The 142,041-nt window shown below is 43.8% G+C and overlaps 6 protein-coding genes across 12 annotated transcripts in view; 2 read left to right on the plus strand and 4 right to left on the minus strand.

The window, feature by feature from the left end:
* Positions 1-256: 256 nt before the first annotated feature.
* On the minus strand, positions 257-19,052 carry LRP3 (LDL receptor related protein 3). 3 transcript variants are annotated; one of them, XM_081922626.1, is made up of 7 exons: positions 18,600-19,052; positions 13,077-13,124; positions 10,270-10,408; positions 7,368-7,576; positions 4,154-5,240; positions 3,075-3,207; positions 257-1,418 (listed from the first exon to the last, which is right to left on the minus strand). In XM_081922626.1, exons 1-7 carry the CDS (start codon positions 18,685-18,687, stop codon positions 600-602), a joined length of 2,523 nt encoding a protein of 840 aa, XP_081778752.1. In that variant the 5' UTR covers positions 18,688-19,052; the 3' UTR covers positions 257-599. The 3 variants fall into 3 exon arrangements, with proteins under 3 accessions (XP_081778752.1, XP_081778751.1, XP_081778753.1); XM_081922625.1 differs by lacking the exon at positions 18,600-19,052 and adding an exon at positions 18,361-18,526; XM_081922627.1 differs by lacking the exons at positions 7,368-7,576; positions 13,077-13,124; positions 18,600-19,052 and having other exon boundaries at positions 10,270-10,409.
* A 12,261-nt stretch (positions 19,053-31,313) lies between these two features.
* On the minus strand, positions 31,314-47,250 carry WDR88 (WD repeat domain 88). Of its 2 annotated transcripts, none has more exons than XM_081922629.1 (11): positions 47,001-47,250; positions 45,634-45,744; positions 44,808-44,896; positions 39,831-39,894; positions 38,223-38,361; positions 37,361-37,490; positions 36,388-36,572; positions 35,568-35,650; positions 33,093-33,161; positions 32,620-32,712; positions 31,314-31,664 (listed from the first exon to the last, which is right to left on the minus strand). In XM_081922629.1, the coding sequence occupies exons 1-11, from the start codon at positions 47,094-47,096 to the stop codon at positions 31,518-31,520; spliced, it is 1,206 nt and encodes a 401-aa protein (XP_081778755.1). In that variant the 5' UTR covers positions 47,097-47,250; the 3' UTR covers positions 31,314-31,517. The 2 variants fall into 2 exon arrangements, with proteins under 2 accessions (XP_081778755.1, XP_081778756.1); XM_081922630.1 differs by lacking the exon at positions 47,001-47,250 and adding an exon at positions 46,859-46,964.
* Positions 47,251-50,958: 3,708 nt separating this feature from the next.
* Positions 50,959-68,621, minus strand: GPATCH1 (G-patch domain containing 1). Of its 3 annotated transcripts, none has more exons than XR_014171261.1 (20): positions 68,453-68,621; positions 66,845-66,979; positions 65,627-65,712; positions 65,157-65,317; positions 64,814-64,911; positions 64,331-64,386; positions 63,544-63,780; positions 61,531-61,678; positions 61,298-61,377; positions 59,928-60,132; positions 59,061-59,351; positions 58,352-58,530; positions 57,995-58,122; positions 57,581-57,717; positions 57,129-57,298; positions 56,254-56,464; positions 55,421-55,531; positions 54,542-54,696; positions 53,725-53,916; positions 50,959-51,280 (listed from the first exon to the last, which is right to left on the minus strand). XR_014171261.1 is itself a non-coding variant. In XM_081923191.1 (20 exons), the coding sequence occupies exons 1-20, from the start codon at positions 68,544-68,546 to the stop codon at positions 51,250-51,252; spliced, it is 2,871 nt and encodes a 956-aa protein (XP_081779317.1). In that variant the 5' UTR covers positions 68,547-68,614; the 3' UTR covers positions 50,959-51,249. The 3 variants fall into 3 exon arrangements, 2 of the variants coding, with proteins under 2 accessions (XP_081779317.1, XP_081779318.1); XM_081923191.1 differs by having other exon boundaries at positions 53,725-53,882; positions 68,453-68,614; XM_081923192.1 differs by having other exon boundaries at positions 53,725-53,882; positions 54,542-54,666; positions 68,453-68,611.
* A 13,402-nt stretch (positions 68,622-82,023) lies between these two features.
* RHPN2 (rhophilin Rho GTPase binding protein 2) lies at positions 82,024-121,212 on the plus strand. The gene is made up of 15 exons (XM_081922628.1): positions 82,024-82,127; positions 94,459-94,574; positions 97,029-97,157; positions 99,663-99,738; positions 103,495-103,572; positions 104,206-104,330; positions 104,808-104,974; positions 110,168-110,355; positions 112,366-112,522; positions 114,745-114,864; positions 115,970-116,164; positions 117,108-117,184; positions 118,555-118,701; positions 120,035-120,190; positions 120,854-121,212. The coding sequence occupies exons 1-15, from the start codon at positions 82,059-82,061 to the stop codon at positions 121,106-121,108; spliced, it is 2,055 nt and encodes a 684-aa protein (XP_081778754.1). The 5' UTR covers positions 82,024-82,058; the 3' UTR covers positions 121,109-121,212.
* Positions 121,213-131,260: 10,048 nt separating this feature from the next.
* On the minus strand, positions 131,261-137,647 carry FAAP24 (FA core complex associated protein 24). Of its 2 annotated transcripts, XR_014170936.1 has the most exons (6): positions 137,574-137,647; positions 135,339-135,474; positions 134,913-135,052; positions 134,075-134,227; positions 132,362-132,679; positions 131,261-131,696 (listed from the first exon to the last, which is right to left on the minus strand). XR_014170936.1 is itself a non-coding variant. In XM_081921232.1 (5 exons), exons 2-5 carry the CDS (start codon positions 135,445-135,447, stop codon positions 132,431-132,433), a joined length of 651 nt encoding a protein of 216 aa, XP_081777358.1. In that variant the 5' UTR covers positions 135,448-135,474; positions 137,167-137,458; the 3' UTR covers positions 131,261-132,430. The 2 variants fall into 2 exon arrangements, 1 of the variants encoding a protein (XP_081777358.1); XM_081921232.1 differs by lacking the exon at positions 137,574-137,647 and adding an exon at positions 137,167-137,458 and having other exon boundaries at positions 131,261-132,679.
* Positions 137,648-137,877: 230 nt separating this feature from the next.
* The window catches only part of CEP89 (centrosomal protein 89), a 45,756-nt gene continuing 41,592 nt past the window's right edge, over positions 137,878-142,041 (plus strand). The window contains exons 1-2 of the mRNA XM_081921764.1: positions 137,878-138,061; positions 140,549-140,655. Of these exons, the coding sequence (XP_081777890.1) occupies positions 138,023-138,061; positions 140,549-140,655 (146 nt within the window). The 5' untranslated portion in view covers positions 137,878-138,022. The remainder of the gene's footprint in view (positions 138,062-140,548; positions 140,656-142,041) is intronic.

Genomic DNA, 142,041 nt, shown 5'->3' on the forward strand with positions numbered 1-142,041 from the left:
CACAGCTTGTGAAGCGAGGGCACCAGGGAGGCCTCCCAGCATATGTCATTATAAGCAGGGGAAGAAGCACAGCTGATACAGGCAGATGAATTGAGATTTAACAGTTCCTTTCTCTAACCTGCCGGCACAGAACTTTCCCCCACCTGCCTTTCCCGTACCAGGAACATATTGCACCTGCCAGGTGTTTTGTGCATCTGACGATGGCTACAAAACACTTATGCCACACACACACACACACAAATGGAGGTGCCAAAACTGACAACTGGTATATTTTAATGACTGTAGCCTGCTAGTCAGAAATCTGTATGCAGATACCAAAGGAGATGGCAAGACAGTCCAAACTGCAAGCCCTTTCGGAAGAATATCTGTGTCTTGTATGTATAACACGTTATACAAGTAAATGCTTTTTTTTGTTTGTTTTGTTTTTAAAGAAGAAAAGTATGATCGTGTGAACAAACTCTCATCAGCTCCTGATACCACATTTGTCCTACTGAACCTTGCTGGAGATGTGCTGCAACAGAAGTGGTGATGTTGGTGGCGGGTGGCGTGCACCACAATTTAATGAACGGTGTCCTCTGAAAGAGCCCAGCAAAATCCGATTAGCAGACCAGTAAAGACTCGTCGTCGCTGGGGGTGACTTCTGAGAGAGGGGGAGGGGATTCGAGGATTGGCACTTCCATGGAATGGCAACAAGCTGGGCGAATGCCCAAAGGCTCTTCGCGATATGACTGGGGGCAACAACAGTGTCGGCCGTCCCCCTGAAGAGGGACATTCACGGGGCTGTCAGAGTATATCGACTCCCACTTTTTGAAGGGGAGCCGGCATGGCTCTTCGCTCAGCAAATTATTCCTGCTGGAGCTTCTGCACTCGGCAACAGTCCTGCTAGACGCCAAACCCCCACCCTGGTGCGTTTCTGCCACCCTCTCCAACAAAGGGTCTCTGAACGTTTTCCCTGAATCAGCCTTGCTGGTCTGTCTGATCTCACCGCTGGGAGGGTCTTCAGTACCCGAAGGCTTGTCGTGTCCGTCCTCCGGCTCTGAGAGAGCTGCTGTGCAAATGTTTGACAGAACGTCTGAGGGGGGCGATTCTGCAGCTTCTGTCTCTGAAGGCAAATGGCTGTTTTCAGATTCCAGGAGTCCCCGGTTTGGGCTGCAGCTCCCCGTTTCAACATTAGTTCCCTCGGGAGAAGCTGGGGGGCTCTGGGGGGCCGCGCCATCTGTGCGATTGATGATTCCATCCCCTAGCACTGTCTGGGAAGTGTGGGTGGGGTTCAGCAGCGGGATCTGAGCTCTCACCCGCGGCCGGTGGAAGAATCTGTTCCACAACCTGCCCAAGCGCCGGCGGGATGAGCTCCTCCTGGACGAATGGCGACGCATCTGCCTCCTCATGGCTGTTCGGATGTTCTGCAGGACGGAGGCCTATGAAGACAAACAGAGTGGGTTCTTTTTTTGCCTTCCTAGCTTTCATTCAAAGATAATACACTAACATCCTGGCCAGTGTCAGAAGAGGGGAAGGAAGCCAGAGGAACCTCTCAGCCCACGACACAGCAACCTCTCCCCAATCTCTTCTTTCCTCTTGAACCTCCTGACCTCACAAATGCAGGGGATTATCGGGATTATCCAGCACCAATGGTCACCTCTGTTTCAGCCTCCAGCAGTGCAAGAGGCTGATGCACGAAAAGCCCCCAAAAAGCCCAAACCAGAAACATAAAGCAGATCTCCCTGCTTGTGTAACTAAATACAGAGCTTCAGCCATAATAGGATCACACTGTAGAGGCTGGATGCATTTGCCAGGGCTGGGGGAAATGAAAATACAAAACAAAATCCAATCACTGCTGGGGGTGGGGGGGGGGAGGATTTGTGTATACAAGTATCCCCATGATTTTCTAGGTGAAAAGTGGTGAAAATATCATAGCAAAAAGTGAATTTATTTTCTCTTTCCTCGCAAGGTTCTGGCAAACAAACACCAAATCTCTTTATTTTCAAAGCTCACCTTCGCCAAATCCATCTCACAAAGATAAACGCTTGGGTTTAGCAATACTACAGTACTTTAGGGTGGGGGTACCTGTGGCCCTGTTGAGTTCCGGCTCCCAACAGTCTCAGCCAGCATGCCTAATAGTCAGGGGTGGCAGGAGCTGCAGTCTCAAACAACATCTGGAGGGCCACAGATGTTCCCCATCCCTGCAGTACTTTAATGCATTAAAACTTTATTGACGTGTAAACAAACACGTCAGGCTGCATGCTGCTTTAAAACACATCATTTGGCCTTGCACAGATCTCTTCCCCCCTATAAACAACAGCCACTGGGTATCATATAAAGACCAGGCCTGTGAGATGTGTGGGGGGGGGGCAATCATTCCCTTCTCTCAATTAAAATACCTGTCTGCAAAATACAGAATTAGTTGGCTGGCTGATGGTGGATTATTGCCTGGGTGTGTCATTTTGTAATCATGATGTCAACAATTTATTCAAATAACCAACAGGCTTTCATTCAGGTTTTCAATGTTGTGAGCAAGCTGCAGTTCTAATTGTGTTTTGATCGGACATGTCAGAGAAATGTCATCCAAAATAAAGCATCTGAAGAGCATTGAGAGGAACAGAATGAATCCCAATGCATTTAGACATGGGGAGAGTGTCATATTCATCCCTACTTTTCATATTAAAATGTTTGCAAAACATAATACAGTAGAACCTCGGTTTTCGAACATAATCCATTCCGGGAGACCGTTTGGCTTCCAAAATGTTCGAAAACAGAGGATCAATGGGCAGTCGGCAAAATCAATTGAAAAAAATGGAAAAACACACAGCGGAACCGGTTCGACTTCTGAGGCGCATTCAGAAACAGAAGCAATTACTTCTGGGTTTTTGGCATTCGGGTTCTGAATCAGTCGGCTTACGAGATGCCCAAAAACTGATGTTCTACTGTACTTTCCCTCAACAAATACAAAACTTTGTTTCTGTTGTGCGAAGCTCACTCTGAAGGAGTACCACAGAACGCGGAGTCTGTAACCTGAAGTGTATGTAACCTGAAGCGTATGTAACCCGAGGTACCACTGTATAGACAGAGTCATTTACTTGTGATGCGTTGTAAACAGGGAAGTCTTCCACGGGTGGGATCAGGCCCTGTGCGATCAGTTGCCCATAGGAAGGGGGAGCTTCACGCCTCACAAACTCCGCCTCAAGACGGGTCATCTGGGTTTCAAATGCCCTGGAATCGGGATGGGGAGGGAGGGAGAGAAGAGAAAAGCTGGCTGGATTAGAATAGACTAGGTGGGCATCTTTTCTGAGACTGTCATGGCCCAAAGTAGAAGTGACAAAGGCTACCACCCACTCATGACTAAGGCTGCAACCGGAGGCTTTCTTGGCCTAAGGACACGCGGTGCACTACCGCCATCAAACTGGAGCACCCACTGGGGCACCTGCACGGCTCCAACCTAGCCACCATCCCTTCTTGTCCCCTCCAGGTAAGCAGCATTAATGCCAATGCCAGGATGGCTCCCCAGTCCTGCACCGCCATACTATCAGTTTGACAGTATGAGACTTCTTGTGCTGTGCATGAAACATATCAGAGCTGGGTTCCGAAGCAATGTTCCTGGGCATAATCAACAAGCTCAAGCACTCTCTCTCTGCCTCTTGGCTGGCTGGCTGGCTGCAGAGAAGACCTCCCACCTGGTTTGCAATGTCCAAACTTGGAAACTGTGGTTTCAGGATTCCCTGTGCCTCAAATCCAAAAGTCAGAGGGTCCTGTGGGTGCTCCCAATCTACCCCCAGGCATGAAAGAGGAATGGGGAGAGAGCTCAAGCTTCAGCATGGCTCATTCCTGTACCAGGAAACCCTATTTTCCCGTGAGGTCTGAAGAGGGGGAGGGACTGCCGCTCAGCGGGGAAGCACAGGTACTGGAAGCAAAAGGCCTTAGGCTTAATTCATAGTACCTGCAAGCAGGGTGATGCAAGTCTCCTGTCTGAAACTCTGGGGAGCTGTTGCAGTTAATGTAAACAATAGTATTATGTTAGGGTCTTAACAGTCATACCACACGACCCCTTGTAAATTTACTTTCCAAGATTCAACTAGGTGTCTATGTTATCCTGCCCAGAAAGGAAATGAAATGGGTTGGGGGGGGGAGGGAGGAAGGAAGCAAAGCTGATCTTTTTCACCTGTATTCCCTGGTCCTCAAGGAGTAGAGCTTGAAGGCGCAGCCCAAGGCGATCACCAGCAGCAACCCGCAGACCAGGCTCCCGATGAGAGCTGCCGTGATGACCTTCCTGGGCACGATCACCAGGCAGTTGTGTTCATCGCTCCCATCCTGGCAATCCTCCTGCCCATCGCAGCGCCACGTCTCGAAGATGCACAGGTTGGTGCCGCAGTGGAAGTTGCCCGGCTGGCATGTGAAGCAGTTCTTCTCGTCTGAGCCATCTGGGCAGTTCTTCTGGTTGTTGCAGCGGTCGAGCAGCGAGTAGCACAGCCCACTGTTTCCCTCGCACGGGTACTCATTCTTCTGGCAGGCTGGGCAGCTCTCCTCGTCCTTGCCGTTGGGGCAGTGCCACCAGCCGTCGCAGCGCTGCCTGTCGGTGTAGCACCCCTCGTCATTGCCGCACGGGTGCTCCCAAGGGAGGCAGTAGCCCTTCACCTGGTAGGTGGCGTTGAACCCGTGCCCAGTGCTCTTGGACCAGGCATGGTATGATATGGTCAGCTGCCCCTTAGAGGACTCCAGGCTCACCGAGTGCCTGTTGTTGCGATAGGAAAGGGTCTGCATGAGCTTGTCACCTCTCTCCTCTAGCCCATCGTACACCTTCACGTAGTCATTGTAGCCGAGCTGCAAGTCAAGTTGCAGGAGAACGTGGCGGTTGTCCTGGGTGTCCACATGCCACGTGCAGAGGAGGTCCGCCTGGCTGTGGTCCGAGCGGAAGAAGTCGGGAGAGGCGAAAGACCCGTAAAAGTTGCCCAGCCTTTTGCCGCATGAAAGGTCGGGGCAGTTCTCTTCGTCGGAACCATCGCTGCATTCTTTAACTGTATTGCATTTCAGCTCGTTGAACAAGCACTTGGTGGAATGGGCTACGCTGCACTGGAAGGTTCCCGAAGGGCAGATGCTGGACTGGGGCTCGGTTGGAGGAACAGTGCAATTTTTCTCGTCTGAGTTATCGCCACACTCATCCATGGAATTGCATTTCCAAGTGCCGGGAATGCATTTGCCATTCAGACAGCGGAATTCATCAGACTGGCAATTAGCCTGGCCCATTTTCCCTGTAAAGTGAGAGACAAGTGTTAGGAAACTTCTCCGGGCACCTCCGGCTCCATGCTGTGCCTGAAACATGAATCCAGCATGGAGGACAATCAAGATTTGGAAGCAGCAGCTCTTGAGGACTCTGAAATATTATTATGCCAACACAAGTATAAATCTCTCTCGCCAAGGACGAACTTCCCCACCAGCTGCACACACTCTCTCCCCCACAACTTACCTGGGTTTTCAGTAGCTCCACTGCAATGGCGTGACTTCAGAAGGAGGAGATGCCAAAGGGATGGAAGGGGATTCCCTCTCCCTGTTTTTCCTCTCCATAGCAGTTTCATTGTCATGGAATGTCATCTGCCTGCCTGCCTGCCTGCCTGTGCACCTGCCTTTGTGTGGATTTGTGTACATGCACATGCGCACACCTGTGACTGGCAGTCTGTTGGCCACCTTGGCCACACCTACCTCTATCCCGATTCTGAAAAAAGAACTAACTACCACTAGCTATGATTTCCACCACCATTGGGGGGGGGGAGCAGCTGTAGTATGGAGGGAAGATTATTTCTTACCGACCTTTCTGCCCCAACCAGAAAGCCCCCAAATACCTGGGATTGGGGTGCTGTGAAAAGTTTTCAAGTAGGCTCCCCGTCCCAGTTAAGGTTCAAAGACAAAAACCTGAGAGAACAGAAGACTATAGGCAAACAAAAAGGGGTATCCTACATGGGCAAAGCAGGTCAGGGAGAAGCTAAAGCTGTTTTACAAAGGCAAGAAGGGAGAGAGAGGAGGCCCTTTTTTCTTACAGGAGCAATGTGGAAGGAGGACAAATGACTCTCAAATTAGGGGAGCAAAAAAGAGCCAGGATTCGAAAGAAAAGATCTCAGATTTAAAGTGCCAGGAGTTCTAACTTCCCCTTGCAAAGGCAGAACTAGATCACACTCTCTCCTTTCTTCTCTCCAATAAAGAGTGTGTATGAAGGGGGGGAAGAGTCTCTTGCCAAAAGCATGGCTGTTTCTGTAAAGAGACTCAGAGAAGTGCTTCTGAGTGCTGTGCAATTAAGGCAAATGAGAATCCTTCTTACAACTACAGGCTCTGGCTCATTTGCCACAGGGTATCTGTAGAGGGAGAATTTCTGAGGCTTCAGCTGCTTTCAAGAGCTCCCTTCCAGCATACAAATGCTAGAAGCCCAGAGCGATTGCTCCTAGCACTGGAAATCACAAGAGCCTTGTTGCCACTTAGGACAAGTCCCCCACGGAATGCCAAGAGAACATATCACATCAGGGTTATTTTCAACAGGAGAGGCAGTTATGTGGAAGAGGGAGGAGGATCTGCAAAGCTTTTTTGGGTGAGGTGCCATGTGCAGTGTAATCTTATTTTCCCCTCTTTTTGCTGTTGCAGAAAAATGGCTGGTGCCCCCATTGAGCCCTGCCCCTTTTGCTTCCTTGCCTGTACACACACTTTCCTTCCAGGTGGGGCTCTCCCTCCTGGTACTGGAGGCAGCTGGTTGAAAAGCACAGAGAGCGAAAAAACCTCAGGCAGAGGGAGGACTCAGCCTCTGCCACTCGCAACACTGGTTCTTTAAAATCACACTTGTACCTAAAGGTGCAAGTCTGTCACCATTAGAAGCAGAGTGGGGGTTGTTTTATTTATTTGATCCCTATTTTGTGGTGAAATCAAAGCAGCGTACAATGGAAATATAAACTCCTAAGAAAATCAAAAACGAAACAAAGAATAAAACAAACAGCAGTAAAGCTGCATCATGAAGCAGAATAATAAAAAACCACGTCAACAGGAGCATGTCCCAGGCTCAGCTGGAAAAGGCCAGCTGGAATAAAGCAAGCTCAAGAGCCAGTGCAAAAGCAGGCAACCCTATTGGGTTCTGCCATCGTTCAGGCACCACCACGGAAAAGGCCCTCCTCCTGCCTACATCCAGAGCCAGTGTGGTACAGCGGGAAGTGTGTGAAGACTTGGGATACAAAGACCTGGGTTCAAGTCCTGACTTAGCTATAAATAGGTGGCATTTGGCCACACTTCAGTCTCAGCCTAACAGAGGATAAATAGTGATAAACCTCAGATAGAAATGTTGAAAATAAGATAAATGCAAAGCAATAATCAACATAGCCATTCAAACTAGAGAGAACTTTTACCTCGGATATACGAAAGGCGAAATCCCTGAGCCTGCCCTGAACTTGATGGATCAGAGTGGAAAAATATCCAGACGTGATCCCTGGCAGAGATGAAAGGAGGTGGGATGAAGGATCCACATGCTTTGTATTCTTCTCCCTTGGCAGGAGGACCGATCATCAGCCAGTCTGTTGAACACTTGGGAGAGTCCTCCAAATCAAAGTTCTTAAAACTGACAAGAGGAGGAAAATGGGAGAAGGGAGCACAGATGAAGGGAGACTGACTTATTTTTAGAGGAATGAAGGGAGACCACCATTTTAGAGGAATGCACTAAAGAAATGAAAGAGGGGAACATTCAAAAAATTACTGATTTCACTAAAATGTTCAATGAAGGTGTTACTTCAGAATGTCTTTGAAGGCAGGCTTTGAGACAGCATCTCATGAAAAGGAACAGCGAAAGTCAACATGACACTTTGCTGAGGGGTCACCTCTGCCAGGTTGGAACACCAACTCTCCTCCTCCTAGTGGTGCAGCAATAAAACTGCTAGCACATTTACAAAAGTTGCCTTTAGGATGCAGGCCAGTCAATTAAAATGGCTCCCATCAATTAATCAACTAAAACTGTTCTTGATTAATCAGTCAATAACATCTTGATTAAAGCTTCCAGCGCTAAATCAAGCATTTGGAAATCAGCAAATGCTGGAAATCTAATTTGCCTCCCCTGCTAGCAAATACATTGGAAGTCCAGCACAAATAATTATGGCTGCCAACAGCAAAGCAACCATAGCATCCAATTAAAACAAGAGAAGCCACGATTGTTTGTGACTTTCTCTAAATAAGGGCAGGCTGTGAACACAGCTGAAGCCTTAATTGGCTCATTAAAAACATTCTGCCCAACTCCTTAGAACAAGGAGGTGGGAAGTTAGAGAGCCTCGGTTATATTTCCTCCTCAGTTGCTGGCATGATGTATTACCCAATGCCAGGCACAACGGAGCTGAATTGCAAGGCTTGGTGCATTTATCCCTCTCCTGAAGGCCATAGGAACAGGTATCAAATGCAGGTCAGGCAATGTCTTTGCTTGCTAAAGACGGGCTAGGGCACAATTCATCAGGAAGTTCTGTCTGAAGGCTCTGATGGAATGAATAAGTTGGGCACATGGCAAGATGCATTAGTATATAAAGCCCTCAACAACTTGGGGCCAGTTTACCTAAAAGACCAACTTACCCCACATGCCCACTCAACCACTTTGATCAGCGGAATTGGCACTACTACAGTTGCCGCATAATGCTAGTTCCACATTTGTAAGAACTCGATCCTAGTGTGAACTTAGATCTTTAGTGTGGCAGCACCCGCACTCTGGGACTCCCGGCCTATTAATATCAAGCAGGAGGCTTCACTGGACTCTTTTCGGCGACTGCTAAAAACATCTCTGTTTAGGCAAGCCTACCCAGATTTTTTAGAAAGTTGTGAATTTAAACCTGTCTTAGATTTTAACTTTTGGTAGTTTTAAACTATTCTCTGGAGCACAAGCCTAAGCAATGTGTATGGAGATCCTGGGCTGCCAAGATGACAATACACACCCCTCCCTATACTTTTCTCAGTTTTATCTTTTTGTAATGCACTTTGAGGTGTGTTTTCTTTACAGTTAAGAGGTGCACAAATATTGTGAAAGAAGTTTGCGGCAGGGAGGAAAACCCATAGCTCAATGGAGGAGGACAATCTGTGCCTGCAGGCAGTCCCAGGTTCAATCCTGGCAACTCCAGCTAAGAGTCAGGTAGCAGGTGACATGGAAGAAGGCTGACAACTCTGGGAAGATGGACATGAGCATCAAAAGAGCTCTGTAGCTGGATCAGGACACAGGACGCAGTCTAGCATCCTGTTCCCACAGTGGCCAGCCAGATGCCCCAATGGGAAGAAGCCCATAAGCCGGAACTGAGCACAAGAACACTTCCTTCCTCATGTTCCCTAGCAATGGATGTGCAAAGGCATTCCTGCTTCTGACCCTGGAGGTATGAGCAGGTACTGGACAGTTTCCTGTATTATCTAAGATAACACCTGTCTTGCTTTTGTGATAAAGTGTGTTTTTTTAAATAAAGAAAACTGAGTAAAATTTCTACTATCTGCTGTTTGCTGAACCATTCTAAAATGATATCAAATATATTTCAAATAATTTAATGATTAATCACTTTAAACATTTAAGAGCTCAGTGGTAGTGCCCAAGACCAGGTGTCTTCAACTATTTGATTTGGATCATTCCCCGTCCCCCACCCCATTTTTAAAGTTGTAATAAGGAACTGCTAGTCTCGTTTGGAAGTAGCTTGTTCAAGAGGGCATTTGATCTCCCTGCAGTTTGATGTTGAGCTCTGAGGTGATGTGATGTTAAAGATTTAATGTGCGGAGTTAATTGCTGTTCTTTTTAGTTGATAAATTCAAAGCAAATTATACAATATATTTGAAGAGAAATGGCGCAAATAAGTTAATACGCTCTTTCCTTCAGGAAAACAATGATGCTCCTTGTGTGCCACCTTCCTACCAAGAGGCAGCAAAATTAAGTGGAAGACGGTCAGGCAGCTCACTCCCCGCGACTCCCAAGTAGCACATAGACTGGATAGGGGCCACAGCTAAGTGTTGGAGCACCAGCTTGGCATGCAAAAAGTGCCAGGCTCAATCCCTGGCAGCATCTTCAGGTCGGATCAGTTGCCTCCTGCCTGAAACCCTGGAGAGCCATTGCTGCCAGTCAGTGTTGGCAATGCTCAGCCTAGCCTAGATCCCTGCCTATTGCGAGGCTAAAAATGGCTTTTTCACCACCACGGACAACATAAAGAATAAAGTTCCTTTGGACCAAGCTTATGTTGGGCAACTGGTCTGGATCTGAGAATTTATTTCAGCAAAGGAAGACAATTAAAACGTTTTCACGAGTAGTACCTAATAGTTATCACATCTCCTCGATCACCTTGAATATACCAGCTGCAGTTGGTGGCCGGAGGATAGTGGAGTGGCCAGGAATGGCTGTAGATGACCCCACGCCGCTCAGTATGCTGTTCCAGTTTTCCACTGCAAGCAGCTGTCAAAAGCCACAACGAAATGTTAAATGTTAAACACATGTTTTTTTGCCACAACAGCTTTCCCTGGTCTCTAAAAGTTATTGTCATAGATATTTCCATTACCCTTTCCTGCTCCTTCTGCTTTGTTAAACTATCTGGTCTTCTGGCTTAAATTCAGTTCAACAGGCATCTCCTGGGAGAACATCAATAGCCCTAAATAAGCCTTGCAAAAGGGATTTGATAAGGAATGCTGAACAGATCTGCCCAAAAGGAAAAAGGGAACAAACCAACCAGCAACCACAGGGAATCCATGCACAAAGCCAAGTAAATAATACATTATTTTCAAGACCTATTGTCCTGAAAATGCTTGGTTTTCCTCCTCTCCCAAACAGGCACTTTCTTTTAAACTTCACAATTTCTATAAGTAGGTTTGAAAAGTTTTCTCAGAGAAAGCAAGGCTTGTGGATTGTTGCTTTTTCGATTTCGAGTATCTTTATAAAGAGAGTACGCTAAGTGGGGTTTTTGCTTTGAGCACACAGCTGCCGTTGCACGTTCCCATGATAATGGGTCACAAGTTGCAGGAGCTGACAGGACCAAATGCAAATCCCTTGCTGCGTAGGGCTGAACCCCACCAGGAGCTCAACAAATCTCTAATTTTTGCTGCCTGCTTGGGGTTGCAAAACTTCAAAGTGAAAAGGGGTTGTCAAACAGCAGTCACGCTGTGGCGCTTGGTTAGTGAGAACCAGCACTCCTGACATATGGTTGTCAAGCCTCTGCTTAAAGACCTCCAAAGAAGGAGACTCCACCACACTCCTTGGCAGCAAATTCCACTGTCGAACAGCTCTTACTGTCAGGAAGTTCTTCCTAATGTTTAGGTGGAATCTTCTATCTTGTAGTTTGGATCCATTGCTCCGTGTCCGCTTCTCTGGAGCAGCAGAAAACAACCTTTCTCCCTCCTCTATGTGACATCCTTTTATATATTTGAACATGGCTATCATATCACCCCTTAACCTCCTCTTCTCCAGGCTAAACATGCCCAGCTCCCTTAGCCGTTCCTCATAAGGCATCGTTTCCAGGCCCTTGACCATTTTGGTTGCCCTCCTCTGGACACGTTCCAGTTTGTCAGTGTCCTTCTTGAACTGTGGTGCCCAGAACTGGACACAGTACTCCAGGTGAGGTCCGACCAGAGCAGAATACAGTGGCACTATTACTTCCCTTGATCTAGATGCTATATTCCTATTGATGCAGCCGAGAATTGCATTGGCTTTTTTAGCTGCCGCGTCACACTGTTGGTTCATGTCAAGTTTGTGGTCAACCAAGACTCCTAGATCCTTTTCACATGTACTGCTCTCAAGCCAGGTGTCACCCATCTTGTATTTGTGCCTCTCATTTTTTTTGCCCAAGTGCAATACTTTACATTTCTCCCTGTTAAAATTCATCTTGTTTGTTTTGGCCCAGTTCTCTAATCTGTCAAGGTCGTTTTGAAGTGTGATCCCGTCCTCTGGGGTGTTAGCCACCCCTCCCAGTTTGGTGTCATCTGCAAATTTGATCAGGATGCCCTTGAGTCCATCATCCAAGTCGTTGATAAAGATTTTGAATAAGACCGGGCCCAAGACAGTTGCAGTCCATTCTTCAGTTAAAACTTACTAGCATGCTTTACATACAGCACAAACCCATTCATCTCTACACAGAAGTAGGCCTCAATTAGTTAAAGGGATTTTACTGCCAGATGAGTTTGCAGAACAGGAGTGAAGAAGAGGATCCATCCCATGGGCGCCCTTGGTTGGCCATTTCAATAGATGGGCAGGGCTGTCCATTTGAGAACCACATCTTCACCTGTGAGGAGCAGTATGGGGGAAATGGCCTCATGGGACAAATTAGGATCCATGCTGGTCCTGCTTAGGCCTATGGGCCTGAGATCATCCACCACTGGTATAAAGGACTGCAGCCACAACTGCTGCTGCTGCTGCTTTCAACACAACATAATCTCCAAAAAATAAAACAAGTCCTGCTGTACTAGAGAATTTGTCCATTCTGGAAGCTCATTTTTTATTGCACTTCCATCCACCCTTTCTAATTGCAGCAAATACATCTCCCCCACCATCTTATCCTCATAATAAACCTGTTATGAAATACACGAGGCTGAGAAAGAATGAATGGCCCAAGGCAAGGGGAGATTTGAAGCTGGGACGGTCCTGGTCCAGTGCTGCCTAATCATTACACGTGTCTCTCCAATGCTGCCATATTTTTTTCCTACTCTCACATCCCCTCCTTCCTGCTCCTGCTAACACTCAAGCCAATAAATGCACAGTGTAAAGTGAGAGTGTTCATTTATCTACAATGAAAATAAGGTTTTGGGATAGTCTGGGCAACATTTACTGCATATAAATTGGTCCAGAATGACAGTAATTAATTTAGATGAATTTTTCTCCTTTACAGTGGCATAGAAACCAACATGATAAATGTGCCATTCACAATCTGGATTTGCTGCGTGATTTTTTTTGCTGCGTGGGAAAATCTGGACTAGTCTTTCAGCCTAAAGTATCTCTATAGTATCAGGGAGCATTTACATTGTTTTAAAATTATTCTTAAAAGACACCTTTTTCTCAAAATGATTTTTTACAGGAAGTGTTTTCTATCAGTAGGAAAATGAAGCTCAAATGCTAATAGAAAACAGAGGTATCTTACCTAATGAAGTGACAGCACTTTCAATTTTCCCAGACAAGAAGAGGTTGACTGTTTTCAAAACAGAAAAAAAAATTTTTTTAATTTGTTACAGATTACAGTGGAGGCAGTAAGTAATTAACAAAATTATAAATGGAAAAACACATTCAAAGAAGGTATGTTCTTCCAACAAGCACCAGGGTTAGCTTATAGCTCAGTCAGAGTCTTCATTTTCTTCATGATGCCTTGTGTGTATAATATTTAAGGTATGATAGAACCTAATTGTTTTCTTTTTCTTTTATAGAACAGGAAAAATGGCACAGAAGCTGCTGCTGCTGTTGTTGTTATAAAATTAAATTTGTATACTGTCCTATACCCGCAGGTCTCAGGGCGGCTCACAGGATAAAATTACAATATAAAAGCACAAAATATATAATCAAAATCAAAACCAAATAACCTCACCCCCAGCTGCAATCCTAAGCACATATAGTAGGCAGCAAGCGTCACTGGACACAGTCAGATTTTCTTCTGAGCAAAAATACCTAAGATCATGCTGTGGATGTTTATAACATCTAAGGGATCAGCTGAACACGGGGAAAGTGTCACAGCTCAAGTGCTATGAGGCGTGGGCTGGGTCGTTTCTGCAGCAAACACACACAAGTAAGTAGCCATCTGGGCCACTGTTCTCTCAGCTGAACCCTCCACCTGTAATAGTGAGATACTAGTACTGATCTACTTTATAGAGCTATTGGAAAGTTCACTGGTATCACGTATGTGGAGTGCTCTGAACACTGAAAAAGAAAGTGTTGCATAAATGCTGAGCGTTAGTGGAGAATATGAGCTATACCCAATGCTGGCCGTACTCAGAGTAGACTAACTGAAATGAACATAGGTCCATCAATATCAATGGGTCTACTTTCAGTAAAAATCATTCAGATACAACACCATCAATACATTCTTTCTAGTCTCAGGCCGAAGCAGCTGAAGTTAGAATGTCTTGTTCAACCCAAGAAAGACAACATCATCTGTGGTAGACAGCAGATCAGTATTACAGGAAGAGTTTGATGCTACTCATAGGCCATACAGCTACTCTCTGCCCTTGCACCTCCATCCAAAAGTTTCACATTTTGCAGGAACAGCCACAATTTATATCCACAACAGACTGACTGTAGACATCACATTGATGCAAATAACTGGGCTGTGGATTATCACTGAGCTATCGTTTTTTCTTCTTGTTACAAAACGTTCTGCTATCCCAGCCGCTGACCACTAGGGCAATGCAAGGACAGTAAATGTGGTTGGTGCTTTTTAAAATGATTGCTCCGTAGTATCAACAGTTGGGTTTTACAAGGGGGCATGGAGAGACAAGAAGGGAACCTGACAAATATCCTGTCCCATCTAACAAAAGAAATGGAGGCAGGAAGGGACTGAAGTTGTAGAATTGCCTGGAGACCAGGTAGAAAAGCAGATGAAGATGAAGGCAGCTTCACTTTACTGCTCCCTGCATCTTTATGAACAACCACCAGAATATGATTTTACTACACATTTAATGCAAGGGGTTAGCCTGAATAATTATTCCACTAGTTTCACAGCTTATGCTGATTTCTGGGGTCAATAAACCTCCGGGCCAGGAGGCCACTCCATGTGAGAGACCCACCTCATTCTTAGATACTGCTGTCTAATTAGATCTGCCATTCTTGCTCGGGCCTTCTCTTCTCCTGACACCTGGTTCATGGTGATTGATCATGGTTTGAAAGCAAGTCTTGCTTAGATTGAACAAACTATGATTAGAACGAACCAGGAAAGAGAAGCTACACATGAGAGGAGGAGGAAGAATGGAGACTTTGATGCCTGAACTGAGCAGGCTGACTTAATTTCAAATTTCCAATGGGAGGGAGGACGGGTGGGGGGGGGAGGATGACAGAAGTAGAACAGCACTCTGTGTTTCATGTAATAAAAATAAATCACAACTAAAGCTCTAGGCAGAGCCCTTTTCAAAGGTGAGGTAGGGAAGAATAAAGACTAATCCCTAGAAGGAGGGAGTTCCACGACTGTGGAGCCTGCCACAGCAATGACTCTATCGCCCGTCAACTTAAAAACATGTTAGTGGGATTCCCAGCTTGTGGGTGGACAGCCACCTGAACAGTCTTAAGCAGAAGGCCGCCCCCACTTCAAGATAGTTATGCCTATGTTGTTGGTTTTTGGTTAGCAGACAGATGTCTCAGAAATCTCAATTTCTACTTTGAATAAAGGAAGTCAGCTTGCCAAGGACAGCAGTTATGAAGAAATATACAGAGGGGCCTCTTCCGTTTACGAAAACAGCTGTAATAGTGGAAATTCTTGATCTAATACCATGGAACAGGCAGGGTGTTTCACATCCTTTATTCCAAGGACTGACAGACCAGAGAATACTGTACATGCCCTTCGTTTTCAAAAAAGGAAATCCACATTATGGAACTCCACACACTAGTTAGTTCTGCCTTACACTTCTAAAGCTGTGAGCTGCATTATTCAAGGCAGCTTATAGCAATCAAACATCACAACACCAAAATAGAACAATCTCAGACAAAACATAACAGAGGATGGCATAGCAAGGAAAACAGTGTCTTCAGGAAAAAACCAAAACAAAACATGATTTGCCTGGCAAGGCAAAAAGCTTGCCAGAATATATATATTTTTTAAAAGTATTTACCAGCTGGTAGAAGACAATGGGGGGGGGGGCAAGCACCTGAGTTCCATGGAGCGAGATGTTCCATATTATTGGTGCAGCCCCCAAGAGGGCCCCATCTCTCGTCTAAACAAACTACACTTTCATCATAGGTGAGACACAAAGAAAAGCCTCTCTCCACTTGATCATAATGAATGGGCAGGCTGGCACAGGAGGTAGTAATCCCTCAGGTACCCTGGGTCCAAGCCATTTAGGTCTTCACCTTCAAGTGTCATCACCAAGATGCTGAATTGTGCCTGGAAACAAACGGAAGACTAAAACACAGCTGGTGTAATATGGTCCCACTGACTGACCCCTTTGCTGAGCATTCTGGACAAACTGATGTTTCCAAATACACTTCAAAGGTTGCTCTATGTAGAACACAAATAATCCAATCTAGATATGACTAAGGTGTGTGCTACTCTGGCCAGGTCTCACGTTGCAATAGTCAGTCTTCAGCTTATGTTAGTGCTTCCCTCTTGCAAACCATGTCAGTCAGCAGGCTGTTTGCATATCCCAGGCATCAGGCTCCTTTCAAAAGGCTTTTTAAATTCAGCCCATCTTCTTTCAGGTATCAGCTCTTTGGTAACTTTTCTAGCTCTTCTACTGCACCCCAAATCTCAGAACTGCTGGGGGGGGGTGGTATTTAGTCCTCTTTTACCAACAGAAAAGCAGGAGGCATAAAATGATTAGGTGAGTCTAATTACCCAGGAGTAAGATTTATCAATTTATTTCTTCCTAATGCTTCTTTATATTGGAGGAATAAGAGGATGAAATAAGAGTTGGGAACTTGCTACTTGAATGCCTTTGCTTAAAGACAAGGGGGTCGTGCAAAACTGGTATCAGAGGCTGCTCATACACTCTATCTGCATTTAGCGAGTTAAAACCTGCTGCGAAAGTGAAAAGGGAAAGATTGCTGTAGACAGGAAGGAAAGCGAGAGGCTGAACACAGGGAAAGCAGCAACAAATCAAATTTTTCATCCTGACAATACTGAACAACTATGATCTGGATGAGAATGCTCACTGGCTAAATGCCACCTATTCCATCTTGCATGGATGAGCAGCTCCTTGCCAAATGCAGGGACCAGCATAAGGATGCATCCATACCAAATCTGGTCAAATGTTCAGAGCCGTGTCGAAGCAATAATATCTGTCAACACAGTGGCTTCTCGTAAAAAACAGCAGAGAAAATATGCTCTGTACAGAAACTCTGCATGTGGCAAGCTGTGCCCATTAAGAGTCACAGTTCAAATGTACAGCACTGCAGAGTTCAGACACATTCAAGAGCCCATGGGCACAAGAAGAGCAGAGTTTGTACAGTTTCTCATAAGCATGGGAGCCAGAAACCTTATTTTTAGGTTCTTGCATCTACCACCAAATTTTGTTTGTGAAAAACGGCATGACTTTCTGTCAAGCAGATTGTTCAATTTCCTTGCCCCCCCCAGTGAAAAAAAATCACATTCTAAACCACAGTTGATGTGTCTAATTAAAAGTAAGTCTCATTGGGTTCAATGGGGCTCACTCCCAGTAACCGGGCATAAGACTGCAGCTACATTATAGTTGCATTATGCCTTCTGATGCCTTTATAAAGAACTCCCTCCTGTAAACTAGTAAACCATTTCTATCCTGAAATCATTTCCCATACATATGAAAAACAAGTATTGCTCCTATGTGTCATTAGTCTGTGCAAATGATCTTGGTGTTTATGAAAAAAAAACGTTCACAACCATAGCAGGAATCTTCCTCTCCTCTCCTCCCACCCTCTCAACACAGGGGTGGAATCCATTAACATGTTAACAGCAACAAATCAAAGAAGGCTGTCAGAACAAACTGCACTAACTTGTTTGTAAAATGGAAGTGAGCCACCAACACCACTCCGGGCTTGCCTTTCTGACTACTGTACAGGCTAGCAACTTTGCAAAAAAAAAAAAACCGAAAAGAAAAAAGAAAACCTTGCTGCCTCTAGCTACAGCGACAAAGACAGGGAAAATGATCCTCAAGAACCACCGCGTCCAAACAACTTATGTCCTTAATGCAACCACAGGCCACGGTTCTACCGAGCATTTCCATGCAGAGCATAACCTGAGTGCAGGGAGAGAAAAAGTGCACTCCCATGAGCAAACAGAGCTGATGTCACTTCATTCTGCAGTGCCCTCGCATGAAGGAAAACTCCCAAGTCGGGGCTGGGGCCCTACATGCCAGTATGTGTGTGTCCCGGCTGGGCATACGTATATACTTTCGAGCAAGTTGGATCAAACGGCCTGCACCCCAACACATGTGCTGCCAGGTGTGTAAGAGAGCAGCTTCGCGGCCAGTTCTTGCCTGCAGATCGCCCTCTCTTACAGAGCCTCTCCCGCTGCCACCAGCGGGCATCCTTGTGGGGAGGGGGGTGCACCGTGCATCGGATGCACAGGCCACAACTCGGCACCTGGCTTTGCCTGCAGAAGGCCCCCCGGTTCAGTCCCCGTCGGCAGCACCTCCAGGGACGGGGGGCTGGTAGGAATGGCCTTTTGCTGCCGCTGCAGCCCGTCGCTGCAGGAGACAGGGAGCTGGATGGGTGAGGGAAATCAGCCAGAGGTAGGGTGGGCTGGTGTCTCCCACCTGCTTGCTCCAGGTGGCGACGGGCCAGGAGGATGCTCCGCTCTCTCCCGCCATACCAGCGGAGGAGCATCTCCGCCGGGCCTCTGGCGCCTTGGTCCCTCACCTGGCCGCCCCTCAGCAGAAACAGAGCCAACGGCACCTTCTCCCGCATCCCGCCTGGAGCCACAATAACAGCAGCAGCGACGGCGCTTCCTTTCCTCCCCGCCGTAACGGCTCCGTCCCGCCCGGCCCGGACTCACCCAGGCAAAGGGCAGCCAGCGGCCCCAGCGCGCCGGGCGCCCGGAGCTCCACGGACGACGACGAGGAGGTGGAGGGCGCCGCGTCCATGGCGGCGGGTCTCTTCGCCCTGGGAGGTGCGCTGAGCCTCCGGCCGCCGCCGCTTCGCCCCCTCACAGCGCCGCCGCCGCCGAGCTCGGGGAGGAGGATGAGGCGGCGTTTGCCCCGAGCGACGGCGGCGGCGGTGGCTGCGAGGGAGCATCCCGCCGTCGCCTCTCCATGGCCGCCTCGCTTGGGCAGCTCGTCCCGCAGCGGCTGCGAGGAAGCGGGCAGGAGGAGGAGGAGAGGACGCCGCCGTTTCCGAGGCCCAGCCCCGCGTGACGCGCCGGCTCTGAGGGGCAGGCGGAGGGCAGGGCCGCCCTGGGCGGGAAGGAAGGGGGAGCGCAGCGGAGCGCCAGGCCTGGCAGGGCCGCCTCCTCCTCTGCCCCGCCACGAGGGGCTTCGCCGCCGCCTGCTTCCCCCAGCAACCGCCGCCTGTGAGGGGAAGGGCCGGAAGGGATGAAGATCCCCCAGCGCTTGCTCTTGTTTTAAAGTCGGGGCTCACTCGAGGGCTTGCGGGGTCATGTTTTTAGTATTAAAAAAAGAGAGAAGTTGCCTCTGAGCATGGACAAAGTTCCCCTCCAGCCTCGCTTCGTGAGGGTCACATCCAGTCCTCCTCGTTGCATTGTTTTGGGAAAGGGGCTCCCTGACTGACCCCCATGTGGCAAGAAAAGTGAATTCTTTGGGCTCCTCGCATCCCTAGTATAACTTGGCTTCGTTTTTAATGCTGTGACGTCATTACTTCAAAGTACGGGTTGTGGTGCGTTTCTCTTTTTTTTTAATAGCTCAATAAATCACTCCACTGAAATCTACCCATTTCCTACTCTAACCAGCCAAATCTCTATAAAGATTTTATAGCCCCATGATGGTAAACATGTAGCTGATTGGGTTTCTGAACAGTCGTTTTAAATTATGATCCATGGCAGCGGGGAAAGCTACAAATTCGCAGTAAAAGATAGGTTATTTAGCTTTATTTTCCCCTTTCTGTTTTCAAAAACAATCTTTTCTTTAAGAGAAATTGTTCACCGTGCACTGAAGCTCACTTAAAAACACCACTGAAGTATTGTGATCGTTCGTATATTGATTTTAGCCGGATCAATTCATGCTGCTGAATTATGTATGAGGCAAAAACATTTATGACCTGATAATTTCTCACACTGTCGTCTGCTGTGGTTCATGTGAGGTCGGCTGCCAAGAACGTAAGAACATTAAGGTTGCCTGGCTGGAACAAACCAAGATCTGTCTGATCAGCATCCCATTTCCAAATAACCAGACAGGAACCTCTGGAGATGAAGATGATGCCCTTCTCTTGGCTCTTTGCCATGGCTTGTGGCGCTGCTAAGACTTGGGACTTAAGGTAGTGGAGAGAGCATAAAATAATGCAAGAGCCCTGTTGGATCAGGCCAAAGGGGGCACATCAAGTCCAGCATCCTGTTCTCACAGTGATGGTCCAGATACCCAAAAGGGAAACCCGCAAGCAGGACCTGAGTTCAATAGCAGCAACTCTCCTTACCTGTGATTCCCAGCAACTCATTCAGAAGCATTTACTGCCTCCACAGTGGAGGCAGAAATGCGGCCAGTGTGACTAGTAGCCATTAATAGTCTTAACCTCCATGACTTTGGTGACCATCACTAAATCTTGTGGGAGAGAAATCCACAATTTAGCTATGTGATGTCCTGAAACTTCCAACATTCACTGTCTGGCCCTCAGTTCCTATATTATGAGAAAGGAAGGAAAGCTGCTCTCTGTCCACATTCTTTGCACCATGCATAATTTTATATGCTTCTGTCATATACCCTAATATTTTCCTTTTCTCTAAACTAAAAAGCCCCCTTTCCAGCTCTGCAGTATTAGCTGGGAACAACTGGAATGTGTAGGGCAGGCATGTCCAAAGTCTGCTTCGGGGGCCAATCCAGTCCACCAGTCAGTTTAAAAAATCCCAACTTCAATCATAAAAAAGGGTTAACAACTTTGGTCAGCCCTCACGGCCCTTCACGTCATCAAATCTGGCCCTCTTTGAAAAAGGTTTGGACACCACTGATGTAGGGAAAGACTGGTGCACGTTGAAAGTGCATTTTACTCCCCTTTGCTCTGGGAACGCACTCTTGCTTCTGTGCCATTGTTTTGTCTCAGTGCTATGTGTAAATTGGGCCACTGTAGAACAATTACATTTTTCAAGGCTCACTTTAAACAAATGAAACATTACCCATTTTGGCTTTTAAATCAGTAGAGGACAGGCTGTTGCAAAGTAAACACAAATACAGCACCCAGCCATAAATTGTGAAAACGACTTCAACGACATGTAAAACTGAAGTTTCGCAAAATGATTCTTTGGTAGGAGAGCAGATTTTGCAACAAGCATGTCCTTCTTTTGAGCTAGGAAATGCTGGAGGTTATGGACTTGTTTTTATATGCCAAACCCATTGTATGCCAATGATTCCTGAGATGCAGACTTAATTATCCATCAAGAAGAGAAATTGTGTCAAAGTTTGCAGAAGTCCTAAGACTGTGATTGCACTTTAAAAAAAACCAAAAAAAAAAAAACCTCATAAATCCCAGGGAAATGAATTCAATAAAAGAGGTGTAAACTGGGATTAACGAAAAAGAAATATAGTGGAATTTGAAGAGGAGGATCTAATGACACTGCGGAGTCAGACAAGCAATATGTGCCTGCGCATGATAAGGATCAGCCTTAAATTACTGCTGTAATCCCTGATTCCTTTTGCCTCCACACCATTCTATTTCACTTTCTTTTACTGCATGTGTTGCAGAAATTGTGTTCATGAGGGTTTGCACATAAATTATAAAAAAAAATACTGGCAACAAAAATATGAGAACATATTTTGAGCAATGCTTTCAAGAAGTCTAACATTCCCACCAGCAATGAGAAAAGTATTCTGCGTACTTTCTGACTTGGCTTTATGTTTTTAACATACAGTGGAATAATATGAATTGTGGAGCTATGAGTGCCTTCCTTATGTGAACCCGTCTTTAATGCTCACATTACTGCTCACACTCCATATCCTGTTTTCCAGTAGAACTGAAGCTGTTTGGGGGAGAAATGCATCAAATACAGTATTTTATAAGAAACTGTGGGATCTATGTGAATTGTGGCTAACACTGTGTGAACGTGACTTCAAAATAATGGATATGGAGTTAGTGGTTATGTGAACATACCCTTAGGAGGAAGTATCAGACAAGCTATTCCACTCCCTGAGCTCCTTGTGAGTAAGAAGGTAGGCAGGTGGGGGGCTGGCTGAGGGCAGCCTGAAGTTGGTGGGGCAGTGCCCCATCTACCTTATTGGGCCAGCTGGCCCTCCCTGAGGGTTTATGCAAAGAGAGGGTGGGGTGATTCTTCTAGTGGTGACTGGTCTGTTGCTGGTTTTCCACTTCCCATGATAAGAGCCTGAAAGCTGTAGGTTGCTCTGCCACCCACTAGCCCAGAAATTCGCAGCAGTAGTACCTTAAAGTTGGAGCCTCCTTGGGTGATGCTTTCCCTACATGCAGAGCGGATGCTTACGGCAGGCTCCTTGACAAATTGTGAATATATGATAATGAGCTGTTAGTAGCAGCATCTTGTTCCTGCAAGATGAACAACTGCTGTGGGTTCCTTTGCATACAACAGCTACACCACCACCATCAATTGTGAAATAAATCAGGGTTAAACGTTGCCATTAACGACTTCGTTTCTCTCTAATGCTTTAATTATCTGTGCATGGTACAAGTGACAGGAAGAACATTGTGGTAATTCACATTTAGCAGTTTCAACAAGGGTGGCTTGTTTTTGAGTAAAAGTAAAGAAACAAACAATGGATGGTGGGTTGGTAAATAGCATGTCAGTGATTCAGTGCTACCACTAATGTTTGGGCCAAAGATCTCTTATTCTGTGTTTTGTCCTAAATAATTGGTCTTCAGAAGATAATGCCACGTGTGCTTTTTATTTGAAAGTGCTGGAGATTAGCCCAAGTCCCCACAACAGGCAACAGCGCCTCTGAATTGACACTTGATCTTGCACTTAGCAATTTATCATTCCAACCCATCCAGACTGCAAGAGGCAATTCCTAAATCTGCAAGACTGTTCCTTCTCATGAACTATTCTGGTTATTCCACTGCAGGTTTTATTTTATACAAGGGCTCATTGGCCTTTGTTTTCAGTGCTTTTAAGGTTTGACTCTGGAAGATATTAAGTAAAAATAAGTGAAAGCCCTCTTGAGCCCGGTACAGAGGGCATTGTACAGAGGGTTGTATCCAAAGCTATTCATACTCATGGTAAATCCACTTGAATTAATGGACATGACAAACACAAGTCTATTAATTTCAGTGGGGCTAATCTGAGCATAATTTAGCAGCATACAATGCAGAGTCTCCGTAGAGCAGGAATCAAGGAGACAAGCTACTCGATCAGATGGTGTTGTTTCTAGACAGGCTAGTGGAGACTGAGCCCCACAATCCCTTTTGCTAGAAATTAAGCAATGTTCCACCACCTAGCCAAGCATTTTATATTGTGGCAGGCCTGCTTTATATTAGCAATTACTTTAGAGCAATTGTTTAGGGGAAAAAAATTCATTTCTCCCTTGAAAGGTTTCAGTAGCCTTCGCTAATTGTTACCAAGGCAGCACAAATCAATCTCGTTAAACTCCTTGTAGAAAGTGCATATTGTTAAGATTATCAATATATATTTGCAGGCCCGTTTAGATTTCCCAGCTCCCCTAAGATCACAGTTGGATAACCATGATGGGCTGCATATACACCATACATTTAAAGCACATGCCTATCAAAAAAAGAATCCCGGAACAATAGTTTACCCACTCACAGAGCTACAATTTCCCTCCCCCTTAACAAACTACAATTCTCAGGATTCTTTTCTGGGGGTGGGGAGTGAAATGTGCTTTGAATGTATGTTGTGTACACAACCATCATTTACTGCAGAGCATGTTGAGTTACTTGACATCTCAAACCTAAAAATTTACTTGGAAGAAAGAGCAGAACTACACATCACTGGTTGCCCAAGGCCTTGAAATAATAAAACAAATACCTCCAAAGCTACAATAAAGCATCAGAAGACAGAGTCCAGTAAAAATCAACCAATCAATCTAAAATTCATAACAGATATAATGTTGCGAGATTGGACAGGAAAGCATTAATTCAGACAGAAGTACTTTAAGCCCACCATCTACATGTATTTAACATGTGCGCATAGCAAAAAAATTTAAAAAAGGAAAAGAGGTGGGGTTCTGGGGAAAATGATGTTGGCAGTCCCACCTGTCATTGAACCCAATGGGTTTTGACTATAAGTGATTTTTTGCTTGAGACACATGCATACTTATTGTATTCCCTCAATGGTTGCAGGAATGACTTGCTCACCATGGCAAGACAGCTTGAGCATATAACACCAATCCTGGCCTGACTGCGCTGGCTGCCAATTAGTTTAAGGGCCCAATTCAAAGTGTTGGTTTTGACCTATACAGCCTTTAACGGCTCAAGACCGCAATATGTCAAGGACCACCTCTTCCCATATGAACCATTATCGGAGTGGTTTAACCATTGACTCCTAATTTTCCAGGGAAATGTAATTATGTGAAGGAAGGGGAGGGATCTTCTGACAACTCTCAGCACCCTTAACAATCTAGGTACAATTTGCAGGATCCTTTGGAGGAAGCCATGACTGTTTAAAGTGGGGTAATACTGCTTTAAATGTATAGTGCAGATGGGGCCTTAATAAGCTCATTTTAAGGTATATAAATCTTGCCCTCACATCCACTCCTTGCCCTTCAGCTCTCTGAGGAGTTCCCCAAGTGCTGCTTTCACTTCCAACCAAACAACGCAACAGCTGGGACAATAATACACAAGCATCTCCCCACTTCCCTGTCATTCCTTATTCCGACAACTGATTTATATTGTGGCTTTTATTATTACCCTGATTCAAAAGTCGTAACATGACAGTATTAAGTGATTCTGATCTACTTTAAGAGGCTGCATTTATTGTTTTCTATGCCTGCTTCCAAGCCTTTTAATAGTTAATAGAATACAGACTGTAATTTATTTTATTGCAAATCTCTCCCCACCCACCTGCAAGCCATATAAAATCTAGCCATTGCTTGTTCTTGGGGTGGGGGGTGGGGGGTGTGAGAGAGAAGGGAAATACAGGAAATATAACATGAAGCGATCCCAGTTGTGGTCCATTGAATGTACAGTAGTCAGATGAAAGCGTCATTCCACAATGTTCCATGTGATGCTAGTGATGGAAGCCATGCTTAATAGCTTGTACTATTCAATAAAAGGATGTCATGTTGCATAAAAGTTGCTGTTTTTCTTTCCAGTCTTGTTATAAGGCCATTAATTTGTCTATAAGGATGGAGTTCCATACCTGTGACAGCCAAGCTTCTAAGAGATTTACATCCAGCTCTGATTTCTGTTGCCACTTTCGTTTGTGACTTCTTTACCGAAAGCATTCCCTCCTTGGCAGTCCTGTCCTTTTCAGGAAAAGTACTTGGTGATGCTGGTCTTTGTTTCCAGGGGGTACCCTTCCACAGTGTTGCTTGTCTTTTGGTCATTGACATCTTTCTGGGAAGTGACTTTGTTCCTCCTGCCTGTTTTAATTTTACGTGACGTACCTGTACACCATTTGACTTCAGCAAAGTCCCTGAATTGCACAGTATTTCCTTCTGCCAAACCAACCCTCTGAGAAGACGGTTTGTCCTCATGTTTTTACCTCTCCTTCCCCATCGCTTTGTTCTTTATACACATTCCCAACCAATTGATCTTTGGCATCTTAACAAAGAAAACTAAAGTCCATTTTGAAAATGCTTGCAAAGCCATTTTAAATATGCCCAAAACGGAGAACATACTCCAGAAGTGGAGTATTGCTTCTGTGAGGCTGCTCTGTAGGCAGGAAAAGTGCCAAAATATTCCAGGAATATTGAAGTCCCACAGACTAAATTTCTGCTTCAAGTATCTACACCAGCTTCCTCAACCTCAGCCCTCCAGAAGTTTTGAGACTACAATTCCCATCACCCCTGACCATTGGTCCTGCTAGCTAGGGATCATGGGAGTTGTAGGCCAAAAACATCTGGAAGGCTGAGGTTGAGGAACCTGATCTACACTATTTTTCACAAGGCCCTTGTGGACTTTTCCAGTGCAAGCCACCCAAGTTGTTGTTGTTGATGATGATGATGATGTTGTTGCTGCTGCTGCTAGCATTTACATTCCACCTTTCACCACACAGTCCTGGGGTGGGATTACATATCCTAAGGGTTCACCCACCCACAAAGGCCTGTGGGAACAAGTACATTTAGACATGCCATTGAGATGTGTTCATTGACGAGGTTAGGCACATCTAGGAGGGGAGGGTATTCCACAATCTGGAGGTGACTATAGAAGAGGCCCTATCGCACCCCCACCCCCACTCCCACCCCATGAACTTCACATGACAGTGGAATTTCCCACAGCCCACCACAACCTTGCAGGACTCAACACCTATACAGTACTATCCTCTATGGGAGGAGATCCTCCTTCTGAGACTTGGCGCTTGGTTCATATGGTACAGTAAGCCTGCAACGTAGCATGTGTTATGTTCCGGGGATCACACATAAAGCCAAAACCAATATAGTCACTGGGTTGGATGGCAGGTGGGATTGCCAAAGTCGTTTCCCCCGTAAGCCTGCCCCCTTTCCACCCTTGTTTGTTTGTTTGTTTGTTTGTTTGTTTGCCACACATGTAAAGCTGCATGTGCACACGTTAAAGGCATGTATGTAAGTTGTGGGCTTACTGTAATCACAGTAACCCAGACAACATTTTTACCAGTGGTTGTGTTAGCATCTAAGAAATCATTTACAGTTGTACCTTGGTTCTTGAACAGAATGTGTTCCGGGAGTCTGTTCAAAAACCAAGGCACAGTTTCCGATTGGCTGCAGGAGCGTCCTGCAGCTAATCGGAGGCTGTGGAAGTCATACCAGATGTCCAGCTTCCAAAAATTATTCAAAAGCCGGAACACTCACTTCCGGGTTTTGATCGTTCGGGAGTCGATTTCTTCGGGAGCCAAGGCGTTTGAGATCCAAGGTACGACTGTACTCACTTAAAGCTGCAGTCCTAACCACAGTAGCCTGGGATGATCCCCAATGAATTCAGGACTCACTTCTGAGTAGACATAATCAAGACAGTGCTGTAAGGCTGCAATATTGCCCTTGAGTTATGCTGGTTGGACCAGGGTAAGATTGTTACTAAGCCATCAACCACAGGGCAACCCTAAGCATGGGCATAGCCAAGGGGGGGAAGGGAGGGACAGCTTTCCCCCCAACAATAAAATTAAATAAAAATACATAGCAAACTGAGGTTCTGTCCCCGCCTAACAAAAGGCCTGGCTATGCCCATGACCCTAAGTAATGATAGTACAGGGGAGGTAGGACAGTGTTATGGCGACATAAGGTCCAGTCAGTGCAAGTATCCATTTTTGGCATAATAAGGAGGAAATGGGCAGCTCCAGAGGCTCTGAATGGGAGGATGGGGGAAGAGGCCTGGATAAAGTCTGGAAACCTCACTAAGGGACAAACCTCCACCATCACTGAGATTTGCTTGTGAAAGTCTCAGTGACACTTTCTGACCAGTGGCGTAGCGTGGGGGGTGCAGGGGGGGCCGGCCGCACCGGGTGCAATATCTGGGGGATAGGGTTAGGGGGCGCAAATCCACGGGTTAGGGAGTGCAAATTACTTGCCTTGCCCCGGGTGCTGACAACCCACGCTACGCCACTGTTTCTGACCGCTATCCAAAGTAAATTTCACAGAGTTCCTCCCTAGTGAGGGGGTTTAGGATTGTAACCTAAACTGGATCGACCCTTTGGATTGGATTAATCGACTTGATAAAGCACTTCCTGGCACATATTGATGCATGGCCCTCTGCGAGTTTTCGCCTGTATTGATGACGGCAAGGAAATAAGCAGGGACAGCTGTGGTTCCGGATTAATCTGGACAACTACACAAACACATGACTATAAATAGATGAATGAATGAATGAATGTAGAATGATGTGACAAACACTCTTCCCTTCAAAGCCTGCGTGGTCGGAATAAACAGGATTCTGAAAAACATACCATACCTTGTCAAGTTTCTCTGTGTGTGTCTGTCTTCAGAATAATGCGTCACCAGTGGGCATCTGCTGAGCATCCTCTTTAACATGTTAAGCACCAAGGAAGGAAGCATAAAGGAATAGGAAACATTAAAGAATAAAGAGGGTCATCCATGGGAGCTGGAGGGTGTTTCCCCCTCTGCCTGGCATAGTTAAAAAGTGGCCCTGTTTAAAGGAAGGAGACAGACAGAAATCGGCAGTTCAAGTCTAAGAGGTGCAGGCAACAAACACACTTCCGTGTAAAAAAAATTAAACCGTATTTTCTGCAAGATGTCAAACTACTGCCACACGTAAGATTATTTCTCTCTCTTGTTATGATAACCCATTTTTGCAAAAAGGTGTACATTTACTCGTGACCGTAATCGCAAAGGGCTCGGCTGTGGGTTCGCCCCCCACGTGCGCGCGTGGATCCGCGATGGGGCTGCCGCCGGGGGGGATGGGGCATGGGGGCTGCTCTTAAGGGCGCCTAGGAAGGGCATCGGGCATCCTGCAAAGCGGGCGCCTGGCCGCGAGCCCCTTGCAAAGAGGCGCGCAGCAGCAAAACCTTTAAGCAGCACCTGGAGCGAAGGAGGCGGAGGATCCGAGCGCGCCTCTCTCGCTCTTTCTCCAGCCGAGCAGGGCGGGTGGGCATAAAAATAAGGCCGCCTCCTGAAGGCGCAGGCAAAACAGAGGCGACTCCTCTGCAGGCACCGCTGGGATTCGAACCCAGGATCTCCTGTTTACTAGACAGGCGCTTTAACCAACTAAGCCACGGCGCCGGCCGGTAGGGTGAGCAGCGGAGCAGCCTTCATGTACCTCCGGGAGGGAGCAGGAAGGAGGAGGAGGAAGCGGCTTGCGGGAGATGCCGCCGCGGCTGGATCCGCACGTGGACGGAAGGCGTTCTTCTGCGTTCTCACCCACCGCACTTCCTAAGGATCAGGGACCGGCATCGGGATTTATGTATTGGGGGGGGCGGGGTGTTGAGGGCTTGTAGGGCTTGTCCTTCAGCTCAGCTTTGACTGAGAGAAGCGCTTTGCAAAGATGCGCAGAGGGAGAGCCCCTTGCAAAGATGCAATTTCCCAGGGAGTGGGACCCGCTGAACTCCAGCGGAGCTTACTCTGAGTAGACGTGGGTAGACTTCAATCGGACCCTCCAGCGGCATCGCACTTCTCCGAGGGTCGATTCTGCTAGAATCAGCGGAGCCAACTCGAAAAACAATTTTTGGGGGGGCAGGCAATTCCCGCCCCACACAATCGATCGCATAATGCAGCACACACACCATATTTGGAGATGCCCACTAACTTTTTTGGGGGGCCCTCAAATATTTTATTGGGGGGGAAAGCCCCTCGGCCCCTGGGAGTTGGCTCCTATGGCTAGAATAGATCACAGCATTGTAGAGTAGGGTGATCCAGTCTAACCCTCTGCAAAAGTGGCTTGTGCTCTACCGACTGAGGTGTGTGCAGAAAACTTGCAGGGGATCAAACTTAGCTGGGAGGGCGGGGAGGGGAAGCTCAAGCCCCCCTCCCTTAACAACACCCCCCAAAAAAACCAGCCTTGCACAGACTAAGGAGGCCATCACAACAAGGAAAGGCCACAGGGAGAGGGTGTCTCTGGAAGGACTAGGGGCCTCAGCACCCCATGGGCCTGTGCTTCTGAGCAGAGATGGTGGGTTGTAGCCAGGGTTTGCCAGAGACATTTTGGCACTTGAGGCAAACCCCAAAGTGGCGACCCCTCCCCTTCTCCACCATGGAAGGAGTAAGTGGCGATCTACATAAAATCAAAACGTTGGAAGGGGACCCAAGAGTCATCTAGTCCAGCCCCCTGCAATGCAGGAATCTCAACTATGGCAGATGGCCGTCCAACCTCGGCTTAAAAACCTCTAAGGAAGGAGTGTCCAACACCTCCCAAGGGAATCTGTTCCACTGTCAAACAACTCTTCCTAATACAGATAGGTAGCCGTGTTGGTCTGCCATAGTCAAAACAAAACAAATTTCCTTTCAGTAGCACCTTAAAGACCAACTAAGTTAGTTCTTGGTATGAGCTTTCGTGTGCATGCACACTTCTTCAGATCCCCTGAAGAAGTGTGCATGCACACGAAAGCTCATACCAAGAACTAACTTAGTTGGTCTTTAAGGTGCTACTGGAAGGAAATTTGTTTTGTTTTAACTCTTCCTAATGTTTTAGTTGGAATCTCTCTTCTTGTAACTTGAATCCATTGTCCTACCCTCCAGAACAGGAGAAAAAAGCTTGCTCCATCTTCGATGTGACAGCCTTTAAGTTATGTGAAAAGGGCTCTCAGATCTCCTGTTGGTCTCCAGGCCAAACACACCCAATTCCCTCAGGAACAAAAGGGGAATAAAAGTCTACGTTGGGATCTGCTGCCAGTGCCACTGCGGATCCTGACGCCTGAGGCAGTCACTTCACCTTGCCTCATGGCCCTGATTGTAGCAGCATCTATCAGTGGTTCTCAAACTTTTTTGGGCCATCAAAGTTCCATAAACTCATCTTCAGTGCTCCCTACCCTTTCCTACAAAAAGCATTATTCAGAATAGCGGTTTGTTCCCATGTTCCTTAAAACTGGCAGTCTACATTTATACACATATGTGTATCTACATTTGCAAATGCAACCAAATATGAACACACTTCAAAGATTCAAAACGTAGAAGTAGCTATCTTGGTCCATAAGAAAAATCCCAAAACCTGTATCGGGGCAATGCTTTTATTGGGCCAACCAAAATGTCAGAAAATTGTGGTCACACTTTCAAGTTCTCCAGAACTCTTCAGTTCCAAGGAACTGATTATTCAGCGTGGCAGCAACTAGTCTCTAATGCACCTTTGCTGTATTATTTCTGGCACCTGCTAAAGGCTTTTTGTTTAGGTAAATCTTCCAGAAATAGTTTTAAGATGTACTTTTATGCATTTTGATAAATTTCAGGTTAACTTGCTTTTAACGTTTGATTTTATCAATATTTTTAACAAACATTTCATATTCTATGTAAACTGCTTAGAGGTTATGTATGATTAAACAGCATATAAATCCTGTTAAATAAAACAATAAACAATATTAAATCAGGCTAAAAGATAACCTAAGGTGGAGAGGAGGAATAAACTTGGTTGATGTTGAAATTCATGGGATCTGCAACTGGTGAAAATCTCCAAGACTGAATGTGAGAGGCATTCAAATGACGCTCTCTAAATGATAGAAATCAAACCTAACAGAGCTCCTAACAGAGCTTCCCTTGAATGTCAGCAACCTTCTCACACTTTCCTTTTCGAGGCTTTGATCAGATTGAAGCTTCTTCATGGCTTGCACACTATTTTGTGACATTTTGATTGCCCTAATAAAGGTATTGCTCTAGTGTGGATTTCAGAATTTAAAAGACCGCAAGTTTCACCTCTCAGCTGGACTGGTGTTGCTTAATGGCGCCCATGTTGTTTAATTGTTCCACACTAGATTGAGATTCATACGACTTTCATTTCGCATCACTGGGTTACTTTTTCAATTACATTTAAGAGAGGGCCACAGTGGAACTAGAAGTTGTGTAAATCCACTTGGCAGTACTTATTTTTTTATTTTACGCTTGTGAACCAGTAGGACATAGTAGTTCCTTCAAATGACTCTATTCCATAGGAATTTCAGTATGTAATTAAAGACTAAAAAAACAGTTCCGAATTCTGTATATGCAGGCAAATAACTTTTATCGCTTAAAAAAATTCCAGCAATGGCCTGTTGCTGATTCCTTTAAAAATCAGGAGGCAATGGAGGCAATGGAGGGGGATCTGGCAGAACACTTTCTTTGTAACTTGCCAGCCGACAGAAAACACAATTGATTTCTACTTTGTCTTCATCATTGTGGAAGAGCAGGAAAGACTTCTTACATTCTTCACACTAGATTTTTTTATATAGAAAAAAATAACATATAAGTGGTTCAGACAAGAGGAATTTCCATTCTAAAAACAAACTGACATGCAGACCCATTTTTGCAAATGCTAATGAATGCTTAGCAGAAATCACTCTATAAGAGACATTCAGCACGTGCTCCTAATTTTTTAGTAGCATTTTACTAGGTGACAGACCATATTGGGTTCACTTAAGTCCCATCAAAATGAGTGGGGCAAGATAAAAATGACTTAATTTCTTGGTTGCAGTGTAGTGCAATCCTGTATGCGTTCAGTCAGAAGCAAGCCCCATTGTGTTTAATGCTGCTTACTTCCAGGAAAGAACAGGATTGTAGCCTTACAACTCAATCCTAACCATGTGTGCTCAGAAGTAAGTTAAGACTGCAATTCCATCTGGAATCAATACATTGTTTCGGCAACCGTATTGCATCCTGCATTTGAGATGCACTGCAGTCAGTCTGTGCAGGGATGACGATGTACCCAGACACATACATATGCAAGCTTGCCTACCTTCCCCCCAAATTTTTGTGCTGCCATAGGAATGCTATGTTGGTAGCTCTTGTTCCTGTAGGAAAGGATGTGGAGAAAGCACCAGCTGGCTGCTGGGAGTTATAGTCCAAAAGATCTGGAAGCAGGGATGCACTATGGGATATGCAGCTTCCTGCTATTCAGATGTTCTCCTTTATGATGGTTTCCGATATTCAAGTGTGACATTCAAAACCAGTTCCAGATTTCATCCCTGACTTAAATCATGCTCTGCCCTTCAACATTCTTTGATCCAAAGGCTGTGAAATGCACCTGTGGCTCGCAGAATGGACTTTAGAGCACATAGGATTCTGAGGTTGGGGTTTGCTAAAAGGAAAAGGAGGCAGCATATGGACATACAAATAGAGGGAAACATTCTTGTAGGGTAGTTACATCCAGGAGAGGAATAAGAGACTGACCTTTGCTAACTTGGAGCCTCTTGTTCTAATGGCCTGGACCACCACAGGGACTTCATGGGCATCTGCAACGTCCCAAACTCTCAAAGTACAGTCCTGAAACAATGGAAGGATTTCTATCAATTTACAGCAGGGATGGGTAACCATTTTCAGGCCAAGGGCCACACCTTTGCATGTCATTGTGGGTGTGACTGAAATGCAAAAGTGGTCGTGGCCAATTTTTAAATATTTAAAATGGAGGGGATTGAGGTGTGGGTGGGTGTACAGTTACACATATTTCTTGGCACCACAGACTCAGCAGGAGGTTCATGAGAATGGTCTTCAAGGTTTTCTCTTTTTTTAGGACAAATTTGTCAGGGTTTTGAGGGGCCCACAAAAACCTTATGGGATTGAAGTATCACAATGCAGTCAGGAGTGGGAGGAAGACAGCCACTGAACTAAGTTTCCAATTATTTAACTAAGCTTACTGATGATACCTTTGAGGCAGATACAAGCCACTTCTTGTTGCTACTCAAGGCAATGTCTGTCACCCAACCTGCATGACCCTGCAAAGAAACAGTTTTCCGATTACACAAAAATGGGATTTTGTTCACCCTTAAGACATTTGTAGAGAGCCAAGTCCTACTGAACTAAGTGCAACATGCCTCTGAGTAAGTATGCTTATGGTTGCACTATTAGTTTCATTGTTATTTTATTTCAATACTACCGAAGGCCTTTTTCTGTTGTGAACGTCACAGATGAAAACTGCTTAGAGGTGCATTATAAGATGTATTCTACATTCAAGATATTTGGGGTGTGAGTCTTTTGTGACTCTCTGGGGGGGGGGACCCCATCTGTTTCTGGCATAATCTAATCAATACTTTGTATTTTTTCTTAAGCGCTTACATACAATTTTAATATATTATTTTAAATATAATATCTTCCACAGAACTTCATAGTGAATAGTTTTAATTACTGTTATGGAAGAACTATGGTTCTGTTTCCCTTTTCCGGCCGATGCATTTGTCATTCTGTCCGTTATGAGAAGGGGAGCAGCCCTACAAGAAAGGGGCCTCCTGTCAGGGTGGAAGTTCTGTTCTGATGCACACAAACATTGTCACCATTCCCTCCCATGGCACCCACGTGTGTCAGGGTTCAGCCCTGCACATTTGTTTTGTTTCTATATTGGCCAGAAAGCGAAGCTTCCACTCCCATGTGGTGCTGAGAAACATTGACAGGAAAGGGAAGGGAGAAGGTGGAGGCTGCCTTTTTTAAAAAAGAAAAAATATGGGACTGTCCCACTGCCTAGGAAGCTTTGAAGTGGGGAGTAAAGCAACTGGAGATGCTTTGCCTGTGAGTTTTAGTGTGTGTGTGTGTGTGTGTGAGAGAGAGAGAGAGAGAGAGAGAGAGAGAGAGAGAGAGAGAGAGAGAGAGAGAGAGCTGTGTTACATTTTGTTTTCTGTGTGGGATTTGTGTATTTCATATGTGCGTGCTTTCAGGGAGGGGAGGGGAGGGGAGTTCTCTGAGCACCATCACTTTTCCTTCCACGAAGTTGAATTGGCTTCTGGAGGCAAATACGTTTTGGCACTTGGGGCTCAGACCCAACCTCTGTCTTGCAACTCAGTTCCCTGGGCAAGTTATTTTCCTTTTGTGGCTAGCCAGGCTGCAGGGCAGCCATTTCTATTGTGGAGGTGCCCTACCTCTGGGCCGGTCCAAGACATTTGGGCACCTGAGGCGAATCGCAAACTGGCACTCCTCCCTCCCCAGCCACCAGGGAAGAAGCGAGGAATGAAGATCTACACCAGGAACAAGGAAGGAGTGAATATCGACATCAAGCACAGGGGGGGAGTGTCAAAGCATCTTTACCCAAGGGTTGAAGTCAGAATCAAGGGGGCATCACAGGGGATCTACTGTCCTTGCGGATCTGGCAACCCAAGGCAGTTGCCTCACTTTGCCTCATGGGTGAGCCAGCCCTGCCCTGTCTGCAAGAGTTTATCAAATTTTGAACTGTGCCCACAGCCCCAAAAGAGGCTGGGGACCTTTAACCAACCTCAATCATTATTGAATATACAGGCCTCATGATATTATGGTTACTTACAAGTGAAAAGTTAAAGCTATGGTTTTCCCAGTAGTGATGTATGGAAGTGAGAGCTGGACCATAAAGAAGGCTGCTCACCGAAGAATTGATGCTTCTGAATTATGGTGCTGGAGGAGACTCTTGAGAGTCCCATGGACTGCGAAAAGATCAAACCTATCCATTCTGAAGGAAATCAGCCCTGAGTGCTCACTGGAAGGACAGATCGTGAAGCTGAGACTCCAATGCTTTGGCCACCTCATGAAAGAGAAGACTCCCTGGGAAAGACCTTGATGTTGGGAAAGATGGAGAAGGAGAAGGGGACGACAGAGGACGAGATGGTTGGATAGTGTTCTCGATGCTACCAGCATGAGTTTGACCAAACTGTGGGAGGCAGTGGAAGACAGGAGTGCCTGGCATGCTCTGGTCCATGGGGTCACGAAGAGTCGGACACGACTAAACAACAACACAAGTGAAAATATTGGGTGTACAATTGCTGTTCAAAAAACTGTGATGTTTGATCATGAACCACCCTAGGAATTATGGTTTAGTTTCCTAGCAACCACAACTCAATGGCTTAGTACCAAAGGTGGGAATGTGCAGAATATGGCTTCTGAATTGCACTATCAGGAGATATGTGGGCACTGCTCAATGGATCAGCTATAAAAGCAGAGAGATTGTCAGTGCTTTAAACATTGTTACTGGATATCAAACATGACATGAAGAGATGGAGAAAAAAAGAAACACCAATTTAATTATTCTTATAGAAAGAGCATTTTAAGAAAAAATTATCTTTCATTTAGGAACTGATCTTGCATAGTCAGTTGAAGTTTCACAGCTAACTTCTGCAGAAGCAAAATTAAGTCCTCCTTTGCCCAGGCAAATGCTTACACAGTACCTTTAAACATAGCTTTTTATATGCCTCTCGCGAGTCCCAGATAACGATTGTTTTGTCATAACCTCCAGACACCACAAGCGATGCTGAAATATAAAATTATGCCTTGTGCTTTGTTATTAAATAAACTAAGATTCATTCATGCAGGAAAAAGTGAATGAATATTTGACTTTTAATACAACTGAAACACTGCATTAAGAATACTAAGCTAGATCTTTCTATATAATAAAAATGTAAAAATGTCATCACGCAGCTCCCATTGGGAGATTTCTAGGCCACATCACAGGCCTGGATTTGCAGGAAGTCATGGTAGGGGAGGGGAGCAAAAGTGAAGGTGTGTTGCAAAACAACTGCGGTAATGGCATGAGAGCGAGAAGGGGGGGAAGTGGTGGTTTAAAACAATGGCAAGCGTTTGAGTAAAGTGAGGATGGAAGCATACTGATACGGGGAAAGTGGCTATTTTAAACAGTGGCAGAGGTTTGAATGGAACAAGCAGGGGCTGACACAGCATCATAGAGCTTGACATTTTATTTCTCTGCTCAGACATGTTCACCTAACAGTAGATCTTAATGAGCTTATCAATTAAGGAGTGCTCTAGAAGGCTGACTGAACAACAATCTACCGTAAGTCATCAAGTTCAGTCTACCTCAATTAAACGAGCAACCTTTTAATCAAAACGGAAAATCATTTCATTCTGAAAGTTGAGAACTTAATTAGTGGTTTGAGCATGACCCCTGTGACTCATCTGAAATAAACACACTTTTCTTTCACATTTATACATTTGTGTAGAAGGTGCCATTATACGACATTTCACATTACTCACCATCCTTACTAATATCACAGCAGCCAACTATTCCTATGTGGCCCTGATCCAAAATAATGGGTCCATGAGAACGGAACTCCCCTGTCCTGATATCCCATAACTTTACAACTTCATCCCAACCTGCTGTGCACAAATAATGGCCATCCAAGGAGAAACGGCAATCTGCAATTGCATTGGTGTGTGCCCTGAAAAAGATGTGCAGATCACTGCAGCAGGATACCATCAAATTTACAGTCTTGACTCTTCTGTAGGGCACACTATTTGACCTCAACCCTGGTACTGCAGAAAAAACCCAGTTACTGGTCAGTTGCTGCTCTTTCTGGCTATCCTCATAACTGCAAATGCTTTTTGTCCCAGGCACACAATGCACTCCAAAGGCTAGCTTTGGAGAATCACCTGTGAAGTGCAAGTAAAAGTAACACTAGTCTGGACATGGTAGATAAGAAGAAAAGATGAGTTGGGGCCAAGGATGTTCTGAGTACAAACAGACATACTTTTAAAAATGGACTCCTGTTTCCTTTCTTTCTCAGAAAAACGGTTTGGCTTAAAAAGAAAAAGAAAAAGTGCTATGAAATTAATGAAACAAACACTCTTTCATTAAAGGACCATTTTGTTAATATTTTTTAAAATTATGTCTGGAAAAGCATTAAAAACGGATAGTGTGGATATACTGAGCTGTGGTAGGTTCAGCTGCCTGATACGTCACTGCCAAAATCAAAATAGTACTTTCTGAAAAGCACATTAAAATCTTTTGAAAAGCTGAACTCTCAGCACTCACAAGTGGGAAAACACAGGAGGGTGACTATTATGTGGATGGGCCTCCTATAAAATGAGTGTGAAAAGTAGATTCCAAAATTAACATCTAGTTTAGTGCAAGTGGCCACATTACCCATTTAACTGCTACAGATTTTACACTAATAGGAAGCAGACTTCACGAGAGCCACATCAGTAGCTGCTTCACTGTCTCTTTTACCGCTCAATTGTGACTGTGGTAGACTGTGCTATAATATCCCAGAATTTTAAAGACATGTCAGATGACACTGTAGCTATTCGTTGGTTCTGAGGATCAAAACGACACCTTCTCACTGTGCTTCTGTGATACTCTGAAAGAAAGAAACACTCCAAGAAACAGGCTGCAAGCACTTTGGACAAGGTTAGAGCTACCAGCTAGTCTGATGGTTACTCACATCTGAGTTTCAGCTTATTGTCATGGTTTTGTTTTTTTAATGTACGTCTCTATAGTTCCAAAACACAGCAGGAACTGAAACACTTGCACACACAATAACTAAGCATCTAAGTATGGGACAAAATGTCAGTTTAATAATGCTGAAGTAGTGACAGTAATACTGGCTTATTATTTTTTTGGAGTCAGTTTACCCACCCGCCCACCACTTGATTCCCAATTTATTCAACTTTTAGCAATTTTACACATCAAAAACTAGCCTTAGAATTCACTCTGTTAATTCAATTGGCTCAATTTTGTGCCATAGGAATGTGTCCTCAGGAGATATATGTGGTGTGTGGTGGGTCAGCCTGGATGATACCCATTGGTCCCTTCCAAACCTGTGATCCTGTGCAAGGTTAGAATCTACAAGAGGAAACCTGGTAAACTGGTCAGACTAGTTCCTTTGTACAAAGACATGCTCCTTCTAGGGTGATATGTAAGAAATCCATATATACTCTAGATTCAGGTAAACATGTATCAATATGCAAACGGGCAGCCAAACAGAATCGTATCCTGTACACGTCCCACTGAAATGAGAGGCATGTGTATGTCTGGGAGTCATTCAACAGGTATAAAGAAAAGGATCGTGACCAAGTTTGAAAAATGTTACCTCTGACATATGCCACCTTTTTCGCATCTTCTGCACCACAAATGAATAAAGCATTTTCCAAATCTGAACTGGAGGCGACGTATTTGCCATCGTGAGAAATATGGCATGAAGTCACAAGGCCATCCTGCTCAAGAGTCCACTGAAGAAGAGAAGAGAAGCCCTTGAGGTTATGCTTTTAGGGTTAACCATTCGCCAAGGACCAAACTTATACGCACATGAGCCCAGATGCAGCTCAAGTTACTTGTGACTGAGACCAAGGCGACACTCCCACCATGTACCTGGCAGTGTGCAGAGGGCAGACTGGATCACGCTCACGGGTTTTTTAAAAAATATATTTAACTCACTTCTAAGCATTTATACAAGATGTGACCGGAAAGTTCGGTGAACGGTCACAGAAATCGGACAGCGAGAAATACTCAAACATACAACCAGCATCAGAAACCCACAAAATGCTCAAAATTGTGTACAGAGATGAAGCTGTAACCTGAAAGACAGTGTATGAGTGGTTTAAGCATTTCCACGAAGGTCGGCAAACAATCGAAGATGTCCAAGCTGCTGTGACAAGGGAACTGAAAGCAGTATGAAAAGAGGACTTCTCCAGAAGTTTCCAACAGTTCTACAAACCTTGTCAACGCTGCATTGTATCAGAGGGGGCCTACTTTGAAGCCCTGTAAGCTGTGTATGTTCGAATATTTCTCACTGTCCGATTTCTGTGACCATTCACCGAACTTTCCGGTCACACCTTGTATTTATGCCTCAGAACATTCTGAGATAAGGCTATGGTTCACGCCCGCCCCAGTCCTGTTTAGTAGGAACAGTAAGTAAGTACTGAAAGCTTAATCCTGGTCAGAGCCAGAATCCTGGACAGAGACAGAAATCATATATGAATACATGAAATGCAGCACACGTTTATCTTTTGCTATAATTTTTTTTAATTGTTTTGGTTTTTTAATCACATGATCAAAATCTGTACCAATTGAATTAGACCATTAGGGTGGAACCAAACATTACACACAAAGGAATTTAACCCATTCTTATGGAAGGCCCTCCACATGAACGCTTGCTTGACACCCATTCAGATATGTCATGCTGGTTGGTGCCAAAGACCTTTCTGTTTTCCCAGGACTTTCACTCTAAGATGTTCTGTCACTGGCTGCTGTTTTCACACAGTTTCTGACTGTATACTTAATTTTTAAAATTATATTTCTGATTTTTGTTAGCTTATCCTTGAAATCCGTTTGAAGCCCAGGCAAAAATCCCCACAGAAAAATCAACGTTTGTTCGAGAAAAGTCATTTTGGGAGGAGTTGATTTGCAGCAGACAACTGCTGAGATTACTGTATTATTGTTATTTATTAAATTTATATACCAACCTTTATCTGAAGATCACAGGCCGGTTGACAACATAAAAACACAAAATGCATAACATAATAGTAATAGGAAAAACTATAACCCCACTACCACCAATTTTCACTGCAAGAAGCTTCACCAAACTATTCCCCCATTGCAAATGACTGCATGTGTTTGCAAGGATAAACATTTGAGTAAAAGGGAAGTTTAGTTTCTAGTGGTTAAATAGGGGGATTTAGATAAAAAAATCAATACATACAAGCACTTTCCCTGTTTCAGTATCCCAGGCCCTTAGACTTTTATCATATGATGCTGTTATCAACCTAAAACATTAAACACACTTACATGTTGAAAGACAGCAAAAACATTTGATTCATGCTAATTAATTATTATTATTAAGATAGCAATAACGTAGCTTACGAATGTGCTTTATGCTCTTTATGAAAGATTCATCCTCCATCATATATAGTGGTACCTCAGGTTACATACGCTTCAGGTTACATTCGCTTTAGGTTACAGACTCCGCTAACCCAGAAATAGTGCTTCAGGTTAAGAACTTTGCTTCAGGATGAGAACAGAAATCGTGCTTCAGCGGCGCGGCAGCAGCAGGAGGCCCCATTAGCTAAAGTGGTGCTTCAGGTTAAGAACAGTTTCAGGTTAAGAACGGACCTCCGGAACGAATTAAGTACTTAACCCGAGGTACCACTGTATAGTATTTAGTGCTCGTCCACACTTCTGCTTGTTCCCTGCCTCAAAAGCATGAGTTGGAATGGTTTTCTGCTTAACTTGGGATTTCTAGGCGTGGGTCAAGCGGTTTCCCCCTTGCCCAGCTCCTTTCGCAGGGAAAACCTGCTCTTTAGTGCAAAATAGGAGCAAATGTAAATCTGGATAAAACCGAAAGACACTATAGATGTGTCTTCAAATACTACAGCTCCATTTTGTTCATTAGAGTTACACTCAAACCGGAAACTGGGATGTTCCACATTTGCAAAGCAACTGGTGCTCTCTCTCTCTCTTTTATGTGATGTGCTTATGGAGGAAGCAGAAAACCCTGGGAAGCAGGAAAATACAAACCGCTCACTCGGCTCATAAGATATTTAAGGGGGGGAATCATCTGACTTAGTTGTGGCCACTGGGTAGGATGGAATTGTTTCTCAAAATCCCAGTGCCAGCCCACTTTTAAAGTGGCAACAAAAATGTCTGCCCCTATAGCAATTAAGGAGCCGAGCCAGGAGGAATGTAACTAATGAGGAATCCTATGTTCTCTGGGGCCTTGTTCCTTCCCCCTGTGTAACATTATGCAGAAGCGGCATACATTAAATATCTCCCACTGCAGTTAATAGACAGCCTCAGACAACCACTTTTCTCAGTCCCACAGCATCAGGTAAAGGTACCCCTGCCTGTACGGGCCAGTCTTGACAGACTCTAGGGTTGTGTACTCATCTCACTCTATAGGCCGGGAGCCAGCGCTGTCCGCAGACACTTCCGGATCACGTGGCCAGCGTGACGAAGCTGCATCTGGTGAGCCAGCGCAGCACACGGAACGCCGTTTACCTTCCCACTGGTAAGCGGTCCCTATTTATCTACTTGCACCCGGGGGTGCTTTCGAACTGCTAGGTTGGCAGGCGCTGGGACCGAGCAGCGGGAGCGCACCCCGCCGCGGGGATTCGAACTGCCGACCATGCGATCGGCATGGTGGGTTTTACCCACAGCACCACCCGCGTCCCTACAGCATCAGGAGTCCAACTAATTCTGCAAGCCTCCACAGCCCATCACCACATGATTGCAAGGTGCCTCTGGAGAAATTGTACCTTGTGTATTAAGGCCTGCTGAATGGAGCCACATCACTCTCAGAGTCATACAGGTAGACTCCATAAGTTACAAGTCTGTGCTGTTCCATTGGCCCATGTTCCCAAGTTAGCTCTGTTTGGCTGTGCCCCTGGGTGCTATACACAGTGCTAAGAGAGCAGGAAGGCTGGGATCCTGGGAGGCTGATCAAGCCAGTCCGCCTTCTGCAGTGCCTATGTGGTGGTGCAGTTGCTGTCTGGAGCAGTCCTGCTGTGCCCTCACCTAAAATAACTGCTGGTAGAGCAACCTGGCAGGTAAACTTTGCCTTGTGGGAATCGTTTTTATGACCTCCTGAACTGAAACTCAAATCCAACCTCGGTGCTCTTTCACACTAATCCTCCCGGAAGCTTCTGGTGCTGCTCTGTATGAGTTTACTCTATTACAGTGGTACCTTGGTTCTCAAACTTAATCCGTTCCAGGAGTCCGTTCCAAAACCAAAGCGTTCCAAAACCAAGGCACGCTTTCCCGTAGAAAGTAATGCAAAACAAATTAATCCGTTCCAGACTTTTAAAAACAACCCCTAAAACAGCAGTTTAACATGGATTTTACTAACGATACCATTGATCCATAAAGTGAAAGCAATAATCAATGTACTGTACTATAAAATAAATAAGACAGTATTGTATATGATAAAAATGAAAATTTATTTTTCTTCTTCTCTGCACTAATGATACTCATTGTTTGGGTGGGGGGCTTTTTATCCATTTCTGCAATCAATCAATCAGTAGCTGAACTGGGTTCCACACAGTCACAAAAACAGATTAACAGAAATAGCCTCAAAAACAAAAAATAAATAGCAAAAACAAAAGCACCAAACTTAATCCATTCCAGAAGTCCATTTGACTTCTGAAACGTCTGAAAACCAAGGCACAGCTTCTGATTGGTGCAAAGGCCCCAGAAACAACAGCCGACAGCTGCAATGGACGTTCAGCTTCCAAAAAACGTTCAAAAACTGGAACACTTATTTCCGGGTTTTTGGAGTTTGAGAACCAAAGTGTTTGAGAACCAAGGCATTTGAGAACCAAGGTACCACTGTATAGGCATTTCTGCTCTTCCTTGACCATGCAACCATCTCCTCTTGCAAAGAATATAAAATACTCTGTTCACACAGAGACACCCAGCAGAATGGGAGTGGTTGGCATGGTCTGATGATGAGTGTTTTGAGGAAGCATTTGGGCCACAGCAGGTCTTGAGCTTTCTCCTAGGTAGACCTTGCACTTCCCGTGCTTGTTTCCCACCTATTGTGCTCTGAAGCTGGCTGGGAGTTGTGACTGGAACAGTCCTCCTTTCTTCCCTGTTGGCCTGCTTGGCAAAAGGCTAGCTGCTGCAGACGGCTTGTGTTTGCGCTGCCAGACAATTTGTACCCATGTCAGACAGCCTTGGAGTCTGTGGCAGCTGCCCTGCTTCCAACTGCAACACGGTGGAGAAGCAACTGCGTCTCGTGCTGGTTGCCTGGTTTTCCGTGCATAGACTAGGCAAAAAAACATTCAAGCTTCACCACATCCTGCCTTATATCATGGGGTCATTCAGCTGTCGCCCCCGCATGGCTAATATAGGGTTGTCGTTGGGAAACGGGGCAGAATTGCCAGAGATGCAATCTCTGCACTGTTGATGTTGTTGCTATTATGGCTTTTGTTCCTATGGTGACTCTTGAAATGTTGCCTCTGCTGCTGATGGCTGTGCACAGAATCCCAACGATGGAGTGATGGATGCCTGATGTACTGAGACCACAGGATTGAGCTGTCATTGGACTCAATTTAGAATTTGTGTGCTATTCTGATTATGAGGTTTTCTGGGGCTAGCTTTCCTGTGCATTTTCCGGCAGCTGATGTTGCTTGGTAACTGCTCTGTCATTGACACAGCAGTAAAAAAAAAAGCACTAAGGTCCATTATACAACAAAGATATTCAATTATATTTATTCCAAGGTGGATAAGTATCTATATTTGTCTCCCACGGTTTATTTTTCAGCACCCTCCACTAGACCAAAATAACATTTTTTCTTGACTAACCCAGAACGTAAGCACTGTTATCCTAATGGCCTTTCAGTATTTTGGCAATTAATGCAGTGGTCTGGTCTGTGCATCCTTTTAAACCATAAGAGACATTTCGCTCTGGTGTAAGACGAATGAGCAGTGAGCTGGTTCATGTAGCTTAAAAGTCCCAGCTACTCCTGGCCACACAATGCTATGAGCAAAAAACCGCAAAGTCTTGACTTGATGTGTCATCTGAACTCAGGCTCAGCCTGTGAGTTATTTTTTCTTCGATGAACAGTAGCCCAGGTTTGTTCTTGGCTTAGCACTCATGGGTTGTTGGGGAAAACAAGCAGCCCAGGTTCAGATGACAGGACAATGCGAAGTTCATGATTTATTTCAGCACAGTCAGGAGCAAAGGAGGAGCAAAGCAGGGATTTTTGAGCATGCTGGGCATTGGCGTGAAATTGCAGTTAAACATTAGGTATGGTTTAACGTGGCATGAAGATGATTTTGTTATCATGCTTGTTTGCTTTCCTCTTATCTATAACCAGTTTGGATAGCTAATGTCTCTTCTAAATTAATTAGCCATAATGCAAAAGCATTGATTTAATTGGATATATTGTACTGATTTGCATCGCTGTTGTCTTTTAATGAATAGAGTTAAAAAAACAAAACAGTGGTTTATAGAAACTCTTCATGCTTCTTAGCTGGCTCTCCACTCAGTTCTGACAACAGCTGCACTGGTGTCTTAAATTCAGCAATGTGGCAAATAAATGTGGGAGCAAAAGGAGGATTAGCTTATTTCCGTCCCTTGAAGATGGCTCTGCAAAACTGTACATCTCCACACAGAATTTTCTTCTCCTATCAGCTGCACTCACTGAATGCATCTGATCTCTGCAAGTGGCATGAGGATGGTGTCTGGTGAGACCCCAGCCACCCCACCATCTTCCATTTGTCCCAATATGAACTCATGGAGTAGCCCTGCAGATATATGCTCCTCTCTTGGCTCCTCCACATTGCAGCAGCCAGACTCAGTGGCAACACTCTCTCCCAAGGAATAATTGTTACATCTCTTGCAGCAAATACAACAGTTTTGTGGCACCTTAAAGACTGGCATCTATAACATGGCATAAGCTTTTGCGGACTTCATTACATGTGGTAGTAATACTATATCAACACTGAGTTAAAATCTAATTATTCTATTTACTTTTTTTAATAAAAAAGATTCAAGTATTTTATAAAGATATATATAACAACACAGTAATATTTTTTCTTACTGGCTTTCTAAGGCAGGACTGCATTGACCGTTCTGTTTTGTCATCATTCTTTTCCCTGTTCCTATAAACCCACTTTGCTGAATATAATTAGTTCCTTGGCTTACTAATTAATATATAAAATGCAACAGTGTTATCACCTTTTATTATCAGGACTCAGGCAGCATTCAGAAATGGGCCCAGTGTGCTCACCTTCAAAGGTCTGAATACAGACAGCACCGGCAATATCCTTCAGGAAATAAAGATAAACTTGGTTATTCAGTAGTGTGTTCAGACTGAAAAAGACAATGAAGGCTAATTCATAGCACATATTTTTTCACTTAATTATTCTAAATAGTTTTGCTTATAAGCTGCCTGCAGAACTTGCGTCCGATAAATCAATTACCTCTGTTTACCTGATGAAGCCACATGATACACTGGCTGCATGATACATTTATCTCTTCAAAAATAACTATTTTGGGCTATTTGAAGGCAAATGCAACCACACAGGGCATAAATTGTATTCTTATTCTCTGCCCAGTGTCTCAGGTTCAGAGGTACCCACAATGCAAAAGTGGAATGTTTTTCCCACATTTCCATTTATATTATTTATAACTTCTAACCTTTCTACTCTTTTTTTAAACATAATATATACCGAACCATCACCACACCCTACAAAAATGAGCTCTGTAGGCCAAGTGTTCATTGTGCAAGTGGTGGGAAAGTTACCACTTTAATTTGGCAACTAAAATTGTGTCAAATACTTTACAGTTCAATCCTATATATGTCATTTCAGAAATAAATTCCACTGAGTATAATGGGACTTACTCCAAGCTGAGTGTGCAAAGGAGCGCGACCTTAGAGTGTATGTTTGGTACTTTCAACAATGATTCACTTAACCTTTGTGCTAATATGATAAACTACGGTTTAGACTTCAGAGCAATATGATCAATTAGATTTCTTGTTTCAGGTCTGTAACAAGCTTACCCAGAGTTTCACTGTGCTGTCATAAGAGCCTGAAAGAACTTTTGTTTCATCAAAACAGAAATGACAGGAGGTCACAGCTGCTGAATGTCCTTTTAAAATTTTAAAATGAATCTGTGAAAGAACAGAGTATCTCATGTTATCTTCTGTCAATGTTTTTTTGTAGATACACCAGTCAAGAACAGGGCTGTACAAAGTGTAATTAGAAATACCTTCTGTTCTGTCAGTTTCTCTCTTGCACGTCCACTGAAGCCAATTTACATGAATCCTGAGCAAATGGATCACTGGAGCAGTGGCGTAGCGTGGGGGGTGCAGGGGGGCCCGGGCGCAATATCTGGGGGTTAGGGTTAGGGGGCGCAAATCCATGGGTTAGGGGGCGCAAATTACTTGCCTTGCCCCGGGTGCTGACAACCCACGCTATGCCACTGCACTGGAGTCTATTTTAAATCTCTCCACATGTGAATTGGTTCCTGGTGGCTGCTGATGGTTGTGTGAAGTGGCTGCCACTGGCTTCCTAACATTTTTATCTGGGTCTGAAGAAAGGTGCTACATGACACCCCTGATACTTTATCTTAACCAGAACTGCAATCCTAATCTCATTTCCCAGGGAGTAAACCCTACTGAATGCAATAGGTCTTACTCCTGAGCAGACATGGTTAGAATTGCACTGAGTGACTTTCAAGAGATTTCCTTATCAGGTGACTACCAACATTTCTTAGATGAAAATAGGGATGTCTCATTCCATAACGATAATTTTACTATTTATACTGCCACACATCTTACTGGGTTGCCCCAGCTTCCAACATATATAAAAACATAATTAAACATTAAACAATCCCTTCTCTATACAGGATTGCCTTCAGATGGCAGGGAGGGTTCAGATAACGCCATACCCTCCAACATTTCTCCAATGAAAATAGGGACTTCTTATGGAAAAGCAGGACATTCTGGGATCAAATCAGAAACCAGGACCGTTTCTCTAAATCAGGGATGTCCCTGGAAAATAGGGACACCTCCGCAGTCCTACTCAGGATTAGATCTATGGGCGTAGCCAGGATTGGGGGGGCAGGCCTTTTGTTGGGAGTGCAAAACCTCAGTTTGCTATGTATTTTTATTGATTGGGGGGCAGCTGCCCCTCCCTGCCTACGCTCATGATTAGATCCATTGAAATTAATCAGCAGGACTAATTTAAGAGGGGTCCACCCTTACAACAGGACTAATACCATACCACCCAATGATGCACCGCTTCTTGCAGGAACGAGAAGTCGATGTTAATCAAAGAAATAAATCCACTGACAGGTAACTTGCGCCGCCCCATTATCACGCGGTCCTTACAACTCGCCCCACCCGCTTCGCCTCCGCCACCCCACCTTGGCCAACTTCTCATGGTCCCCCTCCCAGGCCTGCGGCGAGCGGGTCTCGGTGGCCAGGGGGTCGTCCGGGCAGACCATCGGCGGAGGCGCCATCTCCAAGGGCGGGAACCCTCCCCTCCCTTCCCCGACGGCGGAGGCAGCTACTCCGGGGGTCGCTTTCCCTCCTGCTCCTCCGCCGGCGGCGGCCTCCCAAACGCTTAGCAACCGGCCTGGCTCGCGGCTTCTCCCGCCAGCCCCTTCCTCCTCTCCGCCGCCTTCCCCCCGTGCCTCCCCTCTAGGCCTGAGGCGAAGCCGTACGCCCGGATTCCGAGATCACCGAGCGCTTCTCGGCTTCCTTTCCGGGAAAAGGCTCGGCGCCGCTTATGGGAGCAGAGTTTGCACCTCTGAAAACAAATCGGGAATTTGTACTCTGCACAAGCCCTGGGGCACTCTCCTTGACGGCTCAGAGCGCAAGGTTTTTGTTTTTTTTTTTAAAAAATCATATTCATTTAAAGAAAAAAACAAGTATTTTGAGTACAGTAAAGTACTAGGTTTGTCAAAAGGCAATTACAAACCTAGACAGCATCTTAAGCAGAGACATCACCTTGCCAACAAAGGTAACCGTATAGAAAGCCATGGTTTTCCCAGTAGTGATGTATGGAAGTGAGAGCTGGACCATAAAGAAGGCTGATCACCGAAGAATGGATGCTATTGAATTATGGTGTTGGAGGAGACTCTTGAGGGTCCCATGGACTGCAAGAAGATCAAACCTATCCATTCTGAAGGAAATCAGCCCTGAGTGCTCACTGGAAGGACAGATCCTGAAGCTGAGGCTCCAATACTTTGGCCACCTCATGAGAAGAGAAGACTCCCTGGAAAAGACCCTGATGTTGAGAAAGATGGAGGGCACAAGGAGAAGGGGACGACAGAGGACGAGATGGTTGGATAGTGTTCTCGAAGCTACAAACATGAGTCTGACCAAACTGCGGAAGGCAGTGGAAGACAGAAGTGCCTGGCGTGCTCTGGTCCATGGGGTCACGAAGAGTCAGACACGACTAAACGACTAAACAACAACAACAGAGTACAACGCATGTGCATAAACACACGTATCAAAATCAAGAACATTTTCTGGGAAGGCTAGAAAGAAACTGCTACGTATAAGGTGATAGACAACAACCCACCAACCCCAAAATAAAGTGTTTGCCCCTCAGTAGTGGATATTTGTAATGCAATCTTAGGCACTTCTATTCCTGCTGAGTTCAGTGGCGCTGACTTGGAGGTAGGTGGATCATGGGACAGCTGAAGTTAATAGCCCAGTAGCTTATTTGCACTTAAGTTTGATACACAAAACACAACAAAAAAGAAACGTCAGCTTTTATGGCCCAGAGCAGGGAGCTGAGGGTTTGCTTTGGGTCACACAACTAATCACATAATCACACATCCAGCCATGGGCGTAGCTGCCCCCCCATCAATAAAAATACATAGCATACTGAGGTTCTGTCCCTCTCCTCCCAGATCCTGGCTATGCCAGCAGTCTCCTCTGTAAACTAAGTCTTGAATCACATCTAAGCCTACACTTCTCTCTTTTTAAATGCTAGTGTTTTTATTTAGATCTCATTGATGTACAGGCATGCATTTTTGTATAAATGTTTTTTAAATTTAATTTTGATATATATAAAAGGAGGGAAAGAGCAGAAAAAGTCCACGTCGATAATGTAGGTATAATAACAAAACCCAACAGTAAGGAAAATGGATCACATCATGCTGATCATTGTAATTTAACAAGGGATCAAATCAAGAGTTTGCTGGCTGTTGCAAGTAATGTTTGCCAAAGTATGTTACAAAATCTCAGCAAATAGTGGGAAAGGCGTCAGGTTTAGCAAGATCCTACAGTGCCTGAAGATGGAACGTAAGCTTTTCAGAAAGAGCCATGTTCCACACTTTTTGTACTACACAAGGATGTCCATGTTTTGTAAAGTTTTAATTTTTCCACAATGGTCAACTCAGGCAGCTACCAATAAAGAAAAGCAAAATATATTGAAACAGAACATCTTGGTTACGGTATTTCCTTTGAAGATGGAGAGAAGGGCCAGCTGCAGTCTCATCTAAATTGCTCCTATTATTGCAGTCCTAGGTCTCGAGGCATTTCCACCATCACTTTATTTATTTCATGAAATTTATACACTGCTTGAATGCAAAAAATTTTTTTAAAAATTAAAGGGGTTTACCAAAAAAACAACAATAAAATTATTATAAAGTGAAAATAAGTACCACATTCGGGGGCCACATTAGACAAAAGACATTTGAACTGGGGCTCTGTCTCACTTATGCCAAAGTTTTAACGCTGTTTCCCTAGTATGGACTGAAATAGATTTCAATGGTTTTTTCCATTCATATTTTATCCTACTGTCTTACCTTCCCATAGATTTTTGTACAGCTAAAACCCTTTATTTCCGTGAACTAGGGCCTTTCCAAACCCCATATTTAAGATGATAGCCTCCCAATCTTGCTGGAGATCTAGTGTGTGGATCTGACCACAGATGGTCTATCTGATATACTTGCATCTATCCTGCATCCAGGTCACCAAAGTCCAGATGAAGCTGCTCCTGGGTGACAGGAACATCATAATGAAAAAACACACATTATGATATAACCTTGTTTCCCATTTTGACCCTATGATAAGGTAGGATCCAAAACAGGAGTAAGAGACTGCAATGTGGTCAGTGGTGAGTAGACTGGAGAATTAAGAACTGTGACATATTCTCCATACTGGAAATGTACTCATACTAAAAGGGTTTTTAAAACAACAACAAACCACAACCATATTACTATTTTGAATGGTAGTATCCACAAGAGCCCCAGGTCTAGCACATTTTTCCTCTTAAGGCTGTCCGATGCTTGTTTTGTCATCAAAATAGGGGATATTTGGCAAACCTGGAATGCCCCATAGTACAGAGCAATATTGTAGGGACAGGCATTTGTCAAGGTCTTGTGCTGAAGGAAAAGTATTGGACTCAATGCAATTCAGTGCCATATAACAGAAAACACTTTTTTTGGATGTGTGGGGTAAATGTTGTGTGGGGCTCATACATTGGAAGCTCAACTTTCTCCCTCCGCTCTCTAATGTGCTGTAGTGGTTATAGGGTACAAAACTTTTCCATCCTTCCATAAAACCCCTCTAAATCCCATAGAATTTCTATTACGGCACAAAAGCAACTATCAATATGCACGACTTATGGTACATCTGGCACTTGAATGCAGGTAATTCCATTTCTCCCCTCCCACACTGAGGATGCTTTCTGCAGCTATTGAGCATGCTCAGTCCTCTTTGGGCCATCCTCTCCCCCCCCCCCCCACTTTTAGTGGTTTCCTCCTCCTCCAGGTTTTCTGTACCTCTGCAAATCTTGGGGATCTCTTGCGTCTACTGTACATGAGCGATGGCACCCACACAACCTAAGCATCAGAAAAACAGGAATAATGATAACTAGTGGAGCATTTCTTCGGCAAATAAGGGTTGCTGGGTTATGTAGCAAGCTCCAGTCCTCAAAGAAATGTTTCCTGGGAAAGATGGGCTAGCACAAGAAATCAAATTCACCTTTGCCTGCTCTCTCCTGCTTCCAACCAACTGCACTTGTCTCTTAATTGCAAACAATTTTTTCAGCCTTTTAAACCATCGTGCCTGCAGGGGGTTTGGATGCATAAGCAAGCATGAAAAGCCTGAATAAGACAAAAAAGCCCCGGTCTAAAGAAAGCTAGTCACAAGCCCCATCGCCATGAGTTTTTATTTAGAGTGGGCCCCCAAAATAGTAATTTTTAAAGGAAAGACTGATTTTCCCCATAATAATAACGGAACACTGCTATACTACTTCAGTGGTCAAAGATTTCAAAAAAGGCAGCTGTTGGTGAATATTAACTGCTTTACAATATTCTCATATTTGTACTTCAGGCTTGAAAAATTATTGTAAGACATTAGGCATAAGATCAGTAAATTTACTTTATTAAAATTTCTTCATGCTCATCCTCTTTAAAATGCATAATTTCCATGATTCCTTTTCATATTACAATAAAGTTGAACAAACTTCTCTAGCATAAACCACATTTCCTTTTATTTTTAACTCTGAAATCATAAATTCAACTTGTATGTTTTTATGCTATCAAAGCCAACATAAATACAGTATTTACAGAACATTCAAATATGCTTTGCACTGTTGATCTGCCATCATAGAGGAGATCCATTTTGAGACCAAAAGATGTTTAAAAATCCAAACTATCGCTTCACAAGTGGAAGATGTTTCAGCCTAGAAAAAAGCAAATGGGAAGGACTGAATAAGTAAATAATGGAAATAAACATCTAGAATTGAACCATTATAATCCATTTTTATATCAGCTACTAACATTAGATAATCCAGAGTCTTCAAAATATTGAAAATATTTGATATTGAAGAAGTCCAGGTATATTCTGAGCTAAACAATGAACAACACATCTGCTACTGTTCCCCAATATAAACAAATCTCCCCACCCCAATAAATAAATTTGACAAAAAGTCACCACTTAAACTAGCTGTTCTCTGAAATATTGTGGTCCAATATTAGTGAATGAGGTAAGCAAAGAGATGCACAGACTGAAAAATGAGTCAGACATCTGATCCAGGGAGATTTTCCTTATAATAGGGCAAACACTGTAACTGCCAATAAAACCTCTGAATGATGGAAGGAGACAACTGTGGTATTGATTTTTCCAGACCTGATAAAGGTTTATCTTAATCACACACATTCCATTTTTGTTGAATGTGAAATGGAACAAGATCAGAGCTATTGGGAAATTAAATTTAGACGAGCAGACTTTCAATTTTGTATCTAATTTTTGTAGTGATCTATGGAAGAAAATGGGCAAATATATCTGCCAGAAAAAATAAACATGTTTTAACTGAACTATGCCCCAGTGATTACGATGAAATTAGATGTAGAACGCTAGAATTCCTGGGACTAAGACCTATGAAACTTGGTGGGAATTGCTCCTGAGTAGACATGCCTAGGATAGTGCTGTAAACTTTGTTGAACAACTCGGGAAGCAAACAGCAACTACTTGTTTATTTCTTATACTCACTTTGGATAAAGCATCTCAAATAGATCTATCCCAATTTAGACAATATCTTAGTCTGGCTCATCATGGGCAAAACACTGTTTGATACGACTGTCAGTGATGTGCTAAATCTTAAAATAAGGTACTCCAGGGAAAAGAGAACCAGGTCAGTGATATTGTTGCTAACTAAAATTATAGATGCTAAATGCCCAAGACAAGTGCTAATGCTGAAGTCATTAAGAGTTTCTGAACAGCCTGATTAACAGTCTCAAAGTCTCAATTTTCCCTTTCCTCTGGTAATTGTTGCCTTGACAGCTTTTAGTGTCCAGACCATAAAAGACTGGGATGCAGGTACTCATATTAAAGTCAAGTGTTCTGTTATGGCCATTATAATTTGCCATTGTGAGTTTCCAGTAGGGTTCCTTTCCCTCTGCTTGCTGACCTGTTTTAGGTGAATTTTTCTGAGGCGTGTATATTCTGCAAGTTGATAGTGCATATGAAGCTACCTTACAGGTAACAAACTTGGGGGGGGGGGGAACCACTCCCAAAATTCTAGAACTTTCTTTTAGTAAATTCTGAAATGAACAAAGCCATAGGTAAGCAATGCAAAGGACAATGTAGGCTATATTGCACAATTTCTTTGGAAGCAACTTAAAATACAATCCACTGGGACAGATTTATTAACCTTTGAGAAATTAAAGCACTTTTTCTAAAGGAAGTGTAATAAATAAACAAGAAGCCTTGGTAAGACTCAGCTAAGTTGTCCAAGAAAGTTTACCCCCCAAAAAAATCCCCAAAACAGTAAACTGTTGAAAAACCTGGAGCCTTATCCCTTGGAAACAAGCATTTGAAACTAGGCAAAGGGCAATTTGGAGGCTTCGTGGGGAGAAAAAAGTTGATTATTTCCTCCCTACTACAAAATGTTTTCTTCCTAAGGGATTTTTTAAAGGTATCAGGATTGTTACACATATTTGTGGTGATAAAGAACCCTGAAGCACCACTACAGGGAGGCTTCCCACTCAGTTGAGTTACAGATGGGGCCCAGATAAGGTTCAGTTGCTGCCGCAGAGGCAGTCGGGGGAATACAGCCCTGCACCAGAATCTGCTGAACCCAAGAGAAGAACTCCTGGAACAAGGCCAGCCTTTCAATGAAAATGGGAGAAGGAGATGCCAGAGAGGAACCCTGTGTTCCCTTCAACCCCACCGCCCCAGGAGAAGCCAGGTCCCTTTGAGGTCTCAAGGCCACATGTGGCCCCAGTGGCCAAGTTCTGGAGCTGGTCCAAGACACTCTCATCACCTCCTGGATCACAATCTCTTCCCTGATGGGAGGAATGTTAGCCACTGGGAAGATGCACGCACCACCGTGGGTGGCCTCTGCTCCCCAAATCTTGTGATCTGAAGGGTCTGCTGAAAACAAGGGCTTGCCACCCTCTGAGGCAAGTGTGCCATTTCTAGCTGACTAGTGATGTCTTCCTTCTAATCTCCTTTGATGAAAAAAGACCAAAGCTTGTTCAGTACAATATGGGGTAGGGTAGCATTCTCTGTCACTTGACCTGCACAGGAGAGCCAGGAAGGAAGGAACTGGTGGAGCAAGTGGGAGGGACAACCCACCTGAGGATCCCACCCCCCACTGGAAAACCAGCCCCTTCATCTCTTTACCTTCTGAGAAGTTCCTGTGGTGGGATTTCTGTGGTCTCTTCCTCACTGTTGCTGCTATCAGCTGTGTCTGAGCCACTGTTTCTCTCCGAGTCACTGTTTTTCTCTGATTTCTTATTCTTGTGTTTGCCCTTGTGCCTGCTTTTCTTGTGTTTCTTTTTCTGCAAAACAAGTTCCAGGACTGATATGATGCACCTTACAAAGAGAAATTCGAAACTCAAAAAAATGAACTTTTTATAGTATGAGCATGTATGAGATGACACAATGGCTATTCTAAGATAAAAGCTGGAAGAAGCTCAATAAGGTTAGCTTGATGACGTTTGTCAGAAAATGAGCCCTATCAACTTCAGTGGGTTTTACTCTTAAGAAGGTGTTAGCCAAAATGTAGCAGAAGAGTCCCCCTCACTCTGAAGTTACTAATAAATAACTACATTTAACACCCTCAGTTATTCCAAGCCTCCAGTCCTTATGGTATTTACCCAATGAAGGCATGTCAACACCAAGCACAGAATTTACATAGGGCCAGAAATTCATGCTTGTACAGGAACTGACATGTGCAGAATTCAAACAACTTAAGTGCTATTTCTATCATCTGCACACCACAAGCTGTTCAGACTAGATCCACACAGGGAAGGTTTATGCATAAAAGCTGAAGCCCCAACAATGAAACATTTGCAGGAGGAGGAAGAGGGACTGACCAGTGTAATTCTGTTCAGTGGAAAGAGCTGCACAGCATTTCCATAGGACAATTATTATACTGTATGCATTTTCTATGGTTTTGCATAAATTCTACACCCAAAACGTCAAATTGAAAAATCACCTTCTCCTTTTTGTGTTTGTGCTCTTTCTTGGTCTTGTGTTTTTCTTTGCTCTTTTTAGGTTTTGCTTTCTTAGCGGCTTCCGGAGAACTTGTAAGCTGGATTTCTTCATGCTTCAAAGGAGTGTCTAAAATCAAATCACATACAGAGGAAGTGCCTGATCAAGAAACATCAAAAATATTCAAGGAATGTCAACGTTTAGTTTTTGAAGTCCTTTTAAAGAACTTGACATCCTACTAAAGCTTTTATATCTTCATACAAACTACAGGCTTAGTTAAAAAAGTTCTGTCTCCTTCCAAATCTACTGATTCTGGAATCTGTACAGGGCCTCAGCAGGATTCAAATTTTCCTTGCTCAGGAGCCTGTGGTTCAATGATAGTATTTTCAATCAACTTTCAAATATTTCACAAAAATGACAGAAACAAAGTTTGTTACATTCTTAAAAGTAAACATACATTTTCTAGTGAGAAAAATACTTGTGAGGTAAGAAAATTCCTAGGCAAAAAAGGCCCTATTTAATATCATAACCCCCCCCCCGAAAAGGGATCTCTCCCCCACTCCCAACTATGCTACAGGGAGATCCAGGTGCACTTAAATAATAAAGGATCTTAAATGTGTTTCATTCACAGGATACTGCATGCTCTCACAATGGAAGAAGTTGAACAGGGAGGGAAATCCCTTAATACTGTGATGACATTTCGTGACTCTACCAAAAAATCCTTTTGGTAGGCATGATGTTAATACAAGCTCAAAGTTGCCTACACAACTAGTTTGCCTTCACATTTAACTCCATAAAGAAAGTCCTCAATATTCCTGTATGCAAACTTTTATTCATACAAAGTGTTCTGCAGAATTCACACGTTATGCTGAAATGTATTTACCAGAAGCAGCAGCTGGTGGCAATCTTGGTCCAAATTCCTCTCCTGGATCAACTATGTCCATTGGGGGTGGAGTTAAGGTAACGGAAAGCTTGGGTGTGATTACTTCACTTTCTTTAATTGGAAAAGCACAATTTAAAAAAAAAGATGAAGAGGCGCTTTGATAATAATGTCTCAAGTATAATACCACAACAAGAATCACCATGCTGAGCCAAACATATAGCCCTTAATTTGTTGGTCCATTCAGAATCCCATCTCTGACAATGATAAGGTAAAAAAGGTTCTTATAATACACTTCTATGAGCTTGTGCCACCTCAGAGCCTTTTCTCTTAGTTAAAGGGACCTTAAGGGTTTCTGTTGACAATTAATGTACTGTTGGTCCAGTAAACTTTATCCTATCTCCACTTCTACTTACAGGGTATATCAGAAAGTGTCAAGATTTCACCAAGGTCTCAAGACCACACAAGAGTTCTTCAGACACTTTGGGCTGATTCAAACATAATACGCAACACAAAACCATCCCTGTGTGTCCCTCTTCTCACACTCCATCAGTTGCTTCCTTTTTTGCAGAAGCCAAAACTTGCTAGGATGTGACAGCAAACTACAGCCCGCACTTGCCCTCCAAATCAGTATGATACAATAAAGTTCAAACCATGGTTTTCAATCCTCGTTACGAAGGAAAGCACAACCCCCATATGGACATAGTGGCAAACTACAGTTTGCATCAAACTGGAACTACCTGAAGCACTATGTATTAGAAAAGGGAGTACAAGGCTCACTACCATAGCACCAAAGCACAGTTTGATGCCGTCCTGGACTAGCCACTGATTTTTACCTTGTTCGTGAAGTGAAGGAGCACTTGGCACATCACAAGGCTTCAGACTTTCAGAATCTGGTTCTGTCATTGGTGTTGTTTGCTCTTCTCCGTCGCTCTCTTCTTCAGATGATTTTTCATCTGAGGAGCTGGCAAAGATGGCCTTAAATAAATCCATTGAGGGCCTGCTTTCTTCTGTTTCTTCATTCTGACCAGTACTTTCACTTAGTGTCTGCACAAGAGAACCAAAAGGAAAGAGGTTTACTTAACGTATTTTGCTTTAAATGTCCCAATATGAATGTGAGTAGCAAACACAGGTTTCCTAAAGATCAACAGACTACAGAGCCATGACCACAACATTTCAGACACTGCTCTGCTCTGCTCCACACAATGTTAATCTGGCTAAAATGGCAGAAATAAAATGCTTATTGTAAGATTTATGTTAGATACTCATCAGAAGCGCTTAAGCCCCTGGTCTTCCAGATGATTTGCTCATCTGGAGATACAGTTCAATGTCTTGTTTAGAGCAGATTTCTTCCCCTGAGAAGGGGCCACCAATTCATCAATTCATTCAAATTCCAGCTATAGCTCTCTTAACTGCTTGGCTTTTGGATGAGGGTGGCTGTTGCTTGCTCTTGCTGAGTCTGTGCTTCCTTCAGTCTCATGCTCTTGACCTTTCATTTTAAAGAAGAATCCACTCCTGTATTACAACGGTCTACAACTAGTTGTAGCACATTTCTGCCTATACTGGGCACTGGGACAAAGGGAAAAGCAGTGACAAGGAAGTACCCTAAATGCTGTGTGTACAATCACTTGGCTGCATCCCCACTTCTTCACAAGGAAGATCCATGTGAAGAACATACAATGAAAGCATCAAAACGCTAGTACTACTGTACCTTGTTAGAAACAGCTCCAGTACTTCTGTTTTTGTCCTTTGCTTCAACCAGTGCTGGTGACTGTGCCTCCTGTACAACCTTTGATCTAGCCACGCTAATGAACTCACTAATGGCATCATTTTTCTTCTTCTCTTTGTCAGATACATCCCATCTAGATGGTTTCTTTAGCTCTTAAAAGATACAAACAAAATTCCCGGATTTCTTTAGTTTTCTAGTTATATTGATTTTGTCATTACTGCTTATATTTTAAAGCATATTTGATATTTAAATAGCAGCTGGAGGTTATTGTTTTTCTTTTGCTATTCATGCACCAGGTGCTTGGCATTCTGCATCTGTCCTGTTTGATTCCCCTCTGTTGTTCCTTAAAAGATAGCTTACTATTTTGAAATGCCTCAAGTATTTTAGTGGCCTGAATCTTTTACTCCCAAGTGATAACAAAATGGACTACTTACTGTTTGAAGCATTATTTTCTTGCATTCCTGCTTTTGTGGGTTGGCTCAACATGCTTGATGTCGCATCTGGTACAGTCAAGAAGTTGAACACAGAATACTTGTCACGTTTCACTTTGGGCAGTCCAACAATACATGACCTGATGAAAAATTTAAAAATGGGGTTTTCACATCATTTCTTTTACATAGAAATAAGATCACACAAAATGAGAAACAAGCAAGCCGTTTACAAGTGAAGCATAATTTTAGACATTTGTGGAAAATAACTTATTGACAATAATCAAGACTAAAATTAACAATGTGACTAAGAAGGCCTAAAGAAGAAGGTTTTCATATGGAATCTACATTTTCTAAAATTAGCTTTTTCATATCTGTTCTTCAGCTATTCAATGCTATTTAGAAACTTAAGCAACTTACTCTGAATAGGGATCGGGAACATTAAACCTTTTGCACAATAATTTGTCCGGGTGCCACTCAAACGCCTCTCTTGTCAGCTTGCCAAACATCTTCATCTTTGCAGCAGCCTCTTTGTCACTGACAGCTGTCTAAAATAATCACAAAGGGATTAGTATCTAGAGTGCTGGAGGGGAAAAAATGTACTAGCTACAGTAAAACTACTGACTCTGAACTTAGTCGCTTCCAAACACAATTTTTTTAAAATTGAAATTTATGAAAAATAAAACTTTGGGAATGATCCTAAACAGAGGAGCTTTGTGGAGGTGAATACAGGTCATCACAATTCACTGGTTACTGAAGGACTGAAGCAGAACAGACCTCTTCATCACGAGGAACTTCGACTTTTTCTGTGTCATCTTCATGCTTTGCAGTGGTAAACCTTGAGGCCAAAACAGAGCTGGAGGGCTTGTAGAGCAGGGCAGCACGAGAAAACTCATCTTGCTCTCTTCCACGCTCCCACTCGGTCATACTGTGATCTAAGCAGCTTTCTAGCACATCTATAGGAAGATAGGAGTGAACAGGAGCCCATAAAACTAAACTAAAAACACAAAAACAAATGAACCTTGTAAAACACGTATACAAAGCGGAGTGCATTTCTTATCTCAGTCAAGTTGTTCACACCAATAAATGGTACACAAAAAAAAGCATAAACAAAAAGGAAAACTACAAGACAACAGCCTCAAAAGAAGCACTAAAAAGCCATGAACAGCCAAAGTGTCATTCTGGTTCTAGGAAACAGAAAATTGTATGGTTGCATTAAAATACAAATTCTAAGTGAATCACTATCATACAACTGTGCGATGACATCACATAAGATTTCCTTGCTCCTGAAGATGGTGTCAAAATGTATTAGACATACCAATAGTCAACATCATAGTAAATTTCTGTATATTAGTACCAGTTTGACACCCTGCCCCTTCTTTGCATTTTGTTACCCCTCTGCTTATCACAAGCACAACGTTTGGATCCAGATGTAAAACCTATTTCATAACAGGGAAGAAGAGCTGCATGTGATTTTTCCAATTACCTTTCTTTCCATCTTTAAGACCTTCTATGTAATTTTCGTATCTCTTTTGTTTCTCTGGATTTTTTGCAAATGGTTTGAAATCACTAGATCCAGTGGTGGCCAACTGGGTTCCTAGCACCAATTGCCACCTCTGTGGAGTAACAGGTAACACAGGCACCTGGGATTTGTCAGGCAAGGGCCCCTGAGGCTGGAGCGCTGGAGCTTTCACTTGCTGCTCTGCTGCCTGTTTCACTTCTCGGATTCTTTCTTTGTCTTTCTCTGACAAATATTCCAGAACGGAAGTCGCTGGACCTAAAAAGAAACATTATGGTGTAAAAACAGGACAACAAGAAAAACTTTTGTTTTAAGAATCTAAACAGTACAGTGCTTTAATTATATTTGCCAATACTTTGAATTGCCCTTGGAAAGGAAGTGGCTAAAATAGCATCCCAACTTGACAAGCATGACAGCCTTCAAATTTAGCCTATGGTTAAGAAAAAACAAACAAGTGGGTACACTGACTTTCTCAATGAGATTCCAACACTGAAGAGCATGTGAACCTACTGAGTAAAAATGTATGTGAAGTCTGAAAAGATTAAGTGTGTGCGTGCGCACACACATACAGAGAGAGAGGGACCAGAGTAAATACAGCCCAGAATATCTGTGCTTGTTACGTATGATTACAAGGGGGATACCCATTAACCCACTGGGTTAATCAATGTTCAGTAAGGAGAGGTCTGATCAATAAGGAGGGGACTGCTGTAAACTTAATAAATGAATGCCTTTAATACAAATTTGCCAATAAAACCCCCCTCAAAATGGTCAAAGTAACAGGAACCTACAATAGAAACATGTGAAATGCAAGGAAATATACAGCATCCTGGGTACCTTCCAGACTCTTCTCGCCCAACAACTCCCTCCGCTGAGCAGCAGTCTTCTGGTGTCTGCTTTGCAGTGCTGCATCACTCTCAAGTTTCCCAGTGGATTCTGCTAATGTCTGCACTAAATGAGAGTTTTCACTGCTAACTTTTAGCACAGGTCGAAAGTAATGGACTGGTCTGTAATCCCTTGGCAGGTCAGGAGGAGGATAAATCTTGTAAAGGAAAAGCAACAGAGAACATTGAATATTTTGTAGACGTGGTCTCATTTTGATTACTTAAGCTTTAAATATATACAATGTCTCTATCAATCACAGGACACTGTCCAAGTTTGAGACTGAAATCAGGTGTACAAACCAGTACACAGAATTAGGTCCTGCTCATTCTGCAACATTTCAACTGTAAACAAAATCCCTGATAGCCACAGACCATCAGACACCATCACATGGCACCAAGTTGCCCTAATACATCCACAGCTTCTCTTGTTTTCATAATCTTGTCAACCTCTGCAAAAACGCCACTTTCCATTACAGTGGTACCTCTGGTTATGAACTTAATGCGTTCCAGAGATCCATTCTTAACCTGAAACAGTTCTGAATCTGAGATACCATGTTAGCTAATGGGGCTTCCTGCTGCTGCCAACGTGCGATTTCTGTTCTCATCCTGAGGTAAAGTTCTTAACCCGAGGTACTACTTCCAGGTTAGCAGAGTCTGTAACCCGAAGTGTTTGTAACCAGAAGTGTTTGTAACCCGAGGTACTACTGTATATGGCAAGTTAAATTGTGTCTAGAACTATGCTACTTAATCACTGGAAGAATAAACCTTCTGTGTCATTTCCCCCGGCAATACATTCTCAGTTGTCAGGATCAAATCAGGGCAGTGGAATTCCAACCAATTACATCTTCCCTGCCTTACTTTTAGGGTAGAGAAAGAATCAAGAAGTATTGAGTCTCTACAGAAAGTTTGTGAAAACCTGATAAGCTGTATTGGAGAGATCCTCCTAACTTTTAAACAGAATTAGTAAGATGCCTGTTTGGGTTAAGCAAGCAAGAATGAATTGATCCTGTTAAATTGTTTGACCAAAATGCTTTTTGGGTTTTTTTGTGCTGTGGATTTTGAAAATGAAAAATAATTTATTTTGTTGGCAATTTAACAGATAAAGGAACTGATACCACTAGAAGCACTTCTATTTATACAGCTAAGCCATCACCAGCATAAATAGGGAGGTAGTTGGCAGTTGAGTTTCCTACCATGAACCATTAACATATCTCCTGATCTCCTCCTCCATACCAATTTGAGCAAAAATCTGCAGGTATGTAGGGAAAGGGAGCTATCTTATGAAATGTCTTGTTCAGGGGGAAAATATATTAGTTTACGTACCTTTTGAGAAGTTACAGACTTAGATGCTGGTGAGAAACCATCCAAAATTTTCCCAATGTACTTATGTTCTCTCTCTTTTCCTATGAACAAAATTAGAATCCATAAGTGGTTTCAAAGCAAAAACAAATGGGAGCAGAGCTGGGCAATATATGGCAACCTCCTCTACAAGACCCTCCCTCTAGGAAGTTTCAGATGAACAGGATTTGGGGGCTCCAGAAATTCCAGATTCATACCCTGATTGCTTCTATACTGCTTAGGTGCTGTCCATCCATACAACCCATCTCCGGGTTCCTCATCTTTTAGAACGGTATCATATTTAGAAAGTGATTCAGTAGCATAAATGTCGTCGTCTTCATCTTCTAAAGCTCCTACACCAAAAGCCTAAGGAAAACAATATAACATATAATGGTTACAACTGATTATTTCAACAGCCCATTAATTGTTTGTCTTAAAAAAATGCACACGGGGAACTACAGTTAATTTTAGGATGCTAAACTTATAACTGTGTCAGGGCCCCTATTGCCACCCTGGCACCAACATGGGACAAGGTCATATACACACAATTCACAAGGAGGTCAGTGCACTCCCTTGTTTGGTTTTACCTGACTGCAGGCTATTTTGCTTGTCAAGTTAGGATGCTATTTAGCCAATTCCTTTCCAAGGACAATTCAAAGTGTTGTCAAATATATTCAAAGCACTATACTGTTTTAATCTAGGGAATCTAAAAGATTTACATTCTCTCATATGAACCACTCTAGTTATTGAGGTAACCAACAGAGGCCTGGCTCCATGCTCCACCACACGTGGAATCAAAACTGGCAATGGTTCAGGACAGGGCCTTTTCAATTACAAGCTGCAAAAGCTAGTGATCTATAAGAATTAAGCAGAGCTCCTAAAAGAATTTATTACACACATCACCTCAGTACACTTCTTTATCCTTCTAGCACAATATGTCATTACCTGCAAAAACTCTACCTAACACGAATGCAACTATGGATAAGTCTGCCTGAAGGATGTATGGTGCTACTTATTTCCTGATATTTTTACATGAACCATGTGCCTGTTATACCAGTCATGTGTCTTGCTTCTGAGAAACCACTTAAGAACTCACAGAAATGGAAATAAAGATGTGGACGAGCTTCCACGTAGCACACAGGCATTTACTAAAATTCTGCAAACAGCAAAACTTCTGTTCTGCTTTAAATGTACTTTGAGCTTTTTCATCAACAAGCATGACTGGCTCCAGGTTTTTTGGGAGAAGGGGCCTGGCAATGTGCCAGTGAGCGAGTACTCAAATCCCACTCCATGTAGGTGCAACAAACGTCAAAGAAGGGATCTTCCTTCCTCAGGACAGAGGGCAGACAGCGATGGCTGCTGCTAGCAACAACCATCAGTTTCAAGCAGGAGAAGACAGGCAAGCGAGTGATTATACCTTTTGCTCCTAGGTGCCATTGCTGCTCACTCAGGTGGGTGGATGGGGGAACCACCATCACTGTTAGGAGGGATTGGGTGGGGGCAATGAGCAAGTGGCACAAGCTTCTGCTCCTCCCACCCATTGCCGCTCAATTGTTCACCTAGAAAATGAGTTGCAGCTGCCGATTTTATCCTCTCCCTTCACAGCAGCTGCTCCTGCCTCCCACCGGTCTTGGCTCACATACTAGCAGGTCAACGGCAGCTTCCCTCAACTTCTTAGGCAGGGGAGGGTAGATGAGGGGTTGTTTCCAAGGGCAGCAGGCAGGCAGAAGGGGTTGGAGGAAGAGATGCCAGACCTAGTGCCACTGTTGCTGCCATCCAGGCCCAGATGCAAGTGGGGGCGGCTACTAGTGCAGCTAAGTGAGCATACTTTATGTATAGCAGTGTGTCAACACACAAACGTGACAGCTGCCCAGTGATGACCCACAACACTGGCCCTGCAAATTAACTGCACAAGACAAGTGGTGAGATTGATATCATGACACACAAGGCTAGGTACACTGTATACATGCACAAACCCACACACCATCTATCCAGAATTTAACTCAAACTCTGCAGCAAGATAAGCTGAACTGGGTAAGCAATGGAAGTTGACTCCCCTGCCCTCCTTCTCCTAATCAGTGGTGAATAATAAGTTAGGCTGGGCACTGAAACCACCCATGGAAATCCTCTTTTAGCTTCAAACATTTTAACAGGCACCATCCATTCACTTACAAGCCCATCTATCTTCACAGTCACAAGGGTGAACAAACTTTTAACCAGCCGCGTTTTACCTGGCCTGAAATGCCAAGCTTCCGTCCTTTGCTTTGGTGCAGATCTCCAAGATTTGAGTTTTCAGCACTGGGGTTGAAAAGGTCGATGTGTTCTTTTGAAGAGCCAAATAAGGCTTTGGTGGGATCCAAGCCTTTGTACCCAAGACCATGGACGTTATCTTTAGGAGTCAGATCTACAGGCACTACATCTTTGGGTGCAAACGTCACGTTTTCTGGGCAATATTCATCCTCTTCTTCCTTTAGGAAATTAACAGACATTTGTAACAATGCATTGTTATTGAGGTCAGCAAAAAGACCTTGCTTGCATTCATCCCAATAATCCTTCCTCTGCTGCAGGGGACAACAGTTTTGTGTACGGAAGCTACAGGCTGACTGCAGAGCTGAATCCAGTGGAGGGACAGGCCAGAACAAAGGTGAGCCTCTGCTCTCTCCCCAACCCCATTTCTCTTCATCCAGAAGGCTGCAGGTACAGATAACTCTCATCTAAACTGACCACTTGTAAAAGGCTTTTGAAGTTAGGCCAATGGACTCATGTGGCTCCAGGATGCCCTGCTCTGCCCCATTGTGAGTTATTACATTTGCAAGCTTTTGGGAGCTGAGACTTCTTTTTGGTTAGCTATGCTATCTAGTAAACGTCTACATACAGTAACAGTAATCTCAAAAATTGGACTAACAGTCTAAGAAGAAAGTTAATGTCATCGGAAATGATCCTTTGCGTGCTTTGCACAACTGCAGATGAAACAAAAAAGTGGCCCCCACCCATAGTAAAGTGTTCCACAAGCAATACCTCTGACTCCTCAGATCCAGGGGGCAAAGCACAGCCATATATTTTCACTTCAGGCTCTGCAACCAAGTATGAAGACACAAGGTTAAATTTCTATCATTCTTCATTATCATGACCATGCAAAGGGCAACGTGCCCAGAATCTACATTGCTGTGGCTCCACTGAAGTGGGACACAATAAGGTTGACATAGAATGGAATGTAAGAGCCAGTTTGGTGTAAATGGTTAGAGGCTTGCACCAGGGTTTGAATTCTCACTATCCATGAGGATTAATGCCAAGGTCACTGGGCCAGTCACAATTTCTCAGCCTAATCTAACTCACTGGGGAGGGGAAAACCACCTTGAGCTCCTTGGAGGAAAGGTGGCATATAAGTGTAATAAATAAATAAATGGGGATTATACAAACATCTTTCTAGTAGACTGGAATAGACAGACCACTTTTTTATGTTGCTGAGTGATACAATACAAAACATTTCATGGAATATACCAGGCTTCTGCTTCCGTGGTTTCCTCTTTACTCTAGGCCCAACTCCTTGTCCATCTTTCCAGCCCATTTTTCGCAACAAGTCAATACCAATGGTTATTCTGAAAAGGAAATTTATTAATAGTTTTTGTAACCACATATCCTAAAAACTTTGTGTAAACAATACCTGCAAACATCAAGCAAAACACAGGCCAAGTTTTCAGAGCTCTAGATTTCGCATCAGTGAAGTGTGAGGAGGAAAAGCTGGCGTTGCTGAGTCTATGTCCCATTCCCCAATTTTAACCCATTATCAGTTGTATTGCCTTTTACTCATTAACACAAATAATTTTCCATAATAGGTACTTACTTTGCAGGTGCTATAAATTCATCCAACACAGTGGCTCCAGGGATTGGGCCAACAACTCCTGCAAGTTGTTTGGCCTTCTCTTTTATTTTATCTTTGCTTTTGGAAGCAAATTCATTTGTAATTGAAATTTCCTTTGGTGCTATCCCGTGTTCACCAAGATCCTTTGGAGCAAGGGGAGAAAGTAAGAAGAAACAAATCAAATTAGAAAGGATTCCTCCTCAATCCACATATTAAAACAATTATCTTGAAATGAAAACAAAGAGCAGCTTCATTGTAACATAAAATGTATTGGTTCTTGGCAAAACATACTTCATATTTATTGTGCATTGCAGAAATAACACTACATACATATATACTTAAGACTAATGAATAACTAGAACACAGACACACACATCCCATTTACGTGGAACTTCAAAGGATTATGACAGTGTTTTATTTATTTCTTTAAAATGTATTATTTGCAAATTTACCTCTTCATCCATAAAATCTTCTGGCCCCAGAACTGTTTTTTCTGCTCTGTTTTGACGTGATGATACAAACGTTGACGGTGCCCATCCTTTAAAGACAATAACAATTCATTCTTATAAGGCATGAGTAATTAAAACACTAACATAATGTTTCATAGTGGAAATGGAAAGTTACATTTAAAATTACACAACGTTACCTTGTCTGTAATCCTGTCCACATTCATAGGTGAGTAAGTGCAATCGGTGGTGTTAACCTCTGAGTAAACATGCATAGTATAGCACTGTAATTATCCAGTGCTAATAAGCTAGCATTTACAAGGGGCCCCTAAGGCATTTGGACCCAATTCAAGATGCTAGATTTACTCTATGAGAGCCCAAATGACTTGGGTCCTTCATACTGTTGCAAATACCACCCTCACTTTGTTCCATAGTGATCTCTACAGTGAACAGAGCAGCTTTCTGGCTGTGCCAAAGCATGGGCTGAAGGTGGGTGATACAGGGGCCTTGCTGAAGCCAAGCAGTTCAGGTCACTGCTTGGATAAGGGACTGTCCGGAACCCCATGCAGACTTCCCTGAGTTCATGATGGAACAATACAGATGTCTTTTAAATGAAGCAAGCCTGAACCACAAGAGGATTTGAGAGGTACTCCAAATGTCTATAAGAACCAAATTAAGTGTTGGTTTTTTTAAAAAAGGAAATAAATGCCAACAAACTGGAGCCATGATAAAAAGATTAGGATAAAAGCTAGTCACAAAATATTTTTATATATCATATGTATTTACATTAATGTAATGGCCTCTAATAGCAACTAGAAACAAACAATATATATCTATTCATATCCAAAGCTGAAGAATATCAACAGTGTATAATGAAAAAATATTAGCAAGAAACTGAACAAATGTAGGTTATATTTTAACTGTCAGTGGCTTTAACTGGATAGTGCTTTATCATATTCATGTATTTTGTTCTAAAATCTTTTTGGAAGTCACATTGCAAGGACAATGTGCCACAAAAGTCAGGGTGAAAATATTCAAATAAATTTATAAATATTTTAAATATCCCATTCTTCCTTCAAAGAGCCCAGGGTAGCATAGGTGGTTCTTCTTCCCACCATTTTATCCTCAAAATAACCCTGTGAAGTAAGCTCGCCTAAAAGGTAGCCCAAGGAGTTGTGTGTAAGATAGAAAGAAAAGAACTTTTAGACATTAGTAATTACCCACCTTCTTTTGAGCCCACTGTGTTAAAGTAGCCAGCAGAGAAACCACCACTAAATGCTCCATGGAAACGTTTGTACCGTCCCTTCTCATCTTTGACAGTCTGCTCTTGGAGAGGAACTGGTTTCTTAATCCGCTCACCTGTAATTATTGTTTTAAGAAGCATAAATTAATCAGAACAGTGAATGAAAGGTGTAAAGAGGAGGGATATGGGTTTGCTATTCCACTATGAAAATTAGTTCGCACCCTGCCCAGCAATGCCAATTTATCAAGGCAGACTCAGGGGAGAAAGGGCCTAGAAGCCATTCCTCTCCTGGTTTATGCACAGAGGACAGCTCCTTTATATGTTAGCTCTCTTCCCAAATTCACAAAAACAAGATGAGACAAGGGGGGGAAAGTCAACAAACAGGCTCACTAACCAATATGATCAAAAGGTAGAAAATACAGTGATTTTCACTTACTTTTCCATTCCAACTACACCCTACCTCTAACATGCACTTCTAGCTACATATGGCACCAGTGGAATATGTACTCTTTCAGTTTAGGAGTACTGAGCTAGACAGAGTATCACAAGTATTAGGCTGGTTTCGTATGATCAATTTCTTCAGCTCAGCCACTTGCTTAACAGTCTTATGGTGCAAGATTATGGATATCTACTGAGAAGCAAGTACCATCAAGTTCAATAAGACTTATTCCCAAGTAGAACGGCAGTCCTAATTCCTACCGCATTTGAAAGCAAGAATACCTGAACCAGTGTGAGAGGAGATCTGCACATTAACTGTGGGAACATTCAAGGAGACTACACATTAGGAAGAACTTTCAGAAGGTGGTGGACCCTCTTTGGAGGCTTTTAAGCAGATGTTGGGAGGCCACCTGTCAGGGGTTCTTGAGCTGCAATTCCTGCATTGCAGAGGGTTGGACTAGCTGGCCCTTGGGGATCCCTTCCAGCCCTACGATTCCATGTGTCCATCACCCTTCAGCCCCAGCAGCCATCACCGGCAAAGACATGGGCGTTTTTCTTAGGGTGTATGTGTTAAAAAGTGTTTGAGCTTTCTTTGTGAGATCGCCCCAAAAATGGCTGAGCTTTTTTGGGGGGGCGGGCATAGACATTTCCTTTAAAATGTAAAAATACCACCAAAAAGAGGATACTACGGGGGGAGGCTTCTGGTTTTTTTGGGGGGGGGTTTCTTAGGTATTTTTTAATGCTTTTAAAGACTTCGTAAGAATTTCAGGCCTGCCCCCCACAGCCCCACCAGTTGGCTACCCCCAGGATTAAAAAGATCGGGTGCGATGGAGTCTGGAGCCCAGCAGCATCTGGAGGTGTGTACCCCACCTGCCCACCCCCGAAATAAAAGGGCTGGCACATCCTTCCAGGCAGGGTGAGGGTCCGCCCCCCCCATAGCCAATAAGCACCACCCTCCAGCCTGTCTGATCCCCTTTCCCTGGGACCCTTCCCCCAAACAAGAGGAGCCCATCAGCCTCCCCGCCCCCCCTCTCGCCAGTGGACTCTGTGGGGCGCGGGGTCCCCAGCACAGGCGGTGCTCTCCCCTCAGCGAGGCCCCGAGAAGAAGTGGGGGGAGGTGGGCCTGGCGGCCACCGCCGCCGCCAACTCACCCTCCTCCAGGGGCTCCAGCGGCGTGCCGAAGCTCACCAGCTCTGCCTCCTCGTCGTCGTCGCCGCCGCTGCTGCTGCTCTCGCCCGCCGCCATCTTGCCGGGCCTCTAAAGGGGCGGAGGAGCCCCGGTGCCGCCTCTTCCTCGGCCTCCCTCAGCGGGGCGGCGCCTTCGAGCTCAGAGCCGCGGCCTGACACGCCTCGGCCGGCCGTGCGGGCGCGCGGAGGAACCGACGGGGCGGCTCTCCTGCTGCTGCTGCTGAGGTGAAAGGCAAAACCCCACACCGACCGTCGGCTCATCGGCGACGGTTGCACAGAAAACGCCATAGCGTCTTCACAACCACCACAACGCCAGTCAGCAGGCCATTTAATAGACTCTTTTATAACGACGGACAATAGCGTGGATTTTTTCTTTCTTTCCTTGTTTTATTTTACCCGCCCCCTCACCCTAAGGTAGGTCGTGGAAAATAAGCACCTCGGGTCTCAAAAAAGTCCGAGGGAAACAGCGCTTACAGCACCTTTCGGGAGCGCCCTCTGTTAAAACACGTCGATATAACGGGAAGACCGAATTGTAATATTACAATGCTAAAACTGTAGCCTTTGCAGGCCTTGCTTTTATTATTAGCAATAAAGCTCTTTCAAGTCCAATACAGTGAAATGTGTTGCAAAACCACGTCGATATAACGGGAAAAAAATGAATTATAATGCTAAAAACAGGTCGATACCAGTCTATCCTCAGCTATTGTTATCGTTACTATTAGTAGTTGTTGTTGCGTTTTTATCTCACTTTTTCTCCAAGGAGCTCAAGGAAATTCTCCCTCTCATTTCATCCTTGCAACAACCCTGTGAGGTAGATTAGTCTGAGAAGCCATGACTGGCCCAACTACACCTAGTGAGCTTTATGGCTGAGTAGGAATTTGAACCCTGGTCTTCCAGGTCCAACACTTTAACCACTACTACACCAGCCTGACTTCAACAGACTTCAACAGATAGGCACCTAGGATGCACCTTGCACCCCATCCTACAACAAAGGGTCCATAGAATGAACTCCACTTGTATTTATGTCGTCTTTAAATCACGTTTGAAGTACAGTGGTACCTCGGGTTAAGTACTTAATTCGTTCTGGAGGTGCATTCTTAACCTGAAACTGTTCTTAACCTGAAGCACCATTTTAACTAATGGGGCCTTGCGCCGCCGCTGCACGATTTCTGTTCTCATAAAGTTCTTAACCCGAGGTACTATTTCTGGGTTAGCGGAGTCTGTAACCTGAAGCGTATGTAACCTGAAGCATATGTAACCCGAGGTACTACTGTACAATTTTTGTCCTTGAATAATTCTGGGCACTGATTTGTAAAGGTTTGTTGAGAAATGTCTCTTTATGACAGATAAACTACAATGCCCTGAACTTTTTGATTGAAATAATGTGCTTCAAATATATACTTTGTATGCAAGGGCCAGGAAGTCAGGTCAATTTCTTACACACCCACCCACCCCAGTATTCTCTGACACCTGAAAGATTAACAGTGAAAACAAACAAGGGACTTGTGGCACATTGAAGGCTACCAGATTTATTGTAGCATAAGCTTTCTTGGGTTAAGAGTCCACTTTGCCAGATGCACGATGCATGCATCTGATCCTTAGTTGGCTGGTTTATATGTGTATGTGTGATTTTCCCCACCCAAGTTTTAAAAGTTATGAGGCCGTTAACCCCATGTCTCTGAAGAACACATTTCTAAAACCTGTCATACATTGGCCAGAAGAGGTCAGTCAAGGACTTATCATCAGTGTCTAGATTTTGGCGTGAAGAATTGCCAGAAGGGTTGCCCTCTCATTTTGATGCAGCAAGTAGAGTAGGAGCACTCTAGTGCCACTTTTTACAGTCATGGCTTCTTCCAGAGAATCCTGGGAAGTGCAGTTCATTAAGAGTCCGGGGAACTGCAGCTCAGGGACAATCATCAGTTTCCAGGATTCAAATGTATGACATGGATGTGATCCAACTTGGGGCACCTTAAAGACTAATACATTTATTATGATATAAAGTTTCAGAACTATAAGCCATTGCATCAAGGATGTTGTCACTGCACTTTTCCCTCTGGCTCCCTTTAATCTTTAAAGGTAAAATGGTATCTATATAAAACATACTCAAGCATAATTTCGGAATTATTGAAGAAAAGCGGTTGCTGTTGTTAATTGAATTTATAGTTTGGTGTCCATGCACAAAGTTGGCATGAAGTATAACAACAGTAAAAACTCATGTAGACCAGATCAACAAGTCCTAAAGATGTTTCCAACCAACAGAATTTGAATACAAAAAACTACATCAGGTTGAGTAAAGATAAATGACTTAAGGCTGAAAAAACAAAATAAAATTGCAGAAGAGATTCCATATAGAAATTCAAATGCATGCACTAGTTCATTGGACGTGTATTATTGTTTAAATACAGTACTTAAAAGATCATATCACTCCATATATACCCAACTAATCATGGCACTTCACAGGAGAAAGCCTTCTGCAGATACCATTGCACCAGGAGGTCCACTCTGTAGAAGTAGGAATCATGTTCTAAGTGTGGTGGTTCCTCCCCTTTGGAACTCCCTCCTGTTATGTATCAGACAGAAACCATCTCTGGTGTCATTTTGGTTCCTGTTGAAGACATTTCTTATTCAACAAGACTTTTAAGTGGATATTTTTATCCCAACCTGCATCTGTATTGGTTATGATTTTTTAAAAATGGAATTATTTTGATTGTTTAATTTGTAGTTTTTTATTATTTATCACTTTGAGATATTATATAATAAGTGATTTATAAATGCAATGGGATAAATACAAAAATAAATAAATACTGTACATTTAGTGTTGTTAGAGTATGTAGCAGGAACCCCCCCACCCCAATCATTCTGTTTGTATAAACTTCACACTCACACACTACATACGCCACATTTCTGTTATAAATTCATAGAAAATCAACCATACATTGGATTTGCACTGTTCCATTTTTATTTTTACTCCATATGACAAGAACTAACAAAGGGGGGTGATTTAGTCCTGGTCAGCCAAATCCCTTCACTGTCTCAGCACATAAACAGGAGCCCTGCCCATGCCAACCCTGATGATCCCAGACAGAAGACAATCAAGATCACAAAGAACCTGCATATGGGAGTGGATTCAAACAAAGGACACTGATCAGATCTTCCCTCAGGGGGCAGGAAACTGCAAAATCCCCTTTGTCTCCTAGAAATTCCTGGAAGGGGAGGGGGAAAGGAGGAACCAGCCAGGTGACAAGACACTCAAGTTACCACCAACTCCTCCCTCAGCCCCTCCTTTCTGTAATATATGCCTCCCACAACCCCTCCTTTCTGTGATATATGCCTCCCACAACCCCTCCTTTCTGTAATGTATGCATGATGTTTCTGGGGGTGGGCTTGATCTAGAGGAGGGGAATTTCAAAAGTTTTTATAAGACCTTGCACACTATTCTTCGGGGTCTTTCCTCTCTCCTGCACGTGAGGGGAATACCCTGTTGCAACAGTTCAATAAAGGCCAAGCCTACAGGCTGCTGTTTTGCTCCAAGTTATCCTGGTTGGTGTCTTTGTTTTGTCCAAGGGAGCCCTCGGATTTTTCCTGCAACAGTTGGCGACCATTCTCAGGGACACTTGGTTCTCCTGCAAAGGTGAGAGGGGAGACAGAGGGGATCGGGCGCCACTGGGCAACCTTAGCCCAGGGATCCTTCTTCCTCTCCCTGCTTCCTCTTTGCGGGCGGTAATCAATCGTCACCAAAAGCCTAACCAGGGGGAGCAAAGGCGAGGTCAAGCCGGCTAAAAAGAAAGGATCCCGGGATCCGCGGGGGACATCTTCAAATGTGAGTATGGTTTGAAGTAAATACATTGGGAGGGGGGTGGAGAAGCAGCGTCCCCACGACAGCCAGACTTTCCTTCTTTCATTTCTGACGTTCCCTCCCGGGGTCGTCCAGGAACGTCTTAAACTCTCCCCTTTTCTCCCCCGATTCTCCCCTTTCGGAAAGTGGCCAGGGAGGTCGCGGAACTTTACTGTCTGACGTTCCCTCTCGGGGTCGTCCAGGAACGTCAAATCCTTTCCCTTCTCTCCCCCAATTTCTTACGCGGGACATGACCGGGGAAATTGTGGTACTTTTACTGTTTTCCGACGTTCCCTCTCGGGGTCGTCCAGGAACGTCTTAATCTCTCTATCCCTTTTCTCCCCCGTTTTCCGTCTTGGCATTAAGTCCGGGAAAGCGTGACTCTTTACTGTTTTCTCTGACATCCCTCTTTCGGAGTCGTCCAGAGGGGTCCATCCAAGCCTTTTCTCTCTCTCTCTCTCTCTCTCTCCTTTCTTGTCTAAAATGCAAACAAAGCTGCCCCTGCTGCCTGGCGACCTTTGTTAGGGATGACCCGGGTACGTCAGAACGCAAGGTTGTTTGTTTCCTTTCCAAACCTTCATTTTCTCGGGCCTTAATCTGGCATTGCACTGCGCAAGCGTCCAGTAGGGGTTCCGAACTTAGCCTCAATGGCTAGGCAGGAGGCTGTCGTGGAGGGTAAAGGGGGGAATTGGGGCCCCACACTAGGATTATATATATATGCAGGAACTTTCTCGGGCCAAGGTGTCCCGTGGCAGACGGGCCAAGGTGTCCCGTGGTTGGAACTTTCTCGGGCCAAGGTGTCCCGTGGCAGACGGGCCAAGGTGTCCCGTGGCAGACGTTTGAGCTCACTCGTAGGAAGCAGCGCTGAGGTAAAGGAATTCCGGGTAGAGAGAGAGACCCGTGGTTTGAGGTTCCGGGCAGAGACCCGTGGTTTTGTTTCAGGTTCAGGTTTGAGATTTCCAGAAATTAATTCGTGGTTTATAGATAAATAGGAATTGTGTTAGTCAAGGGTACTTTGAGTACTGAAAGGATCCTTTTCTGTCCCCCCTTTCTTTCCCATTGCCCCTCCTCCCTTGTGTGTGTGCGTCCACTCTTTCTGTCTTTAGCGTACTTCGTTAATGAAAAGAAAAGAAAAAGCCTAATAATAACATATGAGAGAATGGGAGCTCACTAAACACCCTAGCTGGACTCCTCCTGGCAACAAGGCTTCCATGAAGCCTTTTTGCCCCAGAGAGGATTCTAATATGCGCCTCCAGCTTGTCATCTCCAATTGAAAAAAAAAATAATAATAATAAAATAAAGGGGCAAAATGGTCTTTCCAAGTACAAAGTACGAGACCATTGTAACTTTTAGTGGGTGGCTTAGGCCCACCACCTGGAACCCAGGGCACAGTGGCCACCCCAGGGATCCTTCAACAAAATCAGGGTTTGAACCCTTAGGGAGAGCTGAACACATCAAATTTGTGGTGTTAAACTATAACCTAAAGCTAGAACATGAAACCGTAAATTTAATGGTGCTCAGAAGGCAGTAGATATAATAACAGCCCAGCCTGAGAGCCCACACATTAGGGATCTTAGTTTTCTCTTGAAAATAAAAAAAGGATAAGAGATGTACTCAAAGATTTGGAATATTAAAAGTGTTTGTGTTTACATTGGCTCCGGCATCCACAGACTGTTCTTAAATGCACATAGTTTTAAATTGCAAGCTTGCTTCAAAAATTTTAAATCTAAGGAAGCCATGTTGGGCCTTATCAATCTTAAACAAGACAAAAAAAATAAATAAATATTTTTTCTTTGAAAAAAAAAATCATTAGAATGAAGTGTGCAAATGTTTGTTCTTTGAGAGAGGCTCAAAGGAGTCTTCCTCCGAGTAGCTTGAGTGAGGAGTATGATTTTAAGTTGATGGTAGATAATGTTATGTTGCAACATTTGAGTTTATGAGTTTATATCCGTGTTCCAGTATTTTTTTTCCAGTATTTTGAAATGTGCTGTGAAGAAACTAATGTTTCTGCTGCAAAAGCCTAGTAGAGCCAACTGCTCTCTCAAGCTAAAATGCAGTGTATGTATTTCATTAAGCATCTGCCTATGAAAATGTGTTCTTTCTAAGAAAATTGGTATTAAAATTGGTATTAAATGTAGAGGCTTCCATAGCCAGCAAAATTGTCTGAGTCCAGTCCTGATATCAGTCTCTATAAGACTTCCTGGCCTCTTTTCTTAGAAAATGCCCCCTTGTTTCATTCTGTCTCTTTCAGGGTTTTTTTTCCCTTCTCCTTCTTACTTCTGGGCCAGGTAAATTTACTCCCAAGTAAGCTTCCTTCAAAGGAAACTGCAGGGGGGGGGCATAGATTAGCCTTACTATTCCTCTGCAAGTTCATGAAAAAAAAAAACTGTCAATTTTGTATTCCTTTTAAATCAAATCTATGGCTGTTTTAACTATGTTTTATAAGAGATCCTCTCCCTCTTAGGAAAAATGTTCACTTCAATCTTCCTTTAAAGATAATTTCTCTAGGAACTTGAAGGAAGCAAATTCACTCAAACTATCTCAAGATCTGCTAAAAGGGTTCTGTGTAAAGTTGGGTACTTTTATTTTCCTCTTCCTTAGTACATGATAGGAGCATAGATGTTTCCTTTCCCAGTTGAAAATCTGTATTTAAATGTATATGTCCTTTTGGTAGTGCAAATCTTGCTTTGAAATCTTGCTATGAACACTGTATTTAGGGTTCGACTAGATGACCCAAGGGTCCCTTTTAGCTCTCCCAATTTGTGGCTGTGTGGAGGGCCATGTGTCTGCAAGCATGTGATGAGTTGAAATTCAGCCCAACTTTGCTCTTTGTTTTTCTTAAAAAAGGTGAGAGGTAAAATCCGTGATGTTTTGAAGCAAAACTGGTAATTTCAAGCATTTGAGTGATTACAGTGTATCATTTTCTCTACTATTAAAAAAAATCAAACTTCAAAGTCAATTCAAAGTTTAAGCACATAAAATACATATGAGTCTTGACCATTTATCCTGTAAATAAAGGGCAGAAAAAAATTTGTCTGCAAATGGTAAGGCTGAAATGACTGAGAATGTTAAAAAAATCCTATAAATTCTGACTCTCTGGCCATTTTTTTCCCCCATATATAAGGGCGTGGCATTGTTCCGTGAATGACCAGAGGGAAATCACACAAAATGATAGCCCTTTCCTGTACATAAAGGAAGCAGTCCTTTTTGCTTGGGCTACAATTGCTAACTTTATTGAATACTTTAATTGCTCAGTTTCTCTTTTTTAGTTTTTTTTTTAAAAAATCTAACAGTATTTTTAAATCTACTCCTTACCCTTCAAATGGTAATTTAGCCAAAGGTTTCAAGATTTTCAATAGTATAAAAGGTTTGCTGAGATATGAACTCTGCACATGCACAGAGGCTAAAAGCAGCAACAAAGGGGGGGAGAGAGATAGAGAGAGGAAGGAGGGGGAACTGTAGGGAGTGAGAGGAGCTTGGGCTGAAGGGGGAAATTTATCCTAATTTCCTTATGTAAAACTTGGAGCCACTGAGGGAAATCACCCTTAATGTGTCCTTTGCTCCAGGGGCTTCGCAAGACAAAAGGTGTGCCAAGTTTCAAATCCTAACATGATTAACATGCCAAATTCTTTTCACAGGTAAATTTCAAAGCACTCCCCCCCCCAAGGGATTTAAATCACAGACTTTGTGTGCATTTTAGGAACAGCATTTCCTGACAGGCTTCTCACATGAAATAATTTTTTCCCTTTTAACAGGATATGTGAACCCCAATAACAAAGGTTTTTGTCCCTTCTTTTCTCCCACAGCAACTTTCTTTCCTGTTCTGTGAAACATGTCTGAATCCCTGCTGTATTTGTGACTTCCATCTCTTCGTGCCTTTGACGCTTTAAGTTACAAATAATCTCTTTTCATTTATTTAATCAGTTTTTCCATGATGTCTACGAAATTAAGCGAAGCACAACCTAACATTGTTTGTGGAATGGTATTTGTTTACCCTTTGCCTGATCATTTCTTATTAATTCTTTCATTTTGGCTACTTCAAGGTACTTGCACAACTTTAAATTGCCATTCATTTTCTTGGTATTAAGTCATTTCCCAGTATTTTGCTATTAACATTCTGACTGATGTTGTCACATCAAGAAACACTCTTTTATTTTCATTTGGGACATTAGAATGCCAAAACAGGTTACTTCAGGTTTCTTAAATATTGTGTGTCTTAGCATTTATTTATTTTTGGTTCCTCATAGGTCATTGTATGTGTGTGTTTTATTATTATTTTAACTGTGTCTTTTAAGTCCACCCTGCCCTTACAGGATATCACTTCTACAAGTGTGTTACTACAGATCCAATGAAAACCTTCGCCACCACAACAGAAGACATCAAAGTTTTCAATATGGCCACAGCTATCTCTTTCAAAGGATATAGACTGCCGGGGAAGTGGGGCTGACAAAGGGGTGGAGTTGAATTACAAGGACATTTGGAATTACAAGGACATTTTCTGACTTTTGAACCTCAAGATACATGCGTAAATATATATATATATATATATATATATATATATATATATATATATATCACAATTGTCTCAAGATATGTAACTGATACTTAATTAGTTTGTTTTGTATTATGTGTTATTGTGTAGGAATGTTGAAATGTGTCTGACAGTGTGTTATTTCCACAAATGGGGGGGGGGCTATTTTTGTGACTATTTTTGTGTATAATTGTTTTTATGTTTAATGTCTTATTCCTTACACCCCAGTGGAGGATTCTCATACATTTTATGCTTTTTTTACAGATCAGGCTATTATGTAGTCCAATGTCTAGAATTAGATAAATTTATAACCACATTTAGTTGTTTCACCTGGCGCTCTGCCAACTTCCCTACCCATTTTAAAAATGTGCTAAAAAACTCACTTTACCAAGGAGAAGCTTCTAAGATACATGAAGGTGGATATGCTTTGGTTTAGCAGGAATAATCCCTTATAGAGTTAAATTGACTTATTTGGACAAGTGCCCTTTTAAGAATGGTTTTCTTTTAACAGATTGGTTTGAAAAGTTGAGAACCATGGGGCAAGATAAATTCAAATTGGACTCAGTTTGAATTGGGCAAGTGTATCCAGGCTGCAAGTAGCTTTTTGGTCCTTGAAGTGCAAGTCAGCAACTTCCCATGATTGCAAGACCATAGCCAATAATAATAAAATCCCATGGAATGGCCAGGCAAGGACATTTCACTCCTGACGTGCCCAAACCTGTGCCAGCTGTGATGAGTGCCAGGCAACATGGTCAATATGAAAGCCCTAAGGGGATTCACCAGGGATTGCTAAGACTGTTACACCAGGCCGGTGTGAGACCACAGAAGAACTACTTTGACACCTGAGAACACAAAAATGGTGGGGGGCAAAGCAAACTGCATTTTTCAGTCATTAGTGGACCTTCCTGCTAAATGTAAAGCATATGCCACTATTGAGAGAAATATTTATTCCAAGGTGCTAAAATACCACAAGTAACTGAGCAACAAAATTTTAATTTTACGCGATATCCTATGTCTAACTATGTGCACTGTTACACTGTTATATTTCTATACAAATATCCTTAAGAAGCATGACATCCAAGTCCCTTTCAAGTTCACATGGACACACGCATCTGGGACGGAGAATAGCAGGTTAATATTTACCACCTTAAATTGTGCGGAGAAAAGGATTGCAAAGTAACCACCTTTGCAATCTTATCTCCGAAGGGGGGAACTGTAGCAGGAACCCCCCCACCCCAATCATTCTGTTTGTATAAACTTCACACTCACACACTACATACACCACATTTCTGTTATAAATTCATAGAAAATCAACCATACATTGGATTTGCACTGTTCCATTTTTATTTTTACTCCATATGACAAGAACTAACAAAGGGGGGTGATTTAGTCCTGGTCAGCCAAATCCCTTCACTGTCTCAGCACATAAACAGGAGCCCTGCCCATGCCAACCCTGATGATCCCAGACAGAAGACAATCAAGATCACAAAGAACCTGCATATGGGAGTGGATTCAAACAAAGGACACTGATCAGATCTTCCCTCAGGGGGCAGGAAACTGCAAAATCCCCTTTGTCTCCTAGAAATTCCTGGAAGGGGAGGGGGAAAGGAGGAACCAGCCAGGTGACAAGACACTCAAGTTACCACCAACTCCTCCCTCAGCCCCTCCTTTCTGTAATATATGCCTCCCACAACCCCTCCTTTCTGTGATATATGCCTCCCACAACCCCTCCTTTCTGTAATGTATGCATGATGTTTCTGGGGGTGGGCTTGATCTAGAGGAGGGGAATTTCAAAAGTTTTTATAAGACCTTGCACACTATTCTTCGGGGTCTTTCCTCTCTCCTGCACGTGAGGGGAATACCCTGTTGCAACAGTTCAATAAAGGCCAAGCCTACAGGCTGCTGTTTTGCTCCAAGTTATCCTGGTTGGTGTCTTTGTTTTGTCCAAGGGAGCCCTCGGATTTTTCCTGCAACAAGTACGTAACAGGAGATCTGTATTCAAATTCATGATTGGCCACAAAACTGTCTGGATGAGCTTGTGTCAGTCAGCCCTTTTCAGCCTAAGCTACCTCGCAAGGTTGTTCTGTGGAACATGTTGGCAGCCTTAAGAGAAAAGTTCTTATCAACATAGTCATCCTAACTCACTCACCAGAGTGCCATATTAGCTGGACAACCCATAAAAAATTCTGCCTGACCTTTAGAACTAGAGTTTTGCATTCGTCACTAGCATCACACACACATAAATCTTTTTACAATTGACAACACATTCACCCCACCTAGAGTTTATAATAGTTAAGATAAACAAGCTGGGATTGATCAAACATACCATATATATACAGAATCATGAGCTCATTATGTCTTAGTGGTTTTCAAGTGGTTTGTGGGGATGGGGGGAGTTTAGGAACCACCGCTGCAGGTATAATCAATAATTGTTGTGCCCAGTAGCAACTAATTTAGGCAGACCTGTGCACACTTACTGACGGATTTAATTTCTATCTGGCCTTTTGATTCTGATGGGCTACATTTAAACAGGACAGTCCAACATGTTGCCCAAGGCCCACCTCAAGGCCTTTTGTGTCAACCCACTGGAGCATTTGAGGAGGCACTGGTTTTGGGAAGGAGGCATGAGGTCTCTGACAGGGTCCTCGGGTCCTCCAGTCTCCTTCCCAAAGCCTAGTTAGTGCTTTCCCAGCATTAGGAAGAAGGTGGTAGGGCTCTAGAATTCTGCCAGAGCCTCGCACCTCCTTTCTAAAATCTGGCACCTTACTTATCTGGCTTTGGGAAAGCAGCATGTGGGGTAGGGGACAAATTTTGACCTTGCTCCCTCCTCCTGTGCAACAAGGCGATGTACAGGCCATGGGTTCTGTGTTGAAGTACTCTTGAAGCCCACTGGCTTCACCACCCCCTGTAGCTATGGCTCTGCCTTGATGTTACTTTAAAATGAATAGAAAATTAAATTCACAGCTTTTTAGAATAGTAGGCTTGGGTTTTTTCCAATAATAACACTACACAAATAGCACCTGTCATCTTTGCCATGGTTGTTGCAAAAGCCTTCCTACGTGCCTTTCTATTTTTATAGACTATCAATAATGTGTACTTCCCACTGACCGGAACACCACTGGGTGTTCAAGAATGCTGGGTCTGTTGCAATTCATCCTGAGACCTTTTTTTGTGAATGAACAGCATTTTGGAGCTGCTCCCCACGCTATGGAGAATGACTCAGTCATGAAAGAGGGAAGGGTAATGAGCCATAGTGACCACATTATCTCTTGTGTTGCAGAAGATAAAGCAAAGCAATAGAAAGAAAATTCTTCTCCAGAAATAGAGACAAAATGATGACAAAAGAAGCAGCTCTAAAACACCAGGGAGAGGAAAGCTTCCAGCAGAGAAGTGTTTCCTGGCAACTAATTGTTTTCCTTTGATTCACACAGCTGCCACTTGCGATTGTCTGCCCATGTCAAAGAGGCAATGGAAAGCTTGCTCTGAATTAACTTCAGAATTAATGTTCTTCAAAGATTGTAGCTGACTACTCATAAAATGATTCATTCTACAAAACACTCGACCAAGTATCAACAAAAAGTGTACAGTATATGGAGAACTCTTTCCGCAGGAATTCACAACCAAGGAACTTGGCAACAGGTGATGCCAAAACTATTTTCAACAAAATATCTCACCAAAGAATCCAGAGTAAGCTTAGCACAGTCAAGGAATAAGAGGATACATCCGTTTGTGGGTCAGGAATTGGTTAAGTGGCAGGAAGCAGAGAGTAGGAATAAATTGACAAATTTGCTTATTGTGTAATTTAAAAAAAACCCCATAAAATACTTTGTTCTAAAAAGAAAAAAAAAAACCTCAATTGGCTGGATCTGTGGGCAGGTGCCCACTTTGGCAAACCACTGAACTGGAAGTGGCACCTTCTCAGGGAAAGGCATTCCAGCCCCCGACTAACTGTACCTGCCCAAACTGGTCTTACTGAACTTTGGCATCCTTGATTGCTTTGGTTGGTAAGTTTTGGTGCATATGCAGTTCTTGACTTGCTTTGGCCCTGACTACTGGCTTATTGTGCAGCTGCTGGTTGCCCTCTCCTGGTTCATCCCCTCTAGCTGATGCCCATGGCCCACCTTTGACAGCTAGGCCGGTCCCACCACTTTTAGTGTTATCTTCAAAGGCGTTGGGGATGGCATTGTGGACATCCCCTTCAGATGCAAGCAAATCCTGGCCAACCCTTATCAGCACAAACACTTCAGAGATTTTTTTCTGGCACACACAGACATGGGGGGGGGGGTCCTCCAGGTGACCTTTTTATTTTGCATTCATTTGCTTGCACAAGACCTACACCTACACACAGATTATTAATCTATCTCTGGCCTTTATTGAGCATCTGTTCTGATTTGTTTCCAGGGAGTTATTGGACAAGGAGCCTTCCTCCTGATTTGCCGGTGGAGTGTTTATACGGCACCTCACCTCCTTGTTCCTCATTCATTCACCTACACTTTTCAGTGCCTTTTCTCATCACTTTCGAGACTGTAAAACATCACTTTATATTTTAAAAAGTGGATTTTTTTATGCCAGGGTGAGGGAGCACTGCCATTCACTCTGTGTCCGCCTAAATATCCAGCACGTGCTTAATTCCCTCCTGCAAAATGCTGACAGTCTGGAGGCAACCTGGTTCTACAGAATTCAGAAGGACACAAATAGTGTCGCTTGGGGGGTTGCGGAATCGGGTTCCTGGCTGGTGTTTCCCCAGAGTTTTGCATGGCAAATCGGCTGCTTGAATCTGCGTCACTTTCGGTAAAAACTCTCCTTGGCGCATCAGCTGAGGAGCCTCCCTCTGCCTGTTGTTAGGGAGAGGAAAGCTGCCGCTCCCTGCACACCCCGAGGTGTCTCTGTTGACTCTCCCAAGGGCTGGCTCAGCTGTCCTGATAGCGCCGTTGCTAAGAGCGGACTCCGCCTGGCTCCACAAATACACAGGAGATCCGAGGAGGCGGTCCCTCCCTCCCTCCACCCCGATCTCCCGTGGGCTTCCCCAGGTAGAGGTAGAGGAGGAGGAGCGACGGAAGGCGAGGGGATCGAGAGTGCAGACGGGATCCGGGCTCTCTCAGACAGACATTCATCGCCTGGACGGTGCGCAGCGCAGCGCCGGCGAGCCAGACTCCGCGAGCAAGGACGAGGTGGGAATTACTCCGGACTCTGCTGCTCTGGCTATGACGGACGCGTTGTTGCCCTCGGGCTGCCGGGCGGCGGACCAGAGGGGAGACTGCTACTTTCGAAAGGTAAGTCGAGGCAAAAGCATCGCGGCGACAGGTGGGTGGGTGGCAGGCATCGCGCACCCCCCCCCCACGGCTCTCCGTAGGCAAGGCGCAGCGCGATTGAATCTGTCTGCCACCCCGATCTATACTTTGCGCCCTGATGAGCCCTTTGCTCCGCCAGGAATTTGGAAAGGGAGGCGGTTACGCTGTTGCCTGTATATAGTCAAAACTTTTATTTGGCTTTTTGAAGGGTGTTTTAGGTGTGGTGGGGAGGCTCGGGGGGGGGGCTTGAATTGTGTGGTTGAATGTATTAGCTTATCTGCCTAGAGCAAGTTGATAATAGCAGTAGTTATCTTATGGAAACATAAATGACCGTGAGAGGGCAATTAGCAGTTGTTGAAATTGTTGAAGACATTGCTGCCTTCTGGAAGGAGCGTGCATAATCTTTAGAGTTGCTGCCGTTTTCCCTAGCAGGGCTACCTTGTCCATAATAGTGTCTCATAGCTGTCAACGTTTCCCTTTTTTAAGGGAAATTTCCTTATTCGGAATAGGATTCCTCGTAAGAAAAGGGAAAAGTTGACAGCTATGAGTGTCTGGACATAAAAAAATTCAACAGGGACAGATGTCCCCAGCAGGGAACGGTTATGCTGGGAACAGCTGTTAGCTCTTATCAGAGGAAATACAGAGAGAAAAAGAGAGCACAGTTCTACATATGTTTACTCAAAAATAACTGCCACAGTGTTCAGTGAGGCTTTCTCACAAGTAAACATATATAGGATTGTAGCCACAAGTACATAGGCATAGCCAAGGGGGGCAGGGAAGGGCCCTGCCCCCCTAAATAAATAAAATTCAATAAAAATACATAGCAAACTGACATTCTTCCCCACCCCCAACAAAAGGTCTGTCCCACTTAACAAAAATCCTGGCTACGCCCATACACAAGTAACTGCTAACATTTACCAAATGAAAAAATTATTTGTTTGTATCCAACCAAATCCTGCCTTCTATTTTTGTTAGCGCTTGTGGAAGTTATTCACATTGAACTCAATAGTACCTACTCCCAGTTTTTATTGGTTGGGAAGTTTTTAATGTTTGATGTTTTATTATGTTTTTATATGTGCTGGAAGCTGCCCAGAGTGGCTGGAAAACCTACCCAGATGGGTGGGGTATAAATAAATAAATTGTTAATTTTATTGCAATAATAATAATAATAAACTCCCAGTTTTTAAGTGTACATAGGATTGCAACTTTCACCTTCATAACGTATTTTTTTCTAATGCCTAGAGAGCCCATAGTTTTATATTTCAAAACTGTGTGTGTGAGAGAGAAATCTATTGCCCTCAAAATTTCAGAAGGTAGAAACTCATTATAGCGTAGGATTTATTCAATCCTATTATAAAACAAGGAAGCTGTTATTATACCATCCAAATAGGTACAATTTGATAGTTTGCTGCAGTGTTAGGTACTAATTTGGTACATTCCAGCGCTAGGTACATCTAAGTAAGAAAACAAGTAGTAAGCAACCTCTTTAATAGATTGGATGGCATGGTGTATTCCTCCCATTTTGGAGGCTGCTGCAATTATCAGAATCTGATGCAGAAGTGACCTCTGACCTTTGCTACTCTTGTACTTTTAGATGGGAATCACAGCCTCTTTAAAAAATGTAGCATTGTCTCCACCACCACCTCACCACCCCTTGCGGAAAATAAACTTGGCAGAGATTTCCAGAAGCCAGCTCAGCTTAATTTTTTACTAAAGTCTGCGTGTCTGCAGTTTGCAGACCAAACCAAGTGGGTGGTTTAGGGAACTAAAGTAAAGGTTTCTTTAATGCAAGCAGTTGTTGTTTTTTTAATTAAGTATTGCAGCCTACATTTCTAGACTAGCCCTCATGCAGTGGGATCCAGTGGCGTAGAGTGGGTTGTCAGCACCCGGGGCAAGGCAAGTAATTTGCGCCCCCTAACCCATGGATTTGCGCCCCCTAACCCGTGGATTTGCACCCCCTAACCCTAACCCCCAGATGTTGCGCCCGGTGCGGCCGGCCCCCCCTGCACCCCCCATGCTACGCCACTGGTGGGATCCACAAGCTGTTTCAGCAGGGGCGCTGGGGCTTAAAGCTGAGCCCAGGAGATGCAACTGTAGGTCAGTGGTAGAGCACTAACTTTGCATACAGAGGCACACAGGTTTGATCCCTGGCGTCTCCCGTTAAACTGGTCAGGTTTGTTGTGTGTATGGGGGAAAGACCCTGGATGAAGAACTGCTGCCAGTCAGAAGAGACGATACTGGGAAAGGTGGACAAATTATTTGACCCTATTAAAGGTGGCTTCTTGTGTCCCAGTCTGGGAATGTTTGAAACTCCATGATGCAGCCTCCACCTTGAGGCTAAGCAGGTCTGGGTCAGGTCTGGTCAATTCCAGGATGAGTTCTATGGAAGAAAGATGGGTTATAAATAAACAAAGTGGATCACAACTATAGCTTTGGTAAAATGGCTTGCAAACTTGATCACACCCCTTCCCCTCAAACATTCTTCTGACTCTGATGGGTTGTGAAGCTGGTCTGAAACTTGAGTTAACTTTAGCTAAAAACAGCTAATAAAGGGAACTGCTGGCCCCAGGCTTGTAAAGGGAAAGCTATTCAAAAGGAAACGCGATAAGGCATTTTAGATTAGGGCATTTTTCAGCCGGCTAAGAGCCTGACAATACAGCAGCTAGCCCCAGGTGAGTACTTAAAAGGTTTGTAAACCTCTCCCTGCATATCAGATTACCCAGGTTAAATTCAGGGCACTTCTGAAACTCTGGCAGCTCATTTTGTGAGCTCCCAACAGGTTTCATCAGGTGCCTCATCAGAAAGTTATGTAAGTGCTGCTATATGTGCGTGACTGAACCCTCTGCCCTTTTACAATGATTCTATGTAACATACCATCAGACCTAATAATGTGTAGATAGGGAACAATTTCCATTTTAAATAGTGGTACAAACATCAGAATTCCTGCATAGAAAGCACTTCGGTCTAGGAAGATGTAGGTAAAGGTAAAGGTAAATGACCCCTGGATGGTTAAGTCCACTCAAAGGCGACTATGGGGTGCAATGCTCATCTCACTTCAGGCCAAGGGAGCAGCTTTCCAGGTCATGTGGCCAGTATGACTAAACCGCTTCTGGTGCAACGGGACACCATGATGGAAACCAGAGCGCATGGAAACGCCGTTTACCTTCCTACCACCTATTTATCTACTTGCACTAGTGTGCTTTCAAACTGCTAGGATGGCAGAAGCTGGGACATTTCCCTGTAGAAAAATATATCCTACCTCAGCCCTGGGCAGATGTTATTTTCTAGTAATTGGGGGAGGCAGAGTTCCGCCATCTTCACATATTCTATCTTCTATTTCTTCATGAGAGTTGTGGAACCTGGGGACAACATTTTAGCCACCATGTGTTGTATTGAAGCATTTAACTACAAAGACCCAAGTTCAAATCCCTGCTCAGCCACAGAGATTTGATGTGGGTTTTCTGGGAAAGTTCGAATTTTAACATTTTCAATTTTCACCTGATTTTTTTCATGCCCTACAGCAGGGGTGGGAACAGGATCCCATCTGTGGGCCAGATCCTTATCTTTCGCACCCAGACAACTTTGAGGCCATCTGCCTGTCATTCACCTGACATGATAATCGTGGCTGACAACTGTCAAAGCTTAATGGCAGTGGTCATACCTGCCAGTCAGCTGAACCTCATTCAAAGCCTTGCTTTCGCCAATCAGCTGCATGCATAATCGTTAGCAAGGATCATGTTAAAAAAGAATCTAGGCTGATTTGTTTGTATATCTCATTAGAATCATGTATATGACAACTGAAATGATGCAAATGGCAGAGGTGGTGTTCTTGCTTTGGACTGGGCAGAGTCTTTTCATATCCATCAGAAGCAATCCTGATATTTGGAAAAAGAAACTTCCCCACCTGCCTCTTAAAGTAAAGCATGTGTAGTCATTTCATGTTGCACCAAATGGTCATAACAAAAATATTCGAGTTTCAGAATGGTAGCAATCAAATATAAAAATTTTCAGTAGAAACATTTGCATCAATAGAACATTAATATCTGTATCAGTCATTGCATAGGAGAAGTCTACAGTCAGTTGCGTATTGGGAAACTTTGGTCAAAATTTAGCTATGGTTCATGCAGAGCTAATCACTGAACTGATGGTGTCCTTATTAGGGTCTTTGAAGGTGGTAAAAGTTAACAGAGGAGGTGAGCTTTAAAGAGTTATCCAGAAAAAAAGAAACAAGTGCCCAATAAATGTTGAGATAATCTTAAAGGCAACAGTTGCATGTTCTCATATGGCAAAAAAAAGTCATGCTTTTAAAAGTAACCTAGTTTTGTTTTTCTTATGTAGATATGGTTGAGTATGAGATAGTTGGGAATTTCTCTTCAGGGGAGAAATTTAAAATCTATCTCGCATGAACTTTCAAGCTTTGGCAAATGTAGGCAAGAGGTGCCACTCACTGCAGCCCTGCGCCTGTTGGAGCAGATAGCTGAATGATTAATCACAGGGCATGACATGGCTGCATGGACAGTAGCTCCACTATGATGTGCAAACACACTCACCAGCAAGAAGCTGGAGCTGCTGACTTCCTTATTACTAAGTACGCAGCTATATATTTAGATGCAGGCAAGTGAGAAATTGACTCTGGAGAATGAGGGCTTTGAACATTTGTGACCAGTCTTCATCTTCACGTGGACAGTGCATGTGCCAGTGGGTGGGAAATGTTGAGTGCATTCCCCACATTTAGAAGAAAAAGAAAACCTGCACAAAGGAAAACAAGCTTTGGCTCAAATTCTGTTTGACTTTCTTATTTGCATTGCTCAGTTGAAACAGCTGGCAAGTGATCTTATTAACACTTTTCTTAGTGTGGATTCAATAATTAAGACACACTTTTTGATCACATTTAATTCCACCTTCATTTTTCCTGTGGCTTCTTTGCATTTGATTAAGTACTTGGGGAAGACTTTTAGAAATTTCCCTTAAACCCCCTATAAAGGTATGTTGGAATAATACTTGTTTTCCTATAGTGTTCCTCTTTTGAGCTCTGGAGGAAGCAAAGACATGAGAAAAAGGAATTCTTTCCTGATTTTTTAAAAGTCACAATGTTCCCTTTTACTTATAGAGCAGAGTATCAACCAGATACTGCTGGCAAAACAATCTCATGTAAGAAAGAGATGGAGAGAGAAAGGTGCATAGTTCTACAAGTTATAAAGCAAAGATTTCTAGTGAATTGTGTGTGACATATTCAGGGTGGGTGGCCTGCGACAAATCATTCACTGTTTTCTTTTTATTATCTGTGAAGCAGTAGTCCTAGTGACCTTTCTCACAGTGGAATTCAAGAAGAGCCATGTTGCATTGACCCCCCCCCCTCCCAGAGGCCTGTATACTCCAACATTTCTCTTTCCAACAGCAACCGGCCATATGTTTTTGGAAAAGCCCATGAGCAGGACGTAACTGCACCCACTTCCCCTGCTTCACCCCTTCCCAGCATCTGACAGACACTTGCAGAGGGAAAGTCTACACCCATAGGCTTCCTTGGAAGCTGGACCCTGTGCAATCAAGCAACCAGCTTCCATGAAACCTTATAGAGAGATGTGCATGCATAGGCTTTCCTCCTTCTGGTATCCATGACCAATGCGTGGACATCAGAGGTGAGCCAAAGGAAGCCATGTGACTCAGAGTTGAGGTCAGCAGTGTGATCATTGTCCCTAGTAACTATGTCAGGACCCCTTCACGTGTACAATGTGTGGAGCGGTCTAAAATATTGAAGAGATTCAGGGAACAGGTGCTTTAGTGTAGGTTGAGCTGCTGCAGGTGGTGCAGAAGCCCAAACAGAAATGACCCAGCTTCATTTTAGGAATGTGTTTGTTTGTCTGCTTTTTGAAAATTTTGAAAAGGAGAGAGAACTTTCTGTCCTTGCCCTTGTCAATGATTATACAGAAAGTGGAAGCTCTTAAATGGACCTCTATCTTTTTTTGAACATCCACCCATGCCTTTAAAGATGTAAATGTCAGCATACCTGCCAATTTTTATTTACACAGTCTCATGGAGTTTTCACACTTTTTATCTAAGGCAGGAACAGGTAACTTGTGGTTCTCTAGATATAATCATAATAAATTTTTATTTATATCCCGCCCTCCCCAGCCGAAGCCAGGCTCAGGGCGGCTAACAACAATAAAATAGCACAACATTCTAAAATCATTTCATTATAAAATTAATTCAAATCAAATTGATGGCAACCATTGGGCTAGAGTTCTGTGAAGATTGCCAAAGGAGGGAGTCATAAATGGATTACAGTTCCCAGCATCCCTAGCTATTGGCTAGGCTAGCTGCTGGGGCTAGCCTAAAAGTAGCTTGAGAGCCACAGGTCCCCCATCCCTAATCTAATAGGATCCACCATTGGTTCCCCCCCCCCTTTGCTTAAGGGCTCTCTGCTTGTCTAATTTTATGTGAATAGCGGCAGCCTGATAAAAGTGTGCATATGCAAACCATCTTACAGATTCCAAGCTTTTCCCAGCCTTTCTGCCTGGGAACCTGGAGGTATTCCTGCATTGCCTCTGGTGATTGATTGAAAGGCTTTTAACAGGCCCCAGTCAGGCTACTTTGCTAAAAGCTTGTGTTGGTAAGTTTGCCTCAGGCCTCTATGCTATGATCCACCTTCTGGCTGTCACAAATATGTATCAGATTTATGTAACTGTTATGTGCTGAGTACACACAGAAGGTGGTTATATATTAACTGCTGATTTTTAAATAGCCATTCAGCCCAATTCTGCTTGTACACAGAGGTTCCCTGTTATGTTCAGTGACACCATTCTGTGATAGGAATACATTGTCTTGCTGGCTCAGACTGAGGTCCATCTAATTCAGCATTCTTGTTTCAAGCAAGATGCCCTCTTGGGCCCAGGATATTTTGTTGCCTGAGGTGAAAGACTAGATGGCCCACCACCACCCCACATACAGAAGCCCCACAGAATGAACTGTAGAGTTGGAGGGTGCCCCGCAGGGCGTTAACCCAACTGTATGCTTGATGTAGGAGCTCTATAGCTGGACCAACTATAGAGGTGGCTGTCCAATCTCTGAAGACACCCAGGAAGGGAGAGTCCATTGCCTTGCTATGTAGCCATTCCTATGGTTGAATGAACAGTCTGCTGCCTCCCATAAAATTGTTGGACCCTTCTGTTTTTTAAAAGCCATCCAAGCTAGTGGCAATTGCCACATTTTGGGTTAGTGGAGTAGTATCACTCTGGTCGCATGAAGAATCAATTCCTTTCATCAGTTTCCTTGAATGACTGAAGTTTTCAACAGACATGGGAATGTAGAGGATACAAGCAAAGGGGTTAATGGAGCTCCCTGTTTGAGGAAACCTTTTTGTATTTGGGAATATTTGCTGTTTCAGTGTTTGTTTGCTCTGGAGGTAGGACAGTAACACAGGGTGGAGCAGAATGCCTCACTTTAACCATTGAGGCACACCCAGATTCAACTCTGTTTCAACTTCTCTGTGCCATTAACATGCATCTCAGCTTATCAGTTGTCAGCTTATAATGACATCATTTGAAATATCTCATCTACCAGCAGCACTGAATACATTCAGTACTGTACCTCTTCCGCTGAATAATCTGGCAATCAGAGCTTTGTTAATGATGTCACAACTGCAGCTTCCAATTTTGAAATCCAACACTGTCAGTGTTTAATGGAGAGTCTGTGTGGAAGTGGATGGGTATATCTGGCTTCTGTTTATACTGTGTAAGTACAAGGTGTTACATCTTTTGCTTTTCCAGATTTGCTAGCAGCACCATCAATTATCACATTATGCAGTTAAGAGTGGGATATTGCCTAAGCAGGGTCAGCTTATTGCTAACTTCTGAGAGCCCTGGCTATGAAGCAATCTGTACACTTGAGAAATAAATATGAGAATACTGGCGGTTTATGTCTCTCTCTCTCTCCAGGTGAAATCAGTTGCACAACAGCCAGACTCTTCCCTCCTGCCCCTGTTTACAGAATAAGAATCTTAAGGGCAGCTTTTAAGTATTTTGGGCTGCTAGAATTCCAGTATATATCCATTCTTACAATAAATGTGGGATCTACATCAGGGGTGAGGAATCTGTGGCCCTCCAGGTATTGTTGGAAAGCCAGTGCCTCTCAGTGCCAGGCAGCCTGGCAAATGGTCATATATGGTTGTTGTTGTTGTTCCGCAACATCTAGACTAGGCTATAGAGACACAGGGAGATCCTTATTCCGCCCAGATGCATCTAAGCCCAGTGCCACCTAGTGATTAAAATCTGATTACCCTTTCCTCTGAGGCATTGCGGGCAAGGTCACCAGGAAAGTTCTGGTGCCATCACCGTGATGGTGGCAAACTGCTTCCCCACCCTCTTTTTCAGATAATGTTAAATAGTAAAGGTAAAGGTAAAGGGACCCCTGACCATTAGGTCCATTCGTGACCGACTCTGGGGTTGATGCGCTCATCTCACTCTACAGGCCAAGGGAGCTGGCGTTTGTCCGCAGACAGGTCATGTGGCCAGCATGACTAAGCCGCTTCTGGCGAACCAGAGCAGCGCACAGAAACGCCGTTTACCTTCCCGCCGGAGTGGTACCTATTTATCTACTTGCACTTTGACATGCTTTTGAACTGCTAGGTTGGCAGGAGCAGGGACCAAGCAACGGGAGCTCACCCCGTCATGGGGATTCGAACCGCCAACCTTCTGATCAGCAAGTCCTAGGCTCTGTGGGTTAACCCACAGCGCCACCTAGTAGTTTGCTGCTATTACAGAAAACTGGCACAGGTGCTAAGCAAGACCTGGAGTGCCCACATCACTACTTTGCTTTGCAGCTAGCAGACAGTTGAGCTGGGGTAGGCAGCAGTGGCATACAATGATTTGTTGCTGAATGGAGGGATGGGGGAACACAAGCCGCTGTGCCTCCCAGCCTGCTGCCTGAGCCATGTAGCTTCACATTGTTCATGGCAGGGCTGGCCCTGCTCACCCTGATCCTTCTCTGGCTAGAGATGTTGGGGATTCACTTGGGAAAGTGTCTCTGCCAGTGAGCTGCGCTCCATTACCTATGTTGAAATACATACAGCAGAGCTTGGATTCAATATTGCTTTTCTCCCTACAGGGCAAGGCCTGAGCATGTAAACTTGAGATTTTTATTGGGTTGAGATTTCCCCCCTGGAAGGAGCGCCTCAAGCAGGCCCACAGATTTTGCATTTCCACTCTCCCTTGTACTTGGTTTCAGAGAGCAAAGCTCATCAGTAACAAGAGATTAATTCACGGTGACATGTTGTTCAGGCAGTTTGGCAAACATGAAGCTTCCTAGAGATGATTATGCAAGTTTTTGGGCCAATTTGCATACATACTCCAACCGTCCCTATTGGTCAGGGACGGCCCCTGTTTTCACAAATATGTCCCTGGGAAAACTCTGCTCCTGTTTTCCCCACTTTAGGGACACATCTTATTGAGATTCGGTTAGTGTGAGTTGTGACATTTGGCATGCTTCAGGTCTGTGGAAGTTAACATCTCTGTGTTGTATTCAATTGACTAAGTCTGGATCCACCTCTTTGAATTAAGGGCATGGATGTATCTGTGTGTCTAATGTGTGCATACATACACATGTGAACTTTAAGGTTCCTGTGCTGGTGAAGCTCAGTTTGAAATGGCAGGCAACTAAATGACCAAACATCTTACTGGTTTTGAGAATAGTCCAGGGCATTCTGTTATAGAGTAAATAAATATAGACTTGAGATTTAGAATGGAAGAGCCATAGTTTCATGTGATGAGAATGAGCCACGATGAGCCCCTGGCTCATGTATTTCTCTTCTTTCCCACCTCCAGCCCAGCTGTGAAGAGGACTTTGAAAACTTTTGCTTCTGCTTTAGGTTTAAATTAACCGCAACTTGTTTTGTTGCCCATGCTATGTTTTTGCATTACATCCAAATGTAGTAAATGCATAATTTGGAATTAGGCAGTAATCACTTGCAATTATGATGGAGGTGTTGCTGGCTTGCTCCTCTTTTCATATTTGCAGTGTTGGTGGGTGTGCTTTTCAGACTTCATCAACATCACAGAATGAATTAGTCCCATTAATGAATGAAGAACATCAGGTGATGCTTTTAGTCTCAACGCCTACGATATATGTTTCTTCCAAGAGCCCCAGCATTTGCTGAAATTGGACTTCATGTAGAGGTTTAGAACACTGTGTTTCCTGGAGAAAAAAACTGTTGCAGGATGTGTTGGTGATTAGGCAATTATTCTGTCATTGGGTTAAACAAAGACATGATTTAGACTTAAGACTTTGAATGCTGAACAAGTTATGGAGACAAGGTGCCTAAGCAACCCACCGGTCTTGTGAGAGAGTTATCCTAGGTACACATCCAAGAAATTGCAACTTAAGCAACAATCCTGTGCAATGCTGATAGCCAGGTTATCCTAGCTCTTCGAAATGTCCATTTTTTCCTGAAACACTATATATCATGAGTGTTACTAATTTCAGCTAACTCCAGCTCTGTGGAAAGGAAGCAGACTCACCATGAGACAGGGTTGCCCATCCACTCTAGACAATATTATTTTTATGTAAATATTTATAAACTGCACTTTCATAAAAAATACAAGCATACAAAATGGTAATAAAACACCAGTAACAACATAATACTAGCTGGTAAGAAGAAATCAACATTGCAAAGGCCTCCTTGAATAATAACATTTTTAGGAGACATCTAAAGGAAGGCAGGAATGATTCTTGCTGAACCTCTACCTGTTTCGGGAGTTCCAACAGGACAGTCCTCAGCCAATCTTTCTCGCAATATCTGCAATGTAGTGTCACTCTGAGGCTTTATGGGAAATTAAACTGTTTGTCTGATGCTGCCAGGTTAGACCCACAGTTGTAAGCCCATCTGTGGGGCCTTGCTGGAGGACTTTTGCTATGGGTCCTCTCGAACTGTTCCAAACAAGGCCCCTAAAACTTGAAACAAGCATCAGATACCAGCCTTTTCTTGGTCTCAAGGCCTTGTTCCCATGACTGGGTTTGCTCTTAAACAAACCCTTTTAACTTTGTTCTGCAGTCATAATAATATTTGAACTTCTTATCCACCTGTAAGAGGATTTTGACCACAAAAATGAAAACACTTTATCAATATAGCAGAAGCGGAATGCCTTCTGGTTTTCTTTGTGAGATTGCACCAGGAATGCAAGCAGATGTTTCTTTTTAATCTAATCAAAATTTTGTAATTGAACGTTGAAGGAAAACACACCCCGTACTGAAAGTCCTTATGAAGCTCTCATATACACAGCCATGTTTTCAACCATCTGGAAAGCCAGTAATGGAAAGAGATTTCAGATTTCTATTTGCTAGCATTTTGTTTTATTTAAATGGATTGTTGCTCATTGTTCTGAAAACTTTTGGGATGAAGGGTGGGATATAAATCTTAATAATATTAATACTAATGACCTCCTATTGCTTGAACCTGCCCACCAACTGCCTTCCTCTTCCAATGTATTCTATTGCTAAGATGGGTGTGGTTGGCAGGGACTGGGAGCAGAGCCTTCTTTAGCATAACCCAAGAAAGAAATACAGTGGTACCTCGGGTTGCATACATTTCGGGTTACATACGCTTCAGGTTACAGACTCCGCTAACCCAGAAATTGTGCTTCAGGTTAAGAACTTTGCTTCAGGATAAGAACAGAAATTGTGCTCTGGCGGCGCAGCAGCAGCGGAAGGCCCCATTAGCTAAAGTGGTGCTTTAGGTTAAGAACAGTTTCAGGTTAAGTACGGACCTCTGGAATGAATTAAGTCCTTAATCTGAGGTACCACTGTACCAGCAGACTTGTAGGCACCCCAAGGTTTGCAGAGCTATGAAATAAATCTGTGGAAAAAGACAACTTCTAAGGGGGGGGAATAGAAACCCCCAAACAACCCTCCAACAGAGGGCTGACTGTTGGAGGGTTTGGAAAAAGAAAGCCAGGAGGGCAAGATGATAGAATGCAATGTCCTGATCACAAGCTCCACACGCTGCAGCATTTTGTTGCAGGCTCCACTTGTTACTGTGTGAGGCATGCTTGGAGTCACAGAAGTATTTGTAGAATATTTATAAAGGACAGAAGCTACTGGCAAAGGCTGTAGAGAGATCTTGGCTTGGGTCAAAGATGCAACTCCCCTTTGCTTCCTCTTTAGCAAGAGGATTGGGAAACACTGTTTTGGATGACACATATGGTTTTTTTTTATTATTTAAAAAATGTGGAGATCAGGGTTATCTGCTTAGGGAGGTGTCCATTCATTCTTTAGTTCTTTGCTCATCCACTTTTGATAAATGATGTGTGCTTCTGTAATCCAGGGATGCAACCCTCTTGCGGAGACTGGACGGAGCAAACTGCAGAACCAAAGAGCAGTCCTCAACCAGCAGATACTGAAGGCGGTGAGGATGAGAGCTGGCGCTGAAAACCTCCTCCGGTATGTTCCCACGACTTCCCTCCTCCCTCTGCCCACAGCCCCAGAATGCAGCCTTTGTTCTATCCAACAGGAGCAGCCTCTGATTCCCAGCCAGCTGCCCAGGGACTCCCAACATCTCACGGAAGAAATTGTAGCTGGGAATAATCCTGCATGTAGACTCCATGTAGTATTTTTAGACTTTCATCTATCGGAAATCTGTCTGCTCTAAAAGCTCTCCCTTGCTTTTCTTTACACATGTTTTGTTTTGTTTAAAAGAAATCACATTTATTTATGTACTGCCTTTCCATTTAAAAGAACTCACTCAGTCTTTACTCCAAACTGCATAACAGAAATAATGAAAAAGCAATCTTAAACAGATACAACGTCAGCATTTCTAACAAACACAGTAATGGATAATTTCATAACTATCTTTTGATGCCATAATAATTAATTGAATAAAAATATTTTTTTCAGCGGTAGGGAGCAGCTAGGATAGCTCAATACACAATATGATTTCAATATTTCAAACAATTCATTTCATAAATGTAATGGCTTGGGTTCTAAGATAAAGTAACTTAAGAAAGTTTGCGGAAGGAAAGTTTCTCATCCGTTCCTTCTTCATGCAACCTGACTGGAGGTTTGGCGGCCCTCATTTGCTGAGCAAAGTGGGATCAGGCACAGGGACCATCCCAAACAAAGTGGCACAGAAGTGAGGTGGGGAGACATTCCTTCCCCAAACCTTCTTAATTTAACTTGGGATCCAAGCAGACATCTGAAAGCTGTGCATGTTGCTGTTTGCTAATGGTGTTTGTTAGCCTTGTTTGTTGCTTGTTACTCAGCAATTTCCAGAGAACTTGCGGTACATTTTAATAACATAAGTATACATGAAATACATTATCATGTTGACACATTCATACAAAAACCTATGCAATTAATTTAAAATATGCAAAACAGTCCTTTCCCCAGACAACCTTGGAAAGCTTTGACTACGCACGAGCAGCATTGTCATAGTCCATCAAAAGCCTGTAAAAAATGTAGCTATTAAAATGACTCCCTTTTATTAAAAGGTATCTAGTTCAGAGTTTTGAAGCTGAAACCATAGCAAAAATATGAGCTAGTCCTGCCTGGAGAAGGTGAGGAGTTTGCAGATTTTAGCTGGGCATATTAAGCCTAGATTTGGCTGTGTATATGCTATGCCTTTCAAGCACATTCAAAGCACATTCACCCCCAAAGAATTCTGGTCATTGTAGCTTACCCTTCACAGAGTTAAATTTGCAGCAACGCTTAACAAACTGCAATGCCTGGAATTATTTGAGGGGTGAAATGTGCTTTAAAGTTTAAAGTATGATGTGTGTGCAACCTTTGCTGCTAGCAACTCCTCTGATCCATGCTGGGTCCTTGTACAAAGCCCAGCCTGGCACCATTTTGAAAGAAGTAAACCTTTCACTAAGGCCCTACCTTTAGAGAATGAAGCAGCTGCTCCAGGTGGGAGGGCAGGGACAGCAGAGAACTGCTCTTCCTGGGGGTCCCTGACCATTTCATCCTGATGGAGGGCTAAGCTGTTTGTGCTGTCTGGCTTGCCCTGTACTCTCTAAACTCTAGCCTGCTGCCCTCACATTCAGTGAAGGAGACAGTCCTGTCACCAGGGTTCAACAGCTGTTCTGGTAGAGTTGTGTGGGCGGCTACTATCTTGCCCTTTTTACCTCAGGTAGCAAAATGTATTGGGCAAACCCTAAGCGACAGCTTGAAAAGAAAAGAAAAGTGAGGGATAAATTGTAAGTTCTCTCTGCCACTCACCAACACTTGACGACCTGTCAACTGTATTTGTGGGCCTTGGCTACAGTGCTGTGGGTCAATGGAAACCATTGCCATTCAAAACCGCAGTGGAATTGTTAGGCAGGCCTATTGCTTTGTTTGTCTTCATCGGCTTAACAGTCATAACAATAGTATCTGTGCCACGAATATTGTCTTGAAAGCCATTCCACATTCTTTTCGTTTGGCAGTGGGCCATATCAGTTCTGAAACCGGAGTTTTTTCATGTCTGTTCTTAAGGGGGAAATCTCAGAAATGTAGAGAATGCCGGTGAGGCCCATTATACAATAAAGAGGCTGTCCTCAAAAGCGTTCTCAAAGGTGCAGCGCATAGTTAAACTATGTAACTAGCTCCCACGGGAGGCAATGATGGCCACCAGCCTAGATGGCTTTAAAAGAGGATTGGACACATTCATTGAGGGAGGTTAAGGCTATCAACAACGGCGAAACACTTCCTCCACAATAGGATGTAGCAATGCTTTTGAATACCAGCTGCAGGAAGCCGCAGGAGGGGAAAGTTCCCTTGTGTCCGAGTCCTTCTTCCCTTTGGGGTATCTGGTTGTCCTCTGTGAGAACAGGATGCTGGACTCTATGGGCCACTGGCCTGATCCAGCTGGCTCTTCTGGTGTTCTGACGTTCGTGTGTGCCTTTTTCTTCCTGGCAGGGCGACAACCAGCAACAAGGTGCGGGAGCAGGTGCTACTGGAACTCAGCTTCGTCAACTCAGACCTGCAGATCCTTAAGGAGGAGCTGGAAGGACTCAACATCTCTGTTGAGGTTTACCAGAACACAGAGTGAGTGGGGGAGGAGCTATTGTAGTATTGTTCCCCAGACAAGTATGCTACCTGTGAATGAAAAACACACACACAAAAACAAATATTTGTCTGGGGGGGGGGAATGCAGAGAACAAAGGTGCACAGGAGAGAGGCGAAAATATTCAGTTTGGTCTGGCTGTTGACTGAGGAGATTACAGCGGGTATTTACCTTCCTCCTTGGGAAAGGTATTAAAAGCAATTAATTCTGATCCCTAATCCTCAGAAATGCCTTCGAAGAGCTGGCTTGAATGGGGAGTGGCAGAGAAGGCCAGAACTAACTTCTCCTCTTGGTATTAAACTGCACAAAGCCAGCAGGCAAAGTGGGGCGCTGATTTGCAGCGAAACATTTAAAGCCAGGCTTTGCTCTTCTTTCGCTTTTCATAGTTATTTGTCCCTCTCATTTAATAATTTCTTTCTCGCCTAAATAAATAAATATTCCTCCCAGGGGTATACACTTTAATTCTCTTAAACTTCAAGCCCATTGTCAGCACTGTCACAAACATATATCCCAGCCTGCTTTTTAAAGACAATATACTGTAGCTCTGTTGTGCACCCCCATGCTTTTATTGCTGCTGTTGCTTTGCTTGATTGATCTTAACAGCCCACACTTTAGCATAGATTTAAGGGACATTTTGAAAAAGGTTGTGTGTGCTGCCAGTCAAAAATTGAGAAGTTTATTATTTCTCCCACTATGAGGTTGGCATTTCAAAGGGTCACAATGAGAGATTGAATTCCACCCTGCATTCATCTTAGAGCTGGCAGGAACACAGGTGCCCATGGAAATTTGTGCACAAACATGGCAAACTTAATAAAGATGGATCAGAGGGGAATGCCTCAGATCAACAAGCAAAGGGTTTGTTTTAATGTCGTGGTTAATGCCAGGGATTTGGTTTTGATTTCATGTGGCTCCCCCCTCCCTTTCTTTTTTCTCTGAGAGTGGTATGCCTCTGAATAACAACGACTGGTTTTGTAACCCGTTCTGCATCAGGTTGTTTATTTGTACATCAGTGATGAGGAGAAAGAAGGCTGGGAGGAAGGGAGCCTTAAACTACTTTGGCGGACTTGCATTTTTTTATGTGAAAATGCTGAGGGGTTGTATTTAAAAGAAGGCCTACCCACTGTCATGGAGCCCTTCCCTATGCTAGAGTTGAACAACACATTTGTATTGTATTGTATTGTATTTGCAGCATTTATACTCCATACTTTAACCAAAAAGGCTGTTTGAGTGGCTTACAAAAAACAGTGTTAAGATGGTTCCTGTCCTCAGGTTCACAATCTAGAAAGCCATGGCACACATAAGAGCATGAGAGCCTGCTGGATCAGGCCAATGGCCCATCTAGTTCAGTATCATGTTCCCACGGGGGCCAAACAGTTGCCTGTGGAAAACCAGCAAGCACGACCTGAGCACAAGAGCCCTCTCCCCTCCTGTGGTTTCCAGCAACCAGCATTCAGAAGCCTTGCTGCCTCCAACTCTTTGTGGCTACTGTCCATGATGGAGGCAGAGCAATAGCCATCATGGATAGTAGCCACAAAGAGCCCTCTCCTCCATGAGGAAAGGGAGGCAGAAGAAGCAATCTCCAGTCAGTGGCTTTATCTCTTGATAAAGAGCAGCCCCCTGCCCTCCCTGAAGCTCTCTTCCCAGATCAGATTCAGAAGTGGAGCAGGTAACAATGTCCAGACTGGGAGGATATGGCAGCTCCTGCCTCACAGTCCTCTCAGGCAGAGCTGGCTTGATGGCAGTTGGAATCATCACAGAATGATGGAGTCGCCCTCCTCCCTTGTCAATGTCAGTGCTGGCTCTAGCTGGCTCACCCTCCCTTGAAACGCTGCCCCCCTACCCGCGCAATTGGATTCAGGAGCTGAGTTGGTGACAACAACAGAACTGGTGACACACATACACCCATGGGTGTCCATAGAGGCCTTACTTGGTGCCTGCCGGGTCCCTTTCCTTGCTGAAACTAGGCTTTGAAAGAAGTGTTCTGTTCCCCATTAGAACAGGCTGAGTGGCATGTGTGCTTGGTGGCATGGAGTGGGTGGTGCCCACAGCAGTTCCCCCATTTTGTAAGTGTGGTCTCAGGGTTATAAAAGGTGGGCGACCCCTGAACCCGGAGGTCAACCTTAAGAGAAGTCGGCTTATGTCTGCCTATGAATGTCTGCCTATGTTTAACTCATTGCATGGCCTTGGGCAAGTCACTTCAACTTTCATCTCCACTTCCTCTTCTTTGAAATGAAAAGGATCACTGCCCACTGAAGCAGTTTGTTGGGAGGGTGAAGGAAGAGTTTGCAAACCACTTTTTGGTTTGCTTGCTTTTTAAATGATGCAATTGAGCCTATTGGGGTGTAGGTGTCAAACAAGCTAGTCTACACTTATGGGTACTATATAGAGGTTCACAGAACAACCACTTTCCTACATCAATTTGCGGTTTTTGAAAAGTTGGGGGAGGGAAAGCTTGATCTTAATCATCTTCTTTTTTTTTAACACAGGGAGGCTTTTAGCATTCCTCTGATACCGCTTGGCTTGAAAGAGACCAAAGAGGTTGACTTCGCAGTTCCTTTGAAGGTAGCGTTTCTACTAAGCAACTTTTAGTAGCAATATTTTACACCGGCAGGAAAAAGTATACACTGCAGATGTTGGGGTGATAAGACAGATTCAAATTCTCATTATGACTTAATTTGCTCTCCAGGGAAATGCTTAAAGAGAGATTTACAAGTCACAAAAGTTGGTTTAGGTTCACAATAAAAACCTTGATTTGACAGTGAATCTCAGGGTTTCATTGTTAAGAAAAATCTTGTAAATTTATCACTTCCACCTAGATTATTTCTAGCTCTTATGGTTAAGAGAATTTAAAGAAAAAAAGTTGCATGTTTTAAATTCCAAGAGCAGATTACAAATATGGGCCAGGCATTACCTTGTCTTTTGAGAAAAACAAGAATGTCTCATTCATGCTGTCATAACATTAAAATTGCACACTTCTTTGTGGTTTTTCTACTGTGCTAGTCCCACTGTGTCCAGAGATTGTGGTGGAGGCACTAGCGAAGAGCCATTTCTTTAGGAATATGGAGAGATGTTTTGCCCATAGGGGCCTTTCCTACCCTTATCAAATGTTACTGTTAATGCTGGATTTTCTCTCCTGCAGAAATGTGCAAGTCCACATGCATGAGCATTAATATACTACATAATGCACAGCCTGCCATTCCCCAGACTGGGGAGGCTCATTTTACGCAGCCAATAACATATTGTAGACACATAGGCGCCGACTCCATGGGGCCTGAGGGGGCCCGAGCCCCCTCAAAAATTCGTTTGGGGGGGGCTCTGCCCCCCCAATAATTTAAGAAAATTATTAGTTATATTATGCTTTGTAAAATCACAAAATTATGTCGGTATTTTTTATTTTCCTTGTTTGACGATAGTTACCTTTTAAAATACATTCAGTAATGAGTTAAAACAAAGCTACTCCCGATCTAGAGAGGGGGTGGGGTTGCGGGCTCTCGACCCATCAACAATTTCGCGGGGCTGGCGTCAGCCCCTCGAGAAGCGGGGATTCCCCCTAGCTCATTAGTATTCACCGCCCACGGCGGCAGCCAGTCGGCTGCCGCAAAGGGTGGACCCTCACAGGTTCACTTAAGGTCGGGGCAGCCCGGGGCTCGCCCCTTTCGTTCCCCCAGCAGCAGCGGTTTGGAGGTCTTGGGCCCCCCCAATATTTTTTATAAGTCGGCGCCCCTGTGTAGACACTTGTGCTATTTGAAGGTATATTTACGTGAAAGAACAAACCCCTTCCTTGGTTTTTAAAACAGCTCAAGACTGGCTGTTGCAGAGTAAATCAAAGCAGCATGAGGAACACGACTTGGGTCGATGGTCATATTCAGACAATCCTATTTTGCTTCATTAAGCTGAACTATAGAAAACCCTTTTGGCTGCACAATCAGTTCCATTGCACGATCTGACAAACCTAGACATCATCCATGAACTATAGTTTGCCACTGGGTAATATCCAATGTTATTTGCACAATACTAACTTGGGTCCATTAATTGCAATGGGTTGCTATCAATGTAGCATTAAGCAGATTGTTCCATTAGTGAAAGGACTTCTCCATACACAATGGAGCAATCTACCCCTCTCTTTCCCCTGTATGTCCTCTGTAAATCTGTTCTGGGGCTTCCCACAACTCTCTGGAGCAGATCGGAGGATGGTGGAAGGCACACACAGGGGGAGGACTCTCATTGTGCTAGTGCCCAGTGGGTTTACTTTAAGTAGAAATTCTTTGGTTACAACCCATTGTGTCCAAAATTGTAGTTAACAGCTTTGGGATGAGCCAGGGTGCTAAGCTATGGTTTAAAGTAGCCTTAATATCCTGACTTGTTTCAAAGCCCTTAATTTGTTGGTTTGGGTGACATTTAATGGAAGACTTCTTGGCAGAAGCCTGTTTGCCAGGATCATGCAAAGGTAGGAATGAAGGGACTGCTGGTGCTGAAATCTAAATGCAGCCACTATGAGGTTGGGGTGAGGGCAGTGAGTGTAACATGTTGGAGGCCATTGGTAGCCCTGCAGTGTAATAACCTAGATAAGGGCCCCAGAGTTCTGAGTTGACCAAGGCTGGTTTGTTGGCCTGTAGTTTTTAGCAAGTGGTAGACAGGTTTTACTGGCTTTACTGCAAGATCGTTGTGAGGTTTTATGGTTCTCTTTCCTAGACTGATCTCCTGATCTGCTTTTATGTGTGTGTATTGCCTTGCTCCACTGAATTGGTGGTATAAAAATTCCCTGTCTGCCCAAAGTAATTCCCACATGCCTTCTTATGAGCCAATCGCACACAAGACTGAAGAGCTCTGGTTTTAAATCTTCTTGGTACGAGTGAAACACCAAAGAAATCTCCAAAGAAATCTGAATGGAGAGCAGGCTTTGGCTCAGGCAGGTGGTTGTGACTTTTAATAGACTTTATTTCAAGTGCTTTTGCTGCTTCTGTGCAGTAAATGAATCACATAAACAACCCCCCTTTTGAAACAGGAAAGAGAGACAGAGGAGGACAGAGAAAGATTTATCAAGATTCTGTCTGGGGCACTAGGGAGCTGGGCAAATATTTACACCATGAATGAAATCAGGTTCTCCGCCCCTCTCCATGGCCATTCTCTCTCCCTCCAAATGAACCCACCCTCCCACAATGCTGTGCACATCTAGGTTTATTCTGCTAATTTACCCCCTGCCCCTTTCATTTTAAAATGCATAGTCCATTCTCAATAGTATTCTTGTGCCCTGAAAGGGATTATGAAACAGATGTGTGTGCAGGAAACCCTGTCTTTGCCAGAGGGCAAAGAAATGTCGGAATTAGGCAACAGACTGATCTTCCCAGCAAACATTTCTAAGGTTTGAAGTTGAGTTTGCTCCCTTTTAAGCTGGCTGGCTTTTAATACCAGAGGAGCAAAGTGGACATGAAGCAATTTCTAGAATACCCAAGAGTGTAAGAAGAGTCTTGCTAGATCAGACCATCCTTTTCCTCATAGTGACAAGCCACATGCATCTGGAAAGCCAACAAGCAGGTCATCAAGGTCAAAGCACAGTCCTGATGTTGCTCCTCAGCAAATGTGAAGGTTCTATGCTGGAGAGGGGAACCGGATTTGTATGTTCCCCCTCGTTCCATTCAGTTTGATCATTCCTGTGTTCAGGCAAAGCTAGCAGACATCATCATGCCTTGTGGCTTTCAGTTCTGCTAATTAATTTTATGCTGTTGATTTTGCTGGATGACTCAAAATTCTAGTGTGACAGGAGAGAAAAATTCTCGGTCCACTTCCTCCACCCCAGGTGTGCATACTGTCTAGTCGCATACTTCACATACTTCTAAATGTTGTTGACAAATACAAAATTGGAAACTGGCTCATCTTTTGCATAGTGGTGGTCATAGCCTTTAAGCAGCAATTTCAATTTTCAGTGTGTGTGTGTGTGTGTGTGTGTGTGTGTGTGACATGAGCTTCTCTGGGTGTTTTGTCTCTTAGAATGTGCTGTGGGGATGAAGGTTGTCTTTACTAAGAGATGCTAAACAAATCTCATTCAATGGCCAAGCTTCAGTGTTATAAACCAGCCCTCAAGGCTTGGAGCTTTTCTAAAAATTAGGTGAGGATTTAGGCTTCATGCAGAGTCAAGGACTCTACTTGCTTAAGGTTAGTTCCTTTTTGGCAAATGCACATGTCAGTTCAGGGCTACATGATCAGGTGAGCTCTTCATTACTTATTGATAGCATTGTCAAAGTTTTTTAAAATACTTGCGCAGCCATGGTGAAGAAATTCAGGATTTGAACTGTACCATATCTCCTTTATCATTTCCAGGACTTTATTCTGGAACACTACAGTGAAGAAGGTTCTGAATACGAAAATGAAATTGCTGATCTTATGGACTTAAGACAAGTAAGTTAAGTCTATTTAGAAAATGGACTTGGATTTTAGGTGTGTTTTTTTTTTAAACAAAACTGTAGATGAGAACTTAAAAAAAATGATTTAGATGCAAGACTGGCCCTAGGCATCTCCCCAAAGAAACATTGGCCACATAGGAACTTGAACTAGACCCTCCCCAAAAAAACCATGTACCTGTATAAAGTATGGACATAGTAGCTGTAATTCCTGCATTGCAGGGGCTGGACTAGATCCTTGGGGTCCCTTCCACCTCTATGGTTCTCTAGATGCCGGGAGAAATGAGCTCACTCCAAAAAAAGTAATTGCCATATTTTAGGTGTTTGTTTGCTATCCATTAGTTTATTACTAGTGAATAATTGGAATTTGGATACCCCCACTGGCTGGATCTTGTGTTCATTTGTACACTGCCTAACAGTGTAGCCATGTTTTGTTTTCATTTGCCTTCACTTTGACCTCACTTTTGTAAGTGTACTCCCAATCATTTAAGAAGCCACTTTGGGCATGACAAAGTCAGCTGCGGCCTATGAAAATGTGTTCAGAACTCTGTACTAATGTGATGATGTAAAATCCATTTACACGGCACATGTTGATGACATACCAAGGTGAATGTATGTTTTGTATTCTAAGGCCTGCCGTACCCCCAGCAGAGATGAATCGGGAGTTGAGATGTTGATGAGCTATTTTGTTCAGCTCGGCTTTGTAGAGAATAGATTTTTTTCGCCAAGCAGACACCTGGGGATTTTATTTACCTGGTAAGTTCCATTTAGAATGTTGTTAGTGTTGGTTCTAATGCGTTGGGAGCACAGCTTTGCATAGTGGGTTTGAAATTTGACCTGGCGGATTCCAGCCCTGTGTTTCTGGAGGCAAAATGCAAAGCCTCCCATTTGGCCAAAAAAGCTCTTAGCGATCCAGTCAAGCGTTGCAAGGAAGGGGTGTGCTGCTTTTAAGAGAGCAAGAAGAAATGTGCTTTCTAGTTGACAAAGCTCAGCAATTAATGTGTGTTACGTGCCCTGGATTATGAGCATTGTTGACTCTTAGTCAAAGTAAAGAAGAGCCCATCAATGAGCTGGTGCAAATGTAATGCTTGTCAGATGCTTAACTGTAGCTAAGAGGGTTGGGAGTGGGTCTTAAAATTGTCTATTCTTTGTCCTAATCCCCTCACCACCACCACCACACCACCCTTCTTAATTACATACATACATTAGGTTTTGTTTCTGTTTTTGCTGAAGGTATGACTCTTTCACTGGTGTTCCCGTCTGCCAGAAGAACCTATTGCTGGAAAAAGCTAGTATTCTGTTCAACATCGGAGCCCTCTACACCCAGATTGGCACAAGATGCCATCAGCAGACACAGGCTGGGCTTCAAAAGGCCATTGAAGCCTTTCAGAAAGCAGCAGGTAGGGAAGAGTTGTATGTTTGTTCTCCAAACACCTTTGAATAGTTGCTTGATCCAGTTGCTTCTCTTTTGCATGCATAGAGCCGTACAAGTTTCACATGAGCCTGTGTGTACACACTGTACCTTTCAGGCACATCCAAAGCGTGTTCTTTCCCATAGAGATTTCTAGGCACTGTAGTTCATCCTCCCAGAGCTACAATTCTCAGCAGTCCTTAACCAATGACAGTGCCCAGATTTCTTTGAGGGAAAGAATGTGCTTCAAATGTACCTTACAAGATATAGTGTGTACACAGCCTTCATTTAATTTCAACGTATTTGCCCTCTAAAGAAACCCAGGATTAAACAGGTTTTTAGCATGAGGGGGAACACGTTTAAAACAGTAATAATTAAAAGATTCACTTTTCGAGTTTAGTCCCATTAAATATGAAACTGCCCAAGTAACTCATTTAGTTGAGACTAAGGGTTGTATCCGATTTAAGCTACATACACAGCATATATTGATAACCCCTGCCCCCCAAACCCTAGGAATCGTAGCTCTGTGAGGGGTAAACGACAATTCCCAGTATTTTGTCTGTGTGTGCGTGTGTGCGCGCGCTTTAAACGTGTGGTGTACATGCAGCTTAAGTTTTATTCAGGAGTAGACCCATTGAATTGAAGTGACAGTGTTAGTTAGTTATACTCAGCCATTTTCGTGGGTTTCCTTTCTAACTTTGGATGCAACCCAAAGTGAATATTATGGTTAACAATTAATGAGCTGTAGTTTCAAGGCCTTAGACTGTGGTCCATTATTAACAGCTTTTTAAGTCTCATAAGTCTTTCTCCTCTCCTTCCCTAAGGTAGGCATTGCACTGGCTGGTATATAATTTATTGCAGCTTATACTCCAAAGGAAGGGCTATCTGTGGCTTGGTGGCAGAGCCCTTGTTTTGCATGCAGAAGGTCCTAGGTAGTCCCTGGCAGCATCTTCAGGTAGGGCTAGGAAAGTCTCCTGGCTAAAACCATAGGGAGCTGCTGCCGGTCACTGTAGTACTTAGCTGGAGAGACCAAGGGTCTGATTTGGTGTAAGACAGCTTCCTGTGTCTCCAATGATCCACACTTTAAATTATCCCCACCCTAAGTGCAATGGCTTCCTGTATTGTGCCCACCAATCTCTGATGGGTGAGTCGTTTCACGGGTCCCAGCACATACCTTGGTTTGTATTTCCTTGCAGTGGTGGTCACAGGAGACTGAGGGCATTTTCTGTGCCCTAAGTTTTACTTTTGCTGGTTTTTATTTGGTTTAGTTAAAGGGGAAAATAGAATATGGAAAAATACAAGGAGTATTCCCTGGATGTCCAGATCCAGAGATTTTAAAATCACAAAACATGCAGCAAAAGAAGTGCGGAAATATAGGCTGTTAGACCTTTAAAATATTCCCTTCTAAGTTGCTTCCAAAGTTACCCACTTCTCTTAGCATAGAAAGAGACCATACATTTGGTAAGTTAAAAATGGTTTATTTACAAATTATTCAAAGGTCAGATTCATGTGCTTTTATATATAGCAGCAAGAAAAGACAGGCAGTTTATATTGCAAAATGATAAGACTTTCTATATTACTTGCATAGAAATACAAAGATGGCTTGCTAAAGCCCCACGGTCTAAGCTTCCAGCATCCAGCTTAGACGTCTGTACTGTTTGGGTTCACATGGTGGAAGAAAAAAGACCCAAAGGGGTTGGTAGCCCTTCCTCCCAAGGCGAGGGGCTGTGACCTAGCTAAGCCTGGCAGGACAATTTTCCAAAATTGTGCACAAGAGGGAAATAATGAGAAGACTTGGGAGAAAGCCAAGATTTTCAGAAGTCCAAAAAAGTTGTGGGGGTTTTTTGGGGAGGGAGTGACCAACACTTCTAAGTACAGCCCAACAAGGACTAAGTGTTATCTGTGGTCATGGAATGCTGGCTGTTTGGAATGGAGTGAATTGGAATGGCTTAATTTCTGAACAGCAGCTGCGAGCTACACACTGCAACATTTTGTTGCAGGTACCACTTGTGTTTGTCTAATTTGCATAATTTGTACTCGGCACAGAATCTGTTTTTCTCCGCTGGAGCAGGATTCTGCCTCCCCCACCCTTGAACACAATCAAAACTACACGCAGGCCCAGCTGAGATTATTCTGAGATGGGCACCCAGCCTAAATCTGTCTGCTTCAAAGATGTGCTTCAGTTTGCCTTTACAGCAAAATGCTTTTCATTGTACCTGTGGGGCGTGACCACATAGCATTGTGCACAATGCGTTATCATTCATAACTGTACACATAGTTCTTTGTGGACAGAGGGAAGATTGTTGCTATGGCTTTGGTCTATAAACACAACCCTGTGCATACATATATGTACTTAAGAGACAAAAAAAAAAAAGAAAAGGTCACGGCTGAAGTACTTTTGATGTAAGGATGAACTAAACCAAGACAAGCTGCTGTGGACTTTTGTCTGTGGATCTGTTAAGAAACTGAGGGTCTGGCAATTTTTTATCTAAAGCTGACATCTTTTTCTGTGAAAAGTTGAAAAGAACCTTTGCTCCCAGAATTTTTCAACCGCTTTTAAGGCAAAACGTATTAGAAATGGAGCTTTTAATAAAAGATTGCCCCACCCAAGGCTGCTTTTCATATGACAATGGAAGCAGGAAATTTAAAACTAGCAAAAGCTCCGCCATAATGTCAGTAACCCCCTTGAGTGGGGGATGGGGGAATTCACAGAACCAAATAATGCAATGCTCCATTCTCTGTCATATTGGGCAATTAAAAACTTGCTTCTGAAACTTGACAAACTGGTTGGGTAAGGTGCATTTTTGAGATTAGATTTCAGCACCAGCACGCAAGTATTACTTTAGTGCTTATACTACAGTAAATGTTTGTTTTAATTTTCCAAAAGGATAGTTTGTCATCTAACTTCATTTTGGCTTGCTTGCTGCTATGGCAGAGCTCTGGCTCGGCTCCAGACTCTGCTCGAGGGAGTGCCCTGGCTCAGTTACTAAGGGATTTCTCTTCCTCCTCAAACCCACAAATGTCTCTGCTCTTTTTCGTCCCTCTCCTAACTGCCATGCCAATTGTTTTTATCCCACATTTCCTCCAAGGAACTCAGGTAGCACTTGCGGTGTTCCTCTTCACTGCCACTCTTTTATCCTCACAACAACCCTGTGAGGTAGGCCAGAGTGAGAGTGGCCCAAAATCACACAGCAAGCTGCGTGGCAGAATAAGATTGGAACCTGGGTCTCCTTGGTAGTAGTCCTGCACTCTTGGGGCTGTGTGCATACCGTACCTTTAAAGCACATTCAAAGCATCTTTTCCCTTTAAATAATTCTGGGCTCTCACAGTTACAGAAACCTGTACCAAACTACAGTGCCCATAATTATTTGAGGGAAAGAAGGTGTTTTAAACATATAGTCTTTAAATAATTCTGGGCTCTCACAGTTACAGAAACTACCAAACTACAGTGCCCATAATTATTTGAGGGAAAAAAGTTGTTTTAAACATATAGTGTGCACACAGTTTAACTCTGTGTTGGGGAATCTCCAGCCCATGAGCCTAATTAGGTCCACCAGGTCTCCGCATTTGGCCTTTGAGGCAGTTTTGGCCAAGACTCACCCACCTGCCCAACTGATGTCATATATGATGCTAGGGGTGGAGCAAGTAAAGAGTGAGTTGGGCCAAAAGGAGGTGTGCATAGAACTATGTGTGGTGCTCTAAGAACATAAGAATTGCCTGCTGGATCAAGCCAATGGCCCTTCTAATCCAATATCCTGTTCTCACATTGGCCCCAATGGGAAGCTTGCACGAGCCCAAGAGCCCAAGAGCCGCATCCTCTCCTGTGGCTTCCGGCAACTGGGATTCCGAAGCATTGCTGCCTCCGTCTCTAGAGTTGGAGCATAGCCATCATGGCTAGTAGCCATTGAATTTGGCTAAGCATCTTTAAACTGCCCTGAGACCCCCAGGTATAGGGCGGTATATAAATTCAATATAATAATAATAATAATAATAATAATAATAATAATAATAATAAATTATTTAAAGCCATCAAAGTTGGTGGCTGTTATGTATTCATTGGTGGTCTGTGTTTGCCTGAGCTGGAGTCTGGGCTAAGGAATCTGAGCTCCTGTCTTCTGATTCGATACATGATATCCAACCACAGAATATTTCAGGATTTGGACCTCTGCCATTGGCCCTTAAACTCTTAGTCATGATTCGCAGTTTGGAAGTTTAGACAGCCAATCAACATTGGGAGTGGCCCAGGGCTTCAGAAATGTATACAAGCAGTTGCTTTGCCCTTGTTGTCCTGTTCTGTTAGTTCAATAAAGGGTCTTGCTTTTGTCACTGTGTCTTGCTTTGTGGGAACCTACCTACACTTCAGTGGCCATCACCAGCTCCTCTGGGAGCAAGTTCCTTAATTGAACTGTGCTCTGCTTGAATAAGTCCTTTCTTTTATCTGTCCTGTCAGCTTCATGGGATGTCCACAAGTTCTAGTGTCTTGAGAGAGGGAGAAAACTTTTTCTCTATCCACTTTCTTCACTCCGTGCATAATTTTATAAACTCCTATCATGTCGCCTCTTATCTCGCCTTTTCTCTAAACTAAAAAGCCCCAAATGCTGTAACCTTTCCTCATAAGGGAGTCTCTCCACCCTTTTGATCATTTTGTTGCCCTTTCCTGAACCTTTGAGTAATCAGTAGATTGCCAGGGCTTCCAAGAGCCACTCAGGGCTCCAGGTCATTGCCAGTGAGCCACAGGACACCCACGTGCTGCTCTGGGCCTTGTGCCCATGCAGTTTAATTTCAAAACTGCAGGGGCAAAAGCAGCCCCACCCACTTGTCAGATACCTGTGTTGGAGATAAAAGTCTGGCCTGCTTCAGATAATGCATACTGAATGCTTGGATATCTAATGCAGGTGTGGGAAACTTTTGGCCCTCCAGATGTTGCTGAACTACACCTCCCATCACCCCTGGCCATTGGCCATGCTTGCTGGGGCCTCTGGGAGTTGAAGTTCAGCAACAGCTGGAGGGCCAAAGGTTCCCCACACCTGAATACTTTAGTGTGTCCGCCACACTCAGAGCCGAAGTAGCTGTTGTTACAGCTTTAATTTAAACTTGGTATTTTGTTAGCCAGTAATCAAGATATCTTATAAACATCATATCACTACTAACATTTTTTTGTTCCCTCCCCTCCCCATTTCAGGAGTTTTAAATTATCTAAAAGAGACTTTTACTCACACTCCAAGTTACGACATGAGCCCTGCCATGCTGAGTGTGCTGGTCAAGATGATGTTGGCTCAGGCTCAGGAATGTGACTTTGAGCAGATTTGCCTTCCCGGAATACAAAATGAATTTTTCACACTTGTGAAAATGGCCCAGGAAGTGGCCAAGGTAGGTGACAAGGTGAAGGTCCTGTTCATATAGGCATGTTTTTATTATTTGATTATGGCATGTCTGAACTAGCCATCGTAGAATCGTAACTGTAGAACTTTCATATAATCTTATGTCAATTTGAATGGAATACTTTTTTTAAAAAAAAATGGAAACACAGAAACACACATAGAACCTTACACAGAGTCATAACATTGGTCCTGGTCAGAATTCGAAACAGGCAGAGGAAGGTTGCCAGGGAGTGCATGAATTGCGCCTGAGAGAAATTGGCATTGATGACCAAACTGCATAACCTGGTGAGCAAATAAAGTACCTCAGTTTGCAGCGGCCAACGAAGGTCATGGAGCACATGACTTAAAGCTGCCTCTGCAGACTTTGGCTTGCAAATGCTAAGTTCCAGTGGCATGGTTGCAAACAGGACCTAAATCCAGATTTTAATCTAGCTCTTCAGAAACAAGTGCACGTTGATTAAATTAGCCATCTGCCAACAGTTCTTCTCATTAAGGCAACTGAAAGATTTGCCTACCAATTATGCTACCCCCATTATAGCAGGTAGATTATTGCAACACATTCAAAGCACTTTCTTTCCCACAAAGAATTCTGGGCACTGTAGTTTGTGAAGGGTTGCTGGGAGAATTGTAACTCTGTGAGAGGCAAACTACAGTGCCCTGAATTGTCTGAAGGGATGGAAGGTGCTTATGTGCTTTAAAGGTACAGTTTCTACACAGTCTTTCCACAGTATAAAGGGCTCAGACAGTGCCCTTTCATAGTCAAGAAAATCCAGATCACACTAAGAATGTGAAATTTTACATTCATTAGAAAACAAATAAGTTTCTACTGTTTCCTTTATAAAAAAAAAAGGGGTTAAACTCCCTGGCTGGTAATGAGAGAATGTGGACAGTGTGGGTTCAAGGTTCAGTAACAGAGCACATGCTTTGCATGGAGAAGTATCTGGCTCTGTCCTCTACTTCAGTGCCTTATTCTCTCATGGGGAACCTTCTGGGGGCCACATGTCAGTGGTGGTCGGGGCCAGAGGCCAAAGTGGGTGGAACAAGGGGTGTGACTTCCCTTTGTTTGGTTGTCTACATTACAGGCTTTGCAAGTCAGAGGTTTCTACACACAGAGAGACACACACACGTCCATCCTTCATCTAAGGCAAACAGCTTCCGGGTCATGTGGCCAGCATGACTAAGCCGCTTCTGGCGAACCAGAGCAGCGCACGGAAATGCCGTTTACCTTCCCTCCAGAGTGGTACCTGTTTATCTACTTGCACTTTGACGTGCTTTTGAACTGCTAGGTTGGCAGGAGCAGGGGCCGAGCAAAGGGAGCTCACCCCGTCGTGGGGATTCGAACCACCGACCTTCTGATTGGCACATCCTAGGCTCTGGTTTAACCCACAGCGCCACCCACATCCCTCTAGAGAAAGAATAGTGGATTGTATAGTACCACAGTGGCTGTTACTCCCAAGCCATTCTGGATCTTAAGGCATTGCTGGGTGGGACCTCCCTGGTCCCAACAGGCAACATCCAGAGATGCTCCTGCAGTAGCTGAAGGGATTTCTGCTTAGGCCAGAGGGTGGGGTGCACTAACCAATTCCCGTGGATTTCCTTTACATGCACACATCAGCTCTTGAGGGTCCTCCAAACCTCATCAGGAAGGAAAAGGCAAGAAAGCTTGAGTGGAACTCTGCTTGCACTTCTCAGGGTCCACGGCAGATTTCATCCAGTGAGGAGGCCTTAGATTGTTGCTTTTCCTGTTTCATTTAAAGTCACTCTTGCTTCAGCCATTCAGCTTCCACACTCACATGGGTGAGTGCATGTGTAGAAAACACCAATGGTTCACAGTTTTAGTTTTGAATCCTTCCTAATTTCTACCTTTCCAGCCTACAAATCCTCCTAGGTGTGCACACCCTATTGACCATCCGCAAATGGTTGGCATTAACCACAGATGACTGAGCTTTTAATGACAAGGAAAATGTCTCAGAGTTGGACTTTGTGCTTTTGTTTTCAGGTTGGAGAAACATACATGCTTGTTAACACAGCAATGAGTCAAGCACCAGTCAAGGAGAACATCCCTTATTCCTGGTCAAAACTGGCTCAAGTCAAATCGGACCATTTCAGAGCATTGGCACATTATTTTGTTGCAACAATTTTGAGTGACCACCAACGTAAGTCAGGTTTTGGATTCATTCACTTCTTTGCTTTGTTTCAGCAAATAGCGCAAGCCAAAAAACATGGGAGGAACTGGTGTTAGACTTGTGTGTGTTAAACTACGGAACTTGCTCCCATAGGAGGCAGTGATGGCCACCAACTTGGATGGCTTTAAAAGAGGATTAGACAAATTAATGGAGGAGGAGGAGGCTATTGATGGCTGCTAGCCATGATGTCTGTTCTTGGCCTCCACAGTTGGAGGTAGCAATGCTTCTGAATACCAGTTGTTGAAAACCACAGAAGAAGAGAGTGTTGCTCTTGTGCTCGAATCCTGCTTGCTGGTTTCCCACAGACAACTGTTCAGCCACTGTGGGAACAGGATGTTGCACTAGATGGGCCATTGTCTTGATCTAGCAGGCTCTTATGTTCTCATGAGGTAGCCCAGCAGACGTCTTGGACACTCTTAAGCCAACATTCCCATGCCTGATGCCCTCCAGATCTTTTGGACTACAGTTGACATCACCCCTGGCCATGCTGGCTGGGGCTGATGGGAGTTGTAGTCAAAAACATCAGGAGGTCACCAGGGTGGGGAAGACTAGTCTTTTAAATACACACTGCATAGAATATGGTTTCTCTGATCAAGGGGAAAGCTCTACTTCGTCTCCCACCAAAGGCAGAGACATGGTTGTTGGGAAGGGGAGAGAGACAGAGAGGGCGGGGGCTTCTCAGCGACTGTGCCAATATTGTGGCACACCTTGTCCCGCAAGGCTTATTTGATGATCTTCTGCTGGCTAGTGAAAGTCCTTTTTGTTCCACTAGGCTTTTGCCTCGCGAGGGAATCAGTAGCTTTGAAGCACAGCATGCTAGGCCTCTTTCTCTTGCATTTTGTAGTAAGAATCCGTTTGCTATTATGATTACGTTTTTAACTGCTGGAAGCTAACCTGAATGATGCTTATGCATTTGGATGAGAAATAATTTCATGTATTTATGTACGAATAAATGAATAAAATAAAATTAGTTACAGGTGCTTATACTTCGTTACAGCAGGCATTTGAATGCAATAATGTCCCTTTTTCCCATGGGTGAAATATCGGATATTTTGATAAGCAAAATAAAAGCCTCTTTTTAAGTCATCCAAACCGCATCCATGCGTGTGTGTGTGTGTGGTAGGGATGGAGTCAGGTTGTTGTCTGAGGATCATATCACCCTTGTTCAGAAAAAACAACACCCCCCCCCCAAAAAAAACCCATGGACACAGCCTTTTAATAACTTTGGCATTCCCCATCTGGAAAATTGGTTTCCTTGTCTGTTTAAAAACTTAAGAGCATAACACTAGCCTGTTGGATCAGGCCAATGGTCCATCAAGTCCAGCATCTTATTCTCATGGTGGCCAACCAGATGCTTGCTTAATGCAGTCTTGGACAGCCTGATGAAAGAAATGGGAGGAATTACTTAGCCAGCACATACAGACTTGAGAAGGAGACAACTATTATTATATCACGTATGCAAATTACATCACTAAAAAACCTGCCAGTTGCTAAGCTTGGCTGGTGATGATTCAGTGGTACCACCTACCAATTTATTTAGGGTGGGTAAAAAGATACCCTAATGGTCCAGCTTAAGAAGAGTATATTATTTGTGTATCTTAATATGCACCTTATGCCAGAGAAATTATCCTTTTGTGCTCTGCCATTTCTTCTCCTCTGTCTAATTTCAAAAATGGTGCTCTGTAAACTTTGTGTGTTTGATCCTCGCCATACCCCACCTGGTATGTGGCCCCTGGACCTTTGGACAAGGGGAAATGTGGCCCTCTGGCTGGGGACATTCTCCATACTTGATCTAAAAATCTGCTACATATGGCAGTAAATCTTAAACTAAACAATAAAATTGCACTTTGGTAGAGCTCAAGTTCCCTTGCCCTTTATTTCCTTGTTATTCTGCAATTAGCTAATGTTTGCAAACAGGTTTGAAGACGGAAGGTGTGCTTTTTTTTAACATTCTGAGTAAAGTAGTCTTGGTGAGCATGCCATGACATTCAGGCATCTGGCAGCAAAACAAGCCTATGAAGAATCCAAAATAATGTAAAGAGTAGTCCACTTAAACAGGTTTTAGGGATTGTTGTTCATGTTTTCAGGCCACACCTTCACTTAGCAGACCTTGAGGCATCTCCACCAGACGGAAATGAAAGTAAACCTGTATTTATCTTCTCTTTCATGTGCATTTGTTTACACCATTCTAGTGCGCCAGAATGATGACGAAGACCAACAGGAAAAGGCTTTTTCCCAGCTGTATGACCACATGCCGGAAGGACTGACCCCCTTGGCTGTTTTGCGGGACCGAGTTCAGCGGAAACAACTTGGTGAGGGCAAGCTCCCTTATCTTGGCTCAGTCCAGACATTGCCTCAAACCAGGGCTTTCACTAACCCTGGTTTAGAACCAAAAATCATGGATTGAACAGCCAGACGTGCAGGCAGATTCTGATCTTTGCTCCAGCCACCTTCTTATGCCTCCCCAAACTGGGGCAAGTTGATACAGCCACCCCACCCGTTCTCAGTAAGACTTGTCCACATGGCTCAGCTGCCTTCGGTGGGGAGGTTGATGACTGAAGGTGTGGAGGGACAGAGGAGGAACCTGATTATGCCACTCACAGCTAGCCAGATCCTCATGTCCACTTGTGAGTCACAAAAGGGATTGTTACCTGTGTCCCCCATTTCCCCAAGCACTGAGATGCCCCAGGGGCAGCGTTACCCACCTAGGAGCACAAAGAAGAATTTGACTGGAAGTTAATTGATTTCTAACCTTTTGAAGGAAAGGTGGGATGTAGATGCAAAAATTAAATAAATAAAAACTTGGAAAGCGTTCATAACCATGTATCTGGAGGCTGAAGAAAGAGCAGTAGATGTTGGATGTTTTCAGGTGAGATAGTGATAGGATGCCATGTGTCCTGCCTTACCCTTGCTTGAAGATAGCAGGTAACCTTTTTCTGGTAGGAAGTAATGATTTAAAAAGGGCTCCTCTGTTGCAAATGCTCCTGTGACAGGAGCATCTGAGATGGCTAAGCTCTCAAGCCCCATATGCACACAGGGCTCCCATATCACCTCAAACACGGGGGATTGTTTTGCTCTTCCATACAGATGGCAAGAGTGAATCCAGGCGCGCGTGTGTGTGTACCTGCATTGCTGTGGCCAGCAAGTCAGGCCTTTAAATTTCAGAAGATCCAATGTTCCTGCCCTCACTGAAACAATCCTTACAATTGCATGCCAGTCTTTGAAATGTCTTCTGCAAAGCTTGTTCAGTTTTGCTAAGGATTGTGGGAGTTGGGTGTTTGACCACAACAGCTAGGCTTCTGGTTGTGATGGGGCCAATCTACATTGACATTTATGGAACATGAAGTGGCGGGGAGCGGGGAGAATATTTTAGGAGCTAACCCTTGCGTTATGGTCCTGTATATTTGCTTTCCCCAGCAAAAGCTCACCTGCGGAGAGCCATTGTTCATCATGAAGAAGCCTTGAGGGTTTGTGGCTTGTGCAAAAAGCTCCGGAATATTGAGGTGCTCCAGGAAATCCTGTCAGTTGCCCACAAGCGGTCCCTTCTCAAATATTCACAGCAGGAGCAGGAAGATGACTTTTCGAGTTTGCTGCAGGCTCCAGATATCCTCCGTAAGTCCTTTATAGTCTGGGGTGCCCCAGAATCGAATCCCTTCCATATACTGTTTCTATTTTATCTGAAAGCCGCCTTGAATCCCTGTCAGGGAAAAAGGCAGGATTTAAATAAGCATCAGCAGCATCTTCAAGTGGGAGCTTTACTCTTGAACTGCTGGCTGAGAAAGGCCTCGTCCAAATCTTGTGTCGGCCCAGGACCCACTAGGCGGGGGGGGCGGGAAGTTCTTGGCATACTAATTTTGTTAGTTTACTTATTTTACCACTCTTCAAATAAATGGCACCAGGGTGGCTTAGAAAAACTTTATCACAATCTCACTTCAAAAAAACTGATCAAAAGAAAGCCAAGCTGGTGTGGAAAACAACCAGGAGCCAAAAAGAATACTAAAAGAAAAGGATAATTCCCAACAATATGATAGGAAAACCCATTGTTTTCAGCTTCATTATAAATGGCTTTGTTATTGGGTGACCTCTAATACTGTAAATAATAAATAAATGCCTCAACGTCGTGAGGAAGGGGGCAAAACATGCCTTCTGTGGAAGGGAGCTCCCAAGCTCCCAGATAGCCTTGCTTCTTGTAGAAGCTGCTCTGTCTTCCTGACAAGGTGGAGGCTTAATCGGGGCCTTGTCAGAAGATTCACAGAGCAGGGCTGGGAACTTCTGGCCTTGGGGTTGCTGGCCACGCTGGCTGGGACTGACAGGAGTTGGAGCCCAACAACATCTGGGGGGCCACCGGTTCTCTACCTCTGTCACAGGAGTTCATACAGAGGTGCTCTCTGGGTGGAGGTGCTCCCTGTCCCAGCATTAGCAACCTCAGAGGGTTGTTGTGAAGATAAAATGGGGGCTGGGTGGGAAAGTGATGTGTGCTGCTCTGCACTCCTTGCCAAAAGTGTGTGTGTGGGGGGGAAATAATAATACTAAGTTTTGTTTGATTTTGTTATAGCTAAGACAGACCATAAAATAGAAGCGGTTGCTCCTCTGTTCTCCAAGGTCAAAGTCAAAGACTTCTTTGAGAGACTGGTATGTATGAAGCAACCTTGCCTGTTCCTGTTTGCTCGGGTGCCCCTCTGTAATTTTGCTTCTAATGGATGCAAATTCATTTTCTTGTTAAAGGGAAATTCACTATGAGTCTGCAGTTAATAGAGCTCATTAAGGAAAGCTTTTCAAATTGCATACATTAAACCCTTGCAACTAGCAGTGGAGACTGTACTTCTGTGATCTGAATACAGAATTAGCTTTCTGTTCAGATCCTCGTCCCAAGACAGGGTTATACCAGCTTAGCCAGACCTAGTTGGGATCTGTTGACTGTCAGGTGGGTTGAGGTACATGTCTGTTTAGTCTGGACTATAGATTTGTGTGCGTTGTTAATGTGAATTAAGCTATTTGTGTTTATGTGTGCGTGCATGTTTGTGTACAAACACACACACCACCATGAACTACTTGGATTAAGAGGGGTAAAAAGTAAAATTTGCTTTTTCTCTTGGATCCTCACTGACAGTCTGATGCAGACAGAGCATTTCCTGGTACCTATTGTTAAGACATTAGGAACACCCCTCAGGCTTGAGCACTCCTCTCCTGCTGCCCTTGGCCTTATGTACACCTTCCTCTTAAGAACATAAAAGAACCTGCTGGATCTGGCCAAAGGCTCATCCGGTCCAGCATTTGGTTCTCACAGTGGCCAGCTTTGGAAAGTCTGAAATAAGAATCTGAGTGCAACAGCACTCTCTCCATGTGCAGTTTCCAGGAACTGGTACATTCACAGCTTTAACTATGGCTTATTCATGATTGTTAATGTTAACTATGGTTTAGCAAACTAGTCGGGAGAATGCGTAACATTGGACCTAATTGATCAAATGGGCATACATCTGTACCAGGCCTAAGAAAATATTATTCAGGTTTTATTTATTAAATTTATATCCTGCCCATCCTCCCAAAAGAGCTCAGGGCAGCATAAATGTCATAAAAAATGCAAGGACGTTTCTAGGTAATATGAGAAAAAGAGGAAGGATGGTCATGTGTAGTGGACTCTGTTCCACTGGGGCTAGTGAAGCACTGCCTCAGCAGCTTCAGTGTACCCTCAGCAGGCCTGTATCTGCCTGCCTTCTGACTTGATTTAACAAGGCCAGGGGGTGGTCCTGCCTTCCGGCTTTTCTCCTCCTTTGTCTCAGTGTTGCCCTCATAGAACTCAGCAGGAAGGAGGAGGCTGGGGGCAAGACTAGAATGAGTTGGCTATGGCGCCACCTAGTGTTGGGCTCCCTGCCTTCTGCCCCACCAGTCTCAATGGGCACCAGCCACCATTGCCCCCCATATGTGGTGGAGAGTTTCTATGGCTCACCTTAACAGTTGCAGATCACCAAGGATAATGGTCCGTACTTCTCTTCCTCTTTCAGGGTCCGCTGACAGTCTTTTCAGCAAAGCAGAGGTGGACTGCTCCTCGCACTGTCCGTTTCCAGTGTGAAGCTGAGGGTCTGGGGTTTACCCTGAAAGGAGGCCCCCCAGTGCATGTTTACTGTCTGGATCCAGATTGCCCTGCATCAGTAAGTAGGACTCTCCCTATGCTGCCTTCCACTGGCTTTACAGGGCTCTGTGGGAAAGCTTCACTGCACCCTGGGATCTTCCACGTTTGGTGTAGAGGGTATCACGTTAATTTCAGCAAAATTTACAGAGTTAAATATTAGCAAAAACTGAACCTTCCCTCTCTTGCACAGCTGTTCAGTTTCCCCTTACAGCAGGGGTAGGAAGGCCTGAGGCATAAAATTAAAAACCTGTTCTCCTGTACCTTGAGGTCTTGCTCGCAACAGCAGGCCTGTGAAGTGGGTGGGTCAATGAGGGCAGATTCTATGTCAGGTATGGACAAGGTGAAGTTGGGGCACAGCCTTGGAAGGGGATAAGAAAGAGAAAGAGCAGCAGGTGGAGAGAAAAGGCTAGGTGTTCAAAAAGGAAACCATGTGAAGAAATAGCATCCCTGAGTCGTTGTACGGTCTTACGAAGCTGCTTTTAGATTGAGTCAACCCACTGTTACCCACTCTGATTGGTGGTGCAAGAGTGGGCCTGCAGTGCTCAGAGAGTAAGATGATGTTGAGGGTCACATGTTTCCCGCCCCAGATCCAGCATCTGAGGCATGCCCTTCCTGGCTCCACTGCTTTGAATTATTTTAGCTGGAGTTGCTGGAGGTTGAACTAAGGTTCTTCTGCATGCCAAGCATGTGCTCTTCCATTGAGCCATGCCTGTTCCCAGAAGAGAGGGTAGGGTCAGTCTCTTTTGTGCAGATTTAGCAGTGTGGCCCTGTGCATGTTTACACTCTTCAGTGGGGCTTCCCTCCCAGTTTACATGTACATAGGATTGCATACCTGTGACTTCAATTATGCTTGTCCGTCACTGTGAGAGGCAGCATTCTCTGGGTTAGGCAGCACCTGTCCACTCAGATACTGTTTGCCATATATGGGAAGAGGAGGAAATATTTCCAGAGAATGTGACCTGGGGCCCTTCTGGACAGGGGCTTTCCTGCTGGTATCTTCTGCGACATCTTTTTGAGGCAGTAATGATACACTAGTAGTGGACTTAACCTGCTTCAGCAGTTCAGCAATACTTCTCCAAAGCTACCACATTATTGCTGGAGGACCAAACAAAAACCCCAGAAAATTTGTTATATTTGACACGGAATTTTAGCAGGAAGTTACAGAATCTGTAACGAAATGAAGCCCCAAAAGATTTGCATGTGCAAACAGAATTGAAAATAGGATTGTGTCCTGATAGCATCATGAGCATGAAGCATCAAAGATATACACAATAAAAAGGATGTCCAGAGAGGCCCATGTTGCTTTCTGCCCAATCGCAGCTGATACTAAGATGTACCCAATGATTCTAAAGTTGGCAGGTCTGAAAGAAGGAGACTGTGTTGTTTCCATTGAAGGCGTGGATTGCAAATGGCTGGGAGTGAGTGAGGTCTTGGAAAAATTGAGAAATGTCAGCAGGCAAGAGATTGAGATCCAGGTCATCAGCTGCCAAGATAACACAGTGTCCATGGTAGGTAAAGAGGTAACTCTCAGATATGAGCTGGGAACCTACAACAAAGCGTTGCCACATGGAGTGCTCTTGTTGAAGAGGCAGCCATTCCCTTTCTAAGGATACTCCATTCCATTCTCCTTCTCCCTCCCCCACAAAAAAAGGCCTGCCAGCATTCCATGGCCACTCAATATACTCTGTCTGGGTGAGGAGCTATGATTGTTTCCCTCTAAAGTTGTTTTTCTATTCTGTAGACTTCATGTTGGTTTTGGATGTTTTCTAAATCTAGGAACTAGGGAAAAGATTTCACTTTTTCTCCGCAGTCTCCATGCTAACTAGACTAGTATTAAATTCCTATTTTTCCAAAGTTGCTGCTAGTGATCTGTCCAAGTATATGTTTCAGGAATTTAATGCTGAGCATATAGCCCTTTTCAAAAGCAGGCAGCCCTGGACAAATTACCTTCTTACAAAACATGCTTCCCCCATGAGCCTTGCAGACCTAACAAGCAAAGTTCAGTGGTCTAGATTGGCCTGTGTCCATCATGGAATATAATTAATGCTGAAGAATGGCAAAATCTGTCTCAGCAAATGGTTCACACACTGCATGCCCTTTTGTTGTCTTCCAAATGTTGACCCATCATGGATGACTGATTATTAATGTTTTCTATGCTCTTTCCCTCCTAGCATAACAAAAGTGCAACTTATTCTGCAGGAATGCAGAAAACATACTCTCTCATTTGTTTGGCTATGGAAGAAGATAAAATAGATAAGACCAAGAAGGTGGCTCCTAAACTTTCCTTTTTGAGTTGGGGAACGAAAAACAGAAAAAAAGCAGCCAGCACACTCTGCCTGCCTTCTGCTGTGCCTGGAAGCACCCCAACCAAGAAGAAACTTGTCTCGCCTTTCACACTCCTGAGTACGGACAGCTCCTTGTACTAGGACTTGAAAAGAGAGGCTTATTCTTGCTGGAAAGGTTCCCTGAATGCATGTGCCATAAATCTGAAATGTAGCCCTTTTGTGAATCTGGAGTAAGCCCAGAGTTACGGCACCCTACATGGTTTTTAAGGACCCTGCACTGCCACTGTTGGAGAAGCACAGCATTGTCATCAGGAGAGATTTGGGAGCCCTTTCGCTTGAAAAGAAAATGACGTATGTTGCCACCAGACTACATGTGAGATTCCTGTCTGGGTTTCTGTCCTAGTTATTATTTGTCCTGCAAAACTATAGACAAAGTTGTTTATAGCATGCAGTATAAGCTGCAAAGACTTATGAAGGATTTTTAAAAATGTCATTGTATATAGCAGGGGCAAGTTCATGACATGATACCGGTGATGACAGCAATTTTAAAAGAAGGCTGATTGAATGTCCGCTTTAGACTGGCAGACGAAGGAAAACAATTGCTTGCAAAAATGCCATAGAGTTAGGGGCAGTTCTCCTGTCGCTGTACATTGAAGCCATTGAAGTCCACAAACATTACAGGGGAGACTGATGTGGTGGGAGCCTGTGGCCCTCCAGATAATCTCTGACCATAATCCCTAATCACTGGCCAAGCTGGTGGAAACAGCTGGGGGTCCCCAAATACCAGGGGTGCAGCAGCTTCCCCATCCCTTGGTTAAGTTAATAAGCGGGTGCTCGCGCGCCATCTGCCCAAAGTTTCAGAGCATGGTGGGAAATTAAAATGGCAACAGTTCAGTGCCAATCAGCGTGTACCACCCAGTGCTAGGGCTTGTCAATTTAGGAGGGGGGGCTCATCCGAGAACACTTTGTCAAAGGTCCCCTCAAACTTGGGAGATGGTCCCAATTAAGGACAGAAAAAAAGCCTATTGGATCAGGCCAATGGCCCATCTAGTCCAGCATCCTGTTCTCACAGTTGCTTGTGGGAAACCAGCAAGCAGGATTCGAACACAAGTGGCTTCTCCCCCCCTATGGTTTCTAGCAACTGGTATTCAGAAGCATTGCTGCCTCCAACTGTGGAGGGCAGAGCATATCAGTTGTGGCTAGCAAACATTGATAGCCCTCTCTTCCATGAAGTTACATGAATTTAAACCAGTGGTGGGGAACCTCTGGCCCTCCAGATGTGGTTGGAGTCCAACATTACAGCGCCACCACAGGACAGACCCACAGCAATGCATCTTCCATGGTGTTGTTATGTAATGTGCAGAGGGCATTGAGTATACCTTTCACAAACACGGTTTAGCAGTCCTAATATTTCAGAATTGCATGATATGCTGTAGGTTCTTTAACCTCTGTGAAGCCGAATAATAACTGTAAATATGGCAATTTGTGGTGGCATTTTAAAACTATCCGGGTTATATATTGCTACAGGTGTTAAAGATAGGAAGGGGCAATTAAAAAAATCGCTTTTGGTCTGGATCAAGTTCACACCATTGTAAAAACGTATAGTTTAGTTACAGCAGAGCTGTGGAACTGGTGACCTTCCAGATTGTGTTGCAATCCAGCATCAGAACCAGTTAGCAAGCCTGCTGGATGGGGATTTTGTGACTGGTAGTCCAGCAACATCTGGAGGGTCACAGCCCCCACCCCAAGCTGCAGCTCCCATAGTGCCACTGTATTTGGAGTAATATTCCAAAGTGCTTCCAATGTAATTAACAGTGCCTTAAAGAGAAATTTAGGGATTCACCAGTGATTTAGGAACTTAGCCAGCTGGTAAATGTGATCTCTCCCCCACCCCATAATTTTGTGTTTTATTGCTGCTATAACTTCTGTTCATTGTAAAGTTGCAGGTTGCTAACACAGTTGTGTTAGACTGAAATATTGTCTACAGGGTAGATCTTATGATGTTTGGTCAATACAGATTAAGCGGATGAAATCCTAACTCCATCTGAGCTCCTGCTTTGGGTTGCGCTGGAGTTGAGATTGCTTCTGCTGATTTGAAATTTTAGAAAATGTTTCAAGTGGAAAGTTTTTGGAAAATCTGGACCACTAACTTTGTATTAACTCATGATTCTTCTTAGGCTTTTGTGTTTATACATGGCAGGGTGTAAATATATAAATTTTTAAAGATTTTATTTAAGAATGAGTCCTGCAGGTGAATTCTGCTGAGGAACAACTTATTTTCCATTTGAATATGAACAGTATGATACAGTTTCAATTCTGATTGACTGTTGACATTTGTTTAGAATGCAGATTTAAAACAACTTGCTTCATAATGATCCTTCTGTGAAAGGAAAAATCATAAATAGCAGCTGCTGCTATTGTTTTGTTGTTGTTGTGCAATATCTGAATTAACACTGTGGAATCAATTCTGTCCATTAATAAAATATGTGTAGCAAGTCATGCAGCAAATCTTCTGATTATGTCATTGTATTACATACAGCAACACAGGCAGTATAATACTTGCATTTCTACTTTTTAATATATCGTTTTGATATCTAAATTGTTGAAAAACTGTATGGTATATTTGGATATATTGTGTTAATTTTACAATGTTGCACAGTTGCTGTTCTTCCATCTAGCTCAATATCATCTTCCATGATTAGTAGCACCTCTCCAGGGTCTCTGGCAGACGTATTTCCCATTGCCTGTTGCCTGATCCTTTTAAATGGAGATGCCACAGATTTGGCAGAGCATCTGCTTTGCAACCCCAGGTATGGTTGGGTGAGACCCCTGTTTGAAACCCTGGAGAGCTGCTGCCAGTCAGTGTAGATAATACCAAGCTAGATTGACTGCTCCTCTGACTCAGTTTAAAGCAGTTTTCCCTGTTCCTAACCTGCGACCTTAAGCATAAGGAGCAGGTGCACAGCCATTGAGCTAAGACTCCCTCCTCTTTAAGCTGCAAGAGCCAATAAAGGATCAGGGTGAGGTGGTGGTGGAAATGTATGAAAACAGGGGGACATGCTTCCTCCAAGTGGAAGTCCCTTCTTTTACCAGCTCTCCTGTGTTCCCTCTTGCATAATAGGGAAATAGTTTTGTTCAAACATTCTGGCTCCACTTACCCCTTGCATATTTTCACTCCAGATCAAGACAGGGACACAGAAGCAAAAGAAATGTCACACAGCCCTCCTGGCGATTTTTAAATTTTATTTTTTTGCTTAGTGCTACAATTCATTCTCAGATCTGCTTCTTCTCCAAAGCCTTTCCAAGATCACTAGGATGTGTTAAGAGTTATAGGTTAGCCTTACGTGCCCAGACCCTTACTTAAAAAAATAATACTTTGGCTTTAAAATCTTCATAAACCCACTGTGTGAAAAAGGAGCAGCACGGCTGTTTCACAAATTGTGGTAAAGATTTTGATAGATTAGGAAGTAAGACTTTAACTTCATTAGCAGGAACAGCTCTTGCACTTAATTACTCATGTTCTTGGTTTCCTTAATCTAATGGAACAGGCCAACCATTTAAAATAATTAACTGGATATATAGACTGGAAAACAATAAATGAAGGCATCTTAGTATACACAAAGTAGAAAAATATACAAGTGGGAAAAGAAACACCAGAAAGAAGGCATATACAGTGGTACCTTGGGTTACATACGCTTCAGGTTACAGACTCCGCTAACCCAGAAATATTACCTCGGGTTAAGAACTTTGTTTCAGGATGAGAACAGAAATTGTGCTCTGGCGGCGCGGCGGTAGCAGGAGGCCCTATTAGCTAAAGTGGTGCTTCAGGTTAAGAATAGTTTCAGGTTAAGAACGGACCTCCGGAACGAATTAAGTACTTAACCCGAGGTACCACTGTACTTCAGACAATCAAATAACACCAACACAGCCTCCACTTTTCCTGCTTTTGCAAGAAATCCTAACTACCAATGGCAATCTAATCATTATATTTGAGGCTCCAGTAACTCATATCTATGGAATATGGGAATCTGCATCCCCATAAAATTGCATTGCTATGGAAATGCAGCCTCTTTGTATTTGAACTGTAGTAATGTTTTGCAACAACTGTGATTAAATTACTTTCATCCTACAACCTCCACTGTTTGAGAGATTAGTATGCGTACGCACACTTCAGTGAGGAGTTCACAGGGAGGTCTCAGGAGAGCTCCTAAATTGCCCCAGAAGCACCGCAGCAAAAAGCTGCAGCTCAGTAATAACACATATGAGATGTGCATTCAGAAGTTATCAGGTTTGATCCTGGTTTCTCTTCGTAAGCAATGGGGAGCATACAGCATTCAAGATGTTGCGGGCCCACAACTCAGCTCCTCTCTTAACTACTGGCCACAGTGGAACGCCCAATCCATGTCCTAATAGGACTTGAAAAGAGTCGCAAACTGAAGCCATGGGCTGAGCTGCCGTCGGTCAGTTGCTTAAATGGAGGCAGCAAAGAGAACCCCTTGCAACAGATAGTGCTTTGTAGCTCAGATTAAACTAAACAAAGCCACAACAGCCTAATGATTAATTACAAAGCTAGATGTATGTGTGGGTTGTTGTTGTTGTTTTTTAAAAAATCTAGGCATTCAGATTTTTTTTTTTTTAAATCTCCAGGGTTTACAAAATAGAGACTTGCCTTCCAAATGTTATTCTGCCAACATTTAAAGCACTCAAAGCCCTGTGGCACCTAGAAAACTGACATATTTGTCATCGAGTATTTGTAGGGTAAGGCCTAGTTCATCTATGATTCAACATGTAACACATACTGTATCAATCAAGTTTGTTCCCAAAGTATCTGATCATTGATCTATGACCTAAATCCCTAAGGCTTTAGTCATAGACAAAACTTTTTTCTCTTTAATGACCATAGTTGAACTTCCTGGAGAAAAGTCTGTGCGCCTGAGGGCACCTTTTGTTATCTTTCAGTGCAAGACAAGACTGCCTAAATGCTTTTGCCCTTCTGATGACTCATGAAAAGATCTGATGGCAAGAAACTTGAATGTCCTTCCTGCTTCTGAATGCCTCAGCACTCTGGATTGCAAAAGGTTGCTTTTGAACGCCCAGAGAACTTCCTAGCACTGATGTTTGAATGATAACCCCAAGAGCCCACCTGTCGTGCTCTGCTACACCTAACAGAAGGCTTGGTTTAGAAGGTGTTAGTGCAACATTAAAATAGTGGAGTTGGAGCAGCTGCTTTATGGAAAGCAGGCATAGGGAATGTCAGGCCTCTCTGGCTCTGAGCATTCTGCCCCCACATCAACACCTCTCCCCAACCCTGCTCCTCATCTACCTGGATTGCTTTTGCCTGGCTAGAACATTGACTTCAACTGCCTGTATAGAGAATAGCAGGAGAGGTCAATACAGCAGTAGAATCACAGATCAAGGATCACAAAAATTCCTATAGTTCATAGATATTATTCCCTTCAGATTAAATCAATGAAATTTAGAACTGATCACCTGTGTTTCTTGTGCCTAGAACTTGCAAAACATTTAGTGATTATTTTATTTTTAATTTATAAAAGCCATACACCATATTTTACAGAATTACATAAGGGTCTTCGTCCAAATCTCAACTTGGGGGGCATTCAGAGGGGAGGGGAGAGTGTAATAGGAGGGGAGACCATGAACAAGTATAATCACATGTATTGAGGTGAAACTAAAGGTGTTAGTAAAACAGCAAAAAAGTAAGCAATTTTAGTGAAATTTTCAAATTAACCAAAAGACCCTCAAAAGTGATGAAAAGCAATACTGAATCAGTTAACTTGTCAGAGGAGACAGTTAGAATGTGTCGGCAGCCTATAGACTAAGAGTTTGTCCAATTTGTGTCCCTGTAATGAAGACATGGGAGCCCCCAACCCCAAAGTATCTGCCCCAGAGTGTTGGGGGAGCTTCTGGAGCAGATCTGGAGGCCACACAGGAAGAATAACTGAAAACTGCATCCCTCCCCCATTTAGCTACCAGATGCCTTCCACCAACAAAGGACCATTAATTGGAAAACACAATTAATTAGCAAAACAAGTGTTTTTTTTTGCTTGTCTAGAATTGAGTGCTTGTAATGGCAAATACTGTGCAAGGGACAGGAACCAAATTAGTGGATTCATCCATAGCCAAAATGCAGGAACATCCACAGGGGATGTCTTTAAAACGGGACTGCAGGCAGTAAAAAAGTCAAGAGAGATGCATCACTTTCCATTTGTCCTCCCAGGCGTCCACTTCTCTTGAAGAGAACCGAACAGCAGGCTGGGAGCCTTGCCCAGAAGGGCCTGGTTATTGTTATTCTAAAGCACCAAAGCTGCAGCAAGCAAAGGCAGCACAGTCTGCTGCTTGTGGCTGGAAAGCCAAACAGGAAGTTTGTGACTGTTGCCATGGGAACAAAGGGGCAGTCCATTCTGTACTGAGCACCGGATGTTAGCTCAGTGGGTTTGTCATATGACCTGTACAGGATGTACATGGGTGGAGTTTCTCTCTGTATGTTGAAGAGAGCAGACATGTTTACTGGATGACTGCTAAAAGACACAAATAAAAGGACATGTAGATACGTTACTGTCTGTGTCTGATTCCCCTCCCTGGGGATATGCAGGGAGGAGGAGAGAAGGAGAAGCAGTTGGTGTGTTTTCCTCACAGCCTGAGGAAAATCGCCGGAACGGACCTCGTGTTGTTTATCCTGCCGGGAGACGCCGGAGGGAGGTCTGAGGAATTCAGCCGGTGCCTGAATAGATAGGCACATACCGATGACCGGGTAGCAGAATTCCAACATTGGTAGCAGAGCTGATGGTTCCTGTTTTCATCGACCTCTGCATCAAGAAGTGGCTTCCATGGATGCCTGAGCTGAGAAAGCTGATTCTCTGCAGCCAGAAGCTGACCAGAGCAAGCTGGAAGCAAAAGCCACGGAGCCCAGGTATGTGATTTTCGGGCTTAGAAGAGTGGATGCAGATTGAGTTATTTTCTGCTTCGAGGGAGCAGCGTATGGGAAACGGCTCCGGTTAAAAGTGAAACCGCATACCAAACATTCCTGTGGTTTCTTCTCCAAGGGATTGGAATGTACTGTTGCTAAGCGACGCCTTTCAGTGAAGGCTAATCCTCAGAGAGGAGAAGTGAAAGCAACAGTGAATTGTTATGACTACGAAGTCTGAGGAGCTCTTGGAAATTTCCAACGCAGCCAGCGTTGAGAGCTGCCAGGTGGCACAGAGTGTAAACAAGCCAGCTTTTGGATTTTAGAGGCTTGTGTTTTAAAGAGTCAATGCAAGGACTCACAATGGATGCCAAGAAGGGGGGAGCTTTGCCTTCTCCGCCCCTTTTGACCAGTGACAATTATGCATCTTGGTCTATTAAGATGAAGGCCCTGCTGCAGAATCAGAGACTGTTTGCAGTGATTGAGAACCCCATTCCTGCAGCACCAACGCGTGCTTGGGAGTCACAGGATGTGAAGGCCAGAACTGCTATAATCCTGTGTGTGTCAGATTCGCAATTGATACACATACAAGGCTTAGAGCACGCGAGAGATGTTTGGAACACGCTAAGAAGGACACATCAGAGAGATGCAGGTTCTTCAGCGTTGCTGTATTTTGAGAAGCTGACCAACCTGAGGCTTGCGCCTGATGGAGATGTTCAAGCGCACCTGACGGAAATGAAATTTCTGCGTCAACAGATGGTGGAACGCAATTTCCGTCTGCAGGAGGAAGTGTTTTGCTTCATGGTGATCAACAGCCTGAATCGAACTTACAAAACAGTTGCCAGTCAGCTGGGGTCCCTCCCAGCGAATGATCTCACGTCGGAGAGGGTCTTTGCCGTGGTTCTTTGTGAACATGACAGGCTTGCAGCCCTGGACGTGAAAGACAGAGGGAGGGAAGAACGGAGTTCTAACACCCTCACTGCTCAAGCTACTGGAGGAGATGCTGTAGCTATGAACGTTGTCCGATGCTACAATAGTGACCAGACTGGGCATCTACAGCGGTACTGTACGAAGCCACGTCGGAACAGAGGAGCCAAGGGAAGCTCCACAAAGTCTGACGCGTCAGACAAAGGTCACACCAAGCCAAAGGCAAAGACTGCAAAGGCTTTGATGTCGCTAAAAGCCACACCAGAAGCGGGAAATTTCTTTGTTTTGGATACTGGAGCCACAGTTCATATGTGTCGACACAGAGGACTATTTTCTACGTTTAAGAAGCAAAGCTTCGCTGTACAACAAGCCAACGGTCAAGAGCTGGAAGCGACCGGAATTGGGACTGTGTATCTTAAAAGTCTGAACTTGACTATAAACAATGTTTATTTGGTTCCAGAATTGAAGTTTAATCTGCTCAGCGCTTCGCAGATTGCCAAGAAGGGACTGAAACTGTCCTATGATGATGAGAAATGCGAGATCTACAAAGATGGAGAGCTGTATCTTTCTGCCAAAGAGAAAGATGGACTGTATTTGTTGACTTTTGATCAAAGTGATTACATGAAATGTAATTCTTGTGATTCTAACATGATCTCTTTTGCAGGTGTAGCTGAGAAGAACGCCAAGCAGGTCACCTCAAGGGGCAAAAGAGCATTTCAGCGGGTGTATGCTGATGTGATTGGTCCTTTAGAACCATCTAGAGGCAATGCAAAGTATTACCTAATATGTGTTGATTCTTTTACAGGTTTTGTCTGGATTTATCTTTTGGAGAGACCGAAAGAAGCCTTAGAAAGGTTTAAAGAGTTTTGTGACAAGGTTAAAAATATGCATGATGCTGACATAGATTGTCTTTGCACAGATGAGAAGCCAATTTTTCTTTTACAGGAGTTCCAGAGGTTCCTGAAGAAGAAAGGGATAAGACACAAACTTGCAGCTTCCGAAGAAGCTTGGAATAGATGTGTTTGTGTGAGGGTGAACAAAGAATTGCAAAAGGGAATGCATGCGCAATTACTTAGTTCACATCTGCCACATTAGTACTGGGCTGAGTCGCTAATGTCATTCTGTTACACGTGGTTGAGAAAGTTTTCAAAAGAGTTGGGAAGTTCTCCTTTTGAGAAACTGTTCCACAGAAAACCTTCTGTTGCCCATTTCAAGGTTTTTGGGTCTCATGTGAGAACAGAAACTCCAGGTGGAGTAAAGAATGCCAGAGGCATTTTTGTGGGTTATGAAAAGGGTCTCTACAGAGTAATTTTGTCTGAATCTGGAAAGGTGATTCTCACAAAATTTCTAGAGAGTGCTCCTGAACAGGAGAGAGTGATTGTTCACACATTTCCCACAGGTGATGATGATGATGATGATGATTTTATTGAGTTCAGTAGTACTGATGATGACAGCGATAGCTCTGACAGCTCAGTTGTCACAGTCATTGAGAGGAAATCTCACATAATGACTAGACCCTCAGAAGAGGAGGATGAACCACTGATTAAGCTTAGTACTGGTTCTCCAGAGAGTTCAAAGGCTGAACCAGAAAGCAAAGAAGAGCAGCACCTCTTACGTAGGTCTGAGAGAGCAACGAAGGGTGTACCACCCAAGAGGTATTCACAAGAGTTTGCTTACTTAGCTGTTGCTGTTGTAAATGACCAAGGTCAGATTGAAGCTGTGTCTGAGTCAGAGACAAAGGCACAACAGAGAGTTGTTAACCAAGGTAATGCAGAAGCACTCATTCCTTGGAAGTCACACAACCAGAGAGGTACATTGGTAAAACCAGTGGCGGGTAGTTCCAAGGGTGGAACTGAAACAACAGGGGAATGTTATAAGTATAACAACTGTTTGTTTTCTTCTCTGGATGACGCTTTGCTCGCAGCACGCATTGATACTTTAGGGGGAGGATGTTATTCTAAAGCACCAAAGCTGCAGCAAGCAAAGGCAGCACAGTCTGCTGCTTGTGGCTGGAAAGCCAAACAGGAAGTTTGTGACTGTTGCCATGGGAACAAAGGGGCAGTCCATTCTGTACTGAGCACCGGATGTTAGCTCAGTGGGTTTGTCATATGACCTGTACAGGATGTACATGGGTGGAGTTTCTCTCTGTATGTTGAAGAGAGCAGACATGTTTACTGGATGACTGCTAAAAGACACAAATAAAAGGACATGTAGATACGTTACTGTCTGTGTCTGATTCCCCTCCCTGGGGATATGCAGGGAGGAGGAGAGAAGGAGAAGCAGTTGGTGTGTTTTCCTCACAGCCTGAGGAAAATCGCCGGAACGGACCTCGTGTTGTTTATCCTGCCGGGAGACGCCGGAGGGAGGTCTGAGGAATTCAGCCGGTGCCTGAATAGATAGGCACATACCGATGACCGGGTAGCAGAATTCCAACAGTTATAACCTTTGAGTTTCACGAAAGCATGACTCCACCGAAAGGCATACAGAATGCCACCGGCAGGTGAGGAAGTCTGAGTCAGGCACCCTTTTTAACTCTGACACTCCTACGTGTTTCAGGTTGGCAGTATCCCAGGTGCCTGGCAGAAAAGTGATCTTCAGGTTGCGCCAAGACAGCCGGTTTTCAAGCATGTCACCTGAAACAAGATGATTTACGCAAAAGCAACCTGGCAGCCGGTCAGGTCAGGTGTGGATGAAAGCTGATGCAACAGCAATAAATAAGGCTTCGCAGACTTGCGATCAACTCGGGGGCAGGAAGGGTTGGTTTCATAGCACCACTTGCGAGAATATATTTCCCCAGGCAATTGTGACAGCAGGAGCCTTGATCTGATGAGTCATTTGAGGCAACCACAGCAATGGTTCTTCTTAAGTTGCTTGTCCCTATTGGAGAAAATGGCAGCTCAACTGCTGGCTTTAAGTTTGCAACAGTCAGGCCAGGCACCACTCCAGAGGCTTGGACCCCTAGTGGTTTTTCCCTACAATAATAATAAACAAAACCGAAGCTTCTTGCAAAAAGGGGGTGTGAAAGGCAGCCAAAAACAATTGAGAACTCACTGCTTAAGCATTTGTGAGCAGAGTGCTTCTCCGTCTAGTTCAGGGAATTTCATCCTATACTAGAAGGGTTTCATATTAAGTGGGTGCTTCGACTTGTCCAAGGACAAGTAACTAAGATCCAAATAGCTGCTCCAGGTGGGCACTCAGTGGAATTTTTGTAATCTCATTTGCTCTTTTGACCTGTAAACTGCTTTTGCAAACCCCCCACAATTTCAGGGGACGCTTGTTATGGGAAATGGAAGCTGATGTTTGAAAAATGATATAAAGCCTTCTTAGGCACATGGGACCAGCTGCAGTTCTTAGGATCCTGGCCATGCTACTTATGTGTCACAGATACAAGACTTACAGCAGGTAACTTCAGACAAAAGTCGACAACCGTCTGCCATGGCGGTAACCAGCAAGGCCACTACCCAAATCCAAAATGTGTTTGTGACGCTGTTCAGGACAAGCATGCAGGCTACATGGAGGTTTTTACTATGTTTATAACCCACCTTTGTCCTTTGAGCAAGGAGCTTGAGATGGCGTACATGGTTCACTTCCACCTTCCCAACCAGGTGAGGTTACTTTGCCTGTGCAAAAAACACATGGATTTGTTGGGCTAGAGCGTGTCCAACTACTTGCTCAAGCTCCTGGACGGATGCGTTGCAAAGCCGGTGGAGGTTTTGAAACCGTTCCAGGAGAAGCAAAGCTTTTGTTTTCCCAACTCCCGGAATCTGCTGAACCGTTTGGAATACAGAAGCCTCTAAGAGCTGGGGACATTTCTTAGCCAAAAAGGGGTTGCTGGCTTGATCTTTAGTTTGCTCCTGCACCTGGAACAGACAACAAGGAGAGTCTGAGCACCCTCTAGTGGCTTTTAGTGTTCATCATTTCATTCTGTTACATGTTTCCCCCTTCTCCCTAGGAGCAGTGTTGATCCTGCCTTCTAGAAAAGGAGTTAACCCTTTTTCTGTATGTTCTGCTCCTCTGCTGACTGGGAAAATGAGTAAAATTAAAAAGCAAAGATCACCAGCATTGTAAACACACTGCAGAGCCTCAACAGAAACAGGTGGCATAAAATCATAGAATTGGAAGGGACTCCAAGGGTCATCGATTCCAACTCCTTGCAGTGAAGAAATCTTAACTAGATCATACATAACAAATGACCATTGAACTTCTGCTTAAGATCCTGTTCCACAACCTCTCGTGTGAGTCTGTTCCACTGTTGAATAGCTCTTAATGTTGGAAAGGTACTCCTAATGTTTAATCAGAACCTCCTTTATTGTAACTTAAATTCATTGGTTTGGGTCCTAGCCTCTAGAGCTGGAGAAAACAAGCTTGCTCCATCCTCCATGTGAAAGCCCTTTAAGTATTTGTAGATCTTTACCAGGCTAAACATATCCAACTCCCTCAACTGTTCCTCATAAGACTTGGTTTCTAGACCCTTTATTATTTTGGTTGCCTTCCTCTGCAAACATTCCAGCTTGTCCATATCCTTCTCCAGTTGTGGTGCCCAGAACTGGACACAGTACTCCAGGTGTGGCCTGACCCAGGCAGAATAGAGTGGTACTATTACTTCCACTATACTTCTCTTGATGCAGCCTTTTTTGCTGCTGCATCACATTGTTGACTCATGTTAAGCTCGTGGTCTACTAAGAGCTCAAGATCCTTTTCACATGTTAAGACATCTTAATCTGTGATATTTTAGTGTATTTTTGGTTTCTATGGAAGCCGCCCAGAGTGGCTGGGGAAACCCAGCCAGATGGGCGGGGTACAAATAATAAATTATTATTAATTATTATTATTAATTATTATTATTATTATATGTACTACTGGCAAGTCATGGTTCCCCTGTCTTATGTTTGTACAGCTGGTTCTTCCTGTCTAAGTGCAGAAACTTACATTTGTCCCTATTGAAATTCATTACCAGCTTCTCTCCAAGGACTTTGTCAAAAGTCTGATTGAAATTAAGATACACTATGTCCACAGCATTCCCCCAATTCACCAAAAGAAGAAATGAGATTCATCTGCCATGACTTCTTTTCGAGGAACCCATGTTGGTCTTGGTAATCACAGCATCCTTTTCTAAGTTCTCACAGTCCAATTGTTTAATTATCTGTTCCCTCTTCATTTCATTCCCCATTTGCTACCCATGTCCAATGTAATATGCCTGACATGTGCACAATTCCACTCATTTGGCAGTATAAACAGCTCCTGAAGGGACTTACCAGCTGGATAATAAGCTGTGCTGCTTCTTCTTGGCTTGCCACTGGAAGTAACGTCATCCCAAGTTCCAGGACAACAAATTTTTGCACTGCTGGAAAATATTGACCGCTTATCTGGGTTTTTTCAACTATAACAATTCCTTGGAGATTGCAAGCCTTAAACAGAAAGAAGAATGAGATGGAACAAAGCTATTAGTGGTATCAAAAGTGACATGGAAATGTGCTTTGATATGAATGTTCAGTTTCCAATCAGGTCTCTGCTTCTGTTCATGTTCATCTTTGCTCAGTAGGGGACCTGGGGGTGGGGACAAGCTTTTATTTATCAGCCTAAAGGTTGAACTTATTTAAAAGACGATGGCTGCCACTTCTGTTCTAGTTCTGCTCCTGCACCTTTAACAGCAGCCTGATACACCCAACACCATCAAGGACTCAGTATCTTGTTTCTAACAGTGGCTAACCAGTTATCTCTGGTTATGAAGAAATCAAACAGATAAAGCATTTCCTGGTATGGAGATAATATGAAAAGCTTCACCTACTAATAATATGTGAATCATCCAGTTTTAAAAAGGTGAGAATAAAACTAAAACAGAAAATGAAGATAGCAAACCCAGGGGGCAGGAAGAACTGCAAGTTTTCTGAAACAAGACAGATAAAGATAAAACTGCATGAAAGGGTTGTTTTCTAGCTATATTTAGCATCAGATATAGTACCATCAGTGTGCGCTGAGTAGAAGAGAGGTCTCTATCCTTGAACTGTGTTAAAATTGCCCTGACATTCTTGCTGATGGAAGTTCTATAAATGGGGAGTCAGGCGAACACCAGCTATTTCAGGCAGCACTTACGTTTCTAAAGCGAACAAGTCTCCTTTTGAAGCCATTTCCTGCAACCAGGTCTGCTTCAGAAATATAAATGACACAGGATCTGTTTGAAAGATGGAAGTCTACGACTCCCAGGCCATCTTCTAGAATTAGTTTAACTTTCCCTTGAAATAAGAGACACAAGAAGATTTTAGTAACAGGATAACTATAACAGAGCATCAAATATGAATATCCAATATTAATATTTATTTATAAAAAGTTCCATTAATTTCAATATAACTTACTCCCACTTATATTTAGGGCTACAGCCTCTCATGGCAAGTGCACTTTACAAAAGATCAAAACTGACTTTAAAAATCTGGCTTAAAGCATTATATTCTAACTCCCTATCCAGATCTTGTATTTTATTTACATTTTCACAAATGTTCTGTTTTCTATTGACACATTTACCTTGTATCCCCTGAGCAACCAGAGAGCCTTTCCATTTTTCATGGCCAATCACATGCCCATAAGGGACACTAACGGCTCCTAGTCGGACAGGAGTGCCTTCATGTGCCATCACTGACCTCCTTCGTTTTGTAAACACCTGTCATAAAACACACAGCAAAAATAAGGCAACAAGGTATTATTCATGAGATGCAGAAGCATTGCATATGTGCACTGGGCTATTGGGTTAATAAACAAATCATCTGTCAGAGGTTTTTATTTTTTTTCTGGTATATACTCCATTTGTAAAGTCCTGCATAGCACAAGTTTGGACACAAAAAATAGGAATGTGTAAACCAGGGGTAACCAACCCAAGTGCCTACAATGGCATTTATTGGCACCACCAAGCAGAGGTTCCAGACGTTGTTTTCTTTTTTAAAAATAGTATCTAGCCCCCTCCCTCTGCCCCACAGAAAGAAAGTTACAAAGCAAAACGTGCAGGTACCCTTCTAGTTGATTTTTGTGAGAGTAGGAAACCTAGCTGTTCCTGCCTGCTTATGAGAGAAGTCAGAGGTGCAATTGGTATGCGTGTTATTTCTCAAGAACTGCTGCTTTTCAGCTCCCTTCAATACACTTTCTTATTTTCTAGCCAGAAATTCATCAGTGCAAGCAGTTTTTAAAATATACAGCTACCGCATTTTTCGGCCCATAGGGCGCACCTAGTTCTTTGGGGGGGAAATAAAGGGGGGAAAATATTTTTCCCCCAGGCGCGGGGCTGGGGGAGGGGAAGCCCGAGCTTCCCCCGACCCCAGAACAGGCAGCTCTCCACAAGCCGTGGGAGAGCTGCGTGAAGTCGCGCAGCTCTCCCACGGCTTGCGGATAGCTTCCTGAAGCCTGGAGAGCGAGAGGGATCAGTGCGCACTGACCCCTCTTGTTCTCCAGGCTTCAGCGAAAGCCTGCATTCGCCCCATAGGACGCACACACATTTCCCCTTCATTTTTGGAGGGGGAAAAGTGCGTCCGATAGGGCAAAAAATACGGTATATGAAAAGCTTCACCATGATTGCGCTTTCTCCAATTTTGTATGGTGGCTGTGTTGTTAGGCCACATGCCTCATGGCAGCTGTCCTGTGACTATTCTCCTCTCCCACCCCCTCTGTACCATGCTGCCATCTTTCAAAATGTGCACCCGGGTTATCCAGTAAAGGTTGGGAGCAATGCCGAATTTACATATAAGCTAATCAATGGGGGTCCCAAAAAAATTTAAAGCAAAAAAAACCTGGATGTACATTTCCAAAATATAAGACAAAAAACAAATAAAATAAAACCTAATACAGCAACAGTGTTTTGTGTTGTGTAGGCTCCTATGATGTAAATAACGGGCCCCGCCTGCTAGCTTTTTGTTATGTGCAAATGGCCTTAGATACCTATTAGGTCCATAAATTACCCTATAGCATATATTCAACAGGGACGTTGGTGGTGCTGTGGGTTAAACCACAGAGCCTAGGGCTTGCTGATCAGAAGGTCAGCGGTTCGAATCCCCATGACAGGGCGAGCTCCTGTTGTTCAGTCCCTGCTCCTGCCAACCTAGCAGGTCAAAAGCAAGTCAAAGTGCAAGTAGATAAATAGGTACCACTCTGGCGGGAAGGTAAACGACGTTTCCATGCGCTGCTCTGGTTTGCCAGAAGTGGCTTAATCATGCTGGCCACATGACCCGGAAGCTGTATGCTGGCTCCCTCGGCCAATAAAGCGAGATGAGCGCCGCAACCCCAGAGTCGGCCACGACTGGACCTAATGGTCAGGGGTCCCTTTACCTATACCTATATATTCAACACAAAAAAACAGCGACATTACCTTCAGCAGCTTAGGGCCTCATCAAACCTACATCCAGCCCTGGTTGGGAGACCCTTGCTTTAAGGCAGGAGAGAGATCACGCCACACGCAGGGCTGAAAATACAGGCGCCCACCCACAACAGCCACACGTTAGGAAGAAGACAGGAAACTGCAGCACCAGGCCATGCAGCCTGGCTTCCTTACGGCTGCAAGGGCCAACCAGATGCCTATGCGAAGCCAGGAAGCAGGGGAGCCTCAGCTGCTGCCGCCTCCCTGCGTGTGCTTTTCCGGCTTCTGCCTCCTTTCCTGGTCCAGTTTGCCTTTCCTAGTGCTCCTTAGAGGTTGCTTTCTGCAAAGGCCACTATCCTGCAATAAAAGAGGGTGGGTGGAGGATAAAGAACCCCCCTTCCCCTCCCGACAAAACCCACCCAATCCCCGCCAGCTCCGCTTCCAGAGAGAGAGAGAGACAGACAGACAGACGCGCCCCAGCTTTGAGCAGCGCGCGCGCGACGGACACCGGGCCAACCAGCCAATCGCAACTCAAAGCTCCGCCCTCCCCCCCCCCCCGGTCAAAACACAAAATGAAAAGATGCGCGCGCGCGACGAGAGAAGGAGTGGGCGGAGCTTCTCCTTCAACGGCTGCCCGGTTGCTAAGGGGAAGGCGGAAGCAGTAAAGCGAGTGGCGATTGGTGGAAGGGGAAGGCCGTGGCCAATTGCCGCGTGGCTTGTTCCGGCGTGGTTGCGAGAGGGGAAGCGTCTCTGCTGCCCGGGCGGAATCGCTTCTTTCTCCCCGCTCCCAGGCGGCGGTGGCAGCGGCGGCGAAGACTCTCCCTCGCCGTCCTTTTCTGCGTACGCTGCTCAACCCTCTTCCGCATACATGGCGCTTCGCTTCAGGAGCGGCCGGAGGGGCCAGTTTGTGAGTACCAGGGTCGGGGTCTGGTGGTGGTTCGGGGAAGGGGGAAGGGGAGTCCCCACCACGCCCCTCCCCCCTGTGTCTTGTCAGGGGCGCCGGTTGCCATGGCGACCGAGAAGCTCTTCCATTGCCACCCTCGGCGTCCCGCTGGAAAACTTGTCCGAAGGGGGAGAGATAAGGAAAGCCTTGCACACTTTGGAATGTCCCTGTTCTGTGTCTTTGGGACATGCCAGTAACCTAAGAATAAGTCTAGAAACAAGACATTTTGCTCTAGAAAGGGAAGTTCTCATGCGAATAGTGTAATTTTTTAAGGCATGAAGTTTCTGTACGTAGAGTCATGCATATTGAAGCCACCTCGTCCGCCTTTGCCTACTATGACTTGTGGTGGTGCTTCAGGGACTCGGGCAAAGTTATTTCCCAGTCTTTGCTGCTTCAGGTTCTGCTTTAACTGGAGAGACCCCGGGGGACTTCCTGTATGCAAAGCGATACTGCAAGTTGGATGGCTCCTTTCCCACACTGGGTGGACACCCGTATCAAGCTGTTACTGTTGTTGCAGCATTTCCAGGACAGTCATCCTGTTCAATCTTCTTCATCCAAGATCAAAATACAACTGAACATTTTTGGTGTTAACTGTACCATGCCTGAAGAGCCATGCATATAAATATGCTTCCTATGAACAGTGACCTGGGAAAAAAATCAATGTTTTTATTTTTAAAATGTTGTTACAAAATCATAATATTTATTCATTCCTAGGGTTTAGGCCAGGGGGATTCCCCCAGATCTATAACAATAAGCAACCCAACATAAGAAACTAGCAACACAGGTTTCAAAGTACACACCACTGACAACTGCTTTGTGGCATTAATTGCAACTTTTTGAATATTTGACCAGTATTACATCAGTTGCCAGGAATTGTGGGTTTATTTCTGTTGCATGTTAGCTGTTGGAAGCAGAGTGGGCAAGACCAGTATGTTCACAGTATACTATTAGGAGGGCCATGGGAATTGTCCTGTTGTGTCACCACTGTAGTCCATGTTCTGATATCTTCCAGTCTGCCTTAATACAATGTGTTCTACATGGGGTTGCCCTTGAAAACAACTCAGAAACTTAAACTGTTCCAAAAAGGAGTGGCCAAATTACTGGATGGGGTCCTGTTTAGAACTTGTATGACTCCTGTTTTAAAACAGCTACACTCGTTGCTAGCTTGTTTCCAGCCCAGTTTAAGGTTCTCATGCTAGTGTTTAAAAGCCCCAAACAATATAGGACCCAAATATCTAAAAGACCACTAAGGTGCAGACCCTCTCAGATGTTAAGAGGGGCTCATTTTGGTAGTTCCATCACACTCAGAGGTTCAGGGTTGTGTGTAACCGAGGAGAGCATATTATCAGTGGCAGCCCATAAACTGTCAAATTTCCTCCCCACAGAGGCATGTCTGGCACCTTCATGGCACAACTTTCATGGTATACTAAAGACACAACACTTTACCCAGATGTTTGACTTTTGAGATATAGCATTCTAAGACACAACCTAGTAGTGACTGCAATTTGTTTTAAGTTGCTTTTAATACTGTATTTTATATTGCTTCTGGTGAAGGGTGGGTAATAAATATAATACAGTAGCAATAACTAGGGTTTATCTTAACATGCAAGTGAGCCCTATTCTTGTGCATACTTACTCAGAAGTATTGGATGGATGTGTAAGACTGTACAATATTGCAGTTTTATGGGAGCGGGGACAGGGAACAGAATATCCTTTTGTAAATGGCCTTTAAAAATAGAAATGGCTATAGCTCACTACCCTGCTAGTTAGAAGTGGCTGCCTCCTTTCAATAAATGAAAGCTTTGGTTGCTATCCTGAAAAAACCCCAGTTAAAGCCAGTAGCTGTACTCAGCAGCATGGCTTTCAAGTGGTTAAATATTTCATATGAAACATGTCAAGTCTCTGTCTCTAAGGATCTAAGGAACTCTCTAGCCAGTTTTGCTCACCCCAGAAGATTTCAGGCTTGTTTTCTTTTCACAGCAGTTTCCCAAGAGGAGTTTCAAACCAGTTTGTAATATAGCATAGTAGTATTCTCTTTTAAAACAAAGTAAAATTATATATATAGCTAGGTGCACGGAGCCCTCTTTGTATTCTATGCACATACTTAAAAGTATGAAATTAATGAGACCTAATAGTGCAATTCTTTGCTTATTTACTTAGCAATTAAGTACCACTGTTTTCAAAGGAACTTTCTTCCAAGTAAATACAGGCAGGACTGCAACATTTGTTCCAAATACATGTGTTTTGTACTTTCATCGTTCAGTTGCCATGCTGCAATATTGAGTGCTCCTGTTCTTTAGTGCTATGGCCCTGGATCCAATACATACATTAATTTGCATGTAATTGCTCTCCCCTTTTGTGTTGTTTCGAGTCATTGTGCATACTTAGTTTTGTGTTTCTCCATTGTGTTTGGTCAGTCATTGCCAACTAACTTTATTTTAAATTGTCTAGAAACATATAGCTCATGGCCTGATCCCTGCAGCTACCATAGCACCTAAAGCTGCCGTCCCCCGCACCCCTCCCCCTCGTAGTCCAAACCCTTCTCCAGAAAGGCCCAGGTAGGTCTTAATGTTTTTCATCTCTTGATTACCAGTCATTGCATAGAATATATATAGATATATATTTAAAATGCATGCCTCTCTCTTGCTTGCAGCTATAACATAAACCTAATACAGTCCATTAATATGTAGGGTTGCAGCTTTGAAGTCATTAACCATTTGAACATGTTAATTATAAATTAATTTTAAATTGGTAATGAGGATGGCTAAAAAAAATCTGATGAGTGACAAAAAAGCAACGATCAGAACAGTCCAATTAGCAACACAAATATATGACTTTTTTAAAAAAAAAACTCTCCTTCCTTCCTTTGCAAGAACACTGGTGTGCTTGTATTGATCACAGTGGAAATGGTTGAAGATCATTCCCTAATACTATAATAAAGACTGCAGCTTTGTTTTCTATTACGTTACAAGGGGTCAAACAACACCCCTCACTCATTGAAAGAATGTGTGAGGGGACTGTGCAGATTACAGTTGGATTAAGTGATTAAAAATAATCGACTAAAAGTGCTGCTGATCAATCAGGCCATCAATGGAGATATATAATCTCTCTCACACATGAGAAATACATGTGTGCATTTGCTAAAAACATAGAAAGTTTGCTTCTTGCTTTAGAAATATTGTTTTACATGCAAATTTAATTGATAAATTGTGGGACTAAATTAAAATTTCTTAATCACGTTGCAGCCCTATATAAAATTACATTTAACATCAGTGTTTGCAAGAAATCACTTACAAAGATTATTATTGTTTATCTGATACATAAGAGTAATGAAATGCTTTTGTTTTTTAAATTATTTTAGCCCAGAAAAATGGACTAATGTAAAATACAATTCTTTAAAAACATCGTTAACCTTTTTGTTTTGACTTTTAAAAGAATCACTGTTTCTTCATTTTGCTTTCTGATTATTTTTTAATCTCACCTTTCTTCCTCCCTTTTTTACCTTTTCAAAATCACGCTCACAACACAGCAGCATCTTCTGGCAAATTTATATAATCAGGGCTGAAAGTAAGTCCATTGAGTTCAGTAAGACTTATTTCGGAGTAGGCATGTAGGAGAATCAAGTGGTGGTTGAGCTTTTCTTGGACTGTAATCCTTCAGACACAGGTTTCATTCTTGAATGTTCTTCAACATAAAAAAGCAATCCTTTCCTTCACAAAGAAAATTGTGAGCCAGTATTCAGATACACAGCATCCTGCCTGCAGGGTGAAGTGGTACAGTCCAGAAAAGGCTTAAGAGGTTCCTTTCGTTCACATTTTGTTCTTCAAGGTAATGAAAGAAAGAAAGGTGAGGAGATGGCCTGATCCTGTGATTTAGTGCCCCACAGATGCGCGAGCATAGCTTGCTGAAAAAACTAGCCAGTATGTGCAAGGCTCCTTTCTTCC

The sequence above is a fragment of the Podarcis melisellensis genome (genome assembly GCF_964234715.1).
Source record: "Podarcis melisellensis genome assembly, chromosome: 8".
NCBI lineage: Eukaryota > Metazoa > Chordata > Lepidosauria > Squamata > Lacertidae > Podarcis > Podarcis melisellensis.

Coding starts and splice junctions, on each gene's coding strand:
- LRP3 (XM_081922625.1), bottom strand. CDS start 18,511: ATGCGGGAGAAGGTGCCGTTGGCTCTGTTTCTGCTGAGGGGCGGCCAG. Junction 13,125..18,360: donor TCGCCACCTGGAGCAAGCAG/GTGGGAGACACC, acceptor TTTTGAAAACAG/TCAACCTCTTCTTGTCTGGG. Junction 5,241..7,367: donor TCGCCTTTCGTATATCCGAG/GTAAAAGTTCTC, acceptor CTCACTTTACAG/GGAAAATGGGCCAGGCTAAT.
- WDR88 (XM_081922629.1), bottom strand. CDS start 47,096: ATGGCGCCTCCGCCGATGGTCTGCCCGGACGACCCCCTGGCCACCGAG. Junction 39,895..44,807: donor CTGAGTCCTGATAATAAAAG/GTGATAACACTG, acceptor TTAATGTTTTAG/GTTGATAACAGCATCATATG. Junction 35,651..36,387: donor CTGTGATATTAGTAAGGATG/GTGAGTAATGTG, acceptor TTTATATTTCAG/CATCGCTTGTGGTGTCTGGA.
- GPATCH1 (XM_081923191.1), bottom strand. CDS start 68,546: ATGGCGGCGGGCGAGAGCAGCAGCAGCGGCGGCGACGACGACGAGGAG. Junction 55,532..56,253: donor TCCTTCACTTCACGAACAAG/GTAAAAATCAGT, acceptor TTCCAATTAAAG/AAAGTGAAGTAATCACACCC. Junction 51,281..53,724: donor CCACAGGAACTTCTCAGAAG/GTAAAGAGATGA, acceptor GCTTTTTTCTAG/GCTGAAACATCTTCCACTTG.
- RHPN2 (XM_081922628.1), top strand. CDS start 82,059: ATGACGGACGCGTTGTTGCCCTCGGGCTGCCGGGCGGCGGACCAGAGG. Junction 110,356..112,365: donor TGGCCCAGGAAGTGGCCAAG/GTAGGTGACAAG, acceptor TTTTGTTTTCAG/GTTGGAGAAACATACATGCT. Junction 112,523..114,744: donor AATTTTGAGTGACCACCAAC/GTAAGTCAGGTT, acceptor ACACCATTCTAG/TGCGCCAGAATGATGACGAA.
- FAAP24 (XM_081921232.1), bottom strand. CDS start 135,447: ATGGCACATGAAGGCACTCCTGTCCGACTAGGAGCCGTTAGTGTCCCT. Junction 134,228..134,912: donor GACTTGTTCGCTTTAGAAAC/GTAAGTGCTGCC, acceptor TTTCTGTTTAAG/GCTTGCAATCTCCAAGGAAT. Junction 132,680..134,074: donor CACAGCTTATTATCCAGCTG/GTAAGTCCCTTC, acceptor TGTCTGTTCCAG/GTGCAGGAGCAAACTAAAGA.